Consider the following 144,179-nt stretch of genomic DNA (forward strand, 5'->3'; position numbering starts at 1 on the left):
AACATATTGGGCACTGCTTCCAGAGATGGTAGTATGTCCCAAACATAATATGTCCCAACTTCTGCCAACATACCCCAGAAAGTTTGTACTTTATATAGTATAATTTTTGCAGAGTGTGATGCCACAATGAATTATCTTCACAGAATGTTTGCTGGCTTGCTGAAATAGATTTGAAAAGAATTCTATGCCATAGAGTTTCAATTCAGATAATCCTCCTAGAATTTTTAAGACTTTCAAGAGAGTCAGTTGTGTTAAGAGTGTGATATAATCTTGATAAGATTCCCTTGCTATCAAATGATGTATGGATATATAATATGGTTGAATATTGCCAGTGAACTTGCTTTATGCATCCTAAATAATACATAAAGGAATAATTCATCTGGATTTATTTAGTACCAAGTTAGTATTTGTGACCATTGCCTTTGCAAAATATATTAACTTCTCATCTACTATTACATCTCTAATTCTCTACAGTCCTCCGCCTTCCCTTTCCTGAACTGAACAAATTTATTGTCATTCTTCAAAAGTTAAAGATTAAAGAATGGGAGAAAATTAAGAAAGTCAGAAACTAATGATTGCTTCCATCTTTTCCAAACTTCTATAAGGAGTTTTAAATAAGGATTTGAGAAGTTGATCTGTTTTTTTAACTAGCCAGGAAGAAATAACTCATAAGGGTTCTAGTGCCAGCTGAGTGCACCCACTGAACATATTTTTCTTTTCTAATAGTATGAATTAATTGTCTTGACTGAAAATCTTCAAAATAATGGTTTAAACTTGGTATACCTAAATCTCCATTGTATGTTTGCTTAAACTGCATAGCTAGTTTAACCCTAGGGGATTTTTATAATAATTATGTATAAATGAATATATGTTCTTTGTTAACAGGCAATGAAACTGGGAGTGTTTGAAACAGGATTTCATAAAGTACAGTTGTTGTAACTACCGCAAGCAATGGTAAAGAAACATGTTGCAATGATTTAAACATGCAAACGTGGATATTAAAGGGTCATAATTATGTTTTTTAAATTAGCGTCAATTCTTTGAAATAACTACTGGTACATATCTAAATCTATCTGGACCAATGTAAAGTCCAATATCTTGGAACTGTTTCTGTGATTTTTAATTGATAGTAGCATAGCAGAAAACATTCAAAAATGCATTACTTTCTAACCCTTTTATTCCATTTCATTGTTATAATTCAAACTGCAGCTGAGATATATCTCTGCTCAGGTTTTTAAGAAAATAAGATAATCTATAAAGAAATTATAGATTATCTTGGTGTGTTAAGACCCTGAATGTTCTCATTTCTCCTAATGTTCTGCACGACTTTTTTTTACTGTATATAAGTGGGCATCCTTGTTTGATACCACTTGCGGTACTGTGGTTTATGATGTACCTCTTAACAGCATCGAAGGATGTCAAAAGTCATTTCCCCTGGCTCCTGAAAATCCTGGATATTACTTGTACATGCATGTGGCAGCTGTTTAGATCTTGACAGAGGGCCCCACTGTGACCCCTCACACTTCTGCTGTATTTTAACCAGGGAAAAACAGACCTTGCCAGTGGAAGGGAACTTTGCTTAAATTGGCATTAGAGTGGGGCCGCAATTGTAAAATGCTGTTAATTTGCATTTTGAAGGCCTATGCCATTTTTGTGGTGGTGGTGGTGGTCGTGGGGACAATCTCTGTCACTAGAAAAGACCATTCTTTTTATATCTTACATTTTACTTGATGAAATTAAACAAATCAAAGTCTCAGCTGGAGATTTTTGGGGCATACTATCTTGAGTTCTTTAGAAAAGATGAGCTGTTAGTGTAATACAAATTAATAAAACATATTATCAAAATTTACTCATCTCTACATACCTTATGTACAAATATTTAAGAACATATTCTTCCAACCATGCCATTTATTTAACAGCTATTTAAAAATCCATTTTTCCTATATCATTTTCATCATTTCTATACAAAACACATAATCATTGAGAAAGCTCATAATGTCCACCTCAGCTCTTATATTTCTAATTAATTTCTATATGTCAACCAACAGAACATCATATAAAAAGTGACCGATAACATTAACTTCATTAACAGTCCTGTGGAATCTGGCCCTACATCATTCAATTAACACATTAATAATTAAAATAACATGTCAGGATGAAATGTTCTGCCATGCAAAACCCTCAGATAGGTGAATTATGGGCATATTAATTCATAACCGATTTTCTTAATGGGTCTTGGCCTCCATTTCACACCTAGCATACTAGTATGGCTTGAACTGATTTTTCCCATCTTTTTCACACATGGCCACTCCTTCTCATTTTAAATATTATGCAGCTTTTGAAGGGCCCTAGAGAGATTTCAGAGGATGGAGGGGGAGACTGAGAAGGAAGGCAGTCTGGAAGCAAAAATAGCAGCTTCTTTTATTGCTGTTTCTTGCTTCTTCCTCTGAAAGATATGGAACCAACTGCATTTCTCTCCCTTTGTCAGTTGTTCAAGACAGACCAGACTATGGCACCAAAGTCATGCAGGCTAATATTATTTTTATTATAAGGTTATAGTAACAAAATCTTGCAAGTCTGAATCTCCTTCCCCCCTCTCTCCTTTTATCTTCATGAGAACTAGGGAGGGTCTTGTCTGAGACATTTTCTCAGGTTACAGTTCTGTTCCAGACTCAGATTTTTTTATCTGACCGTTATCTTGGTAGCAGCTCTTCTTCCTGTTCCTCAAAGTCATACCTTCTATCCATTATATCTTGCTCCCAGGCACAACACGTAGTGGTTAAACTTAAACTTAGGGGTTTTAAAACTCGATAAGATGGAGTTGGAATGTTTGGTGGGGCAATTGACTGATTAAAAAAGGATGGTGTTTATGAAAAATGGTTGTTACTCTGGAAATACTCGTTCTATTTTGACATGCTCCTTTTGCCTTATTCAGATAGAGGACCCAGCATATCCCACAAGACCATCATATGATCCTCAGACCAAAAAGGTATTTGTCATGCTTTGCAGGAGTGATAGGCCATTTTCTTTCTTTTATGGGCCACATTCATTCAGGGCTAATCTGTTGGGACCTGCATGGTGAAGAATTGGAGAATGAAGAGCATTTTTTAAAAGGAACTTCCTAGCAACATCTCTCTACAAAGTGAAAATAACTGGGGTCTTGGCTATGCTTTAGCTGGGATGGGTGCTAGAAAATAGAGCTGTCCTGAGATATAGAGACCTTTGAAGAACATGTTAGTAATAGCTTTCTGGATGGTACATGTGCTTCTAGGCTAGAGCCCTGGGGCAAGATAGAGGGGAAGCAAGCAGTCAGCAGGAAAGACAAACTCTTTCCAGTTCCCCTTGTAAGAAATGGATAAATCCAAAGGAATTTGGGGGATTATTAGTCTTCATGAAGAGGTTTAACCTTAGCCAAACAGACTAGGATGTAGACGAGACTTAGGATGCAAAGTTAGCTAAAGCAGCAGAGAATAGATAAGCAAACAATTGCTCTGATGAGGGTGCAAGGATACAGTTCAAGTGCAAGGGAACTGCACAGCGTGTTGCAAAACAGCTGCTGTAGATAACAGGACAAATCCTACAGTAGGTTGCTATGGAAATGCCACTATTATGATATACATGTGCAAAGGTAAACTTTTGCAGGATTCTCCACTTGCTTAGAAATGTATAAGTAACCAAATGTGGATTAGTCAATGCAACTGCACTGTTTGAAATATTTTGTGTGAAACTGACTATATAAGCTTGCTTGTACTGTATGTGTATTAGGGGTCTTTAACCTCAGAGGGTTTCTTAACATGTCCCTGGATATCTGACCAAGAGTCTGCAGACTCTTAATAAAATTTTGGAGAAATAATCTGTGTGATGACTGAGTAGAGGAACAGAGCTGAACCTTGCCTCCCAGGTGGCAGAGAACAGAGAAGGGCGCTGGGGGGTGGGGGTAGGGGTTCCTCAAGGTATTTCTCCAACATCCTGAAAAAATAAAAGAAGGACCAAAGGATCTTTTCTTTCTGCAGATCAACCTCAGAGGTGGAAGTTCCACTGTAAAATCTGGAAGCGATCCACTCTTTTCATGTAATCTGATACCATCCAGTTTTATTATTCATCCACCCACGATGGCCTCTTTTACATCCAGCCTGGCCTATGCCCACTAGGCTACATTCGCAGTGCAGCAAACTAAGCTTTAATTAAGAGGTAAAATTATTAAAGCCACAAATTATTATAGCCTGAGGATGCTCCAGGCCTGGTGATACCAAACAGATGGTCCAGGGCAAGCAGGAGCCCTTTAATAAAGCACTGTTTGCAATTCATGAGCATTAATTATGTCCACTCCTCTCATTTTCAAGTGTTATGGTTGTCAGGCCTGGCATTGTATGGCAAGAAAGCATGATGAATGAGGCAAACCCCATCTGGTTCAGGACAGAGCCTTTGTGTGGCAAAAATTAAAAGTATTATCTCCCAGAAGATGTAGTGATTGGAATGTTTCAGCCTGTGGGTTTCCCTCCCCTTTTCTTCTCTACCTACCTACCTACCTACCTACCTACCTACCTGTCTTTCCTTTCCTTTCCTTTCCTTTCCTTTCCTTTCCTTTCCTTTCCTTTCCTTTCCTTTCCTTTCCTTTCCTTTCCTTTCCTTTCCTTTCCTTTCCTTTCCTTTCCTTTCCTTTCCTTTCCTTTCCTTTCCTTTCCTCTTTTTTTTCTTTCTTTATTATTTTTGTAAGCTCCGCTTGTTTTATCTAAGGGTTTGTCATTTTTCATTTATTTATGAAATTTATATTCTGCTGCAGTTCACACAATGTGTGAACATGGGACAAATTGAACTTCTAAAACAAAATCATATTATAAGAACATATTATAAACAAAACAAATAACTTAGGGACAAGCTCTAACCTAGAACACTCTATGAAATAATCAGCTTTCAGCATCTTCCTGCATGTAATGAGAGAGGGGGCCTAAAACAGTAACATATCAAAGTATTTTTAATGAGGTTACTCACTCACCTAGAAGTAAACATCATTTGACTCAGTGATTCACTTTTGAGTGGATATATGGAGAACTTGCTATAAAACATCCAGTGCATATACAGTAGCTAGCAAACAATCCAGATAATTACAAGTCCAAGCTGACTTCTTGGATTCAGAATCCTGGAATGTCAATATCTGGTCAGTCATGAGTTTAGTAAGAAGGGCATTCATATTCTATTTGGGAAGATGCATCTGCAATAAGAGTTTATGTTATGGAAGAATCTATGTATTAGAGAGATGGTTGCATTAAAAAAAATATTAATGGAGTAGTTGTGTATTTAAATATATTCTTTAGAAGAAGCTGCATTCAGAAATAAAGCAAAGTTGTAAATGCGATGAATGTGGCTGTTCCTGCTGTTGTGGTTTCCTTAAATTACGAAACAACAACAACAACTGAATGGAATAGTACGTAGCCTGACATACATATTGTTAGATAATAGCTCTTTGGTGGTAAAACACTTCATGCTATGGTATATCATGTGGCAACTGATTTATGTAGCATAGTTAAAAGTCGCTTCCATATAATGACCTTGGTATATATTTTAGCCCTTGCCCATTCATATCATTCAACTAATGGTCTTCTTCTCCTTCCAATCTATAAATGCACAGCACAGAAGGGGCACTCCATTTGGACTAAATAAGCTCCAGGATTCCTTCACATCCCTTGGGTTTGCTTCACTGAGCCTTTTGGCTGCCCTGGAAAAGTGGAGGGTCAAGAAGAAGCCCCCAGCGAGCAGCAACCAAATCCTGCTCCCCATAATTATAAGTAGCAGTTGAGCTCCTTGCTAATCTCACTGAGGGAAGCATGTCATCAACCTGTTCTGTCATGGTCATTTGAGAAAGGATGTTCTGCTCCAACAGCTGCCTTTTTATTCCCATTCAGCCCCTTTCCCAGGGCATTCCCAGGTGACTGACTTGCACACAAAAACCCAACAAGCGTCTGGCCTGTTGGGAAACTATAACTGACGGAGCATCCGTGATCAACTGCTGAATTCATTTGTAGGAAACCCCTTGCCTCTCCCACCTGCTCCTGCATGGCTGTGGGTCAGGTGCAGCTCCAGGCTTGCCCCCATGCAGTCAGAGAACCAGTGTTTGAGGCACAGGTCATGTAAGGACTTGGAATCTCTCATTAAAGGGGAGGAAGGGCAAACAAACAAACAAACAAAAGGATTAGACACAGCATAGCCATTCATTATCTTGCTTCATTCTCTGATCCATTAAACAGTCCCTTCTCCCTGGCAGGGGAATAAGTAGCAGGGGATGCTGCTTTGCTAGGCAGATGGGATCACGGCCAAATCACCCCCCAGGTGCTTCGCGGTGCATTAGTGGCGGGGCCAAAAACAAGGAAGTGAGATGACAATTCCTCAAAGGACAGGGCTGAGACCCAGCAGGGGGCCCTGAAGTTCATCTGTATCACAGACACTAATTTAGTTTAATTTACTTCAAAGGCCTCCTTGAATCAGACAGGGAATGGTTTCCTTCTTCTCTCTTTGGTAAGGGCCATGGGGCAGGAAGAACAAGAGGCCAGGCCTCTGAAACCAGTGAATGAGACTCTTCTGAAGTGAAAACAAAAAACCATCAGAACAAAAACTGGACTGAAACAACAGCTTTGGTTGCTTCCATAATGTAAGTTTAAAGGCAACATTCAATCAGGGATTGTGAGAGTTTTAATTAATACATATACATATGTACTTGGTCAATTAAGTTTGAATAAATATATATTCTACCACCCAAGCTACTGCACTGGAATCATTCCATGGTTGTGTCATCTATCTGGTATACCAAGGTAGATAACCATAAATCAGATGACCATAAATATGTTGTTATTTTATTTTACCACTTCAGTTGCTTCAGCAGCTGGGCTGGCATTGAATACATTTTGATGGGTCTTCTGCAAATAAAAAAAGTATGTTTTAAAGTAATGTCAATTTAATATCCCTTTTACAATATTGTGAATCAGTAGGTGCCAGTTTCATTCTACTCTTGGGAAAGCATGTTTGATTCTTAGGTTCATTATGGAGCTTTGGCATGTGCTATATCTTATAGACTAGATTTCATCGCAAGTCACAAAGATTTTTTTTTTAAAAAAAGTTTCCTAAGCATGGGGGTTCTGACAAAAGGGTTACAATGCAGATACATTAACTGTGTACAAACAACACTGAGTGGGAACAATGGCATGATCCAAAACCCTATCACATTTCTTCAGGGTTTTCTTTCCCTTTTAACTCTTTTTAAGGATAAAAAGTGTTCATTGATGAACGAAGCTGTGGAAATGAGGGCAGTTTGAGCTGGCAATATGGCAAGGGGATACAGACAGCATCCACATGATCAGATGCAAACAGCTTTCCTTAAGATGTTATTTTCCTATATGGGCTATAATTAAGCCATTTTAGGTGCAGGATTTGTCTTCTTCCTTCCACCTTTCCTCTTTTCACTTCCTTCCCTGAAATATCAAAATCAGGTTGTTGCAGATAAGAAGGGGAGGGGAAGAATTAGAGAAGGGACAAAAGCAGCTACAGATAACAAGTGACATTGATGGATGTAAAATGAGAAACCTGAGATCAAAGCCAAGAGAGCTTCATGATCTCCTGTGAGGGGGACACAACAGCCAAAGCAGCATGGCCTTGCTCTCGTCAAGGGATGCAATTTGTTCCCCTGATGGAAACTGCATTTCCCAGAAGTCATAGCCAGCAATGCCAAAGACTAGAGCAACGATCTTGACTATTTTCCAAAGTAGCATTATTTTGCTAATAAACCTTCCATGCAAAAATTACATTTACCATTAAGTGACTAGTTATGATCAGATATAACCCCTGCTTTGCAGCCTCTGGGTCTGCACATGAACATGCATTCACAAGAGAACAAAGGCCCCACTATTCTTCTCATATGTTTGTATATCCCAAAATTAGAGTTAACTCAAGAAGCAGCACCATGTTAAGAACAACAGAAGAGGCCATCCTAGCTAAGAAGGAAGCAAAAGGTTGGGAAAGAATCTCTTTATAATACAGTACAATCACAACTTCCTGAGTCTTGGTGACTATTCCTCTTATGCAGTGTTTCTCAATCTTGGCAACTTTAAGCTGTGTGGACTTCAACTTCCAGAATTCTCCAGCCAGCATGTTGGCTAGAGAATTCTGGATGTTGAAGTCCACGCAGCTTAAAGTAGCCTAGGTTGAGAAACACTGTTCTTATGCAAGCATGGGGTAAAAATCAGGCAAGACAGGGCTTCCCACATTGGCAACATGGAAAGCAAAAATAATGCGGTAGGAAAGTTGTCTTTGCTGGGGATGTCCTTTTAATGGTTAAACTTTGGGGCTTTTTAAGTTTTTGTAAAACCAAATCCATCTTTTAAAACATGCTATTTGTTTGCCGTCATATTAACTGGTTTTATTGTTCTGCTCCTTTGCAATTGGTACACAATGTAAGCTGCCTTTATTGTCCTTTTGAGACAGAAAGGGTGGAGTATTGATTAACGTGTGAAAGCTATCAGAGAAATTATTTCTGCAGCCAAAATGTCATGCTTCCTGATGAAACCGCAGACAACTCTGGAAAGGAGCAGTTGTCACATCACATGTTTTTGTTGACACAGCTGGAATAAAGACAATTATATTAGAGGAGTTCTTGGATTTAGGATAGTCATCAGTTTGGATGCACCTCCATTGTCAGTGAGTGAACAAACTTCAGTTTAAACTTGGATAAGTTCTTGTCCAGGATATGATGACTGCTCTTTAATTGTCGGGGGGGGGGGAGTATGTAAGCTAAAATATGGATTCAATACCCCAAACCTGCTTTTGTTCATGGTGCAGCACACAGGCTCAACCTAGTGATGAACAATTCAAATGCTGTTCCTGAGATGAGGAACACAATTGGTGCAGACAAAACTATTCGTTTTGTGTTGGGAAAAGTACAAAAAGAAGACAACTTGTTCCAACTGTGCCACTGCTAAGTGAAACACCCCAAACTGCCAAATACATGAGGATCAGATAATTTGCAAGCAAGTTGGAGATGATTTTTGAGCAGTTGAGCATACTGGCTACCCTCTCTGCAGAGAATACATGCCAGAAGGTCAACCAGCTGTAGTCTTTGCCAGGCCCTCCACTTTCTTGTTATAATAGAAATTTATTCAGCAAAATAAGAAGCTGTAACATAAGCTCTGCAATAGATTTTGTAAATAAATATATGTGTACACCAACTTCTATTGCTTCTAAATTTCAGGGTCAGATGTAATTGCCAAGAATCAGAGCAGAATTAGAGGCAGATTGAGTAAGGTTACCATTTTGTAATCATGAAGCTTGGATGGAACTTGCTGTATATTATCTGCTAACACAATAATGAAACAAATGAAGGATACTGTTCATCGTCTTCATGATGGTGGACTAGATACAACTTACCTCCACTGCCAGTGAGGTCATTTTATGTAATTTGGAAGGAAATTTACATCCTGAATATATATCAGTACATTATATGAGTTTCTGAATTAGTGAGATCTTGGCAACAGTATGTGTATAAAAATAAAATATAATAAAAATATAGTTATAAAACAGGAATAAAAATATACTTATAAAATATGCTTGCAAAATATAGATTAAAAACCCTAATCAATGGTTTTTCTATACCTTGGAGTTGGTTCACTGAAACAGTTTACAAATTCCTAAATAGCAATTTTAAAAATGTGCTTTCGTAGAATAGTTTGAGTGTGCTTGGTGTAAAACTATGCTTTGGTTGTGTTTTTGTCATGCTGGCAAAATGAGCCCAAATTAACAGGAAATGTCCTAACAGGTAATGCAACAATTAAGGCTGGTAGTCTACCTTCTGTATATATGAAGCCTGGGTTGAGCTTGAATATATATATGACTAAAAGATATCACTGAGGCACTGATCATAGCAGCACAAGAACAGGCACTAAGCCCCAGATCCATAGAAGCAGGGGTCTACCACACTAGACAGGACCCAAGGTGCAGACTGTGTAGAGAGGCCTCAGAGACAGTCCAACACATACTGGGAGGATGTAAGATGCAGGCAAGAACAGCATACACTGAATGGCACAACCAAGTAGCTGGCACTGTGTACAGGAACATCTGCACAGTGTGTGGGCTAGACCCCCCCCCCCCCCAAGTCCAGATGGGAGATTCCACAGAAGGTCGTGGAGAATCACAGGGCTAAGATCCTGTGGGACTTCCAGATCCAGACCAACAGGCAGGTACTGGCCAATCAACCAGACATCGTGGTAGTAGACAAAGACCAGAAGACAGCGGTAGTGATAGAGGTAGCAGTGTCAAGTGACAGCAACATCAGGAAGAAAGAGTATGAGAAGCTGGAGAAGTACCAGGGCCTGAAGGAGGAATTAGAGAGGATGTGGAAAGTCAAGGCCAAAGTGCTTTTTTATATATATTCAAGATGAAGGCTAGGTATTGCATTGGAGTTTAGTTTCTCTCTCTCTCGCTCTGTGTGTGTGTGTGTGTGTGCATGTGTGTGTGTACACATTCTTCCCCTTGGTGATGTGAGGTTGTAGAGATATCTTCTGTAAATGTAGAGTTTGGATAAATGTGATATAAGATACTTGAGTGACAAAATGGAGGGTTATTGAAAAATCTTTTCTACTAGGATACAGACTTGGCCCAGCCCTGCTAAGTATTCTTTTAGAAATAAACCCTAGCAAATACTTCAGATACCATAAAAACTATTACTGTGAAATAAGAGCTTAACACAAAAATTACGTTATGGGTATTTTCTGACCAGCAGAAAGGTTGTAAGATTCTTTATTTTGTGCTCATTGTATAATTTCACTTATTCTACAAGGTTTAATTTTCACATATTCATAATTCTTTCTAGCACTTGCCCTGGTTGTGTATTCATTGCCTCTGAATCTTCAATCAAACATCAATGGGAGTTGTAGTTTAATAAACTACCATATATCTGGAAGGGGAAGGCTGTTCCAAATAAAGAAGGTAGATGCAATAAAATTAAGGGAAATGATAAAATAAGCCTCTAACTTCAGAAGGAAATAGTAAGTATTGCAATGCATGTGGTGGTTATGTAAAAAAAAACTCAAAAGTACTGGAAAGAAATACATCAAAATATTCAGAAAATCCAAAAAATAAAATTTGAACTGAAACCACATATATTTTTATTAGGTATAATTCCAGAAAACATATATGACAGCTGCAGAACAAATCTGGTACAACACTGGAAAAGATGATCATTAGACATTTCTCCAGAAAAGGAAAAAGTGCTCGGATAGAAACAAGAGCAAATATATATGTTTCCAAATGTACATATTCATTTAACTACTATTCATATAATTAATTATGAATAACCAAGCAAGGTTGCACCATGTCTTGTGTACACGGCTTTTCTAAAAGATCTACAGCAACTGCGTTCTTTACAGACATTCTTTCTTTATTGTAGTTAAGAACCAATTCTGAGCAGTTTATGACTAAGGCGGTTAGTAGAGATCACTTCAGGAAATGTCTTCAGGGCTATCTTGTTCCTGCTATTGCCTGCATAATCTGCTTGCTTCATATTTTCCCCTTTACTGTATTAATGAAGCCCCTTCCATATCCCATATACCAAAGGAAAGCTAACAAAGGTGAATGGCAAAACTACAGGTAAATTGGTTTATTAAGTGTACCTGGGGAAGCTTTGAGAACATTTGACTGGGGACAAGAGGGAACAATGAGTGAAATATGGGAAGTATAGTGAGGCTATATGCCAGGAGGTTGGTGGGCAGACAAGATTTTTACTCTTTGGCAGGCCACTGGAAATGTTTGAGTGAGAGAAAAAAGACTGTTGTATATTGGTTGTTCCAGAGAAAGCACATCAAAAGCACATGAATAGGTCTGAATTATGGAATGTTTTGTACAAACATGGATCTGAAGATAGATCGCTGAATAAGAATAGAGCAGCATATAATGAAAGTTAAGCAGGTGCCACAAAAGAATGGAATGTTTAACAAAAGGTCCAACTTTAAGCAGGATGTAGGACAAGAATGGGTAATATTCCTTTTTCTGTTTGCATTTATGGATATACAGTATGTATAAGGAATGCTTATGGTGATCTTGGAGGCATGTTGATTGGGATATGAATATGCCTGTATTTTTGAATTCAAATAGTACCATGGTATTGGCTGAGAACATTCACTCAAAATCTTTTTGAGTGAACGTTAAAGAGATTGCATGATGTAACCAGGAGTTTGGGTCCAAAAATTACTGTATCCAAGACCAAGGCACCTGTGCATGACAAGGAAAACAGAGTAAAAAATTGCAAGTTACACAACTTGGAAGAAGGTTTACTAAATATGAGGAAATGGATGAAAAAAAAATCAGATGTACAAATGTTAGTAGTACTTTTTTTTTTAATGAGAAAATAATGTTTGTTGAAAGAGGTAAAAATGGTTGGATAAAAAATATGCTTCTGCTCCCTTTGTTATAAGATGTGGGAGTTTGGCATGGGAGGAAAAAAAAAAGTAACGTGAATGCAATAGGAGTGAATTATTTAAGAAGTGTATGTGTTAAAACAGTAAGAGATAGGATCAAGGATGAATGTTTACTCAATGAATGTGGATTGAATATAAACTTGAGTGTCCAGTATAAAAGAAATACTTTGAGGTAATTAGGTTCAAAGTAGTTCTTTCATGTAAGATTGATTCATAGAACAAATATATAAAGGAAGAGTGAATGAGTCAACTATAACCATATGAGGTAGGCTGGGCCAAAAGACAGTGAAATTCATCCAGTGACCTTCCAGTTGCTGTGAATGTGAACATCAGTCTTCTTATTTCTAGTCCAACATCTTAACCCCTCCATGATATTGATTCATTTCAAGAACCTGTGAAAATCATTCCTTTCTATGTGGCACAGTACTCACCTCTATCCATTTACAGTCTTTGAGAACTTCTGCCAGTAACTATAGATCAATCTTGCCCAATCCGGTGCTCTCCAGATGCGATGGATTTTTGACTTCCAGAATTCCCAGCCAGTATGGCTGTGATATAATTAAAGTGAAGTATAATGCATGTGAAGAATAATCCCGGAAGAAACCAGATTGGGAAAGACTAGCGTACAGACTACTGGGATGAATTGTCATAAGGCAAATTCTTAAATTTACAGTAATTGAGTTCGCATAGCAGACTATACTGTGGTTTGCTTAACCATAGTTTACTAAATAAAACACAAGAGTCTAAAGTTAATGACACACTAAGTCAAAACTAAAGAAATCATGCTAAATCTTAGTTCAATGTATGAACTGAAATATATACAGTACCTTAACTAAGTTAAAACTCAGTTTTTGCAAGTTCAGGGCTATTCTTAAATTCATTCTCTTCTAAATTACATTGTTGAAAGGTGCACGGTCAAGAGCACCCCCTGTTGACTAGTGTGCATTCATTGTTTGCATTCAATTCACAGGCACTGGAAAATCTTTTTTTTTTTTTTTTTTAAATGAGAATAATTCTGTGACAATTGTGGCACTTTAAAGTTTGAGCCATTGGGACTCTGCTCAGCTAAATCTTATCACCTCAAAGCTTGATTAAAACAATGAATCAGAGGTATAAATGAAAGCTAAATCTCAGCCTAAGTCACTTCACAGGGTTGCTGTGAGGAAAATAGGAGGAGGAAGGAGTGTCAGGTATGTTCGCCACCTTGAGTTATTTATAAAAAATAATAAAGGCGGGATAAAAAAGTCTTTTAAAAATAATATATGTGTATTAACAAGTGCAAAACTTATGTCTGTAAAGGATTGTTTTGCAGAGATTTATGATGCAATGTGCATGAAATAATCTTTCCAAACAGGTATTCTGTCTTCCTTTATGTATTGCTTAAGTCTTCAGTGACTTGAATTGCTATGACTTTCCTTTCCAGTTGTTTTCCTATAGTTGCTAGGAAGTCAGTTACAGAAATGTGTTGAGATCCTAAAGATTCAGCAAGTTCTGGTACTTACTTGAACATCTAATTCCACAGAGGAACAATTAGACATATTTGTACAGAAATATGGTCACAAAGACTGTCCCTATATAAATAGATAGACTGGTCCCAACACTAATAAACATTTTTGTTCTCTTTGTAGTGGTTATCAGCATTTTTAATGGGAAGATTCCAATAAACTAAAAATAGCGTGCACCGATCACTGGCATCTTACATCCAGAAGAGTGAGATAAGTTTTACTGTATCACATCAGAAATTCAGCTAATCCATTTGTGTCCCACACTGGCCAATCAGATGCCTCCAGGAAGTTCACAAGCAGGATGTAAGTCTACAACTTTCTCCAGCAAGTGGCATTTAGAGACATATTGCCAGCTGCCATAGTCAATCTGGCTCTGATTACATACTGTATGTAGTTTGTAATGTGTGTACCCATTAACCTACTTTGCAGTAGGGAGTTGCATAGCAGTCTATCATTCTCTGATAACTCCCTCGACACTTGAAGTTTCTAACCATCTCATGTTGCTGTATAGGCAGCAGAGATCATGACCTCTCACTGGAAGGATCCCAATGCAGGGATCTACTGAAGGATCCTTTTTGATGCCTAAAGAGGAATAGAAGCAATGCCTATTCAAAGTAGTGGTTTCTGAGTTCTAGGCACTTAGCACACGATCATCTTCTCCAGTGTTTCTCAACCTTGGCAGCTTTAAGCTGGGTGGACTTCAACTCCCAGAATTCCCCAGCCAGCAAGCTGGCTGGGGAATTCTGGGAGTTGAACTCCACCCAGCTTAAAGCTGCCAAGGTTGAGAAACACTGATCTACTCAGTCTGGATACAAGTTTCAGAAGATAAATAAAGTGTATTATTGGGCTGAATATAAAAATCCCTACAAAAGTTGTTGTATTCATAAAGACCAGTGTATTTTCTAAAATATATCTAAAACAATTTTAAGTACAAAGAACCCTACTGAAAAACTTACCCGTATTTTCACTTTTCCTGCTAAAGAGGTCTGTTCAGATGATATTTCAGAATCAATGGGATTCTACCATCTTTTTTTAAAAAAAATTCAAATCACTTATGGAAGAGAATGTGTTTGCATGTTTGTGTTTAGGGAATTTGGAAGCCTTTTGAAATGTACATTTTCTCAAGAACAAGGGGTGGTGGTGCCACATTTCTCCCCAAGAGGGCAGACTTTCACCACATTTCGCATTGCAATTAAGAAACCAAACTACATTACTGGACTGCTAAGAGCAAATAAAAACACTTTGGGGAAGTTTCAAAGACAATAAAGAGCATGTATGTGTGTTGTGTGTATATAGAAACTATTCCAAAGGATTTTTGGAAGTTCAGCAAAACGTGAAGTGAATAGAAGTTTATCCTGAGGAAATTCACAAAGGAAACATTTCTGAATCAAGGTGGGTTGGGGGGGGGCGGGTTAAGGTAAAGATGGCTTGATTTCTGGTAATTGTATTGAAGCAGTTTCTTGGTGATATTCCAGAAAAACTTTCTCATGCTGGTGGAGTACTCTGATTGTATCTTTCAGGGCTGTGCATGCAGAGCTGAGATTCTGAAATAATTACTAGAATTTCAGGAGTAAAAATCAAGCAACAAATTCTAGTACTGTATATTGAGTGTTGTACAACACCTCAAACATAAATATATTTAGAATACCATGAAGACTGCAGGATTCTTTGGTGGTTTTTTTTTTTTTTTAATCACAAACTGACATGATAACATTGCTAGGAAGATGTATTCTTCTGAGTATGTAGCATTTACAGGCACAGGCTTTTCACAAACAGCACATATTTCTGAAATGAGTTTAGAAGACTTAAGAGGTTCTGAAGAATTTAGATAACCTGCCCACTTTCATTCTCCTCTTACTCTGGTTTTCTGTTGAGCTGTACTTCTGAATCTCAATTGCTTTAAGGTCACCAAAGCCTGATTCCTTTTCACCTTCATCTCTCCACATGGCACAGGCCAAAAGAAAAGCTCCGAAGTCTACCTCCACACTTATATGCTGCTTTTTTTGGAGTCCAGTGAGCTAGATGGTTTCTCCCACACGATATCTTTTTAATATGAACAAGCTGCTAAAACTTGCCCAGGGAGGGTGAATGATTTTAATGCTTTTATCTCCCTTTTTTGAAATGATCTGTGAAACATAGCCCTTCACTTTCTCCCTTTTGATTCCAGTGAAGGCTGTAAAGAGCTTCTTCCTCCCTCGGTTCTCTCATGCTGTCTCCTGGGAAAGGGAGAATGAACAGAGCTGATCACCATGCACCTTTGTAGTTATCTATCCAAGACAATGCAGTTTTATAAAACTGCACCTCCTGATCTACACCAATGGAGAAGAATGTCTGTATGGTCTTCACATAAGTACATTCAATACATTCCTAGAGTTCTACTAATGCTATCAGTGCCTTGTAAAAAGCAGGGACTTTGGCCAATCCACAGGCATGGAACTTCTTAAGGTTAAGGTAGGGCTTGCTAATGTAGGCTTGCTCTCCATCTACAAGCACGAGCTCCCCATGCAATAGCTGCGTAAGTAGTGCTTGCAAGACTGTGGTAGTCTTGCATCAGATGCTTCAAAAAAATCTAAAATCCCTTTGAATTTGTAAATTTAAAAGAGTGGTCTTAAAATCATCTAACGAGTAGCTTACAGGCTTGAAGAAGTGCACCGACACACGCAGACAGGGATTCAGTGTATGCTAGCAAAGCCATCTCCTGGTTAATGGTTATGCTGAGTTGGGATTAAAGGACTCGTAGTCCATCAAATATTGGGGTCATTTTACTATTGCATGGAAGCCAAACTGAGTTTGTCATTCGAAATTTGAGCATTGGCATTCACAGAATTTTGGATTCAAAATCAGAGCAATTCTGCTGCAACTGAAAGTATGTTCTTTCACTGTGCATGAGGTAATGCTTTGAAATATTAACAAACCCAATTCACAACGCACACTCAGCCTAAGCCATATGCTCACTACTCACTTATAGCTTCTTCTAACTCCTGAAAACATTAATAGTCTGTTCTCAATACTATTATTTAAACACAATGGTTGAATGACTCTAGAAGACCTAAGTCCATAATGGGGATCCCCAGCTGATCTGTTTGGTTTAATTTTGGGTGTTTGGAAGAAACCTAGCCAATTGTGATTTATTCAGTAAAATGTTATTAAATAAACTATGGCTGAATGAAGTATGCAAATCTGGTTATACTGTCAATGAATAAAACCAGCAGTTGCACCAAATAAATCTTCTATAGCAGTGTTTTTCAACGTTGGCCACTTCAAGATATGTGGACTTCAACTCCCAGAATTCCCCAGCCAGCAACATTAACTGGGCCCATTAGGATTGCTTAACCTTGGTTTACTAAACGAACCACAAATCACTCATTCCCACATATATTGACCTAAAACTAAGGCAACCATGTTATAACTTAGCACAATGTGTGACCCAGGTCACTAGCTTGTCAGTTGCCCAACGTAAAGGCTCATTCAGAACAATTGATTGAGATGCAATATAAGCCAAAGTGCTTGAGTTATTCTGGCTTTTATTTTGTTGCTTCTTAGTCCACACAGCTGGTATAAAATCAGAAAAGCAAAGCAAAATAATTGCATAATAATGCCTGGAGTCTTAGCATTAGACGGCACCGCCTACACTGCTATGGGCGGTCACCTGTACAGTTCATTCCCAGACATTTCTGGAAGCACAGAAAAAGGTTACAGAACAGCTTTGGTGGGGGGGCAGTGGATTCTGTAAGGTCTAGAAGTTTGCTTACTTCCCTTCTGCCCATGAAGGGAAAAAGAAAAAAAAAAATCCTTGGTTATAAGTGCTTTATTAAAAAAATAGTAATAATAATAATGGATAGCGACTTTCCTACATACAAAAGCAGTTATAGGTTGTATATATTACACAGAATTATTTATCATTCCTATTCCTTGGCTTCTCTCAAAACGGTTACCCCACTTTCCAGTGAGCAAGGGTTAAATGGCTTAGCGATATAAGGAATGGTAAATAGATAGCACCATTTCACAGATTTGGTATTTCATTTCAGAGGATTTAGGGAAAGGGACGGGGGTGGACCATAGAGCTTAGAAAGTGTCATTCAGCTTTTCCACTTTAGCTTATTCTCCAGGAAACCGGAGGAAAGTATTTTCTGAAGACCAGCTGGCATAGCTGGAGAAGAAGCACTAGGCTAGTTACAAATCAATTCCCTGAACTTTTATTTTAGATCCTCATCCCACCCATATTGTTCCTTTCATCTAACTTAGCCTCAGTGCTAGCCTTGGCTGTTTCAAAATATGCCAACATTTCCCTCTGAGTGAGACTGATGCCTGATGCAGGATCTTTGCATCCTCTCTTTCCTACAAGGAACTCAGGTGATCATACCTGGGGGTTATAGGAGGCAGTGACAGTAGCAAACAGCTTCAGGTTGAATATACCTCATTCAACCCCTTCACAACTGGGTTATCATCCCTAGCAGTTGAGAAGCTGGGCTCACCCACCTTTACCTAACACACCATCTGCTTTTGGGTAGACGTTCTTCCCCTTCCTGCATAGCACTTGGTCTCCATCATTTGGTTAACAGGGCCATAATGCAGGCATGGGCCAAGGTAGGTGCCAGGGTAGCAGACCATACCCAGCTGGAGGGCCAGCTGGAGGGTTCTTGAACTGGGCTTGGCTTGAGGTTGGCAGTGGAAAGCTTTGGAGGAGGGATCCACTTGCTTCCACAGCAAAAAGGCGGGGAGGAAAAAGCGGCACTCTCATTACATTGTTAGGAGTTAAGAGTTCTTAGGCACTTTTTTTAGGCTTTAAACATGGTGGCAGGTCAACGAACAAAAGCAAACAGTACTCTGTACATATATGTAAAAAGTGTTATAAATAGGCTTTTTAAACCATAGATACTATATACATCTTCAATGAATACAGTAACCTTTCTTTCAGCTCTCTTTCTTACTTTTTTTCCCCCCCACTAATATCTTTGTGGGTTTGGGGGGGCAGGGTATAGGTGGATGGGGTTGGGGGGTGGGTTGGTTTTTTCATTTTCTATCTTGTCAACACCCTTTGTCCTGAGGGCTCTAGTCTCAGTGACCTCCCTTGACACTTCACTCGCGCTTCCTCAAGATGACATAGATCACCCCACTAAGGATAGCCAGCGGAAAGGCCACCCAGGACAGGATGTAGGCAAAGCCAAAGGAGGCGTTGTCTGTGGAGGGATGCCAATCTGTGTGTCTCACTGTGAAGATGGCTGCGCCGCTCATCACACATAGGCCTAAGGCAGAAAAGAGAAAGAGAGAGACCATGAGCAACTAAGTCCACAACTGAGATCCAAGAACAAGAAAGAAGGTTTGGTCAAGGAAACTCCCTCCTCCCCTCAATTCAGTCCCCTCTGACTTCAAGAAATTCTAGGAAATTGGCAGCCATGTTTAAGGCATCATTATCTCTTGCGTCTGGCAGAATAAAAGCCCTATTTTCAAAACATCAACAAAGGCCAAATTTTCTTCAGGGCCAACACAATTGTCCCAGCTGTTACAGAACAGAAGACTTGGTATAAAGTAGAGAATACAAGTACTGTTCAGTTGAAAAAAAAGCCCTTGGCCTATTCAACAGAGAAAGCTAGAGAAGTGCTGTTTTTAAATTCAGGTTGTTACCTTGAAGTAGGGATCCCAATCTGGCTGGAGCTCTGTTCTGCAATCCCCAGCATAGTAGTTAATCCTGCCTTGTCCTAATCAGTAAACCAAGCCTGACATCTCTATTTTTCCATCCTGCTGCCTCCAGCATCTAAGCTCCTGTGATCAACATTTAAGCTGTTCAGATCAGGCCCCTGCGTAGTAATGCCACTAAGGTCAGCTTTTTTTGTATTGACAGCTCAGCAACACAAGCTCTACGGGCTTTCCCCCCTTTTGCCTTTTCTGAAAGCCCAGCATCAGGGTTTGCCAGGATTACACAATGCCCCTTCTATTCACGGTCCAGAACAAAGCTTTTCCGTTGATCCCAGCAATTCCACAACCTGCTCAATGGGCCACCAGAATCATTTCTGTTCCTACAATGTGCCTCAGGACCACCTACACCTCAACCACAGTGATATTTGAGCTGTTCTTTCCCTCCACACTGCCCCCTTTGTTTGCAGAAAATGCAAGAGTAGGAAGGTGTTGAATTCACAAACCGCTGATGTAGCTCTCATTCTCTGGGCCATGTAGTGGACACCCACAATCAGAGCCCACATGCTGCAAGCAAAACCTATTGTCTCTCTGCTTGAGTGGGATGGAATTAAAGAGAGCAGTGGTCATTCCACAAATCACCTACAGTCTTTAGAGAAGAGACATAGATTGTGTGTAGAAAGGGCAACCCAGAGAAGATCTGTAATTTTAAACAGAAATACTCAACCTCAGTATTGGTGTGTGTTTGGGGGTGGGGGAGGTGTTTCACTGGGCAGGTGGGAAATTCATACAAACCTCTTGTACTTTCTTGCCTTGCAAGAGGAAACCAAAAGGTAGCACTTGGAATTATTTCCCACAGTTCTCCTGGGAATATGCATATTTGGCAGAACCAAAAGCAGTGGGCCTCTACACCAAATCCATCATGATGCTGAAATTCAGTTCTCATATTTCTCTAACTACTGCTGCAGAACTGGAAGCACAATCCTGAGAGACACAGTCTGCTATATTAAGATGATAGCCATCTTTCCTCTGGCATTCTGTTCCCTTGCTCTTCCAACCAGGGCCCTCTGGTATCACAGCTTAGCTTCTCATATTCTGAATGGACTTGTATGGAAGCAACCACATAAGGATTCTGGAGCTGTGCATATTTTTGTGCATAAATTATGAGGCATAGATTTGAGGCAGGCAGCCATCAAACAAAAGTCAAGGGACTCTTACATTTTTTTTCTCTGAGACTTCCATCTTACTGTTTGTAAAGTTAAGAAGAGGGTTACCTTTGGCCACATTTCTGCCAAGTTCTCCTACATGGATTATTAAAACACTAATGGAGAAAATGAATGGCAAAAAAGAACAGAATTAATATTAATTCTAGTATAAGATGATCCAAGCTCAAAATTTAATATTTGATCCCAAATAGAGAGGGCCATTGGACTGGTGGCTGGAGCTCCTTGTGGGCATTTGACATGTTTGTGTTGTTGACTGGATCTGCCATTCTGTTACTATTATATGTGCTCTTTCTCACTGTCTCTTTTTACTGCATATTATTTTCTTTTTTCTTCTTATGCCATGAGCTGCTCAGAGTTAAGATGGGAGTTGGATGGTGCCTAAGTCAAATAAAATTAATAAAAAAATATCATGCCCATAATTTGATATTGTTATCTCAGTCACATAATCCTCTACCAAAAGTCCAAGAGGATATTGTCTCCTGAAGCTTAATGGCATCAAGCCTTCTTTGGTATAAAGGTCACTGAATGTTACAAATTTTAATAACAGAAACAAATGTTCAAAAAATGTCAGAGGTTTAGTTCTGAGATCTCCATCCCCATTCTTCCAGAAGGCTTATATGTGCATGCGTATCATGTGCTCTTAAAGCTATTCAACTGAATAGTCTTCTGGGAAAACACTGTATATGGAGTAAAATCAGGACTACTCTTGCTCAACATTCTGCTCCTTCCAGCACTGTGGTTGAATTTTACAGCAACCCCTATGCCCCCCAGTCAGCCACTGTACCATTGCTCTTCCTAGGCTGTGCCAGGCTGAGTCACAGAACAAAAGGTTGCTTTGGGGCAGAAGCTTTTCCAAGGAGAATGATGGATGGCTTGAAACCAGTGCTGCCTCACTGACTGCCCCAGGGATGCTTTTCAATATTCCATCCGACAGAAACTGAAGTTCCATTCACTGACATTGATTCCGCCCATGAGATCTCAAATAGGAAAAACATGGGCAAGGGCCAGTCTTATCCTAGCTCCAAAGAATCCTGAATATTCACTAATCCCAGCATTGATTTGCAAGGTACGGACTAACAGTCACAAATGTACTATCATCTCCCTACCAACCCAGGTATGCTACACGGAAGCATCACCATGAATTTTGAAAAACAATACGTTTCCTACCCGCTTCTTTTTTGGGGGGAGAAGCAAATTTATCTGTGTCAGGTCAGCCCCCATTCTGGAGAAATTAAACAAATGTTTTTCTCTTTAAGGACAGAGAAGTGAAATGTTCGGCAATAGCTAAGGGAGCATGAGGAGATGAAGGACAGTCAACAGAGAACATTGGCTCCTGGCACAAGGTGTACTGAGCAGCATGTAACACTCTCCCTTCGGCCAGATCCTACCACAAGCAGATTCATTGGCTGAACTGGCAAATTGTGCTTGATAGTACTTCAAGACTGATAATGAATCATGCTAATGGCTGGGAAGTCTGCCATGAAAAAAATCTAAAGTATGGAGCTGCAGCCCAATGCATCTGGAGGGCACCAGTGTAGGGAAAGCAGCCGTATAATATGCCACTCATTTTAATGCAACAGGCATCATCTCTGGCCCAAAATAGAGCAATAACGTACATTGGATGAATGTGTTTCCTTCTACTATAGTAAAAGCAGAGAAACTTCAGTCAGTTCACATGGTCTCCTAAACAGATGGTTATCAGTCCATGGTTATCATGCTTTCCTAAACAGATAATCATCTGTTTAGAAGAGCACGTTAGACAGATGGTTGTGTAGTGGGCTGGCCAACTAGACCTATATTTATGCCTTGATACTGTATGATGAAACATCTTCAAAGGAAACTAAACTGCATTTTTGGGAGGGACAGCAGAATACAGGGCTCCTAGTAGTAGAAAACCAGGAAGGAAATAGGTATTTCAGGGCTTCATAAAATTATTTTTTCGTAAAATCTAGCTTTAGCTGGCAGTTTATTTTTATTCTATTCTTAGTGGGCCAGTAAATACACTTTGTGCATAAATTCCACAGCTGAACATTGTTCTGAACACTGGCAGGCCTGTTGGTTTAATTCCTATTTCAAATAGTCCTCAAATTAATTCATTTAAATGATCATTACAACTAAGACATAAGAATTTTCTTATTGGATTTTAAGCAAGATGTTGAAGTTTTGGCAAGGGTGAAAACAGAGGCATGGAGGAATAAAAGTTTGTGAGATACCTCCAAGCACATGTTAGGTTATATGGATTTACAAATTCTCTGAAATCCTATTAATCTGTATAAGATACAGAATAGGATAAGGCACTTGTGATGGGACAAAAACAACTGTTTTCTTTCACAATACAAAATACTGAAAAAACACGATACAGGAAAAACCTGTCTCTTCTTCTTGTTGTTATCGTCCTGAATCAATTCACTGCAGGATGAAAACCTCTTCAGTGAAAATTATGGACTCTGATCTACCACAGTGGTGAGTATGCATTGGTAGACAGATGTTTTTCAACTTCCCGGTCTAACCTCCCTATACTAGCACCAAAATACTTCAAATGGAAATGCTAGAGAAAAGTACTAACTTGGAATCTCGAGGTCTATTATCCATATCCAATTAGCAACTGAAGCTGAAATCTTACATTGTTATGTAGAAGAAATCCTCTTGAATTAAGTGGAGCACATTTCAAAGTGGATAGACACAAGGGTGCCTTGTTAGTGAGCTACTGAAATTGGCTCAAGATGATGGGACTTGTAATGCAATCCATCTGGAGAACACCAAGTTGAGGGAGGTTGCAGGAGACTCTTGTTTTACTGGAGTCACCCTGCTTTCTACTAATAGCCATGACTTTCTTCCCTTTGCAAGCATTCCAAGGTACACATCGTTTTTTTCTCCCCTCTACTTACCAGCAAGGATCTGGAAAATACCAGTAAGGTAGAATCGTCCACCTTTAGTGAGGGTGAAGAGCTGGCAGAAGAACATGAACAAAGATATAACACTGAAGATGATAGAAAGTATCATCAAAGCTTGGACAGATTGCAGCCATTCTGGAAAGGGAAACAGGAGACAAGAGGAGAGTCAGGACCATATTGACCAGATACAATATTTCTACTGTTATATATACTCAGGAGATTACAGCAGTGTTTCCAGCTCTTCTAGCTGTTGAACTCAACCAACCATAAAAAATTAATGCAGGTTACCTACTTTCTTCCAGATGTTTGGTATTTATTTTATTATTAGTCCTATACCTTGCCCCTTTGCTTATATAAGCAATGGTCTGAAAATATAGCATATTTTGCTTGAAAAACTATAGATATCTGTCTGATTACTAAGATAAGATTTCACAAAGATCAGGCATAGAAGACAAATTATGAAGTGAGTACTGTCAGATCTAGATGGAATGGGCAGGAGAACCGTGGATTATTGGGACTGCGGTCCAATACCCCGGAAAAGTGCTTGTTTGGAGAAGACTAGATTAGGGGCATACATCTCTCCCTATAAAAACAATCACTAAGCCTTTCTAGACATACTTGCACATCCATCCCTGAGCTACAATAAGAAACACTTCTACACTGTCTGCCTTCACACCTTTATCACTGCCACCATCCATCAGCAAGAGTTGCGTTTGGTAAGACGTGGGCCACATCACTGAGGAAGTGCTAGGAAAAAATACCTGCCAGCACTATGGCAGTGGGAAAACAAGGGTATCCAGGAAGGCCGCAGCTTGCTGTTATCAAGCCTGGGAAGTCAACAGGTGGCAAACACTGGAAACAACCAAATCATTTCTAACTGACGGTCCTCTCCTCTTTTCAGACTTCACAGGAGGCCCTGGATATAGCTGCCGAAAGGACAAGTCGGGAGACTTACCCTATGAGCTTCCTCCGAGCCACCTTGGATATTTGAGTCAGAGGCTATTTGTGAGCCTTGTGGGTGGCTAAGTGGCCTTGCAAAACAAACACTACAAAATGCCACAACAGTGCTGTTTTGATGCAGGAATATTTTTAAAAAGTCTTTATGTAAGGCAGAGTTTACTCTGGCTGGTCTAAAAAGACAGAATAGAATTAGCTCAACTCCATGGATCAGTTCTACCTATTTAAAGCTATGTGGAAATTAGCAGTCTGCGCAAGAGGAACATTTGATGCGCATGAGCTACTTCTTATGAATTCTTTCTTGCCTTTATTTATATGATGAAACAAAACAAAGGGAAAAAATAACCAAGGGAATAAAAGAAAGCAGTACAACAGCCTTTTCAGCTCTTACTGCTATTAAGCCCAGGAAATTCAGAAAAGGGTAAAATGGCAATCTGGATTCCATGCACAGTCTCCATAAACCCCATTAGGGGCTCTCCATTTTCCTTCCCCCAGAAAAGTGAAGCAGGAAAAAAAAAAACTTTAAAAATGGGGTGGATCTTCTCATAGTTGAGGGACTTATGACAGGTACACTCTTTCTTTCTTATTTCTTCCTATGGGATCCAGAATCTCCTTGTTCCAGTCCAGTGTTTTTCAAACTTGGCACCTTTAAGATGTGTGGACTTCAACTCCCAGAGTTGGGAGATGCTGGCTGGGGAATTCTGGGAGTTGAAGTCCACACATCTTAAAGTTGCCATGTTTGAAAAACACTGAACTAATCCCAACAGATCTCCCTACCACATGCACATCAACTTTTTTTGTTTGCTTTTTAACAAGGATTCATTACTATCTTTATCATTCATTCTGTATCATTCATTCAAGCCTCTGCAACTGTCATACCTTGGTACTTGTGTCATGATGCACAAAGGACAATCTTATTACTTGCTATGATATAGTACAAGTCATCATTTTGACACCACTGAGATTTATTACAGATGTCACTACCAGTTGCAACCTGCTCTTTTTTATCCAGAAACTCAGACTTGTAGAAACCAGGTTTTACAAGTGCAACTGCCTACTTTCTGAACTAAAAGCTCCACTCATTCACACATCTATGCATATTTTCCCAACTTAAAATCTAGCTCTCCAGGTTAGCTTTGAGTTCCAGAAGAATTGTGGTGAGACACCCACACAGAACGCTCATTCTGTGATGGTACCCAAGAACTACAGTTCCCGTATATCACTATGCCTTCCAGCAAGGCTTGACGTCTATTTAAGTTTCTATTCCACTTCAACACTTTTCACACATGTCCTGATACCATGATCTCAGCCAATTCATAGGAAAACTACCTGTTGTTGTTTTGGAAGCTATGCTTTGATGTGACTTCTTCTAACTCTGGATACTTTTTCATACCGTGCAAACTAAATTCTTCTAGGAGAAGTCTTTATGCTTCAAGGACCTACTTTGAATGGGACTTGTATAATGCATTTTTCATACATAACCATTCACACAAATAAACTGCAAAAAGTTATTTATTATCCCTATATCACAGCATTATATAATATTTGGCACAATGAGCTAGACACACCATACAGGCATTAATATATTGGTATGTGGTTCATTAATTATTGTGGTTATAAATGGCTAACAATCTAACCATGATTGTACCTGAATAGAATTCTTGTTCTCTAAAACTGGCTATCTTTAATTTTTGTAAAAATCTTTCTATATACAGTTATCTCCAAAACCCCATTTTTAAAGGATTGTTCAATGTTCTTGTGCTCTTCAATCAAAGCTTTGTTTACAAAATAAGAGCCAAATTTTTTACATTCAATTCTATATTCTCATTTGACCTCTAGAGATATCAAAATGAAAAGCAGGGATCATCCATATTGCAGATCAGTGTTGAATAAAAAAATAACAATGTGTATTTTGTTAGTGTGGCTCTTCTCCTGTATTTCCAAAACCTACCAACATTCTTATCATATCACGTTTGGCAGCCAGAACTGTGGTAATTATTTAACAAAAATAATCTTCCAGAGGATTGATCTGTGCAGACATAGAGGATCATGCTGATCAAAATTAGAGAGAGAATATCGCTTAAGAATTTCAGCTCCAATCTGATTGTACATTTTTTTCAGAACTGAAGACCAGCTGTTTTTCTTCTCAATTCCCACATGTATATCCCATGTCCCAAAGTATTGTACCTCAGCTAGATGTCCATCAGAGCATCCTGCCTATTACAGTTTATGCTGAAACCAATGAAAGCAGAATCAAAACAATGACTAAAGCTCAAACTATGAAGATGAAGAATGCTCTAGCAGCTCTCATGTAGGACACTTGGGGATAGTGTGTTTCCTGTTCCATGTCCAGTTTCTCTTCTTGTGAGATAGGATCTCAAGTAGCCCAATGGGTATATCTTTGGGAAGAAATAAAGTATTTACTTTATGGGTACTCCTTGGTCAGAGGCTGGTGTGGTATGAATGTATGTGTGAGAGAGATTGAGGAGATTCCTTGAGAGGATGAAAAAGTTTTGATATGCAATGCTCAGGAAGAGAGCTATGAAACATTTCACATTTCATGGTGTGGACATTATTTTTCCATCACATGATCCCACATAGCCAGAGAGAAAGGGATATATGCAACTAAAGCCATAGGATGGGTAGGAAGATTTTATAGGGCTTTCCTGCAGTCAGCAGCTTCTAGTTGCCTGGAGACCAATGCTACCTGCCCCACTCTCAGGGCTGCAACTGAATCCCACAGGAGCCAAGCTAAGCAGAAAAGCTCTTGCTATTGATCCACATAAAAACAAGAACTGACCCAATTGCAAAGGAGAAACTGAATGGAATGAAGTGAGAGAGACATTCCATTGGATGCCAAACACTTGAAGGGGCTTTAATATCTTATTTTCTTAGGAAACCCCTTGTGTTGTTGGTTAAAGAAAATACATAGTGTACACGTTCCTTCAGACCCTTCAACGAATGAGCTCCTAAGAATGTAACTCTTGGCTGATAAGAGTTGTTAAAATGTCACTGTAGTAACAAATAAATAAAACATTTTCTGCATCTGGTGCCCTCCAGATATGCTGAGTTCTCATAATTACCAGCCAATACATCCCCCTAATCTCAGTATCTGGCTGTGGATTACAGAGACTGATGTCCATATTTGGAGAACACTAATTGGCAAACAGGTGAAATGAAGCACTGAACAGTGTCTGCTGACTTTAACAGATTTGCTAATGTTTTCCCATTCAAAAAGGACAAGAATGGAGGGGAACACCATATGTTAATGCATAGAATTGGCATATAGCAGGTTTTAATTTTATTTCCTAGCAACTACACATCAAACTGGACCTCAGACAGTGAAGATGGGAAACAGTCTGTCTGAAATCTCCCACAGCTTTAGCTGGCAAGGGAATCATCACTGGCCAAACTAGACACAAGGCTCAGTTTAATGCAGCACTATATAAGGAAATTGCATCTACAATAATGATTCTACACTACAATTCCATCAAGTTTATTGAACAACTAGCTTAACATCACTGAATGACTTGAAGTGAATTAGTCATCTACTTCAACACTGAGCAGACATCAGGCTTATGGGCCCTTGTTGTTTTGCTGATATCTCAGAGGCCTACCCGAGACACACAAAACCAACGGCTGAGGAGAAAGTCAGAGAGTAGCTCATAGAGCATTGCCAAATTATTACCTGTTATTGTGCCATCTGCACATGCAATAAAAGGATTACAGATCGGAGGTTGTGAAACTAAACTCAAAACTGTACAGCAGAGCTGCACAAAACCTTAGAAAAAGATGTCTGACTAATACAGAATGTTATACTTAGCATTTTTAAACTACTGGAAGTCAGAAACCCTTGAAGATGAACTGCATATCACAGAGGAATCTATTAGTACGTATTTAGTTTTGTCCAACCCTGGTATATTTATTTTTCAGCATACAAACTTTTGAGTTCAATATTTTTTATCATGTTCATTTAATATTGCAATCATAGGCACTTCTACACGATCACTTTTGCCATTCCTATTCCCTCAAAAGCAGTTTGAAGATGATCCAAAACCATTTTCTCTTCTCCTGCCTCAAAACCTTGAAAACTAGGATCAAAAATCACTATGACCTCAAATACCACAGTTTCTGCAGTAACAAAACATGTCCACTCTCATTCCACTTAAAAAAAGAAGAAGAAGAAGAAGAAGAAGAAGAAGAAGAAGAAGAAGAAGAAGAAGAAGAAGAAGAAGAAGAAGAAGAAGAAGAAGAAGAAGAAGAAGAAGATTGCTTGCACTTTCTCATCTTCATCTCTAGTTCAAGATATGTGCTTTGTCTGCTCATACGCAGAAAGATCCCAGAGGGGTCCAATGAAGACAGATGAAAAAATTGTCAGGCCAACTTTTCCCTTGGAAGACCTGAAGGCAAGGAATTGGGTAAAATAAGAGTACCTGCAAACATAAAAATAAACTGTCCACTAATTCCATAGAGCTAAAGCATTTAAACAAAAACAAAAACAGATCAACTGTAGTAATTATATCAGTGTAACAAACCACCTAGTCCATGAGAAGACAAAGGTAACATTTCTTCCAATCCTGAATTGCAGAACAGAATATGTGCATAAAAGAACTGTGTCAGAAGACACAGAAGACACACTGATAAGATCAAACAAAATATAGTTGAAAGAATTTGATATATTTAAATATATGGACGTCAGTGGCAGTTTTCACAGCCTTTTTATCAAGTTATTTGTTTCCAGATTAAAACAATTTTGCTAAATTATTCAGAATGAATTGAGATGGCACAGTTTGACTAGGACTAATTCTTAATCATAAATTGAAGCACATGCTTAAGGCTACTAGTTATTTATTTATTTTTCATTTATGAAATAATCTCATTGCTAACTTGCAGTCCCTGTCAGATCCTCCAAGCAGCAAATAGAAGAAAATACATGTTTTTCTCAGGTTACTGCCAATTTAGAAAAATCCCTCTAAAGAATGACTTTAGATCATAAGAACACCCATAGTGGATCAAAGCAGTTCAGCAATTTTTCCTACAATGGCTGACCAAATGGCAATGGGGAGTCTATAAGCAGGACGTCCTCCTGTTTGCCTGCCATGGCAACTGGCATTCGAAAACAGACTGATCATTTTTCATTGACCTTATCTGCAACTTTTTTTTTACTTATGCAATATCATTTTTTAGATTCCACGGCAGAATTGTACACTGTCTTCCAAGTGTGTATCATACCCCATACTTCTCTAAAGGCCCCACAGAAAGAGTTTATTTCCTCATGGTTGCCTAAAGAATATGACTTTCACAGCATTCACACCAAATATTAACATTCATCAATCTATCCACCATAAATCCCAATCCTCCTTCTGATCAGTCACTAAGAGTCTCAGAACCTTTTTGTTTTTAGTCCCAACTTTACACTTGAATGTAGGCCATCTTTTTTCCACTTGTGATGTATACAGTTAAAGCAAAGTAGAAGCATTATCACAATATGAGAAAGAGAATTACAGGAAACTGAAAACACCTAACACAGAGAAATAATAAGAGATTTGTCAAGTGGCAGCAGGAAGCTGACCTTGTCTGGACTCATAAGCAAAGCAAACCTAGGCCCCATTATGACTTGGATGAGAATTTCAGGGCTGTAGGCTAGAGTGGGAAGTAGAAAAAAATGTCCTGAAAGGAGGCAACGGCAAACCACATTTGTGCTGCTGCCAAAAAGACATGTGTGCACACATAGTCACCAGGAGTTAAGGCTGACTCGAGGGTTCATTACTTGCTTTCTACATTAAGAGGGAGGAAAGGAGAGAGAGAAAACAGATCAGTTCATACACTCTAATTTACACCATCTTCCACAGCTTTTGAAAATACAGCCTTCTGAATATCTTAGCCACTGAATCAAAATCATCAGATAAAAGGTCAGACAAGCCTACATGTACAATCTACAGTCTGTGGAAAAGTATTTGCCCCCCTTTTGGATTTCCTGACTTTTTGAATATCTTTGCTTCTGAATGAATGAATAGAAACAAATTCAGTACTTTGGAATGGTTATGTCAATGCTGACTTAAACCCCACTGGAACGTGGAAGCAGGGCCTGAACCAAGCACTTCATGCAGAAAGCTCGGAAACGTTACTGAGTTGAAGCAGTTTGGTATGGAGAAATAGGCCAAAATATCCACCCAGCAGCGTGAAAAATGGATTACCAGTTACAGGAAGCACTTGGCTGCAGGTACTGCGACTCAAGATGGTGCAACAGCTTCCTAAATCTAAAGGGGAAATTGCTTTCTCACATTGTATGTTTATAAAATAAATGAAACAGGTGCCAGGCTTAAAAAGACTGTGTTCTCCATAAATTAGCATGCCTTACCATTCTATACTTGTGTAAAGTAGCCTAGTTCCACAGAGGTGTACTACAGCTAATGCTTATCAATGTTAATGTGGGAGTTGCCTGTTTAGACCCACCATTTCAACATAAGGGCTTTTGCTTCTTTGTTTTTTCAGTATTATGAGTTACAAAGAAACAAAAGTAGGGTGCTTTCTCAACGCTTATGCAATGGAATAGAAGCGCTTATCTTGTTCCATTTATCACCACACAGTACCAGTCCTCCCATGATGAAGACATTACTTGCTGGAAAGTACAAAGCCAGGTTTTTCTCAAGAGGGGGAGAAAAAAGAATGACAAAGAATGCAATTTGATTCCTTTCCTAGGCAACTTTGCTATATGCCTACAAATGCAAACAGTCTTAGCTTGCAAAGTTTAATAGGAGAGATACTGTTATCACACATCTACAAGGTTCACTTGCTTAATCACTTCTCTGCTAGCAGCCTTCTCTAGACAAGGTGCCTCCTAACATCTTGATCTACAGCTCCCATCCTCCCTTGCCCATATGAGTTGCAGCCAACAGGGCCCAGTTTAGGTTTAGAAAGGCTACCTCCCGAGAAAGGCCAAATATTCCAAGGAGAAGGCTTTCACAAGGAGAAGCTTGTCATTCCTACATCTTTCTCAAATGCTTCTCTGGCAATTCTACAAGGAATTGCAAAATAGCTCACTGAAGTATGTACTCACAATAATCCTTTTTAAAGGATTGCAATACTGCATTTATTTGTTACACACCTTTATGAAGGTGCAATACAAAACATGCAAAAAAAATCAATGATACAATCATTGCAGATCAGCATAAAAATGCTTACCTCACTATTTTATAAGCCTGGCAATTTTTATTTTATTTTATTGTTTTATATTTTAGTTTTGGTCCTGACGTGCAGTATTTAAGCAGTATTTTGTTTTGGGTGGCTGCCAACTTTATTTATTTAAAATGTTTTGAGACTGCCTTTAGGATAAACTTTCAAAGCAACTCATGGTAAAATAAAAGGAAATAGTATCAGAATAAAAGCAGGTGAAAATAATTAAAAAGCCATATTATTCCAGCTCTTAAAAGAAAAAAAAAATAATACCAGAAAGCCACTACCATCAAAAGAATGCATGGAGAATAAGTGGATCCAGAGAACTCACTAAAAACCTGTAATGACAGCACTGTATGAATGTCACCTGATTTTTTTTTAAAAAAAATCCTGCCTCTCAGTGTTGTAATTATGCAGATTACGTTTATCTGTAGAAAACTACCCATGGAGCTTTATTTTATAGAACTAATAAATGTCATGAGTTTATAATTAAAATAGGAAACAAGACAACTAATTTCTGCAACATAAGAACTGTTGAATGTTGCTCCTTTGAAAGTTCAGTAGAACAAAGACAGCCTTTCTCCTTTACCAAGTTAAAGTGCAATCTCCCGGTGCTACCACCCCTCAGCAGAAATTTTTATCTGCCTGAAATTTGATGCCCCCACTGCTGATCCCAATCCTGCCTCTCTTGCTTCTGTTTCTGTACAGTACTGTCAATCATCTGATTCCCACCAAGGTAATGGGTGACAGACTGAAGATTTGATACACCCTGAGGCTGCCCTTGGACAATGGTGGAATAAGATGGAAGGCCCTACTTAACACTGATGCACCTACGGGAAATTTAAGCCCGTCTCATTCATGCCCAGCAGATAAGATGAAGACAGTATCATGGCTACGCTGCAAAAAGAAAGACTGCCATAGCATGACTGCGCTATAGCTACATGCAAGGGGAACATGGCGGTAAACCAAATCCACCCTTGCTGGATCAAACTTAAGTGTACCAACCTCAGCCCTAGGCAGCTGCAAATGTCCAGCATGCCCTTGTGACCTCCAGTCTGGACTACTGTAATGTGCTCTACATGGGGCTGCCCCTGAAGAGCATTCAGAAGCTTCCACTGGTGCAGAATGTGGCAGCATGGGTGGTAAATGGGGCCCATTATTCAGCTCACCACTACTAGCTGCAATGGTTGCCAGTGTGCTTCCGGGTACAATTCAAGGTGCTGGTTGTCATCTTCAAACCCTTCATAACTTGGGAGCGGTCTACTTAAGGGATTGTCTCTACCCCGTTGTTTCTACCCATCTGATCAGGTCAAGCAGAATGGGCATGCTTCAGGCCCTGTCAGGAAAGGAATGCCAGTTGGCAGGGTCTAGAAAATGTCCCTTTTCTGCCATACCATGTCCTATGCAACATTCTCCCTCCAGAGGTCAGAATGGCCCTGATTCTGCTGGCTTTTCGTAAGTCCTTAAAGACCTGACTCTGGGCCCAGGCCTGGGGCTCCGTTATTTTAGTGATTATGGTATATGATTTATTCGCAGCTGTTATGTATTTTAATTTTTGTATTACTGTTGTGATTCTTTTTATTTTATTTTTAATTTTCTTCACCAACCAGAGTCACTTGTTGAGATGGGCCGCCATACAAATAGAATAGAATAAAATAAAATATCTAGCAGCCACTGATGACTTCATCCTTCATGACTTTGTCTCACCATCCTTTAAAGTCGCCTATGCCAATGATCATCACCTCAGCTGAAATAACAAACTGCTTAATTTCCTTGTGCTTTTTGTTTTTGTTTTGTTTCATTCTTCCTTCTACATGAACATCTAAGCCAAACAGTTACTCTCTCCCCTGCCCCCAACCTCTTCCCTGCAAAGTGCAAAACTCTAGCTATGCAGAGAAAGAGAGGGCAGCTAGAACTTAGTGCCTGGAAATTCACCATATTTGTGCCAGAGCTCTTCTTCCAGCAATGACCATACAACAGGTTACAATTCAATAGAAGATGTCACATAGAGAAAGATTCAGTAACTCCACCAGCACTATACTGGGAAAAAGCAGAAGTTTCTTATGAGTAAAGAAAAATGAATGGCTACTCTACATACTAGTAGGGCACTCCAGAGAACAGACTGAGCCAAGAACAAGTAACGTGAATATAGACTGCTATGTAAAGAACATGAATGGCATTCATCAGAAATCCTACTCTACAAGTCAAGATGCTTTTTTTAACTATATGCTGCCCACAGTTGCTGTGAGTGGGGCAGCCTATAAATGTGATTGACAAACAAGTAAACAAAGAAATATCCTGCATCTTAAATAGCGGCCTCTGCCAATGAACTTCATAGTAGGAAAAGCCTTACCTTCTCAATTTCTGTATATGTGGCTCCTATTATACAGGTAGTCCTTGACTTATGACCACAATTGGGACTGGAACTTCTGTTGCTAAGTGGTGCAGTCGTTAAGTGAGTTATGCCCCAATTTTAATGACTTTTTGCCATGGTCGTTAAGCGAATCACCATGGTCTTTAAGTAAATCACGTGGTAGTTAAGCGAATTTGGCTTCCCCCATTGACTTTGTTTGTCAGAAGCCACCTGGGAAGGTTGCAAATGGCAATCATGTGACCCCAGGATGCTGCAACCATTGTAAATACATGCCAGTTGCCAAGCGCTCAAATTTTAATCATGTGATCGTGGGGACACTGTGATGGTCATAAGTGCGAGGACTGGCCCTAAGTCACTTTTTCAGTGCTGTCATAACTTTGAATGGTTGTTAAATGAATGGTCGTAAGTCAAGGACTACCTATAGGCACAGAAGCAATAAGAAAAGTTGAAAGCTTCAGAATAATTCAGAAATAAGTCTTCACAATTTCAAAGATCAGAACTTTGTTTCACTTAATGAAAAACAAGCCCTGTTGTATATCAAGGATACACTGGTGAAGAAAAGGGAGGGGAACAGAGGGACAGATCCGAGTTTCAAATATGTCATCTGAAAAATGGTATCTGGCCTTGACCACGAGCTCGTCATTCCAGGAATCCTTTGGCTTTATGCCACCACTTTCAGTGGTGCTGCTTCAACAGAGTATCTGACCAATAATCCTTTGATATACAAGTGGAACACAATCCTAAATTCTTGAGATAAATCTTGATGAAGAATGCCTGGCAAGGTATGATGAGTACAATATTTGAACTTAACAATTATTACATACTGATCATTTAACTGAAGAATGAATTTCAGTGGTAAGAATGTACTAAAATCAAACAAACATGCTCCAGACAAGAAGATTAAAGGCTATCCTGCCCTTTCTGTGCAATTTTTGGGCTATCAACCCACCAGAAACTCTTTCCCTCAGCAATCAGGGATTCTGAAAAGGTTTCAATACTAATCTTGATCCTGCTAGAATAAAATTGTAAAAAAAAAAAAAAGATTCTGAATGCAAAAGATAGATAGATAGATAGATAGATAGATAGATAGATAGATAGATAGATAGATAGATAGATAGATAGATAGCTGATGTAAAAATAAAAAGTCTCCTACTGTAATACCTGATTGTTCAGGAAACACACATCGTTGCTACTGGTTATTGAACAAAATATTTCACCAGATGGCAACATCTAGCAGACCTCATCATAGTTCTGGCTGATCCCTGAATGGGAGACCTCAAGGGAATGTGAGAGCTGTAAACTGGACATCTGGGAAGAAGAAAAAGGCAAACCACTTATCTACTGTTGCCAAAAAGTGATACGGATGTGTCCAAGAAGTCCTGAACTCAGCTTGAAGGAGACTCTATCTTTTTTTAAAAAATTGAACAGGTAGTATAATATGAATATCTACTTGAATTAGGTTTAGAGTTTATATTACATACACTGCTCTGGCAAACTTTCATTGGCAACTTTTTTTTTTCACTTTACAGAATTTTAAATTCAGATACTGCTACCATAAGCTATTTAACTACCTTTGAGAGCCACGGTTCCTATGGGGGATGGCCATAATCAAACATGGCTCATGCACAAATAGAAGACAGCATTACTGACATAAGAGGAAAATTGGCAAATTATGCTAAGCAAATGTAAATCAGGCATCAATCTCATACTCTATTGCGTGATGATTGTAATAGTATGTGGGAAAGACCTTGGGAGATGGGGAAAGAGATTCTGCCAAGGGAACAGTCAGATAAGAGATAGCATAGTCTGCAGATGGATAGTGGGTGGGGCAAGAGGCTCAGAAGATATACTTCTTAATTTTTCAAGGTGTAAAGGAAATGAGGAGACAATTGTACTTTCAGACTTGCAAGATTCTGTCAATGTAGCTTTACAGTAAAGTAGAATTAACTTATCTAGTTGTGATTTCTGGCTGGTTTACTTGGTAAGGCTGACATGATTGCATGGATAGTAGTTAATTCAAGTAGGCATATATCTACAAAGGTATTAATCATTCTAGAGCTAGTTTGGTGTGGTGGTTAAGATACAAGGCTAGAAACCAGAAGACTGTGAGTTCTAGTCCCACCTTAGGCACCAAGCCAGCTGGGTGACCTTGGGTCAGTCACTCTCTCTCAGGCCTAGGAAGGAGGCAAGGGCAAACCGCTTCTGAAAAACTTCTCAAGAAAACTGCAGGGACTTGCCCAGGCAGTTGCCAAGAGTCAACACTGACTCAAGGGCACCAAAAACAAACAAACAAACAAAAAACATCACTCTACTGAGCTCCACAGCAAGGCTTGCCAATTAAAATAAGATGCGGTTGGGGAAAATATTCTGATGCATTTCCTGTCCCTTGCAGTGGTATTATTCAGGTGGTATTGATATTTACAGAGCTAATGAATAGTACATGGCACCCAATTCAATAGGATGAATTTACAAGTACGGGTTCATTTTTTAAAAAAAGTACTTTAGCACCTTTCTGCTACAGTAAACACAGACAATGGCTTAAAAAGATCTAATTTGTCTAAGAATAGCAGCAAATAAAATTAAACATTAGCATTTCGGCAGATAAAACAGCCAAGGCAAAAATCTGAGTGATCAGGACTAGTGCATGGAGTCTAACAGAAAGGAACCCAAAGAAATTTCAAAGTTTTAAAACTGAGCTTCAAGGCTACCCCCACTGGACATCTTCTCTTCAAAAGCTACAAACAAACTTCTGTAATTGAGGACATCTAAAGGATTGATCATGGCATCCATTCACAGCGCATAAAATCTTTCTTCACAGATCCGTGGAAGAAATAGCCATCTTCAGCTAGGAATATCTCAGAACATAATTTGTATTCAGAATAAGGATAAGGTAACCTATAACAAAGGAGGTCTAGATGGATTGTCTTGGTACACATTTGCCTAGATGTGGGAAAAATATTGCTGAACTACAACTCCCAGCAGCCCCAAACCAATAGTGAAAGATGCTGAGAATTTAGTTCAGCAACATATGGAAGGCCACAAGTTTCCCGTTTTTGGTATACATAAGGTTTGGCAGTGAGTGTGTTGGGAGGAGGCACAGGTTTTGAGGCAAAAGAGGGGGGTGTCAAATCATGGTCTAGCATACAGTTCCTTCTTGCCTCAATCCATCCCCAGAGGTAAAGAATATATTTCTCCAAAATAAAAATGCACGTATTTCCTGGTGATTGTCCTTTGAGATATGACATGTACATTTGCAAAATTTGGAACCCCTTCCAGTGTAAGCTTCCATTGCTAAGAGCAAAACATCCTTCATTTTTCCCAGCTGTGCAAACAACACCCCCTACCTCAGTTTGGAGGGCTCACTTAAGATAAATAGCTTTTATCTTAAATTAAAGCATAGCCACTGCATCAGTGACTTCAAAATGGTTTGCATAGTCCTGCACATATTTAGCTGGACCAAAACATATGTCACCAAATGCGGATTACCAACTTTCAATTTTAGCATATAAAGCCACTACATCATTACACAGATGTATCCATGTACCTGAGAAGTCACCCCGAACCACCAGGGCCAAGAGAGCATCCTTTCCATTCACTCAAGGCAGGAGCGACGGATCGCTGCTGCTTTCAGCAGAGTTACTACGAGCATTGCAGCTGAACTGGGAACATCACAGAACATCCCAACATTGCCAGACAAGAGATTGATTATGGAAAAAGTAGTATGGAAAATGTGGAAGCACACACTTGTCATCTGTCTGCAACACCTTAAAGCAGGCTATCTGAATGAGTTGCAGGCAGGTGCTGTGTTTGTGCATCTGCATGTTCTGAACCACTGAGTCCAAAGCACTGCACAGCCTATCAAGATATATATTATACCTTTGTGGGTTTGCAATTAAAAAAAAAAAAAAAGCAAAGTAGTCCACCAATTCAACATGCCCATGCTGACATTCACTGGCTACAGAACCAAGGATTTAGAGAGAGATGTAGCCTTTGACCATAGGAGCCTATTTACGTGGGCATTAAAAAATACCACTTCTCTTACACATGTATAAGAATCAATCCAGCAGCTTTTAATACAAAGAGTTGACTCAAATTCTTGTCACCTTCCAGAAACTTCTTAAAATGGAGATTTTCTGGAGGGAATTTGAGGGCTGATACCAGATGCTTTATGGAGTATAGGTTTGTCCATGATGGCTGGTATTATTTTATAACATTTTCATTGTTGTCATTTTTCTTTTATATTGTGAGCCAATAAGAGTCTGTGCACAATTCAGCAAGATATAAAAATGAGGTCTATAAATAAACAAATAAACTACACCAACTAACAGTTCTGCCTCACTGTATCATTGTTAGATACTCAACTATCATCTTGCACAGCAGCTTTCTCCAGTGCTGTGTCCTACTGATGCATCAGAACAGCTATTCTCAGAATCCGCAGCCAGCAAGATAATGTCCATACTGTTGGAGTGCTATTGAACTGAAGTCCAATACAGCAAGCTGGGGAAGGCTATTAAACAGGAACATCACTTAGTTGCAAGATGATGCATAGTTATCTCCTGAACATTACCGTAATTCTAAAATATTTTATCTCCTGAGAGCTTGTCTGAATTCTCCGTGATCAAGCTACAAATGCTATTCGGAATCCTTTTTTGGATTTATTTCACAATTGTAGACTAATTCAGTAAGTGGGCAGCAGACTGGGGGAAACTGAAATAGGAGCAAAGGATGGGCCACCATTATTTGTCTACATTTTTTTATCTCTTTCAAAGTAGCCGAACTATTTTTGATAGTCAAGATTAATATTTTTTTTTTATGTCTACTGTCACGACAGATTAAGGGATTCCAGGCTAGTGACCTCAAAATGAAATCCTAATACATTTCAACTCTCACAATTTAAATCTAAAATCACACAACTGCTCAAATTGGCTAGGGCAGAACTTATCAACTGGGCATAATGTTCCCAGTGTTTGTCATAAGGTACTGAAGGTAACCAAAGTTGCAGCAGTTTCCATTATTCCTGTTGTATGACCTGGAGTTTCAGGAACAGCAGAAATAATAAGCATTGGATAAATTCAAAATAATTCATTTCCAAAAACTGTCACAGGCTCAGTGCTTTAAAATGCATATAAATGAAAGTTCCTGCATCTTCAAAGGAAGGAGACATTACGGTTTCATTCCAATATACTGTTTCAATTCAATATTTATTTTGAATCAAGAACAAACTAACATAGATCAAACTACTTACAATTCACCTCCTTGAATATTTTCCCGGAGGGACTATTAAAAAAAGAAAAGAAAAGAAAGCAGTTGCAAGAAACGTCAATCTACACTTGGTGTTTGCAATGGGAGAGAAGGCACTTTTCCTGTTTATTATCAAAAACTGTTATTCATCCGATGGGGGTAAACTACAAGTATTTATTTCCTTTCCCCATGGGATTGTATAATTGAGAAGACATTTTTTTCTAATTAGAAAAACAGAACATCACAAAAAATAAGTGTTCCTCTAACTTCTCCCTCCCACCGATGGTAATTTCTGCTGCAACTACTCTGGATAAAACGAAAAACCAAAAGCACCTACCCAAAGCAATAATTCAGGAAAGAGATTTGTACAACTCATCATCACATCAAATTTACAACAAAAAATGTGATGCACCCTAAGAGGAAACTGGAAGAGATCTTCTAACTGGGAAATACTGAAACATTTTTATTTATTTATTATTAAATTTGTATGCTGCCCATCTCCCCCAATGGGTGACTCTATAATAATAAGAGTATTATTATCAATAATAGCCAAAAACTGATTGGCATAATGGCCAGGAAATACAAAAACTGAAGCTGGATATATAGCTGTTGTAAGAATAACCACCTATAGCCAGTGAATTATCTGTAGAGAGCAAACTAAAAAGGATTCAGACTGGAATAAATGTTACTTCTTTTCATGAGAAAAGCTGTTATCAAAATAACCCTTCATCCCCTAGATTGAAGGTGCTATCTCTGGAGAAAAATGTGAGAATGCTTTTATCCCACACCACATGGTTGCAAATTACAACACTCAAAAATAGTTTTGCTGGACTAAAACAAATGTCCATATAATTCAGTGGTCCACAGCGCCCTTTCAAACACCCTTAGAAAACTCACAACAGGGTCTTATGGAAAATAAGCCATGCTCTTGATTGGGAAGCAAAATGGGACCACCCAAACAATAAAACAAAATCAAAGGACTCCCTAGGTACACAGAAGATGAGTTTTCAGAATAAGAAAAGGCAACTAAATGGCCTGACAAGGACCTATGAGCAACACAGAGGCTAATGACAAAAGTCAAAGGGAAATGAGTCCAAGAATCCAGAATCTGCAGCAACAAATGTGAATAAACCATATATATACAGGGCTTTAACAAAGATTTAGTCAAACAGTCAAAGGCAAAACAAATCTGGAAAACACCTTCAACTCATATATTTCAAGATTTTCATTAATACAGGCCCAGTTTTATCGTTATTACAAACTTCTGCAGTACATCTTACACATATTTATTCAAAAGTCCCATTTTCTGCAGTTGGATTTACCTTTTAAATAAGCAAGCACAGGACTGCAGCCTCAGTGACCCTAACATATTACCATTTATTCATCTGTAAAACACCACTGCCTATAGAATATCCCTGGCTAAAATTATTTGTTTGTAGATTAAAAACAATGATTTAGCACAAAGTAAGGTAATACATAGGCTGGGTTCATACAGGTGTTTCTGTATTTTTGCATTGTTGCATATTCCAAAAGTTAAAAAAATATCCAATTTTGTGGCTAGGTTAAGGAAGCAGGACAGAGTAAACCATATAAGGAACACCCATTTTCTTAACAGAAGTCTGCCAACCAAATTATTACAAAATGGGAAGAAAGAATGCAAATTCTCCATTTCAGGAATGGAGCTCAGTGCCTACATAGTGTTAATGAGGCAGGTTGTCTAAAGGTTTGGCAAGAAGTCGGGAAAACAGGGCACACACTCAAGCAGCATATAGTTGGCAGTGAGAGAAGTGGGGTATATCATAAAATTCTGCCTAAACTGCTTCCAGGATTAGCTGATCACACCATTTCAGAGGTATTACTGGCGTAAAAAGAGAGAAAAGATGTGTATTTTAAGAGAAAGCCACCCCCATCAGAATTCTCACCATTTGTGGATGATGTTATGCAACGAAATTGATACACAGGGATGGTGCAGTTCAGCCAAAGGTCTGCCCTGTGCCCGTTCCCAACGAGCCATTGCTGAAAAAGAATGAGTGGTTTATCAGAGATGGAACAGTTCTGAAGGGGGTGGGGCTAAATGTAAGCTTCCATGCCAAGGAAGTTAAGCCAATCAGTCAAGATCACTTAAGCAATGAGAGACCCCTTGAAGGCCCACGCATCAGTAAGGCTTCTTTCCAAAAGTGAATGTAGAAATACAGGTCTCTCTTTACATTGGCTGAGAAGAGAAAGACCTTTCTTTGTGGCTTGATTCCTTTGACTGCATTACAAAGAGCATTCAAAAGAAGGGCAAAAACAGAACAAAACATCTCTCTTTTAAACCCCTTGACAAATTTCATAGGGAAAATCTTACTCCCTCCGACCTTCATTTCCCAATGGCAGACCACTAAGAATGGTTCAGGAGAACACCAATAAAATACACTGCAGCTCATACAGTTATCTTTTAATACTGGCACACCTGTAGTGCCAGGACTAAAAATCTGTAGTCCTCCAGATGTTGCTGAACAACCACCTCAGCATGCTTACATCAGCCACGGAGACTGGTGCTGCTGGAAATTGTCATTCTGCAACATTTGGAAGGCCACTAGTTCCTATCCCTAAAAAAATTTAAAATTGTGGCTCATGGACACTTTCAACGGTCTGGAAACTTTTCTGTGGTTACTCAGTAGGAGGAAAATTTTCCTGAACCAGTCCAGCACAGGGACTGACTCACATTTAATAAGCTTTTGTGCTTAAAATGTTGATTTATATTTCATTTTAGCTAACAGATACCCCCAAAGGCCAATATATTCTCTGACACATATAACTACTTTGGCTAGTATAGCAGAAGTTATGAGAATGCCAATGACTCTGTTTTGGAGAATAGTTTGGGCTACAATTTCACATTAAATTTCAAAAGAATAGATAGGTAGGTTAAAATAGAGAAAGTGGATATATTTCATAAAGAAGCAGTGGGTTAACTGCACAATGGAGCATTGGATGCAGTCAATAAAAACAGGCAGAGTTGTTTACTTACACTGACAATTGTAGAAACGAAGAGAAGAACAAGCACCGAAATATGGAGCACAATGATTCCCAACAACAAAAGGAGCATTTTGGCAAAAGTGTTCAGTAGATCTGGAAGGGGGAAAAATAACTTTAAGTAGAGAGAACAATGTTTACACATGGATGAGATTAGGCAAACTTGAATTTGAGAAATGAACAGCAGAGGGTGCCTCTGAGATGGAATACAGAGTTGTTTTAACCCTCAGTTGGTGATCACTAAAGAAATTCACCAAATGTGTTTTTGTTTTATGCAGAATGAAGCTAAGAATATGCATGAAAGTAGGAGAGTTTCCAACTTCTTAACTAGGAGATGAAAGCAGTAAGTATAAAACAAACAATAGTAATTTTGTATGTCTGAAGCAACTCAGTGAATGTGATTGTTCAGAGAAGTAAAGGGAGAGATTTGAAATAATTCAGACCTGAACAGTTTGGGAACTTTCACTGCAATCACAGAGGTAACTTAGAGTTGCAGAAATAGCAAGAAAAAGGGTGCAACATTCCCTACCAAACAATTCATAAAATATACATCTTGAATAATTTTCCTTCCCAGAACCTGATCCCCTTTTTTCCCCCTCCACATTTGGAAAAGTTATGGTGACGCCTGGTGTACTGAGTTTAAATGCCATAGCATTCCTCAAAGTTTCCATTCAGCCTACAGGAACTCTCCTCTGGAAAGAGACAGCAGACAAAAATCTCTTTTCTGAGGGTGCACTCAAATCATTTCAAAGGGAGAAAAGTCTAAAATGAAGTAGGAAAACAGTGCCATGCTTGGACAAGACCTCCACTGGCTGAGGTGGTTTAAGAGGCGGGGAATGGAAACCGTTATGCCACAAAGCCACCATTCTCCCTTGAATCATCTGCATCTGCAGACTAATAAACCACCAATCCCTCAAGTTCACGGCCCAGCTATCCTCACCATTGCTAAAGATAATAAAATTAAATGGACAATTATCTGGGGGTGGGTGAGCGGGGAAGGGGGGGACAGATTTTGAGGTTTGTAGTATTTCACAGGATAGCTGGAATGAGGAGGGAGAAACAGGTAAGTCCTGCAAGTTCCGAAGCAACAACTAAGTGGGTCTTTGGAACACAGCTAGAAAATAGGGGGCTTGGGAACTTGATGAAATTAATCTAGAGGAGGTGGGAAAATCCTCTCCATTTATTTTTTACAAACTAGGAAGAAGGAAAACCACAACTGCCGCACCATAAACACACACACCACACACTTCAAAGTCTACCAAGGGACTGCAGGGAGGAACTGGATTCCGGGCAGCGGGAAATGGGGGTGGGGGGTGGAGAGATCTACGTGCTAAAATGTTTCAACCCGTTTCTAATTATATCAAGGCCAGCGTGATTGAGAGCGGTTAGCTATCAAGTACGAAATGAAACTTTGCGGACCTGAGAACTCCGAACCTGCTCCAAACTTGTCTGCCGAGGTCCGGCCAGCTGCAGAGGGTCTCTCCCGCCCCCTGCCCCTCCCAAGGAATGCTCCACTTACGCCCGCTTAGGATGCGGGGCGGGAGGAATAATAATAGCAGGCGGGTCGTGGATTTGCAATATCCGTACAGGAAAAGTGCCGGGAGTCTTCGGGGCGAGGAGGGTGATTTGCAACGGCCACCCCGAAGCGATTTGGGGTGACAATTCCCCGTCCCACTAACAGAATGAGTCGGAAATGAAGCGGCCTACTTACTCCGCTGCAATTTGTTTTAATTCCTGCCGGGGTCTCTCCGCCGGTTGCTCCCTACCACTGGAAAAAAGGAGCCCCCCCCAAAGAGGAGTCCGAGAAAGCGGCTGCCCTCGTGTTTTTCTCGCCGAAGACCGAGAGGCGGGAACTGAAACGTTTCGCCCTTCAGCAGGAACAACGCCCCAATCGCGGCAGGGCGCCAAGCGGGCTGTGTATGTGTAGCACGCCGACGCCGATGGACAGGCAAACCGGCAGGCTGGCCGTGCCCCATCTATAAATACTTTCCCGGTGGAGAGAAGAGGGGGTGGGATGGCCGGGCGCGTCCTCAACGCAGCGGCTCTCTGGTGCTTGCAGCGCTAAAACCCGAGCGCAGGAGAATGACCTTCCCGCGGAACTTGTCTTCTCTTGCGCCTCTAGCAAGGAGCGTGGAAAAGGGCGAGCCAAGTATAGATCGCGCCTCACCGGGGCAGGCGCCACGTTTCCAGTGCCGGTATTCCTCACTTCAGCCCCGGCGCACTCGCTTTCCTTTCCCACCTGGTCTCCAGAATGCCACACTCCTCGGTCCCGACAGGGCCCTCGGCTTTCAATTATCCTGGCTGAGGAAAGAAATCCAGAGGCGGCTACAAAGAGCCTCCCGGAGGATGCGCAAAGACGCTGCTCTCCGCTTGGTGCGGCGTATGACAGGGACCGCAGAGAACCCCCCGTTTCCCAGCAGTGTTAGCAGCCTATATAGTGCGTCTGCCTCACACACTCGCTGGCACACACATTCACTGCCGAGCGCGGCGCAGCATTCCCTTAGCAACCCCAAAGGAACCTATAAGGCCACCTCCCTCGCGCCACAGGTGATCGCCCTTGATTCCATGTCGTGGGTGATGCCTACCATCCCGGCGGCTTTCAAGCCACTCTCCTCCCCTCCCCTCCCCTCCCCTCCCAGCTTTGGCTTCCCATGGCCCACAACCAGGAGGTCTGCGAGCACTGCGCCTCCCGCGCAAGATCTCTTCCCAAAGTTGCCAGCGCGCGACTGCTTCCGCGCGTCCAGCCTTCCTTTCTTCTTGGAAAAGGAGGACTTTGGAACGGCGCTGGTACTGTTTAGAAACGGGCCGGGATTGACCCATTGATAATTGTCCCAGCAACTTCGGTGCCCCCCAGTCCCAAATAAACGAAGCGGTAGACCGTTGGGGGTCTGATCTCAGTTAAGAAACAGGACTGATGTTTCCTGATCGTGTGATGTCCCCGAAGAGCTTTGGCCCGCTAACCTTCCTAAGAGGTAAGGCTAGAAAAGTTTACGCTAGACCTAGATGATGATGATAACAACAACAACGACAACAATAACCCTGATCGTCATCATGTGGTGGACTTACCAAGGCCGAAAACAGAGCGCTTCCTTTGCAGCAGTACTCCCTAAAGCAAGAGAACCCGGTGGTTTAAACTCCTGGAGCAGAGTCCCGCCTAGCAGAACCAAAGTCGCCGCAAACCACTCCGGTGTGTATCTGCGAATGGGACAAGCCCCGGCTGTTTGCAATCCCTTTACTGCAAGCGCAGATCTCGTGCTTACTCAGTTTATTCAGCCCCCGTTCCAACGCCCAGATATGTCATGGTGGCCTGAGAGAGAACACCCTGAACTATTTAAAGGGGCAGCGCCTCTATCTTTATCCCCCAGCAAAGAACACAGCAAGCACGCAGAGCCTATTTGGGGGGACCAAAGGATTACTCGGCGAGGGTGTGGTTTTTTGGACTCTCTGGTAGCGAAAAGCCACGTGAGGGGCCAAAAGTGACAAAGGGGTCGCTTTCGTTATATCCTTGGCAGCTGTCACTCAAATGCCAACGCAAGGGGCAGAACCAGGAGTGCAATATTCAGTGGGAAAGTTGACGGAAACCCTAGGCTTGCTTTGCCTTCCCTGTTCAAGGTCAGTTTAGTTTAAAGTACTGAAAGAAAAGGAGAGGCCCTCTTTAGAGGCTTTTTTTTTTCTTGCCGTACTACTGTGTTTTCCAAGGACATATGTTAAGCAACCCGAAAATCTGGACACTCTATGCCATGCCTTTTTTGATATGTAGGTTTTATTCTTCTGGATTTGTGTTTCTTTTCTACATTGGGTTTAAACAAATTTTGAAGGAGCTCTTAAAGTTAAAAAAAAAAAAAAAAAGTGGCTAAGTGACTTTGATCTCCCCCCATTTATGATATTTATACGGAGTCCCCCTCTTTCCAGATTACTGCCAGGTGAAAACTCCTGTCTGTGTCCATAAAGCATATCATAAAAATGGTTAATTCATATGTGGTGGTGAAAAAAGTGGCCCATGCTCATTTCCTTATGGAATTTCATAATTCTTCTAGAGATCTCTCACCCTAAACATAGCAGCTATCTGTCCCTGTGAAGATAACATGGGAGGAGGGAATACTGTCTCTGCCACTGGCTGGGCTATTATAGATCTAACAAGTGATTGCATATAGAAATTAAGAATAAATTGGGTGAAAGTTTAGTTCATTAGCAACCAACCAAAATTACTGCTTTTTTTTTTTTTTTACAGAAACAAGAGGCAAGGTAGGTGTGCTAATCGCTCCGCTAGTTAGCTAGTTATATTTATATTGCCACCCATCTCACAGAAAAGTGACTCTAGGCAGCACACAATAAAAACAATAATAAAATCAAAATATTTACATAAGCACAGTTTAAAAAAAAACATCAGCAATATTATTAATAGCAAGACAGTAGAGAAAGATTGATGCTAAAAAAACAATGCATCCATTTCATTAGATCACCGTTTCCGTGAGATTCACAAGCCTCCATGTTCTGAGGGCCTTCTGGAAGGTTACCAAAGATGGGGCCAATCTCACCTGGGGGGGGGGATGATGTTCCACGGGGGGGGCCACAGCAGAAAAGGCCCATCTCCTGGGTCCTGCCGGATGAAACTCTTTCACAGACGAGAACCACTCGGACCTGGTGGGAAGGGCAGATGTAACCAGGTCTGTCTGGGGCAGTGCAACCCTATCCAGTAACAAAGATGGCATAGTCCCTGAATCAGAGGGCCCCAAACCCAGAGCCACTCCGGCTTGCCAGGGTTCAGCTGAAGCCTGTTGTTCCCCATCCAGGCCCCCACAGCCTCCAGGCACCAGGATAGGACACCAACAGCATCGCTTAACTTGCCAAGGGTAGAGAGGTATAGTTGGGTATCATCAGTGTACTGATGACACCTCACTCCGTGGTGACAGATGATCTTACCCAGCGGCTTCATGTAGATGTTGAACAGGAGGGGGGGAGAGCACCAAACCCTGTGGAACCCCACAAAGTAGGGGCCACGGGTGGTATCTCTCCCCTCCAATCACTACCGATTGGAATCAACTCTGGAGAGAGGAGAACCATCGTAATACGGTGCCACCCATCCCCAATCCCCAGAGCCAATCCAGAACAATACGATGGTTGATGGTACTGAAGGCCACTGAGAGATCAAGCAGAGCTAGGATGGATGCATCACCCCCATCCCGATCCCGCCAAAGATCATCCAAAAGCACGACCAATGCTGTTTCCATCCCATATCCAGGTCTGAACCCTGAATGAGAGGGGTCCAGATAATCCGCTTCATCCAGAATCCTCTAAAGTTGCTGCACAACCACCGTCTCAATCACTTCCTCGAAAATGGGAGGTTGGGTACTAGACAAAAGTTGTCTAGTATGGTGGGATCCAGCAATGGTTTCTTGAGGAGGGGTGGACCAGCGCCTCCTTAAGGGTGGAGGAACTCACTCAAAGAAGAATTCGCTGCCACTAGAACCCACCCACACGACACTCCCCTGGCAGCTTCTTGCATTAAGTTGGGGGGGGGGGGTTGCTTTTTTTCTCCACCTTTTTTTAACTCCACTTTTTAAATTCACTTTCCTCAAACTTGAAATACAAAGATTGGTCCTTCCCCTCCAATAATGTCACCAAATCACTACCACGCCTCCTGTAGCCCATGAAGTCTGCTTGTTTTTTAAAAGTATGCCCACCAGGCACAAAACATTTGCATGTGTGTACTGTAAAGGCTGCAATGCCATGTGTACTTTGCCTAGGAGGAACTCCTCTTGAACCCAGTGACAATTCTTAGTAACTACATTGAGAACCAGGTTGTGTGTCATCTGGTCAAGGTATCACCAATGGAGTTAATTCCATTTGGGACCAGAGGAGCTGCATTTAGGTCCCTCATGAGAACTCTATTTTTATTTACTTATTTGTGTGTGGAAGCCCTCTTTTATGCTCTCTCATGTCTCTTGTGATTATGTATTTCATTCATTAAATTGGAAAGTACAGGGTTTCAAAGCCTCTTTAGTTTGACTTACTAGAGAGAAATTAGAAGTAATCCACATGCCAAGACAAATTCAGCCATCTCAGTGTTGCTTAAGCAAATAAGAATTCCCCTAGGGCATAAGCTATTCAAGGCAGAAAAAAAGTTGAGGTTTGATTAACTGAACCCTCTCTAAATAATGAATTTGTACTGATATTTTTACCATGTACCTGAAGCTGATTCTTACCCCTCCTTTTGCCAATCTGCGCAAAACTGGCACATATTTTGCCTTCAAATGTTCCGTAAGGCATTCTGATAAGTGGCTTTCTAAGGGAAAGAAATCTGGGCCTTTAGTGGTATGCAGATAAATGCAGCTTGTTTCAAAGATCTGAGTAGGCACTTTGTTCCTTGCACACAATACCCACTTTCTTGGAGCTAGTATTTTATAGACTACTTGCCATCTAAGAGTTCAGAGTTGATATCAAAAATTCAAGGGAGGCATCACTGTAGGGAAGGGAGCAGGAGATACTTCTGTATGTTTTTCTGAGAGACATGCAGCAAATTCTCATGAACGTGAAGCATATGGCTGGCTGGTAATTGGCAGACTCACTAAAATTAATTTCTGGTATGGGTATGGGTATCAAAGTCAGTATTTTCCTCCATTGCCTTAAGGAGGCATGGAATTACTGTACTTAAACTTTGTTATGACTTAGCTGAGTGAAACAGGAGACCTTCTGTCAGGCTAACACATCTGAGATGCAAAAATATGGATGACCACATTGCTGCACTGTAGCAGTCATTCGTACTTTTGTCCATAGGATCAGACTGAGAGCATCAAAACTCAGATGTAGATGTAGATACAGATGTAGATACAGATACAGATATACATACAGATGGTATAGATGCTGGATTTTTTCCTTCAAGTGGCTTTTAGATTGGAATTGGCCACATTCTGTATAGGAAGAAGAGTAAACATTTAATTCAAGTACTGTGTTGACTTTTCGACAATGGGTTATATATCCAGATCAAATCCCAATAAATGTTAGCTTATGAAAACTAAATTAGCATTAATTTTATGTATAATAAAACGAATCTAGATATAATACATGCCAAATAAAAATTAACAGAATAAAATAAAAAAAAACCCAAACCAACCTTCTACAAATTCTAGTCCCTGAGTGGGATTGGAGAGAATGTGCAAAGTGACCTGACTTAAGTATAGTTCAGATCAGAGAGGGTCCTAACAAGCTAAATGGTTCACAGCCAGCTCCTTCTTCTCCAAAATATGGCTGTCTGCCAACAGAGGCTGGCAATAGCAAAAGGAAATGCTGGGAAGTGGCAGTTGTGATAAGTCTTTATCTTTTGGAAGTTCCAGCTGTTCCAGCTGTTTCTACTGTTTGTGTTCATTGAAAGAGATAGATTTGTGCAACAAACCCCCATGCTTGTTGAAATCCTTGTAAAATCAAAAATTCAGTTTTCCCCCAGAACTTTTATATCTCACATATTTCCATCTTTATATCTTTTGGACCACCTTATTCAGCTGCCAGTTTGATGAAGACCAAGTTTGTAGATCTTCATGTCTAAAGTTGAATTTTGTTAAATGGAGTGACTAGGAAGGAGTACAGCTCCTTAATGACCAGTGACTATCGATATATCTAAGCTCATTCTCTGATGGCTTTTTTCAATTTTTCAATTATTATTTATTCAATCTTATTATTCGGTTCAGTCTCAACAAGTTAACCCAGAGCTGTTCTTATGGTCAGACACAAGAACTTTCAAAACTGAACTACCTCCAGCTGATGATGATTGGGGTGGGGACCGTCTCCTACCCCAAAGCAGTATGTCTTGAAATCCTATCCCTCCTAGAGGCCCCAGTGTATATAAGGAAAGGACACAGAGAATGATAATGCACGTTGTTCTCTAAACAGAGGAGGGACTGCCTTTCCCCGTACAGAGTGATTTTGCTAAATATGGTTACTCCTTTGGCATATAAAAAAGGACTTTTTCAAATGACTTAGCACTAGAATTCTCAGCTAGCATGGCCAAATGAACAAAGGCAAGACCACAAAGGTACAGAAATATAACAAATATTCTGAAATATATAGAGTGCAACAGCAGCTTGTTCAAAAATAATTATGTCTTCAAGAAAAAGCCAGAAGCATGAGGGATTTGCATCTAGTTCTGCTTGAATGAGACAGAAGCAACTGTAGATTTGAGCCTGTCTGGTACTTTCCAAATACACCTTTTGGATTAGTACAACGTTAATACTGAATCTCTCCTACCTGGAACTCTATTCTGATATTTAAGGTCGCAGATTGCAATTTAGTGAAAGCTATGGTGCTGTTCTTTGAAAAGCGAGTAACACAGGTCTTGATTTATCTCCATTTTAAAAGCAGAGAAAATCTAGAACTACTTGTCCATTCATCATCTTAGAGTGATTGTACTGGTCTACAAATGGTGGATATGATAGCAGAAGAGTAGGTTTGTGTTTATATATGGTTTCCAACTTTAAAATGATCTGTGCTGCAACAAATTATCTTTAGGATCACATGAAGCATTGCCAACATTTGAATTGCTTCATCTCCCACATCATCTACTTTAAGCCCTCCATAAACTAAGGGGAGCTAATCCAGTAAAGCAGAGGGGGAAATGTAATACTTTTCAATACCCCTAGTTCTTATTCTAATTTTAAATTTGGCCATATTTCTCTTTCTCTCCTTTGTATGTTCACCCAAGTTGACCACTTATATGTACACTCTAAGTTGCTAGCTAGCAACTTACAGCTGGAACAATGTCTTTAGCCAAAAGAAAGCTACCTTTGTCATGAGGAGACTAAAAGCCTATCATTGGATGGCTAATTTGGGAGACAAATTTGGACCCAAGTTAGCCATTCTTGGCATAAAAGTTTGGCATTAACCTGAATCCTGCTAAAGGTTAGTTCTGGATTAAGAAAATTCCAGAATGTCCACCCAATTATTTTTAAACTATAAATATCTTAATTCAATCATCTAGTTCATATATGATACTAAGCCATGGCTTGTTTAACCATGATTTATTAAGTGTACTTTACACCACATACTAAGACAGGAGTATGCTTCTTCTGTGAGACTGAAAGCCAGCCTTGTCCTTTGAATGGCACGCTGGGAGTTGCATTCCAGAAAGAAGTATGTGGCTCAGGAGAAAAACTAAAGTTGATATAATTTAATTCTGTAATAAAATTAAATGTTATTAAATATACTTAATGTACCCATCTGCCAGGTATTTAATGGTTTTCTCCCTTCTGTCATGTTAACAATTATCATTTGACAGCAACTTTTAGGGGGGCTCAGGAAGCTAAACCCAAGACTTGGAGAGGCCATAAATAGTCTCAGGTTGGGCAACCTACTCAGACATAAACCATGGCTCATTAACCACATGTGCACTCACTAATTCAAAGTCAAGTAAAGTACATTATGGCTTAGTGTGGCATGTAAACTTTTTGCACCACTAGTTCACGCATTAGCAGTATAATTACAGACATGTTTTTCCAGATGAGCAAGACATTCAGAGAAGTAAGTCATTCAAAGGAGACTTCTCCCCGGGAAATGGGTTTAGGAGTGCAGTCTATGTTTTGCAGTGAAACTCTGCATTTTTGACAAGTATTTGATTCTCAGATAAGTTAAAATACAAATAATGTTCTGATTGTGGAGCAGTTGGATCCTGATATGAGAAATCAGAGATTACAGCTCTTACCTAGGAAGAAAAAAGTTTTCATCGTATCCTTTGTCCAGCAGAAACTGGCCAGAGAGCCAGATACACCCCTTAAAGTGAAAAATATGCCAAACCCAAGCATAGGTTCAGAAGAGCCTAGAGCTAAGGAATACTCTTCTGGCACAATCTGCTAGATTAGGGAATGAGAAGGAAGCACATACATGAGCTCTCGCATCCTGCCAGTATCCTGTCTCAGAAAGTCTCTTTTTTGGAAAGAAAACTAGTCCAAGCAGACATGGGGCCTCCGGACTTATTTATTGAGCATGTGGTTTCCATTATAGCTCCAGGGATTTTAAAACTATTCTGGTTCCAAATGTTTTTAGTCACGTGAACAGCCACATGGAAAGTTACTTTGCCCTCCTTCTGCAAAGAGAAGGGATGAGGACAGCATGGTTGTTCAGACTGTAGATGTAATTTAGATACATAAAAAGAACCAAATTCCTAAATCAGCCTTTATAGCCTTTTCTTTTGGTACAACACAGGATCTACTTTAGGATCCCGTGCAACAGAATAAACTTGCATAGGGTTTCTGCAGGCATTTTCGGTGCTCCTGGGGGTGGGGCCGGAACTCACAGAGAAAACAGTAGCAGATTTTAGAGGTGTTCAAAGCACTACTCTGGACTCATCTTCACATGCCCCTAACCAAGTCACAAACAGTGTGTAGTCCCAGCATGTCTGAAGAGCACCAAGTTCAGGAAGGCTGGAACATGGAGCTTAACGAGATGAACTCAGAGGCTCCTTCAGATGCCAAGACTGGCTTCATTTATCAGGCTAAAACATGCACTGCTTAATTATGGTGTATGGAATGGATCTGTATGTTTTAAGCCATAAACCAGGTGTTAGGGCCTTAATGATGGGTTTACACAATGCACTAAGCCAGGGCCTCTCAAATTTCATGATACCACAAGCCACTAAAATGATAAATTATTTGTACAACCCACCCCCCTGAGCAAAACGAATGTCTTCATAGGGGTTACGGTTGGACAAGAAGTAAACATAACACTTTTCATTAATAATTCATTTATAATCTATATACCACGGAGCATCTCCAACTTTGCACTACCACAACCACTTGCTGGAGGCTTGCCCAGGCAAACCAGGAGTGAGTTTTGACAACTTGCTTGGCAGAGTGTGAACAATCTCAAAACTCTCTTGAGCCTTCATTCCTCGCTTGGCCTGTGGAGGCCTGATTTGCTTTTTTTTTTTTTTTCTTAATGCAATATGGGTCACAAAGCACCGTTTCAGAATACTTGGTCTGACCTAAAAGAAAACAAACAATCCCAGTTCAGTGCCAGACATCTCTGATCCTGTTCCATTGACCCTGATGGCAGCCCAACCAAATTTCTTCAGCTTGGCTTTGTTGCAGTTCAAGCCTGGAGTATCTGCAAGCTGTGGGATAGGTTTGTTTCCCATTGGCCATGATTCTGGTTGATCCTCCACTGTTTCTCTCTCTTCCCTATAGCTACTGAGCTGCTGTAATGCCCCAGGAGACCTACTGTGCAGCCACTGGACTTGCATTATTTCTTAATTATTCCACGGTGAAAAGAAACAGTTTGAGGCAAAAATTGGGAAGGGGGACTATCTGGTAACCGATTTTGATAGTCTGTTATTAGTCAGCTGGAGAGACCATTGCTCAGCTCTAGTTGTGCTTTGAGGGAAGATGAGTTTGAGAAGTAGTCAATAGTGGGCTTGTGAAAGTGCCCTTAGTGTGATTTGTAGAGCGTCTAAAAGTCTAGAATTGTATTATAAATGACAGATCAATATGTCTTTTTTTCTTCTACTTTCAAAACATATTCTCCTCTTTGTGTATGCTTGTCCTCCAGAGGATGCCAGGAACCAGGACATTTAACATTGCCAATCTAATTATCCACTATGGTTGCAGGCTTAATAATAATAAATCTCCATAGAAGCCTGGGGACAAGGGGTAAAAAACTGAACTGGACGATTTGGTAATATCTAAGAGATAAAAGGATCTGAGTTGTGCAAGTCCCCCCCCCCCCATGATCAATCTGTTTAAATCAATGATAACCATGTTGGTCTATGAGAAACACAAACCCCCAAAATTCATATTTGGTGATTCCTTTATTAGGACCAAAGTAATACAAAAATATATGCACCTTTTTCAGGTGTTTCTGAACTCTTAGAAGATGTTACAAAAATTGGGGGATTGAAAAGAAGTAGGAGAGTCCAAAAATTGGGCAGGAGTTTAATCAGTGAGGTTTGCAACAGTTCAAAATCAGTCCCAAAATGGGATTAATTTTTTTTATTATTCCTGCTTCTTCCCTATCCTTCGTTGCTTATAATATATTTTCTTGAAGAACCCGAAAGCCTGCATACAGTACCACCGCAGTAGTTTGGTTAGTCCAAACTTGGTGGGCCAAGTAGTGGCCCAGCTATGTGTTCATTCATTGATGGGTCTAAATGCAAAAACAAACCTCAGGTATGGGACATGCTGCTTGCTCAAAGCTTGAAATGATTTCCTAAACTTCACATTAAAATGCTTTTACCAGTCCTGCAGTCCAGTTCATTTCATAGGGGAATTTTTTCAAGATAGGTGTTCCATCCAACGGTGGGTATATGCAGACATGGAAAAATGCAGTGCATTAACTAAGGAATCACTGATTCAGTTCCATAGCATTTTCCACAACGAACAATTCTGTTTTCCAGCTATGTTCAGAAAAATACTATAGGCTGGTATTCTGCAACTTGGCATCCTCAGTCCACAAACTCAGCAGAATATTCAGACAGCAAGGCTTTGACTAGGAATTTGGGGAATTGTAATCCAATATAGCTAGAGGGCACCAGGCTGAAGAAGAATGTCATAGCCTCTAGTTAGTATATTTTACATTATATTTCCTTGCATGAGAGCATGTGCTCCTGAAAAAGTTACTTAATCAAAAGACAAAGACAGTGTTGAGTAACAAGAGCTTCAGCTGAGCTGTAAATTATAAGATTGGTATTACTGAATGAGAAGATCCTAAACAGAAGCACTCACATTCAGGGAATGTGAAACAATCCTTCATCTTAGCTTGGGCTTTATGTGCTCTGTGGGAAAAAAAGTTTCAACAACCAACTTGATCTGCCACCAGGAAGTTTGGAATGGTTTTCTCATTTCCTTTTATTGAGCATCAAAGCCATATGAAGAGAAGGTGGGATGTGCTTAGGAAGAATGAGGAGGGGAAGCCAAAGTCTAAAGTGAGGTCAGTGAACATAGAGTTCACGAAGGGCATGAAAAACAAGCTTGTGTGAACGGTGATAGAGAAAATGAGGAAATAAGTTGTGTTTATATAGTTGGACAGGAAGAAATGTAGATCATAGTTTGTGGCTTCTGATGTGAAATACAAATATTCTTGAGTCTATTCTTTGGATTGTTGAAAACTCTTCAATTCACTATGAGAGTCCTACTCCCCTTTTGTCAAGCTAGTATGCCTCTCCCTGAGCCACCAGAGCATCAAAAGTTAGCTATTTAATACATTAAGTTTCATACACAGATTTCATATTAGTCTGCATACCATAGTTATCTGTTAACCCAGTTTTCAGATTATTTGAGTTGTCAATTTTCAGTCATTGCTAACTGATGGATGTTGTATTTATTTCAGACCTTGTTACCTGATGTATAGAAAAACTTTAGACTTTATACTAGTTTTTTAAAAAAGGTTTCATCTCATTTTTCTTTTAAAAAATTTGAGGGCCGCTTAGCCACCAATTTTATTCTCACCACCACTGCATGGAGTAATTTACTCTGTGAGCCAACTTCACAGAGAATAAGCTTCATGGCAGGGACAGGAGTTGACTCTGGGAGTCCCCAGTTGAAGTCCTGACATTTTTATAAGTGTTTTCCTCCTTATAGAATCTATTTGAGGCCTCAAAGTCCCTGTTTCCTCCTGGATTTAAAGATTCTAGCAAATGTGTTCAGGTCCCTGAGCGCCCATATGCACAGCCCTGTCTTCTTGCCTATCTTATAGAAACCACAAGAAGCCTATGCTCTCACTTTCTATCTGCTAGTTGCAAGTGTTGTTTGGTTGCTGACTGATACTCTTCAGCCAGGATTCAGCAAGTTGCAGGGTCAGGGCCACTTGGGGCCCCAATCCCCTTTTGGTGGCCCCCAGAGGCTCTTTGGCCACAAGGGCTAAAGTTGGTGCTTTTCCCTGCAATTTGGAACAGGAAACACACATAAACTATAGCATAAAACCTAAAGTAGGCATATTTTTTTAAAAAACAAAAAACCCCAAAGCATTTGGCTTCCAAAATTCTGCTCCTAGCCACATGCATGATGAGGCCCTGCTTTTTTGGCATCATTATGGCATGGTATGGGGCCTTGTTATTTGAAGGACCACCTCTCCCCTGTTATATCTACCAGTCCCATCAGATCAGGCAGAAGGGTCATGTTGCGGGTCCTGTCTATGAAGTGGATCCATTTCACAGGACCCAGGAGGAGACCCTTTTCTACCATGGCACCTGCCCTCTGGAACATCATCCCCCTGAGACTAGATTGGCCCCAACCTTGCTGGCCTTTAGGAAGTCCCTGAAGACATGGCTGCACTATCAGGCCTGGGGATCCCATGGATGTGGAGAGCCTGCAAAAAGGTTGTATTGTCTGCGAGTTGTAGGTTGGCACTTTCCTGCATTTTTATGATTTTGGTTAATTATTTTAATTTATTTATATGAATTTGTCATCGTTTTTTTAACTTGTGAGCTGCCCAGAGTCACGTAAGTAAGATGGGCAGCTACATAAATTGAAATAAAATAAAATAAAATAAATAATTCTGCCCTCTACATTTCTCATTCCACCCAATATTGAAGATGTTCCCCTGCGCATGGAGTCTGAAGGTTGGATAAGCCCTTCAATGTGATTTTTTTTAGTATAACTGTTGTTGTATGTATTCAATTAGATTGTTCTCATGTGCCATTATGTTCCTTTTATACATTTTGTTTTGTTGTACCTTTTGTTCTGTTGGTTTTTAATGTTATGTTCCCCACCCAGAGTCATAGCTGTCAAGTGGGCAACTATATAAATCAAATCCCCAGCCACTAAGAAGTTTGCCTACCCCTACCTTAGGCATTGGCAGTGTACCAGAGCCAGGCATATGCTCCACCCCAGTGTTGACTTTCCCTTTTTCCTAGTACAACGCTGCCCAGATAAGTAATACGTGAAAGATCTTCATTGTCTCTCACATTCCACTGATAGACAGCACCTAAATCAATTCATGTCCTGAATTTCTGCTGTGCTCCAAAAGCAATATAGCAGTAACAATAATATCTGTATTTTGCAATAAAAGCTTAATTGTTGGACTGAGAAATTTTTCTCCCCCATAGGTAAGGCACTGAGCACAGATATTCTTGAGAGGCTGGTAACTGTCTGTCATCTGACTACTGAAAGAATATTTAGCTAGGCTGAAATGAGATCCTTTTTTTTAAAAAAAAGTGATTATATGGTAACCCTGGCTTTTGTCTGGCATATGTGTGATACACATAGAGATCTTCCATTATTTCATTCCCTTAGCAGCAACCGTGTGAGGTAGGTTGGGCCACCCTGTGCTCAAAGTCACCCAGGGGCTTCCTTGATTAAGAATTTGAATTAATTCTTCCCAGTACAAAATTTAGCCTCCACGCCATGCTGATTATTTAAATTGTTATTCCAACAAGATTCATACATTGAAGGATAAGAAATTAATTTGAAACAGTTTTTACAGGACAAGCTCTTAAAATCAAAGCTCTCAGAATACTGGATTAAGTTAGTCCTGGAATTTATGAGAAGTTCTGCCCTTATCAAAAGTTCAGAAAGGAAGCTTCAAGAGAATAATTTGTTCTGATCATGTCCAGCATTTAATTGAAGCCTTTGATGACTCACTTTCTAAATAATCTGTACTAATGTGTTGCCCCTTCTTTGAGCAATGGAACACCTTAAAACAGGGATAAAGTGCCTGTGGATCTTGCAGGTGTTGCTGGCTTCTTTATACTGGCTGGCAGAAATTGAGTCCAGCTGCAAACGGAGGGTGACAGTACCCAGCAATGCCTTGGAAAAACAAGTTCTGACTTAGACTCCAGCATCCATTCTTCATTCTGAAGTTCCTCCAAGCCCATTATCTGTAGGGTTAGGGTTAATGGCATGGAGAATATTGAAGAAGTCCCAATTCTAGCATCCTGGACTTAAATAGTTTAGGTTCTGGTGAAGACCTGCTCAGCATACTAGAACAGTTTCCTGAACATTTTGTATGTTTGTTTGTTTGTTTAGGTATTACAGTGGTACCTCTAGTTACGAACGCCCCTCCTTACGAATTTTTCAAGATACGACCAGCTCTGGCCCCAAAATTTTACCTCTACTTGCGAACTCCGCCTCTACTTACGAACCGGATCCGTGGCCATTTTCCCTGCTGCCACGCAGTTGCGGCTTCCTGTGGGCGAGATCGCGGTAGCAAGGAGACGTTTGGTGAGACTTGTGGTGTGTTTTGTGGCGTTTGGAAGGTTTTTGTGGCATTTGGAAAGTTTTTGAGGTTTAAAAATAAAATGCATATGTTTCAGAACTGTTTAGCCGTATTTACATTGAACCTTATGGGGGAAATTTACCTCGGGGTGCGACCAAATTCGGAGGGCGGAACAGATTAACCGTATTTACATTGAACCTTATGGGAAACTTTACCTCGACTTGAGACCAACTTGAGTTGCAACCAGAGTCACAGAACGGATTAAGTTCATAACTAGAGGTACCACCGTACTAGCTTGAGAGAAGTAGTTGTTCTTCATCTCCTATGCAAGAGGCAGAACCCAGGCTTTTATTCAGGATGAGAGAATTGACTTGCTTTTATCTCATGTTAGGCCAACACAAAAGCAACAATTATATATTCCTTATTTGGGAACTTTCTGAAAATTGTAAAATTATAGGCAATATTTAGCTCTTTCTTATCTTTCACCAGTACCCTGTGTATACCATTGGATTTCTACAAATACTTAGAAAGAGTTCTTATCAAACAGGAATTTCTGTCCAAGTACAAGGTTACTGTGGCAAGGTCACCTGTCATTCATATAAATGTGGGTTGGGTTTTATGGTAGCAGCAAGGTTAATGAGGGGAATCATGAGTCAGAATAATTTCAGATGTGGGCCGTCTTGCTACATTTAGAATATGGTAGGCTAGTTTACAAAATGGGATTGTACTGCAAGAATGGATTAACTTCTGTTTTGCATATTCTTTAATATTAATCCATGGTTCCCATGGATTCTAAGGAAATGCTTTAAATGTATAAAGCAAGTGTGTTAAATAAAGCATCTCTTGAAAATTAAGGCATAGTAATTAATTAATTAAGTCTATTTATACGGCCACCTACTCTCCAAGCAACTCTGGGCATATAACTATATCTGTACAATGAGATTCTAAGTGTGTTTTCTTACATAAGACCATAATAACATATGTACTCTACCGTGCTCGATAAACTACGAATTGACCAATTATCTGCTAGAGGAATATAGACAATATCCAATCAACCCCATGATTTACAGTCCAGCAAGTTTGTATGTCTTAGCTACAAATCAAAAGAGAACATTGACTGCAAACAAAGGGATATGAGGTTACTGCATTGATGCATGTCACATACTCTATATGCAGGTTGATTAGAAACCTCCAATTAGCTCACAATTTTAGCAGAATAGTAAGTAGATCATGATTAGAAAAAGATAAATAGATCATAGATCTTCTAAAGTATGAGTACTATGAACTGAGGTAGCTGAATTTTTTTGTGAGCTGCATAGCCCTAAGTTTTTTCTTTTTTCCTACATATTGTAGCAATCATTGGCAGTGACATGCATATTTGACAATGCATACTTGACAATGTGTCCAAGGAAAGCATTTGGCCAAATGTAATTCTAACTGATGATGCCGTCATTGGAGTACTCCACAGCTTTTTATGGGGTACTTATCTCCTGTTCCTTGGTTACAGTTGCAATTGCCTTCTTGAGTCATCACGCATTAAGAAATATTGCACACAAATTGCAGTTACACTGAAGAGAATCACTGTTTATTTTGAAAGGGACAGTCATCCATACAAATAAAAGCTGGGAATGAGAAATCAAATTCATTTGGAGAGAATAATAAGAAGAAGGAATTTCACAAGGCAAACAGGCATGGTGGAAATTGGTTGTGAGCCGCCCAGAGTTTGGTACGAGATGGATGCTATGTAAGTGTTTTAAATAAATAAATAAATAAATAAATTAGGCATGGAAGTAAGAAAGTGCCTTTGGTGGACAATGAATTGGAAAGACTGTAAGGGAGAAAGCATATGAAATAAGAAATAGGGAAATAAATACACGAGAGCAATGATCAAGAAATGCAGAGCTGTCTGTATAACCTGCATGCCTTCAACTGGCCTCTCCAAAACAAACATCTGCTGAATAATTCTTGTTAAAATTAGAACACCAAGTATGGAGTTTATTTTGACAACTTGGCATGCATAGAGTTTCTGTGAGGGCACCATCTCTAACACATATTAAATCATCGGTTATTTTTTTTAATGGCCCCATTATATTTTTTGTAATAATTGTGTCTATCATTTCCAGAAGTTCACCAAAAGCCATGATCTTCCTCCATATGTGTTATGTAAAAATCCAAACATATATTTAAGCAATGAAGACTGTAATCCATAATTGAGCGACCTTTGTTGAGGCTTCTATTGTATTTTGTTGGGTTGTATTATATACCAATGGTGGGCAGAGTTGTTGGGTTGTATTATATACCAATGGTGGGCAAAACAAAAATAGCTGGGACCCTTCCCCTTCCCCTTCCCCTTCCCCTTCCCCTTCCCCTTCCCCTTCCCCTTCCCCTTCCCCTTCCCCTTCCCCTTCCCCTTCCCCTTCCCCTTCCCCTTCCCCTTCCCCTTCCCCTTCCCCTTCCCCTTCCCCTCCCCTCCCCTTCCTTCCTTCCTTCCTTCCTTCCTTCCTTCCTTCCTTCCTTCCTTCCTTCCTTCCTTCCTCTCCCTCATCTCTTTTCCAACCCCTCTTTTGTTAGAGCCCTGAAATGTATTTTCTGGTAAAGGACTTTTAAAATTAATATGAAGGTCACCTTGGTCCCACTCCTGCTTTAATAGTTAGTATGGCTCTATTGGTCTGTTGGGTCACTATGAATAACTCTAGAATAATGTGGCAGAATGATGGCAAAATGATCTAGCAGGAAGGGTGGGGATATGTTTTTAAGATGAAAGGGAATTTCCACAAACTAATTATATCAACCTTCCTAGCTATTGATAAATGACATGTCTCCTAGCAGTTATTAGAACAGACAGGAATTATGATAGGAAGTGAGTCAGGAAAAAAAAAATCTGCAATGAGATATAATGCAGAATACATATATTTTTAAAAAGAGGTGTGGTAGGTGTATCAGAGGAAATACAAATCAATTCATCATTTTTCAATTATTTGAAGATGATGAAATGATAATCAAAAAAATATTACACTGAAATTTTATAAACATGGGAATAAAAGTTCAAGATTTTTGGCAAACAGATTTTTTAAAGAGACAAAAAATAGATTGATATATTCAGTTAAGATACCAATGGCACCAGAATAATCAACTGGTATTTTACAAACAGAGATTTGTAACTTGTTTTGTTAATTTTTATGCAAATTTATATACCCCCAGATCCTATGGGCATTAAAGATATTAGTAATTACCCAAATAACTGTGGTACAATAAAGTACTATATCTAAAAACATCTTAAGGTGGTTTTGGAATATCACATTTATTCTTTCATTGTGCAGCTTTCCACCCCAAAATTATTGCATGGATACTAGAAGAAATGGAAGCAAACATTTGGACTCAGATAAAGGTTGCAAAAGAATATTCTTGCAATATTAACACATTCTTTTTATTGCTGGGATTTGTTGAAAGGTTTAAAGCTAATCACTGCCCTTTTTGGAGTGTTACATTTAAAATCTTGGCAAAATGGCAGAAGAGTTTAGCCACTTCCCCCTTTTTATTTCCATCTGAGACCACCCTAAATTTCTCATCCCTCTTACCTTACTTTCCAAGCCAGGGGCCAATAAGTAGATATATAGATTGAGGGATATTTGTTACTCAGGTAAATTCATTAACTGTGGATCCAGGGATGTCTACAAGGTATGGTAGACAAAGGCAAGATGACACCTGTGATGGTGCGATCAAAGCTTTGCCTGTTTTTTTATGTGCTTCAATCCTTTTTCTTTAATCCAGAAATAAACCTCTGACGAATTTTGAATCCCTGGTATTAAATGTTCCAGATTCATATAAAGACCTTACTCTACTATATTATGATGGAACAAACATCTTGGCCTTTATAGTGGTCTTAAATGTTCTGGGAAAATTATTTCCCACAGGAGATTAATGACCAAGATTGGAATAAAGTACGGAAATGAAAATCAGAGGCAACATCCTCAGCACAAATTAAGCAATGTTTTCTTCAATTGTTTCATAGATGGTACATGACCCACTATAAATTGCCTAAATTGCCAGGTATGAACATAGAAAGCTTTTTTCTCTGCTGGAATGGTAGTGGGGAAGGGGTACATTTTTTTTCATCTATGATGATCTTCCAACTATGTCTTCTCCTTTTGATCCAAGTTTTTTCAGACATTGGGAAATCATAAATAGCAGATATGTTAGCCCATACTCTTCATTTTTGGTCAGGTCAAGTTAAAGCTGAAGCCTTTTTTAATATATGGCCTGATTTTATAGTTTATGTCAACCAGGGGAATGATGGCTGCCTTCCACCAGTCAAATATATTAATCAGTAGAAGGAATATTAAAGTAATATTAATGCTTTTGATCCTTTTCTTTTATATATGTGTGGGTATGGGTGTGCATGCGTTTATGTGTTTTGATATAGTAAAATTAATAATTTAATAGAAAGTATTTTTTTTAATTGCATACCTTATTTTTATTTTTTTAATATTGCATGCCTGAATGATCCAGAGAAGGTATTTATTACCTGGTTGTCTGAACAGAGATTTGACATGTCTTTTTCTGACCTTCTACCACATGCGCGTTTCTTCCTTCTTTATCTTCTTCCAGTCTTCCTTCAGTCTGCTTGTGGGGGGGGGTGTAGTTGAAAACTTGTAGAATTGAGGCTGTATCTCAGCAGAGAGTTGAAAATAGACTTTAATATTTATTTATTTGAGGTTAGATGGCTGCCCATCTCATGACAGTGACTCTGGGAGGCATACAGACATTATACAAGCATAATGTTTGAGCTCACAAACAGTTCCAACTTATAATAAAACAACATTAACCAGCAGAGCTGGCCTAAATGCCTGGGCAACAGCCAGGTCTTTAATGCCTTAACAAGGTCAGGGTCATCTGGATCTCTGGAGTGATGCTATTCTACAGGGCAGGAATTGCTGCATGACTCCTGGGTCCAACAAGATGACATTGTTTAATGGAAGAGACTTGGAGTGTGCACTCCCTGTTAGATCTGGTGAGGTGAGCAGAAACAATGGAAGAGAGGCAATCCCACAAACGGACTGGCCCTGAGCCATGTAGAGCTTTATTGTTGATAAGCAGCACCTTGAATTGTACCCAGAAACCCACCGGGAACCAGGACAGCTTGCAGAGCAATGGTATTAGATGGGCATAACAGAAATGCCAAAAACTGTCTACACCACCACATATTTCTACTTTCTTATTCCTCAAAATAATTTAAAGCTAGCCAATAACAAAAATAAGACATATAAAAGTAACATTTTGGGCAACAGTTAAAATCTAATACTCAAAGACTAGAGGAGAAAAGCATGGCGACATTTGCAGAGTTTTAAATTCTACGCATCATAGAAATTGCTTCAGGATGGAAGCTGAAATTTGGCAATGAGGATCAGGAAAAGAGAATTACTTTAACCATTTGTACTTGAAAAATTTTGAAGTTTCCAACAGAAAATATGCTAGAATAGTTCATGTTAATTATTGCAGATGAATATAAAGGAAAATATCAGGGACAGGAAAGATGAAGATTTTCTTTTCCCTCCTCTAAGTTGATTTCCTCCAGCAATTTTTTTTCATTCAGCCTATTTCCTAGAGCAATGAAAAGTTCCCAAGAGCACAGATGGTATCTGGGCTTGGTTTCTTTTGAAGGAGGCAGCTTATGGCATGTGGTAAAATCTGCTTTTGTTTACTACTTTCAAATATGCAGTTTGAGTAGCATTTTTTTTTATTATTTGCGCTCAGTCGTTACCGACTCTGCAGTGACTGCTTGGACGAGTCCTTTGCAGTTTTCAAGGCAAGGTGTTTCAGAAGTGGTTTGCCAGAGCCTCCTTCCTAGAGCAGAGCCCAGCTGGCGAGCGCAGGAGGCGGGGTTTCCGTTGCTTCGCACCCTTTTCAGGCGTGCGCGGTTTTTCGCGCTTACCAGCAACTGCTCCCGACTCCTTTTTGCAAGGCGCCGCCAGCATTTTTCCTCCCACCGGAGTGAGAGTCCCCATTTATCTACTCACGTGAGTTTTCAAACTGTTGGGTTTACAGGAACTGGGGAGGAAACAGGAGCTCGCCCTGCTAACGCGAAGGCTGGACTCGAACCACTGAAGTGTCAACCATTTCTGGCCAGCAACTTTCAGCGTCATTAAGCCGCTGTGCCACTGCGTCCCCCTCTGAGTAGCATTACATGATTTAAATTATCCAGTAGTAAATCCCAAATCCATTGTTCCCATAACAGAGAAAGAGAAGAAAAGAGAGAGAGAGGGAGAGAACATTTCAGATTTGTCTGTTACATTCACTCTCCATTTCAGACTCAGTTTTTAGTTATACCTCATAGAGCAATATCAGATTAATTTATCTGTAGGTGGAATGGAGGAGAGTTAGCCTACTTTCAGATACTTATTTTTTCACCCAACCAGAAGATATCCAGTCACTGAGTATAATCAACTAATCTCCCTGCAAAAGGGATGCATGGAAATTTTGCCAGGACTCTTAGACCACATCAACAAAACTCCTTTGCTGGGCTCCTCTCCTGCAGTTGGTAGGAAATTCTGATGTGTTAAAGCTTGTTGCCTTGACCCCCAGTCTGGAGCATGTCCTTACTGTGCACCCAAAACCAGTTTGTGCTGTGCTGCTGCCCATACAGCTTTAACAACAACATTCTTAGGGCCATGTTTGGTAGGTCCCATAGCTGAAATTCTAGCCCTGCTCAACTTCATCCACTACATGAAAGGCCTCCTCCAGTTGAAATGCACCACTCTATGGTTATTCCATCTCCTACGCCTTTTTTCCCCTTTCTTGTACCATTCATAGAACATATTTTTATTCCTTGAAACTGTGGATTGACCAATTAAGCTACTTTTCTTATCAACCACTAGATGGCAGCAAAGAGGGTTTGTATATCTATTGGCTGCCATCTAATGGGCATCTTGATTTGTGCAGCTGCTTGGTAAGTACTGTTGAAGAGCTGTAGTTTGAGAAGGGGATTTAGCTGTAGGGTTTGGTGTGGGAGTTGTAAACTACCTTATTTTTATAAATGAGAAAAAGAAATAAGGAGCTGGGATCCTGGGAGCAGTGGCCACTGGAACAGAATTCCATGCCAGATAGGCTACAGAAGAGATGACACCTTTCAATTGCATGTGTTAAGCCATGGACAGGCTAGCTAGCTTCAGGGCTTTGTTGGCTGACCACTTGATGGGTCAACCAACCTATTTTAAGAAGGGGAAAGAGTGGCTGTGGAAGTTAAGGTTCAAGATTATTATCTATATATGTCAGGTTCAGCCCAAAGAACTCCACGAGACAGTAAAGATACAGTTCTGTTGCATTTATTAGCTTCCACCTACGAGACAGAATCTCTCCAGACTGAATCTACATTTCCCAAGCCAGCCAACCAAAACACCGTGAATTCCTTAGGGTGGTGCCAGTCTCATCTTCTTAACCTTCCCATGCTCCTCCTGGAGGCTAAGGAAATGCTTATCTCCCCGAGCACAGCCTTCACCAAACCATTCCATCACAATATACTACTAAAACTCCCATTGTGTTTGTTTGTCTGTTTGTACCCTCATGTTAGCCCAAAAGATGCATTATACTGCAACAATTTTTGAATCAAGGTACCTGAAATCCATGAACTTACAGAATGCATAAAAAATCTGGGACCCATTACTCCTGTGGAATTGAAATTTCCACAATGTTCAGATCACTTTTATTCACAAAGTGGCCGTTGCGGCATCCCCGTGGTCACATGATTGTGATTTCCAATGCTCCCTGCCAGCTGCCCACGAGCAAAGTCAGCAGGGAAGCTGGCAGGAAGTCGGAAGTCACTTCCACTCTGTTTATCTGTTTAAGTAAGTAAATATTGACTTATTATTGAAGTTTGTTTGCCACTACAATTATTTTTCTATTTACGATACATGCTCTTCTTAGATGATCATGGGACCATTCAGCATCAGGGTAAAAAAATATGGTCAGCCTAAAATTTAATGTTCATTCTGGTCACATTAGACTGCACTACCTTCCTCTCAAAGGATGACCCAATGGGTCACAGGGTTGTCTAGTTTATTATTAAACTTTTATACTACCCAACTCTCAATTACTTTGGGAGGCTCATAACAATAAAAGAAATTACAATAAAATCAATAAAGCATAAAAAATAAAGATAAAAGATGGCAAGCACAATGAAGTGAGGGGTCTCAGTCTCCCTTGCTGACAGCCTGGGTGAACAGCCTGGACTTCATGGCTCTTCTAAAACAGCAGCAGAGTGGGGGCCATCCAGATCTTATGGGGAACTTGTTCCAGAGGGTAGGTGCTGCTACAGAGAAGACACGCTTTCAGGGTCCTGAGAGAGGATGTTGTTTAATTGAAGGAACCTGGAGCACGCCAACCCTGCAGGATCAAATCAGTCAGGCAGATGTCATGGGAGACAGTCAGTCCCTCAAGTATAGTAACCAGGCTTTATGCCACGTATGGCTTTATAGGTAACAACCAGCACCTTGAATAGCATCCAGAAGCAAACTGGCAACCAGCACAGCTCGCGAAGCAAAGGTGTTACATGAGCGTACTGAGGCATGCCCTTAATTGCTTGCACTGCTGCATTCTGGACCAGTTAAAGCTTTTGGGTAGTCTTCAAGGGCTGGCCCATGTAGAGAGCATTGCAGTAGTCAAGCCATGAGGTGATTAGTGCATGAGTGACTGTCTGAAGGGCCCCCAGATCTAGGAAAGGGCACAATTGCTGCACCACATGGGATTGTGCAAAGGCCTTCCTAGCCACAACTGATACCTGCTTTTCAAGCAGGAGCTGCAAATCCAGGAAGACCTCCAGATTGCATACTAACCTTGAACCACTTCCTTCCTCAGAGAGGCTGACACCATGACATGGACCTAATTGTGGCTCATCTCCTTGGCTGTTCTTATGATCCAGGAGGGGCCCAGATCCAGTAAACAGGTGGCCAAGCTGACAATATAGAGAACTCGGTCTATTCCCTCACAACCCAGAGGATTGAGGGCTGGGAGGTCAGAGACTGGGTGACGGGTTGATCCCATAAGAAACTGGCAGAAAAAACCACCCACACAATACCCAGATGATGATATCTGTGCTGACTCTCACAACTTTGTTATGGCTTTATATATTTCCTTCTTGTTTTGATGCTTCAGTTTCTTTCTCAAGGAAATAACACCATGTTTATTCATATTAGCCATGCAATTATGATAGATCTTTCCTTTAGATTGTTTCTGTTTATCAGCTCTATGTGATAATTTTGTATGTATTCTTCATCTGTCATTGTATTCTTCCCTTTGTTCCCCTTTTCTGCTGATCTTGTAATAAGAGGATACATATGGAACACAGCTGGAGAAAGAATATAGTAGAATACATATGGAAAACACAGTAAAGATATATATTTCATATCAGGATAAGGCAGAAAATACAATTTTCAGAGTGAAGCAGTGCAAGTCAGCCATGGGCTGCCTCAGAAGTTTGTGGATGATAAGATACAGTTGGCAACATCTGCACCCCCACACCAAAGCAAGGAAGCTGTGTGCATTTGCCTTGTATGTAGGAATGTAGCCATACAGGACTTTGAATGCCATTAAATCTCTTCTACACAAACTTCCATTGTCACAATAGTATGAGCTCCCATCAACATTTAATATACGTATTCATTATTATTAATCTGGTAGTGGACTGTGAGCCTAAACCTGGCCTCCAGGCTGGTGCAGCCAATCCCATCTCACCATCTATAGGTGTAAAGTCAGGAGCAATGAGTCATCCTTCTGCTTCCTTCCCAGTGCTTGGAACCAATTCCTCAGAGTCAGGCTTGCTCCTCTCTTTCCTCCTCCCCCTCCTCCTCTTCCTCGTCCAATAAGGTCTCAAGTGCCCATGGCATGTTACACAAAAACCTGAACTCTGATTGCATGATTTTTAAAAACCCACGAGCACTAGTTCAGAACTTATCCCCAGATGAACTCAGCGAAGGCTTCAGAGTAAAACCAGGAGCTTTCCACATCTGTTCTTCTTTTCAGCTGCTCAATCAGACCAGGCCATCTTTTTCAGCCCTGCCCCCTTTCACCAACCTGCAAGGGACTGTTGAGTGCAGAAAAGTTCTCTCTTTTTTTAAGCAGTGTAAGAATAAAGTGTGCATCCAGATGAGGCTCTTACTACATAAAATTGTAGGAGGGCTCCTGATATGTCATCACCTCTATTTCTAATCACTCTGTGTTTCCTCATCTCTTCTTGCATCATATGACTTTCCAAAGAACATCTGTTTCAGAGGAGAAGGTGAAATAACTATGCAGTATCTCTTGATGGACAGCACAGGGAGCCTCTCTCACTGGAAGCCCTCCATAGTCACTCTCTTGACGATGATTGTCCCTCTCAATTAGAAATGTCTCCTGATTCCACACAAAGGTAAATTAAGGCAATTGAACCATGCTGAGAAACTTTGTTTTTTTTTTTATAATTTCTGAGAGGCTTAGGTCCAAAGCAACAATAATTACTGGAATTCCTGAGGAAAGAACACTTTAGTCAAAAATAACCCTTGACCAAAACAAATGGACAAAAATCAACAGAGGTACAGAGAGTTAAAGTGAGGTCAACCACCAGTGAAGCTAAAGGTCAATTTCAATTCAGCACACTGATTTATTTATATTTAAAGAAGATGTTTTAAAACATATGAGGATAGAAAGAGAATGATAGTGAGAGGAATTTAATCCAAGAAAGGATAGGTGAATTGGAAGTTTCATACCTTCTGAGAGAGAGAGAGAGAGAGAGAGAGAGAGAGAGAGAGAGATGATAAATAGAATAAACCTAACCCCTATAGTTGTGTATAAAACAGAGGCAGTCTATTTTAAATTTACAAAAGGTATACTGCTGGTTCAAAGAGTTGCTAAGAATAATGACTTCCTGTTTGGACCTGCTGTCTTGATAGAACATTCTGCCAGGATGCAGGCAGGATCTTGCCAAGAGACGTTTCTGGCATATTGCCAGAGAAACAAGCAGAAACAATAAAAACATAGATGTCTTCCTAAAGTAGACAACTACATAGTCGATAGTTGGTATGGAGTTTGAACTTGCTAGTCCCCTTCAGAAGAAAACTACCTGAAATTTCAGCCAAGTAAATAGACACAGAAACTTGGTAATGTGTTAGGTCAGTGCTGTGGGATCTGATGTGCTCTGTATTACCTGTCTCTATATATTGCATATAATATGTATATACCTGAGGCTTAGATCCCTGCAGCCCATACATGTAGCCTTCATAGCTTACCTTCTTTTTTCTTCTCTATGATTTTGTTGAGCAAGGATTGTATATTGCTAGATCTACATGAATTCTACACAAGCAGGTGTGCCAGGCTTGTGTTATACCTGGTACATGGAAACAAATTGGAGGAGGCATGAAGGAAGAGAACCAGGGTGCTTAAACAGGGCTGGGAAGACAACTATTTTAAGAGATCAGAAATCTGGGACTTTTCCCTAACACCTGCCAGAATCCACAAGCAAAGTGTGCTATTGGCTACTTTACTTAAATATGCATACATCTGCTGAAGTAACAATAGTACGTCTTCCTGCGTTCATCTTCCTGAGAACACAGGAAAGATGTATATAATCTATAATCAAAAAAGAGGGAGAATATCCATGGCTTAATATAGAATGCTGGTGGTCATAATTTGGAGTCATATACAGACCCAGTTTCCAGTTACCAATTCTGCAGTCTCAGAATTCCTACGCTATAATTTCTTTTTCTCACTGCTAAACACTTCCTTCCCCTCCCCGCTTTTTTTTTTTTTTTTGGTATTCTTTAGAAATTTAAGCTGCTAGATGCACTTTAGCAATAACATTTCCATCTTCTCTTCTGTTTATGATGCTTCCCTTAGGTCATTTTAAAGAGAGATGGGAAGAGTGACAGTATGATGGATTTGTAATTTTGTGTGAAGAATCACCATCACATCAAAGAGAATATTCCCATTTTGAAAAACCAATTTAGAAAGCTTCTTTGCTTTTATAGGTGGCTGTACAAGATCTAGAATGTGGATACATATCCAGGGCTCTGTAGCAAGGCAACATTAAACTTCTTCCACTGAAGGAGATGGTTATATCAGGAAATGCATGGCATACCACCTGGCATGGCAACTACACACTGGATCTGAGATATAACACCACACAAGACCATTTATCCTTCTTTTCCAGTCTTTCCCAATCCAGTGTCTTCTGTATATTGGAAAGCATCAATTTTAGGGGACATAGCTTTGACCAGGTAGGCATGCTGTGTTCCCCAAAGTGCTCATTCTCAAGATACATATCCACCAATTTTATTTTCCCTGTATTTTAGGCTTGGTGTGTGGTACAAAACCACTTGAGGAACCTAAAATGATGGGTGTAGGTGACATCTGTCCACCATTGGGAGAATATGGGTGGGAGAAGCTGGGGAGAGAGAAGGAAGTGGATTGGCAGCCTCTGAGTAACCAGTCCAGTATCTTTCCATCAAACTTGTTAGAGCCACTGACTTTTGATCATGGCTGAAAGGCTGGAAAATGAATTCAGCTTGTAATGGATTCATGTCTCTAAGAAGCAGGGCCTTTTTCAATGGGGCCCCAATGCTTTGGATTTTATATCTCTCAAAAGAAGTTTGTGCAGTTTCCCTTCTTTGATACTCCGTTTTTAAGACAGCTGGAATTAATTTTTCAAAGAAAGGTGTTGTTTTTGATGTTTTTTTGTTATTCTGAATGTTTATTTGCTACTGTTTATTGTGGAGCAGGATTCTCATTACGTGGAAATTTCAGGTTAAGATCTTTATACAGTTTGTGCAGACTCTTATTGAATGTTGATTAATTTAGACTTAGTTTAAAGAAAATCAGAAGATGGGAAGGACCCTTTTCTCTACTGCATGGATAATTTATCCATTGGATTCTTGATCTGAGATGTCAGTTTTGCTAGTTGACTTTTTCTTTTTAAGCATTGTGATATCATTGAAAAGGAGAACTGTCTTCGATATACAGAAATAACATTAGATATGCATCTCAAAATCCATTTAAATATCAAGAAAACAGGAAGATTTTTCATGGATTTGGAAGATGGGGTGGCAAAGTAAAATCCCATTGTTTGTTATCTGTGCTCATGACACTATTCTTCAGATATGTAATGAGGAATGATATGGTAATTATAGACCAATTTGGGATCATGGAGATTTGTGGGTAATGATTATACAGATTTCTAATTACAGAGAGCTGTTTTGTAAATGGATGCCTCTGTATTTCCAAATTATCTCTCCGAATCCACCACAATAACTGCAGCTGGCTTCTCCAAAGAGCTGTGTTTGCAGACTTTTATAGAAAAGGCTTCTTTGAAATAGGGCTGAAGGATTTGCTTTACCTTCAGCTCCTTTCCAAGGTGCCTCCTTGTTTATACTAACATACCAAGTGTAAAATGTTTCTATAAGGAATCTGATACTTTACTAAATTTACCTTAGTGCCTGCTGAATATCATCAGTAGACATTCAGCTACTGAAGTACCTGTTTTTTTGCTATGTAAAATTGCATACAAACATACATCAAGAACCATGTGGCCACAAACCTGTACCTCAAAGGAAAGAGAAACAAATAATCAGTGTAGACAGAAAAGTCTAATAACTCTGAACAGGAAATATTGAGAAGTCGCTTTTTTAAAAAAATTCAATAATCCATATTGAAGCTCCCACATTCCAAAAAATACACACAATGACTATTAGCTGTTTGGATTTCCTTTGGGTCACTCCTTTTTCCACTAGATTAAAACAGAAGGATAGAAGAATTCCCATTCTGAAATGTTTACAACTGTACACTGAGCTGGCAAGACTAAACTCTCACTCTAAAAGAGTTGAAGACGTACAACCAGGATCAGAATCAGTCATTTGTCTGAGTGGAGAGAGAGAGAGCTGATTTTAGCCTGCCTTCTTCAGGCACGCTATCCCTTAAATTGATGGGTAGGGGATTAAGAATGATCAGATACCACTTTTACACAGAGGAACATATGCTGTCTCTCTCCCTTTGTTTCCCATATTCTTCCTCCTATTTAGCCAGAACATATGATGTAATTCCATATACACTTGTACAGTAATAAGTACATCTGAGCAACTGAATTCAAGTAAGTATCATTAAAATTGGGCTGCATGCCACTTAGTTGCCTACAGCAAATGTTGTGTAGTAAAGGAGAATATCCACCTAGAAGAAAAGGAAATACACTAGACACACCAGGTAGGAGATAGCTATATTCCTATATAGAGAATCCTTTAATATATGAAAATATAACCATGTCTTCAAAAATAAAACTTCATTTAGTTGCAACAAAGCAAACCTCCCCTAGACACACTTTATTACTAAGTTAGGTCCATATTTCCCAAATTTCTTTGACGTCAGCACCCACCTATGTGTATCCCACCAGCCTCAGGGTGTTAGGGAAAGTCTTCCTCATCCCCATACATTTCTCCTGGTCAATGAAAAGTGAATTGGCTTTGACAGCAAGGTCATGTTCCAGGTTGGCTTTGGTGTGAACCAGTGTCTGGAGGACATCTTCTGCATCTCTCAACCTCTGTTGCAGTCCCTGGATTGTATCATCAATTTCATATACTTCATTAACAAGTCTAAGTGGAAGAAAGCAAGGAAGGGTATGAATATGTATTGTCGAAGGCTTTCACGGCCGGCATACAATGGCTGGTGTGGGTCTTCCGGGCTGTGTGGCCGTGTTCTTGAAGTTTTGTTTCCTAACGTTTCGCCAGCACCTGTGACCGGCATCTTCAGAGTGCAGAGTGCTCCTGTCTGTGCTCCTGCACTCTGAAGATGCCGGTCACAGGTGCTGGCGAAACGTTAGGAAACAAAACTTCAAGAACACGGCCACACAGCCCGGAAGACCCACACCAGCCAAGGGTATGAATACATTATTTTCATGCTTCTAGTAAATTTTCTGCAGGCTTTTCAATAGCATCACCTTTCTTTCTTAGTCAAAAATTTACACTAGAGACTAGTATATTTGCATGAGGAAAAAGAAGCTTTTGAAAGCCACATACCAAATGATGCATTCCATTGAAAAAATACATTCATGGAAGTTATATTTCAAAAATTCTGAATTGGGGAACATGCATTAAATTTAAAAAAGCTGGCATTAGACAACATTTTCTCAAGAGTTCAACTTCTCTACAATATAAGTTAAAGAAAGTTGCATACACAAATTCCATATGTTAGGGAAAGTTGCAAACCTTTACAGATTAAAAAAAATCACTTTGAAAAGCCCAAATGGATTTATAATTCAGAAAGTAAATGAACTGCCTTTAAAATGATCCACAACCCTTTAACGACATCACTATTTACTTTTAACAATTTTGGTGTATATACCTACTACTCAGAATCACATTTTATGCGCCTGACAATGTGGCTCTAATTTGTGGAAGTTTATGCCAAAAAGATAATCCTTTATCATTGTTATTAAATACAAAGTATTTGTATTTATATAATATTATTTATTGTGAAGGAGTTATGCAATAAATCTTACAGAACCCAATAATATTTTTGCTCAGACTAATATCCAGCATCCTAGCTTTTCACAAGGAAGCTTCCTCAATAAACTGACCATTCTTTTCTCAGTTGTATAGGAGATACACATTTTCCCCCCATGAAACCAGTGAAACAAAATTGTCTGAGAAAGAGTCAGTGTGCCAAGGCAGCCCTAGTTAGGGGGGGGAATGAGAAAAGATGGAAAGTTGTGGTTTCCTGTTTGCATACTAGTGTTCTCACATGTCAGTTTGTTTCATTCTCCTGTCAATTCCAGTGACTGGGCAAAAGTAACTCTTCACTCTGCATATGTGATGGATGAAGAAAAAGCAGGACAGATGCTTTCAAAAAGCACTCTGACGTGAAGCTTGATTTCTAGCTAGTGAACCAAACTAAAAAAGGACCCTAAAATCTCCATGCAATGTTAAGTAAGCAATGTGCTTAGTCTTGTTTCCTGTTGCCCACTGTAGCCGATACCAGGAGTTCAGAGGAAGCGTGCAAGAGGAATGGCCTTTCTTTACTGTTGCCCCAGAGGAGAGCCAGCTGACCTATAGCTTGATAGTTCATTCACAAATAGTCTATCCAGTCTATTCAATTCAATTCAGAGTAAACTAAATATAAGATTTTGCCCTTTGAAGAACAGTTAGATTCAGACTAAGTCAATTATACTTTGATGTTATGGAAACCAGTGGGTCAAGTTAATTGTGACCAGGATCAAACTCTGGACATTTCTCTGTTTTGGTTCAGAGTTTGCATCTGATTCATACCTGCGCAAAATTTAACTGTGAAATTAAAATAAGAAAATAAGCACTTAAAGAGAAAACCAAACTTTCACTGACTGCTAATTGAATTATCTGAATTAATGTTGTAGATGGATCTAAAAGGCTAAATATATGTGCACATTAGAAAAAGCTACTAAAAGCAGACATAGAAAAGGCCAAGCAGTACCCCCCCCCCAACTCCTCTTTACTCAGTTTCATATGTGGCCCCAAGGGATGAAAGGAGAGCTCTCTTAGGCCCCAAGTCAAGCCTGTCACATGAGTACCCCTCACCCTGCCCATTGCAATGTTAGACATCAGAGTGGCTACATTCAAGGGAGCAGACTTTTTTCAGTTGCCTAGATGCAAATTGCTGTCAGGGAAGAATGTCTGCTATGGTGGTTGTGGGTGCTCTCTGAAGGGCAGAGTGGTGTCAGCAAGTTGCCTCAGCACCAGGGCTATCAAATCTGGGCTGCACAAATCCCAAAATGGCAGCAAAGAGTTCGTGTTCTTTACCTCTTTGCTGCCATCTAGTGGTTGCCCTGAGAGCCACTTTGGGATAGTGGTTAAGGCACCAGGCTAGAAACCGGGAGGCTGTGAATTCTAGTCCTGCCTTAGGCATGAAACACCTGGATGACCTTGGGCCAGTCACTCTCACTTTGCTCTAGGAAGAAGGCAAGGGCACACCACTTCCGAAATCTTGCCAAGAAAACTGCAGGGATTAGTCCAGGCTGTTGCCAGGAGTCAACACTGACTTGAAGCCCCTCTCCCCCAAAAAAGAGTAGTTGCCCTGGTCATTATGGCTGCAGTGCTCACCCACCTGCCTCTCAGCCCCCATCCATTGTGCACCTTCTGCAAATGCTGGGGTTCCTCTATGGGGACATGCTGGCTCTGCAGTTGACCATGGGTTTTTTGGCTTGTTTGTTTTTTTATGATTGAACGCTCAGTTGAGTCTGGGGCCCCAAATTGGCCAGTGTCCCTATATATGTTCCACTGGCTCTTCCCTCCAAATTAGTGTAATGTTTAGCTTGGTCGTGGGCCAGGTTTCATAGTAGCCTTCCCTTTCTGTCCTCAAGATGTATGGGACTACAATCCCCATCATCTCCACTTAGCACTGAGACCATCAGGTTGGGGGAGGCTGTTCTGCAAAAATATACGTTAAATATTACAGATGCCATTGGTAGTTTTTTTTTGTTTTTTGATTACTCCTAGAAAACCAACATCCCAGGAGATGTGTGGTTGATTCTGGTAAGTCCTGGAGATATCTTAAAATTATATTGCAGAACATCCATAAGGACTTGAAACCAAAATTAGAGCATGGGAGCATGTGTTTCAGAGGATTGTGGATTTTTTACAGGGACATTCCTCCAGTTTACTATCCAGAACATAGAAAAAGAGTCTTCAACCCAGTCTTCCCCTAAGAACTTCCTCTTCTGTGGCTGGTTTATTAGTGCATTTCATCAAAATGTGTTCCTGAGCACTCTCTGTTTCTAAGCATGCAAGCTTGTGGGTGGAAAACAGAGAAGAGTGAGAATGTGATGCAGGGGAAGGATTGAGCCCTGCCATACAGTATATGCTTTACATGCAGAAAGCTCTAGGTTTCATGCCTACTACTCCAGTTAAAAGGATCAGGTGGCAAATGATGAGGGATAAATCTGGAGAGCAGCTCTTAATCAGTTAATATTGCTAAATGAAGAAATACAGTACAATAGTATGGCTTGATTAGGTCCTTCTTCCAAAGGTTTGTACGCTTGGCTATTTATAAACACTATTGTACTGCCTGCCTGCCTGCCTGCCTGCCTGCCTGCCTGCCTGCCTGCCTGCCTGCCTGCCTATAGATAACAAAGATTATCCCTTACCGTAACTGGGCAGAATCTCGGCAAAGTTCTACATTAGGTCTACGTGTCCGCTCATCCAGGCGAGTCTGGGCAACTTTCAAAGGAGGCCCTTTTTCCCGAATAGCCTTTCGAATTGCTTCTATGGTCATCTCTGTGTCAAAGATTTCTTGAAGAGTCTACAATTCATGAAAGTAAGGGGATTAGAAAATCCATATAATATTGATACATACCTTTAATAAAGACTATATTGGTTACTGCTATGTTAATCCACTGTAACCTTTTTTACCACTAGACTGATCATTTTTAAGGCAACAAAAGAGGAAGTTATCGAATACATAGAAACTGATTATTATAGTAAATAATCAGATTGTGAAATGAAATTAAAATCTAGTTTTGCCTGACCCTGGCTAATGCTTCATTCTGGCCCAACCTCAGCCAACAGAACAGCCAACAGCTAACAGAACAACAGAACAGAACCAAATGCTGCTCCCAGCCCTGCAAAAGTTGTGCATTCTGGGAAAGACCCAGGACTGGTAGAGTGTGATGTTGGAATGAACACTTACCTTCCTATCCTTTCTGTGCAAAACTAGGTGGGAGTGCTTTTGGCTATGCATCTGTGGGCCAAGTCTATTCTCAAGGAGGATCTAATATTTCATGGGGGCCTATCCCAACAGAAAGCTTTCATCAAGTGGCTCTTCTGTAGTGAATGATGAAAAGGTAGTTTGGCTGTATGAGTTGGCAGCCACTACAAGTAAGGAGAAGTTACACCCCCTTATGCTGTTCTCTGAAGCTACTGCTGTTAGACTAGATCCAGGGTTGGACAACAATCATTTTGATGAGAAATTTTGTAATTACCAAAAAGGGCTGGGGGTATAGGAATAAAAAGAACCCTTCTCCTTTGCCTCTCAGAAATCATGAAAGAGAAAAATCAACTGTATGTTCAATGTACAAGAATGCCCTCATAATTGTGAGAACAGTGGCACTAGGGAAAAATGTGGCCCAGGGAGGTTGTAGATTCTCCAGTAAAGTCTCAAGAGAGATTCTAAATAAAGTCTACTCTCCTCTGTGATCTTGTAATGAAGAGGGAATCCTTCCTTAGAGCATAGGCTGAACTCAAATCTCTAGTGACTTTTTCCTCGCTCACTATGCCCTAATGGATGTGGGAAAACAAATATATATATACTGTATGCCATCCCAGATTGTTCATTCAGGAATAAACAAAAGCAACAACCAACTCTACCAGCAGGAGCAATCCCTCTTTACAAACCTTCTCTGCAGGGAGTTGTCAGTGGTGATTAAAGTGTTAACTTGTCACTGGATGATCCAGTGTCCACTTAACCATGAAGCAGATAAGTAACTTCAGACCATTCCTTCCCTCTCAGCTCAATCTACCTTATAGAGGTGCTGTTGTGGGATCAAATGAGGGGAGGCCCCCTTATCTACACTGACTCCCAAAGAAAAAGGAGGATGTGAAAACAGTCAACAAATACATAGTACAGTTCACAATATTTTATACCTACCATGCATTGGATATGAAAAATCTAGTAGGGAAAGTTATCTGTTCCAGATGGGTTGGATTATAATTCCCATAATTCACAGTCAGCACAGGGAAAAACTATATCTAGTGAGTTACAAGTACTGTGGTTCAACTCATCTAAAAGTACCAGGATGGGAAAGGCTGGAAAGCCATGGTACACCTCTGAAATTTGAAGATGACTGAGTATGTGATAACTAGCATAAAGTTTTTAGCACAAATGGAAAACAAAACAGAGGCATCTGATCATGGCTTCTGAGAATTTATTATGGGCTAGAAATCTGCAGGGATATTTAAAAAAAAAAAGTCTAATCAAAGGATTTGAGGAGCCAGTTTGGTGTAGTGGTCGAGGCATTAGGCTAGAAACTAGGACCCCATGAGGTCTGGTCCTGCCTTAGGCACAAAGCCAGCTGGGTGACCTTGGGCCATATTCTTCTGTTTTACTTACGCCCATCACTACCCAGAGACTCTCAGAGCCAAATGGTAAACAATATGATAAACATAAAATAATCCTGTTAGTGTAGTGGTTAAGGCACCAGGCTAGAAACTGTGGGAGACCGTGAGTTCTAGTCCTGCCTTAGGCACAAAGCAGACTCTCATTCTCTCTTAGCCTTAGGAAGGAGGCAATGGCAAACCACTTCTGAAAAACATTGCCAGGAAAACTTTAGGGACTTGTCCAGGTAGTCACCAGGAGTCAAAAACTGACTTGAAGGCATTAAAAGAAAAAAAAGGATTTACCCCTACTGATCTCAATGAATTCAAAGAAGAACATTTTGTGAAGATAGGTAACTGCTCAAAATCTCAAAAAGCTAAAGGTCTGTTTTGTGATTTAAGTTACTGTGATTGCTTGGAATTAGGCTTAGTCTGGTTTTCCACTGTCTGGAACTTGCACAAATCCCTTGTGCCAATTCTTGGGGCTTCCCCTTTCCCATCACTGATGAACTGCTTTAGCAACTTGGAGTGCCCCCATGGTCATTTTGGAGCGGTTGGTCAACCGGCAATGTTATGTGTACATCTGTCTGGTAGAAACAAGCACACAAGGCAAAGATAGGAACATGAGGGAAGATGGCAGTAGAAGACCTATTTTGGCACTCTGTCACTGGCTGACTGAAAGGGGTGCTGGTGAATTTTGGCGAGTGCTTGCATCAGCTGGGGTGAGGACATCTGTAGGTTATAGCTGGACTGGATCTAAGACTGGGAGTGAGATATTTATGTGAGATCAAAATATCTACAGAAATCCTGTTGCAACTTCTACAATAAACCGCAGACCACTGAGGAATGCACTGTAGAGCATTATCATTCCACAGAATTCATGTAGCACAACCATGTCTGGCCAGGGAAAGTAGTTGACCTGAAATAGAAAGTTGGGAAATTGATCTCACCTTAGCCAGATGGGCCTGAATCTTATTTTTGGCATCAGCGGTTTCAGAGATGCGGTTGGTAAAGGCAACATTTGCTCTGTTAAATTGGTTCCACATCTCGTTGGCAGTCACCACAAGCAAAGTTTCAATATCATCCCTAAGCTTGGAAGAGGCAGCCCGCTCACTCTGGGAGCGTAGAACGTTATCATCAGTAAATTTGGCCCAGGATTCTGGCACTGAAATCCTGGGAAAGTAGAAGAGACAAACAAGCTAGTTGTAAATAGTACGTGTGGCTCTTCCTGACACACTAAGGCTGGATATAAAGGTTTACCGATTACGTTCACAACATATGAACTGTTTAACAATGTGGTGTTTGGACATTCCACTTTTAAGCATGTCTAACAGTTCCTTTTCCTAGATGAGAAAGAGGAGTAGGGGGAAGGAGGGAGGGAGAAGGAGAGATTTGAATGCAAAAAATTTAAGCATAACAACAGTAAAAAATGTTGATGTTGTATTCGAGCCTGCCAAAATGTAGCCTCCTCCGCAAACATTAATTTGTTCACCACACTATGTTGCTTTTTAAAGAGGGAAGGGGGGGGGATGGTAGTATTTGTTTTTAGAAGGAAATTCCGAATGTAAAGAATCTTTCAAAATGAAATTATACATCCCTCTGATGAGTGGAATAGCTGCAGCCATGCACATTATCTGTTCCCCCTTTGAACTAAAAGACTGGATGGGGAAAAATAAAACGGGGAGACGACACAGTCAGCAGAGGTATAATTTGGTAATCATTATCTCACATACTGTTTCGTATTCTGGATATTCTTAAATGAGCATGAAGAAGCATTTCATAATGGTGGATTGTTCCACTTTATTGTTCCAACTTTCCGACTGGAGGGGAATTTTTCTTGTCCATTTTGTGAGCACAATCTGATATTACAAATGGAATAGGTGGAGGGTGAGGCTGGTGCCAATTTTTTGTATTTCCAGTATTTTGCAATGCAGCTCCCACTAACTCAGCCAGCATTTTTACAAACCATTTTAGTACAAATCATAAGAAAGGCACCAGCATGCCTATCCTGATAGCTTGTAAAAGCCTTTGCAACCATTAATAATTAGAGCAAGGGAAGGCAATTGCCTTTGTTACAGGGGCTGAAGTTAGTCCTTATTCAAACTAGGGGAGCTGGTTGACTCAAGGGATGAGTTTCAGAGAAATCCATTTCTTTAAGGAGGAGAAGTTGAGGATCCATTACTTCTTATGCATGGAGAAGAGCTACTCCATACAGAATAAAGTAGGAAGCCATCATCCCCATGTTGTCCTGGATTGATCAGCAGGCATTTTTCCTGATGGAGAATATGCACGGTGAAGGACATGGCAAATGCTGTTTTGCACTTTTACCAATCAAGGAAAGCAAGAAACAGTCCTGGAAACCTCTTTAGCTTTCCCAATAGGAGCAGGCACACATTCGCCCAACAGGCAAAGAGCAGGGCAACTGACAGTGCCAAAGAAGAGTTGGGGGTTTGGGGGAGTGGGAGGGTCCAGCAGACCAAATGAACTGGCCTGCCAGACAAGATCAGGCCTGAAGGTTAGAGTCCCCCAGCCACATTGTGCTCCTAATGCACTTCTACTGAATGAAGTGAATGAAGTTCCATCAGGTGAGGAACTAATGTCACCTCAGACATGCTATTTGGCTCCGGAGAGAAAAAGTAATACCATCAGATGAGAGTCATTAATTATGAAGTAATCAAAGGATGAGCAATCACATGCAAATGAGTTTTACATTTCTGCAAAAGTGATGTTTATGCTTCTTTATACCACTGGGGCTTGCATAAATGGGGCTTTGTAATATAGTCTTATGTAGACAAGAGATTTATCCATAAAATCACAAAAATTTCAACTTAACTAAAGCAGATCTTTAGGGAAATAGCCCTCAAGTTTCTGTATTGAGCCAAAAGGGAAGTATGCCACTGAAGGCAGTGTACAAAGAAGTCTCCCCTAATTTTATTCTGACAACTACCCTGTGAAGTAACTAAGAGAGACTGAATGAATCAAAGTCATCCAGCAAACCTTGTGTTTGAATGGAGAATCTGGATTTCTGTGGTCCATGTCTAACAGTTTGACCACTGCCACTGGTTCCCTTAAAACTGAAGGTGGTGGACAAAGATAGGTAGATAGGTAGGTGGGAGGGGGGGAGAGAGAAAAAGAGAGAGAGAGAGAGAGAGAGATTTTCTCCAAAGGTGTTTTTGCTCAGGGCTCCATTCAACACTTACGTAGCATCAAGCCGCTCTACACCTCGAAAATAGCTGATGCCATCAGATGTGTTCCTGAGATGGTGACATTTGTCATCAATTCGGTGAGCTGACTGCTTGTCACTCAAGTCTTTCTCCAGCTCATGCTGGGCTGCTCTATCAGCTCTGTAGTGAAATGGGGGTCAGAGGGTGAACCAGGATTATAGCTCTTGCAAAGAAAATTATTAACCCTCCCTAAGCCCCTTTATCTCATAACAGTGACTGGTGGCAAACAGAGAGTTAAAACAAAAACAGAAATAAGTGCACACACACACAAGTACATGGTCCAAAAATCAATCTACTCCAAAGGCTAGAAGTAAGGGGGAAACTGAGCATTTAATGGAAAGATCATCAGGGTCAGGGCTATCTGGATCTCCAGGGGAACGATGTTCCATAGGGCAGGCACTGTGACAGGGAAGGCATGACTCCTAGGTCCCACAAGATGGCAGTGCCTAGGAGTCATGCCTTAAACTCTTGATAGACAGGACCTGGAGCATGCCCCCCCCCCCGCGGGTTCCGTTGGAGTATGCAGACAAATGGAGATAGGTAGTCCTGCAAATAGCCTGGCCCTTCATGTAGGGCTTTATAGGTGACAATCAGCACCTTGAATTCCACTGGGAAGCTGACTGAGAGCCAGTGCAGCTCATGGAAGAGAGTGTCACAGGAGTGTATTGTGATATGCCCTAAACAGCCCATGTTGCTGCATTCTGGACCAGTTTCAGCTTCTGAATGATCTTCAAGGGTCATGTACAGGGCGTTATAGTAATCCAACTGGGAGCTGACAAAGGCATACAAATTTAATAATAAGTAAAATAAATAAAAAATTAGTCTCTGTGAGTGGGGCAGAGTTGTTGCAGGAGATGAACCTGTGCAAAGGCCCTCCTAACCACAGTTGCCACCTGCTTCTTTGTGGGATGGGTGCCTGTTTTAAAAGAGACAGTTACCCGCCCTCTGCTCCAGGGGCTATCACTGGACCCAACAGAACGGGACAATTTTTGTCCAGTCTCCCTGACCCTTTTCAGTGGATATATGGTGCACGTATGTTCGCCTCTAAGAGCTAGAGTTTGTAATGCTGGATTTCTCTTGCAGAAATTGCACATTTTGCACCGTGAGCCCTGCGTTGTTATTTATAAGCAAATGGGGCTGGTGGTTGGGTGCAGAACTAGGATCCACTCTCAAGTCCCATCCTCACCAAGTCTCTGAACTTCCCATGTTGAGGGAAGGTCTGACTGTATTCTACTCACACATATGTGGACATTAGCAGAAATTTCTGTGCAACCAGGAAGCCAGCTTTATCACAGATTCATATCATTCAGAGACTTCTGTTTATTTTCATATAAAAGCAAATCAACCCGCCTTCTTCGGTTTTTTCTGTTCATTGCTAGATTGTTGTGAATGAGGAGATGGGAAAGTTGAAGAGGAGGCTTGTTCACTTTCTCTTTTAAGTTTTCAGACCTCCCTTGAGCAGGTTGAATATCTGGATAGGGCTTCACTGCAGATAACTTCCCTAAAAATGATTCTCTGAGACACTGACTATTCAGAAAAAAAGGCTCAGACTGAATCCACACATGGCTATCGATGCTGACCTAAAATTTAAAAAGGGAATTTTCATTCAAGGTTTCCCAAATAGTGAAAATAACTTCCGTGCGGAAAAGGGTGGGGAGTTACAAGCAGCCATGGGCCTCAATCTCAATAGATTCCTAAGCCAACCAAAGATCAAAAGTATTGCCTTAGTTTTATCCTGAATTGACAACATCATCAAGGACTGAAAACTGATTGGCACTTGCTCATCTGTGAGGAATTCCTGTAGGTCTTTGAGACCTAAAAAAGCTCCAACATTTATCTCTGTGCCTTTTACCAATACTGTATGTTTAGAAGCCAGTTTTATGATTCCTAGACATTTGGTTTCTTTCTGATCTTGCTAGAGAAGAAGGCCAATGAATATACAGGGAATGATTTTCACCCTCAAGCTGCACTATGGGGATAATTGATCTGGTGGTCACATCAGAATTTACTTCTAAGGCCCTTCTAAAGAAAGTTGAGATTAAATGTTTTCTTACGCAAGCTGGGCCATTGCCTTATCCAAGTGTCTTCTCATTCTTTCTTGGCATGAATGGATAACATCAACCTCCTGGTAAAGTTGGAAAAACAAAAACCCTGTCATATATTTCCAGGGATTAGTAAAAATATTCCAAATTATAAATTTATAAAACCACCCCTATGTGGCCTCCTTGAACATTGTTCAAAGTGGGCAGTACCTTTCCATCCCCTCAGTACAGTGGTCAACACTTTTTTTTCAGACTGGGGTCACCATTCCAAGGGGCTTGCAAAACACATGGCTTAGGATGTTACTGGAGTTGTCAGAATTGGTGATTTGCAGGGCTTTTAACTTTGTTTTGAGAGCTTCTGTAAAGGGCTGTGAGAATAACTTTGGGAGACAGGAGGAAGAGCCGCAGCCTAGACAATGGCCTGATAAATGAAATCTGAGTCCAAAGGAGGGATGAGGGTGGAGAAAGCATCTCAGAAGGGATCCTCCCTAGTTCTCTGGAAAGTAAAGGCCAGGGGAGGGGGAAGAGGTGCTTTCAGACTTGCAAGATTCAGTTACTATAACCTTACAATAAAGATAGTATTAGTACTCATGGTTTTGGTTTCCTGTCTGGACTACCTTGCATGGCTGACAGCTGCTTTGGTTGCTATAAGATGCCAAGTGGATATGTTTTATCACTGTAAGGCTTAAGGCACCAATTTTGGGAGAGATATGCATTTTAAGAGATACTTTAAAATTTTTAAAATACTATTTTGATCCTAAAGCTCACCCCAATATATAAACATCTGAACATTTGGGCCCCACCTATTCTGAAGGTTTCTGAGAGCCTGTATGGTGTTGACTTCTCCACTAGTACAATAATAACACTTCTTTTTTTCTTTTAAGACTCTTTGAAAAACTTTGGAAATTCTATTTGTTCTATTTGTTTAGTAAAATGAACAAAGATATATAACTAAGTACCATATTTTGGAATTCCTTTCAAGAGACACAATATGCATTAAAAATAATTGCAGCATTAAATATCTACAGAAGCCAGTTATCTGGAGGTTGAGTCGTGACAACTGGACTGCTTTTCTTTTGGTTAGATATGTTTCGCTGCTTGGACAAGCAGCTTCTTCAGTCTAGAAAGTTGGTTAGGGGGAACCCCATAAATGTCTTCCAAGGTGTCTGCACTTCTCACAGTGAGAAACACAGCCACCCTGGAAGACATTTATGGGTTCCCCCTAACCAACCTTCTAGATTGAAGAAGCTGCTTGGACAAGCAGTGAAACGTATCTAAGCAAAAGAAAAGAAGTCCAGTTGCCATGACTCAACCTCCAGATAATTCCACCTGGATGACTGAGAATCTTCATCAACATACAGAAGCCAGTTGAATACATTGCTTATTTAGGATAGGAGATCCAATTTCTTCTTGCTTTTTTTCCCCTTAGGAAAAGAAATAGATGAGGATTTTATTATGTATCATCCTTACCTCACTCTTGGCAAGATCAGATGTGACCAGCCTTCTTTTGTAGCCCTCCCACATTTTCTCACTCTTCCATTATTTTTGCTTACCATAGAAAATCGATAGGAAGGAAAAACAACAAAAATAAAAACTGTACAATGTCTTTTGACTTGTAGTGTTAGGAACCTTCCACCTGAAAGTCCACATTCCACTTTGAAATCTGTCCTGTTTCATTTTTTTTCTTCCTTACACTTCATAAAAATGGTCAGTTATGATTATTGTTTTCATTTGCCAGGAATAACTTACCAGAGAATCAACATATAAATGGCAACATATAAATATGATTTCGTGTGTGTGTGTGTATTTATATGGTATATAAACACATAAATGGCAAAAAAAGAAAAAAAACCCTACTTGGTGTTTAGTGATAAGACAAAAGAATGAAACAAAGAAGGCACATCCTTTGAGCATATTTGAAGAAACGAAAAGCATTTCAAGTGCTAGAGTCAGAGAGATGACTGCATTTTTCTCCTTCTTAAATGTATTGTTGCAACTGATTTTATTTAAGCAAAAAAAAATCCTAATTTTAAATAAATTCTTAGATAAGCTGATCATGCAAACTAGTCTGTGGAATTCTTGGGCCATAGTCTACAAGATAGACTCTGGCCCACAAACTCTTCTTTCTTTCATCCACTGGTCAACCACATACCCTCACTGACCCAAAGTTCATTTTGTTCTGATTCAGTTTCTAGAAACACTTCAGATACTGTTTGATACCAACTTGCCATTGGCTCAGGCAATAGCAAGGGACACACAACTATCAAGGATTTAATTTTTTTCAAGTGATCCTCCTTGTTGAAAACCCAGCTTTCTTTTGGGTAAAAGCATTCTTCAGATTGCTCCTGGCAGTCAGATGATCACTGATCTGCATGAGTTAATAAGCATCTAAGAACAACTGACTGTCAGGCCTGCCAGCTTACAGCATTAATGAGCAGTTTTTATGTTCTGGGGGAAAAAAAAAAGATTAAAATGGACAAAGTCATTGGCTGATCCAGATGTTCCTGACACTCATGAGAATTTTTTTATGGATGTTCCTTGAAAGAGGACACTGGCAAAAATTCTGCACAGATTACAGTTCTGGCTTAGCTCTTAATGTGTCAAAAGGGGTCAGCATTAAGTGATATAGAGAAGTTCATGACTCAGAGTCTGGGCTCAGTATTATCCAACAAGACCAGAACCACAGGAGGCTTATAAATGGAAGCTCAAATTGTATCACTTTAATAATTTTCAGAACTGGAAAGTTCAGGACTTTGAGGAACACTAAGATATATAGCCATTAGCTGACAGTACGATAATAAGGGACCTTGATGTTGGGGTAATGAGGCCACTGAAGAAGTAAACACTTGAGAGGGGGAAGCACAAATAAGGAAAGGCCAAGAGGCAGGATGTACAAAGGAAGACTGGGCCAAGAGGCACATCCAAGATAGCAATGAGACAAGTGAAATGTTTGCTGGGACATTTCCTGACTCCTATCACTTTTGCAAGTATCCAGAAACTACTGAAAGATCAGAAAGAAGGCTGATGACCTTATTAAATAGTGTAAAGGGCTGTAAGTACTCTAGACAGTATATTTATGAATCTTTATCAAGGAATGAGTCTTAAACCAATTGCTTTCTTCTACTAATTGTATGCTTAAAAAACATAAATATCTGGTATCACAGAGCATCTCTTGCATTGATTTCCTTTAATAGGGTATAATATACTCATATCTATATTTATTTACTTTTTTTCATAATTGCCCCAGGTCACACACCATATTTTAGCCAACCCTAATTGTGAACTGATCTGAAGGTAACTCTGAGTAGCTAAGAAAGGGCTGATGTGAGTAACCTCATGGATTGCAATACTATTCCCATGATCCCCAGACAGTACGGGAATGATGAGATTTATAGTTCAAAATATCTGGAGACAAGCAATTTGGGCAAAGTTGCACTCCAAATGAATTGGTAACCATACAGGTCTAAACTTTAAAAGACAGGCACACATTTTCCTCTTTCAGGTATTACATGAGCTTACTGTCAGCAGTTGTTTTTCCACATCATCATGAACAAGATCAATGCCCATTCTTTTCTCTCGGTGAAGGAGGCATTCCTGGGCTACCTAACAAGGAGAAAAGGAACAAAAGTTATTGTGTGTTTGGGTGTTGAGATATTATGGAACTGATAAATCTGTTCCAGGATTGTAAAGTACGTTGCATGTTGAAATAGCTATTCCATTGTGACACTTATGTGTCTTTCTAGTGACAAGTACAACCTTCCTATCTGTCTTCTAATGTGTTTTTTCCAAGTTCTTTCTTTTGGAACTTAAAATCTTCACTTGACCATTTCCTACTAAATCACTCAATCTAATAGCAAACATTGATTACCACTGATTAGTAGAGTTAAAAAACAACAGGAGGGGGACAAAAATGTGAAATATATATACTCACACTCACACACACGCAGACAAAAAAGGAAGGAAGGAAGGAAGGAAGGAAGGAAGGAAGGAAGGAAGGAAGGAAGGAAGGAAGGAAGGAAGGAAGGAAGGAAGGAAGGAAGGAAGGAAGGAAGGAAGATCACCTCACATAATGTTGATGATTGAACAACTTAGTAAATATGGAATGTACAGTGTAGGGGGAAATGAAAGGGATAAAAATAAAATGAATAGAGAAGGAAGGAAGGAACTCTGAAAAGAATTATTTCTGCATTTCAGGTTTCAGTTTTTATTCACCTGCTTATCAGATACAGAGGAAAAATATTTGTTTTTAAGTAAAAAATAATTTAACCTACTAATTGCTTAATCTACTAATTCTAGTTGCTTTTTATGGAGTAGTATAATATTACTGCTTGCTGAATTTTCTACATGGCAAAATGCATGAGGATTTATCTGAATTCAGTTTATTGATCTGCTAAAAGAAAAAAAATGGATTTACTGGTATTGATTTTTCTTCTCAAACTGAAGTAAAAAATGAGAAAGAACACCATTGATTTGATTCCTATTGAAGCGTTAGTATCAACAAAACCAAGAGGAAATGATGTACGGCCAAAACTGAAATGGAAGCTAAAGGTAAGTATTTTAAGCTTCATAGAGTATGTGAGAAACTCATTTATTAGAAGAAATACATAAAAAATCTGGATTGCTGCCAAGTAACCTGAAATGATTTTACTGGAACCTAAGAAGGCATTTAACTGGCTGAACTACAGCAGGTAATATTACTGAAATATCAAATGCATTCTCAATGGAATTGATCAGTTTACCTGAAGGGGCCCTTCAGTTTCTACCAATGCTCTTTCTAGACGTTTCTTCATCTCTGTAAGAGCATTTGTCTCTCCAATCATTCCATCTATTTCATGGTTAAGCTCTGTTTTCCAGAATACAATATCATTGACTCGCTCTCCTAGATTTTTTGTTGTTTCTGTTTGGGATTTCCTTGTCTGTTGATCCTTATCCTGAATCATCCGGGAAGTATCCACTCTCAACCTCTCAGCGTTGTGCCGTGACGTTTCTGATTCCTTGTAGTTTGTCAGATTTGATCTGTACCAATCATCAGGAGAGTACCTAGTAAAGAGTGCTGTTCTGTTGGACACAAAGGGGAGCATGTTGCTTGGTGTGAGCCCCAGAGAACTCCTGGAAAAAGGTGCCAAAGTCGGAGTGATAGCAGCAACTTTATAGTAGGTACTAGGTCTCCAAGGAAGGCTCAAGCTGTGGGTTAAGGAATAATGAGGGAATCGATTCTTATAACTTGATGCCATGGTGCTGATGGCTGGCAGAAAATTTGATGGTGTTGGTCTTGGATGGGCATATGTGGCCGTCAAGGTAGAGCCCACGAGCTCCATTATGGCAAAAATCTATCCAGTCACGTTTCCTGCATCGACAAAAGGAAGCATAGAAATGCGTGCAAGAAAGTCCCACTTAAATAACAAACTCAATAAACTGCAAAGCCCAGTTGGCAAAGGCAACTCACCACATTCAATTGATCTTCGGGTACCACTGAAAGACTAAGCGATTATCTGTTCTCTAAATTATCATTGTTAAGCTTCGATGTCCTGTTGCAGACAACATGTCTTAAAATCACTCATTAAGATATATAGTATTTTATATCATAAATACTTATTCAGGTAATGCTGCATTTCAGATCTCTCACATTTTTATAATATTGTCCCACTCATAAGTAGCAGATACCTTAGACGTCTGGAAGCAAAAATACTCTAAACTAACTTGCCCTATGGGAACATTCCATCAGGAGTAATTCATTATGATCCTCTTAATTAATGTCTGAACTCATTTGCTGTTCTTTCAGGCAATTCATTGAAAACTCTAGCTCCATACAAATCCTTATGGCCACATAACATGTGGCAATTTCATACTGAAACTTCATTTTTAGACAATTCAGAATTTGTATGAAAAGAAAGAGTTAATTTGGAAGTGTGACTTTACTGATTATGGGATGTGAAGAAAGGAGCCATTGTTCAAGACTCATTGCCAGTTTTATATCTGCTAGCTTAGAGAGCCCCTGAGAAGAAATGGATCGAATGTTCGGTTTGGATGTGAGAAATTCGAGTTCAAATCCAACCTTAACTGTGGAATTTATTAAGTAGCTTTGGGAATCCTAATCCTAATCTAACTCTTTTATAGGTTGATCACACACCTAAAATGATGTCAGACAAATAAATAAAGAATTACACGTTAGAAATTCAAGATAGCATGGCACAATCAATTGCCTTATTGATCAAGGTAGGCAAGGCAAATATTTTGTTTCATCCTGCATGTGAATATGTGAATGTCAGTGGCATGAAGCCATTAAACTTAAGAACAAAGATCACCCAAGGTCAGTTCTTTCACAGTGTCATTTTAGAATCAGAGTGGTAACACATTTGAAATATTGAAAGCTTATCTTGGAGCAAACAATCGTAAGAAAGATTGTTGGTTCAAATAACCACAAGCTGACTTACAGTCCATTGTCCTTTTCAGTTAGGCTAATTGTCTGCTGGAAATCTAATATTCCTGACCATCTAATGTAAATACCTGGATGTACACAGTTCAGCAACAAGCACAGAAGATTCTCCTGTGCTGAGGAAAACGTTATTGTGGCTGCAAGAACAGAACAGAAGTAAAACAGAACCATTTGATTTATTAGAGAAAGACAATAAAGATGGTAGCTAAAAGTGGGCATCACACATTCGCAGAGGCCTCGTTGGGGCTATTAAAACCCTTACATTCCATGTTATGTTTTCTTTACTGCCATTCTAATACATTGGATTTGCCATTATTGTAATAGCATTACAGTAATTCATATTTTAATAATGATCCTCTGAATGCCTTTGAAATTCTATGCCTCCTTTTTAACAATATCCAAGTTCAGCCACTTTCCATTGGACTCAGTAGGCATCAATATATTTAATTCTGCATTAGGTTGAAGTTAGATTGGCCCCAACCTTGCTGGCCTTTGGGAATTCCCTGAAGACATGGCCATGTCATAAGACCTAGAGATCCCATAGACATAGGGAGCCTGCAAGATGGTTGTATTGCCCATGAGTTGTAGGTTGGCACTTTCTGCACTTTTGCGTTTCTGGTTAATTGGTTTAATTAATGTATTTATGTGAGTTTGTCTTTGTTGTTTTAACTTGTGAACCACCCAGAGTCACATAAGAGAGAGGGGCAGCTATATAAATTGAATGAAATAAATAAATAAATTAGGGTTCATGCTGTTTTGCTGCATCCTCAGGCACAACTACAAGAAAGCAATCAAGAGATTTTTTGCTTCTGGTTACCCTTAGTTTAATGTGACATCCAAATCCTAAACCCATGGGTTATTGCGAATGTATGATTTGATTAAACAAGTAAGCTTCATACTCTATGGTTTGAAGGTAGATTTTTTTCAGCAACCATAAATGTCTGATTATTGGTTTTAGTTGATGATAACCAATCATTAATCAACACTGAAAGTGGAAGCTTCTGAATTCCCCCTTGAGTTGTGCCTGAGGAAGAAGGGAGAGAAAGGAGCATCCAGTTCTCCTACCCCCTGCAAAACAAAGCAAGGCAAACCTTTGGTCCTCCAGATGCTACTTCCTGAGCATTGGATATACAGTATTCATCAACTCTGAATTTAAGATCATCAGTATTTGAGACCACATGCACATCCTTTCACTAATCATGGATAAGCACAGTGTTTCTCAGCCTTGGCAACTTGAAGAGGTATGGCCTTCAGTTCCCAAAATTCCCCAGCCAGAAAGGCTGGCGAGGGAATTTTGGGAGTTGAAGTCCACACTTCTTCAAGCTGCCAAGGTTGAGAAACACTGGTTTAGCATAACAAACAGCCATTCTCTGCCATTTCATTTCAATATTTAAAGTCCATTTTTGCAAGTGATAAATATTATTTTGAACTTTCACCCTCTGGAATGCATTAAGAAAGCATGCTATTAATGTGTTTCTTTGGCCAGTGACTATGATCTTTTTGCTATTTCATAATGTTTCACTGAAATTTGGTACATATTTAACATTTTCTGACTCCCTCCCATTTCCTCTTTTATCTCCCTCTGAATGTAATTGCTACAATGTCAACATTTAAAAGCAAAGCATACAATTCAAGATTATTTAGCAATAGCCTTTCACCATGGCAGTGCAAGTCAAGAACCCCCCCCCCCCAAAAGCCCACGTGTACAGAAATCACCAAAGAAAAGAGGATGGAGGAAATGAAAGCAAGAGAGAGAAAAGTGCTACATCTCCCAGACTCTCCTTCTATTGACCACGCAGCATGGGAATTCTGGGCATTGCATAACACATCTGGAATCATCCTGGGAAGACTGATATTACGCTTATGTGACCTCCTTCTTCACCTTTTGCTTGATTATCCGCAAATGGTCCTAATTTGCTTATGACAGTCTCATCAAATCATATCCCAGTCTTCAATGGTTTCCTATTGCCTTCTGAATCCAGCTCAAGAAGGCTGCCTCTTACTTGCCTCTCTGTTTCCCTGTTCATACTCTTTCTGCCTCATAAAAAATTGTCTGCAAGTAGGGTCCTCTTTTCCCCATCTCCCACAGTTATCTATGTAATTTATCAACTTCTGCCACTATCTGTTAAACCAAATGTGAAGAGCTTTTGGCCTTCAGGGCTTCCTTATCTAGCATGAAGTCTTTCTCTCATTCCCCAATAGCATTTACATCTTTTTTTTTTTTTTTTACTTCTTGAGGGGCCAAGAGAGGATATTTTTAAAGCTTAAATTCCATACAGGAGGAGAATTTGGGGTACAGGGGAGTTACAAGTATTGAAAGGATGGCGAAACCTTTTCTGTCCCCCCCCCCCCAACCTGCCCATGCTCCTGTGGCCTCATATGTCCCCTTTCAATCCGCTTCCCAGTGCGGTCTTGTTCAGGTAGTAGCCTGAATGTATGATGCCTAAGACTGTCCCACAAGTGTGAGAAACCTATGGCTCATAGAGCAATAGGGAGCATTGCTTGCTTTTCTTGCCAACCTGTTTCTGAGTTGATTGCTGATTTCTCACAAATAACATGCATTTTCAGTAGGATCTCTGTGTGTAAGGGCTTGGGGGGGGGGGATGAAGCTTCCCTCTCTCTCAACAACTCTGCCCAAAATTGTTGGTTTCCCACAGGGATTAACCAGCAACCTGAAAGTAGGTCCTTGGTAGAAAAAGGGAGTATGTTGCATTCTACTTCCTCCTACCATGTTTATTCAACATTACTGGAAAGGAAGAAGAGTACTGTAGAGAAGGAGGGGAATAAATATATATGTGGTGTTTATGTTTTTGTGTGAATGGGTATGACTTTATAACTTCAGTTTCCCTAACCGGTAACCAGTGTGATATTTCCAGATGAAAATAAACCCATCTGAACATAGGAGCTTGGAGTGAGGTGGGAGGACCCTACTCTCAACATTCCTGGGCTCTAAAAATCTTGTCAGCCAGTTTGGTATATAGTAGTGGTTATGCCATCAGGCTAGAGACTGGAGACTGTGAATTCTAGTCCCACCTTAGGCATGAAGCCATCTGGGTAACCTTGGGCCAGTCATTCTCTCTCAGCCTTAGGAAGGAGGCAATGGCAAACCACTTCCAAAAAACCTTGCCAAAAAAACTGCAGGGACTTGTCCAGGCAGTTGTCAGGAGTCAACACTTACTTGAAAGCATTAGAAAAAAATTGATCTTGTCAAAGACGTTTTTGAAGCAAATTCTGGTAAGCATGTTCAGAAGCCTCTGCTCAGACTGAACTTGTGGACCATGTGATGGCTTGCTGAGTCAAACTTGTTTAGAAGCCATGTTTCTTGTGTGTGTTGAACTTTTGCATAAAATACATAAAAACGTATACAAGAAAAAGTGAGTTTGGCGCAGAGGATGAAATGTGTTTCCCATTGCCCTGCTGAGACAACTCTAATCTGTGCTCATCTGTAGTAATTTTCATTCAGACCTATATCACATGTTACCCCATGCTGTTTCTCACACTATGTTTATAATTATTTGTTATTTCAGAGAATGGAATAAGTTCAGGAAATCTAAACAATAATAGCCTGCTATTACTACTACTACTGCTACTACTATTACTACTACTACTACTACAGTGTCCTTTCTTGTCTTCAGTATCCATGAACAAGTGATGTTTGAAGAATACAGTTTTACACAGCAATCAGACCTGTGCTATTTTATATCTATTTTTGGAAACATAATTACATGCACCACATTGGCCAATAGCTTTTTATTACAAACTACAACAAATGATTGAGGAAAAGTGCCCCTGTAATAAGGGGATCAATTATCTTATTTCCGATTGGTAAATCTAAATGCCTTTTAAATTCAGATACGTTGATTTATTCCCACTGGGTCAGATGACAAAGGTCTGTTAAATAAACATTCCGGAACAGTTAAGAACTGAAGCCTGGCATTTGAGTCCCATATTTACAAATGAAGACAAGGTAATTGGCATGTTTATATTGTACTTCTGTTGAGGTGTGATATTTAAAGGTCTGCTTTCCTTCTCCCCATTGCTACTATGGGCAAAATATTATATCCCATTCCACACTGAGTTTATAGGAAAGATTTGGGAATAGAATATTGTAGACAGCAGGATGTTACCCATCTTATGGCATCACTTTCCACCTGCAAATGATATCCTTGCTATTTCAATGCCACATTTCTGCTTTAACTTTCAGAGAATCGTGACAATATTTTTAGGATATTACTATTATTATGGTTAGCCACACAGTCAGCCAGATGTTTAGACTGAATTTGGCATTTTTGTCCACCTATTGAGTCCTTCCCAAGTACCTGGGATAGGCAGATATTGTTTAATAATACTAAAGGTATCGTTGCAGGATATAAGCTGTTCCAAATAAAACCGCCTTTTGCAATTGACTGATGGTGATTTTTTTAATGCCGATGGTGGTCAAGTGGTGTTCCAGATATTATGGAATTGCACCCAAGCCGCCTATTACTATTGGTACTATTTTTGCTTTCTTTTGCCACAGTCATTCTATTATTATTATTATTATTATTATTATTATTATTATTATTTCAATTCTGTTTTCTCTCTATCCTTTTTCCCGTGCTCCATCTTTCTGCTTTCTGCACTTCCTCTTTGGTGTCCCAGGGATCTTACAGTACTTTTTACATCTTTAGTATATATATCTTCTTTTGGCTTTATGCAGTGGATTAATTTCAGGAGGTAGGCAAGGAGCAAAAAGATATCCTTTTGATTGTTTCTTAGCTTTCCCCTCATGGTTTCACTTTCCAAAGACTCATTTGCAATGAAGCCATGAGTGGGAATAGGGTGGCTTGCTCTGTGCATGTCTCTTCTGTCTGCTTATTCACTCTTGATATAATGCCAGGGTGGTTAAGAAAGGTACTCTGCCTAGGTGATTAGTAAGTTCTATGACTGCTGCGGGTTCCTTGGGAGGTGCCTGCCTCCCTGTGGTGCCAAGAGAGGCCTTCAGAGAAGCCAGAGTAGCTGCCACTCACCTATCTGCAGATAGCGCTGAGGATGGGTTGGAAAAGCCTCCTGGATCCACAGGTTGCTGCTCATACAGTGCCCAGTATCTCCTGTTCTTCCCTCCCACACAAGGCTTCTATCCTGCCCCCTCCCATTGTGACATACATCCTTCCAGTTCATTGCTATTGGTTAAAAGGAGGGTGGAAGGAAAGGGAGGGGGGACGGAGGAGCGAGGTTGTTAAGGACTCACTTGCTGCTTAGTAACTGTGTTCCCTGTCTGGTAAAGGAGGAAGGGAGGAGGAACAAAAACAGGTGGAGGAGAGAAAAGGTTCTGAGAAGATCATTACTCAGCATGAGCCATTATGAGCGCATTCTGCATTAACTGCACATGTTTGGGGGCAGTAAATGAGTACTCGTGCAGGTGCCCACTGCGCCTTCCACGTGACATAAAATTGCCTGGCTAAATGGAGCCAAAATGCCAGTGAATCTCTAGTTGTATGGAGCCATAGCAAAAAAATGGTGCTGCAGGTAAAAATCTTCCCAGGATAACTGAGCAAGTACAGATTTAGGGAAAAAAGGAGTGAAAAAATCCTTACTTGAACATCGCAGTCATCATGATTGCCATGGATAACTTGAGCTAGGGTATCATTTGAAAATAAAATTCTTTTATAGAACTTTCAAGATGTTTTGATTTGTTTTTATCGTGTATAAAACAGTTGGGGGGATCTATGAAATGTGCTGGTGTAGAAGCAAACTGAGCCCTGAGAAGAAAAACAAACTGATGACCCTCAGTGACTGATACCACACTCATACAGTACCTTTTAACATTACTGTTCTGTTCACATTTACTTATAAATAAGTCCCACTTTGTTCACTGAAGTTTACTTCCTAAACTTTTGCACCTAAAGGGTGTTTTGGGAGTGCAGCTAATGTACGCAAAAACATGGCGTCCCAATTAAAACAAAAAACAAAAAAATATTACATAGATTAGAGGTGTGTTCCTAAGATCATTTCAAACCTATTGAGGTTCTCTTGGCTCCCCAAAACCCAAAACAATCTTTGTTGCTTACTTGCAGCTGGCTGAAGAAAGAACCTGGTCTCCTGTTGCTGTTGCTGCTGCTTTGCAAGTATCTGTAGGAAGAGTCTGTTCAGCTGCTCTTTTCAGCTATGCTCTATTATTAATCATGAGTTACAGGGTTTTTATTTATTTATGTGATTCAGGGAGGAAATCAAAGCTAACGTTCATGGATGAGTTGGACGTGCTGTCCCTGTACAGAGGGAATGTCCTCAAGAAAAATTTTGATTGGCAAATGTGAGGAATACTCCATGGATTCAGTGGGTTTGTTTCACTTGAGTGATATTAAGTGGGAGGTTATAAAATGGCTGGCCAGACTCAGTCCCTTAAATGTGGGTATTTGGTTGGGACACAGTTACTCTGATCAGAAGTCATACTCATGGAGAAAATAGAACTTATGTATCTGCCTAGCCTAAACAGTTGCCCTCCAGTTATTATTTTTTTGAACCCTTGTAAACATTTTGTATCCCCTACATTGCTAAAACCTCCTCATTCTCTGTGAAAGATGCTCCTTGATTGCTTTAAAAGCTTGGAGCTTTTAGGCCTCCAGCCTTTTTGGGTTGGGTGGGCATATTTGAAATGCTGACACTCTCACAAAATGGCTGCCATGGAGGGGACATATTTCTAACATGACTGTCCTGATGGAGGTAGCTATTTACAAAATACCAGGAAGCGAATTGGTGAGAATGTTCCCTGCTTCCCTTCTTATACATCCTCATGGAAAATATATCCAGGGTCAAATATTGAGCAGAAGTTCTCTTGTTGGATAAACACTGTATCCCATGAAACATTTTGTCCTATATTTAGGTCATACAGTAGGTCATACAGTACACTACATGCCTCCTTCCCTAAGTGGTTGGAAATTTGGATGTTTCAACATTATCAGGGTTCAACTAATAAAGAGGTTGAGGATTTATAATGCTTCCTCTCCATCCTTTACTTTTCAGTAAAAAACAGATGCAGGGGTACCCAACTCAGTTTATAAATATAGTGCTGGGAAACAGGGAAGTTATTGACATGACTTTCCCAATAAAAGCTAACTTAAATGTTGTCTTTTGACCTTTTAAGTTTATGCAGATGATAATAGCACATAAGAGCATAAGAAGAGCCTGCTGAATCAGATAATCTAAGCTTAAGGTCTAGTCCAGCATTCTCATTTGTAGATGCCTTTGAGAACATTAAAAGCAGAACATGAGGGCAAGAGCCCTCCCATCTCATTACTCTTCTCCAGCATGCAACTAATATAGTGAAAGGCATTAAAAGTGTTCTGCCGTGCTTTCCATCCGAGCTGATTGTTTTATGATGGTGTAGCTTCTGTTTTGTTTTGTTTTTTCCTATTTTGTTGGTTTGTTGGGGGTATGATAGATAGATAGATAATTATTACTTTGTTGTATACCACCCAGAGTTTGCAGATTGCCAGGTTACAAAAACTATAAATAAATAAATGAAATACTAAGAGACATGGTCCCTTGGTTCCTTGAGGTAGTATTTAGCCATCAAAATTCAGAGGACTATAAATGCTGTTAGAGACAGGATGGATTCTTATGTTGCCTAAGTTCACGTTAAAAACCTAAGCCATAATGTGGCTTGTTTGGGTCCGGCTTAGTGTATGATGTGAAAACACAAGCATTGTGGTTTGTAAATCATGGTTTATGTCTTAGCGTGACGAGTAAATCTAATGAATTGTTAAACAAAATATGCCTTAATACAAACCTGCATAAGATGAATCGCTATGAGATAACTACCTGAAACAGTTTAAAGTATCCCAGGTACCTCAAATTTGTGAATTTGCACCAAAGGTGGGTTTATTGAAAATTAGTTGAAAGTCACTAGGGCAGTGTTGTCCAAACTTGGCCACTTTAAGATGAGTGGACTTCTGGCTGGGGAATTCTGGGAGTTGAAGTCCACTCATCTTAAAGTGGCCAAGTTTGGACAACACTGTACTAGGGAGTCCTTAAAACAGAATAAATGGAATCTTTCCTTTGCAAACAATCAACTAAAAGGGATTCTAGATACAGAAAGTAGTATTAGTATGGATTGTTAACAGATACTACCTAAATTTCAGATTTGGAGTTCACCTCATATTAAGTCATAATACGGTTTGTTGGATTTGGTCAGGCATGATATGTGAGCCCAATGAGTCTGTGAGAATATGAGGCCAGATTTTTTTCCTAGCCAGTAATTTAGACATTTTCCCCCCTCTTAGGGCTACCAGTTCTGGGCTGCAAAAATCCAGCCAAAACCAGTCATCAGCAATGTTTTAAGAGTTTTCTGTTTTGCCTTGCTACTATATAATGGTCATCCAGATTTTTTTTCACCTCTGATTTGGTAAACCTACCCTTGAATGCACACTCTTTGTATGTCTTTTACAACCTAATTTTCTCAGAATGCCTAATTTCTCCTTCTAACAGCCAATTCAATTAACCTGAACATTTTGGATTCCATCAATAGATCTTACTCTAGTCCAGGAAGAATGGTATTCATTTCTCAGATTAGGGTTCTTAATAACCTTCCCTTGTTTACATGGTACTGAAGTAACTGATTGTGTCATAGATACCTCATCCTGTTTGCTCTTTGGTATGGTTCAATCTCTCAATGACTGATGTCTTTCTCATTTTGTGATCCTGGAGCCAAAGGAGACAGGCAGCCCTGTGTGTGTAGATATAATATGTACATATGCATATTCAATTGGAGTAAAATGGTCCCTTTTAAATTCTCCTCTGCAATCAATATATGGATAGGTATAATTCCTTATTACATTTTTTTCCAGAAAAATAAATGATTATATAGCATCTTTCTCCAACCTGCTGATCTCCCTGTGTGTTTGGCCTCAACTCTTGTTATTCTGAGTTACACTTTGGTGATATAGTCCAAATGAAGAGCATCAAGTTGAAAAAAGTTTTCCCTTTCCAGACTACCCTATGGAGCCTTCAGCTTCTGTTATGGCAGAGAATAGCATCTCTTGAGGCATTGTAAAACCATCACTTCCTAACGTTAATATGTAGCTGGACTATGATCAGCAGAGTGCTCAGTTTCATCTGAAGAGCAGAAACTTCCCAGGCAGCAGACAAAGAGAGAGGAACCCTTTCTTATTGCTGCACTCAGATTCAGGATTAAGGATACCCCTCCTTACAGATTTTGTCACATTGTGAATCTCAAAGCAAGTTCTCAGCTCTAATTACAATTGGGGGGAGCTGTCTCTTTTCACATCCATCTTGTCCTCATCTACTGAAGCCCATTGATTCAGCAGGGCTTCTACTGAGAAGCTGCAGTTCTAGATTGGGTGAAGTAAGCTTAGAACTTTTTCCTTGGCAAGTAGTATCCAGTTCATGTGTATGGGGCTTTACAAAGAAGAGTTTGAAAAATTCCTATTGCAAATGACCTGTAGTCTTGAAACCACAAAGCCCAGGATGCTGGGGTAAACAGAGGAAAAATGATGACCCAATTCCATTTGGGTGCCCTGTTCTGTTATGATTAATTTTACATGGAATGGAAGGTCCAGCACCTTCTAGTTCTGCCCCTGTAATCATGTTGCTGCTGTTGTTTCTTTCCTGTTGCCCATATAGCTGAGTAAAATCTGAAGAGGGTCACTTGCTCCTGCCTTGTGATTTCAAATTCCTGTGATTTCTTATGGTATGATATTAATCACACAGAAATAGAATGTTTCAGTAGGGTTCCACCTGGGCTTAAGTACAGCAAGGTACTAGAACTAGGACGTGCACATCATCAAAGAAAAAAAGGGAGGGTATTGTGCTGGAAGTTTTTTGTTTGTTTGTTTTTAATGGAAAAGCACATGAAGATACTGTCCAGGAAACCATCTACTGTCAGGGCTAAAGCTGATATTGATGTTCAATATTCAGTTTCTATCAACAATCCATACCTCTGGAAACTTACAAGAATGATGCTAAGACCATGCCCAACTCAAGCTAGTTGTATTTTCAGCAGCTGGTCCTCAAAATCTTTATATTTTGATCTATGAAAATGTTGTAGATCAGTTTTTCTTAACTTGGTGCCCTATAGCTCCAAAATATCTCGGTCATTCTAGCTATTGGTTATACTGGCTGGGAATGCTTATAGTTTCAATTTATCTAGAAGGTACCAAGTTGGGGAAAGCTGTTATAGATTGTGATTTAATAGTAGGCATGGATACCTATCATTAAATTAAGAATTATGGAACTCTTTGTGTGGGAGGTAGCCAAAAGAGTTATTATGGAATATTGGAAAGATGAATCTACACTTGCTGATATGTATTGCTTGCCAATATTTAAACTTGTTTTCTTTCAGCAGAGAGACAGAGAAGGAGGAAAGACAAATCATTAACGACCCACTTGGGGATGAGTGAGGGATTAGGAGCAAGACATCCACATCCCAAAGACTCTACTAATCACATCTCCTATTGTCCCTTCAAGGAGCCCATCTTATTAGTGAGAAACGCAGCCACCCTGGAAGACATTTATGGGGTCCCCCCCAATCAACTTTCTAGACTGAAGAAGCTGGTTGGACAAGCAGTGAAACATATCGAGCCAAAAGAAAACAAGTCCAGTTGCCATGACTCAACCTCCAGATAATTCCACCTGGATGACTGAGAATCTTCATCAACACCAGCAGATTAAATCTTCAGTGGTTGATGCCATCCTTCATCCCTGTGATGTTAGTGAGTCTTAATGCTCAAGAAGGAAGCAGAGTTGCGAAAAGAGCAAGGCATGCCTATGACATGCAAATATGATTTGCATGTGGCATGCAGATCCTCTAAATATCTTAAAAGAAACACATTTTGGATACATAGAAATAAGAATGTCATTTTGTAATTAAACAATTTATTAGCAATTCCTGGATTCAGAACAAATTAATTTTCCCTCTGTTTCTGCACTTGGCAGTAATTCTTAAGAATTAAGTATGGTAGGCGGCCAATGGTGCGGCCACAAGATTGCCCCAGCAGTGCAGAATTTTACAGTGGATTTTATTTTATTTTATTTTATTTTTTTTAACTTCACTTTGCATAAACATTCCTGCCTTTCAGTATCAGCTCCTTTTAGTTCCTGCAGATGTTTCCACTAAATACACTTCAGTTCAAATCCTGTGGTTGAGCCCTCCAATAGAATATCTGCATGTCGTGATCAGCCTTTCTGTGGGATAATGAGCGGATTCAGAGGTTACAGTATTTGCTGACTTGGGGCCTCTTTCTTCCAATTGCTCCCTGCAATATTGACGTGTTGAGCAAGCCAGGCTAGTTTCCCTGAAAGCGCAAGATCAATGATTCTCATTCTCTTTCCCGCTACTTTGAATAACAGTCAGCAGACCTAGGCCCCTAATTAGAAAAATACAGCTGTATTGCATTTCCAAACATGTACAGTAATAGCACGCATTGCAGCCAACAACATTCTTAAGAGCTCTGGTTTCCATAGGGCTGGATGCTACAGATTTGCATTTTATTTCAGTCTTAATCAATCCAGACCCCCATGTACGGAGGGCAGAGCTGCAGATGTAGCCCCATCCACCAACAGTGTACCCTTGGATGCCAATGCAAAAAACACATATATCTCATTTACCTACGCAGGTAAATTTGGGGAAAAGGCCGTCTTGTTTATAGATTGGAGTAAGCAAGTCCTTCCCGTGCTTCAGTACAGCTACCAGGGTAACCAGAAGACTGAGCCACTTTATAAGAGGGTATACAAGTCTTTGAGGGGTGCTTCACTGCAAGGAAGGCTCAAGCAAAACACCTTCATAAACTGCTTCCCAAAGCAGTGCAGCTCCTTACTTCTGAGAGCAAAGCAGAAGGACTAGATTGGTTCACTTCACGCTGCTCCAAGTCTTCCCCTTTTTCTTGCCAATGCCAGAAGCTTCCGGTCAACATGCAAAGAGACTTGTGCAAAGGAGGCTGTGTGGAGACACAGAACACCTCATTGAAGGGAAGCATATTGCCTGTTTGTTTTGGCAAGGCATACCCCATCATATTCCTGGTGCAAAGCATCTCACTGAGAAGAATCCAAGCCATCTCAAACAAGCTTACTTCATCATTCATATTACTGTACAAATGAAGCCTCTACTTTGACCCATGTTATGTTGCCTGTAGCCTAGTGAAGCAAGAAATAGGAATAGTGCTGGATAAGTGTATGCCTAAAAGTGTCGTGGCCTGACATACAATTGCTCTTGTATCTCTTCTTCCTGTGTCTCTTGAAAATATCTGGTTCATTTAAACCAGTGTTTTTTAACGTGTGGTCCTAGGACCCCAAGACCTCTCCAGGGTCCATGAAATCAAAATTATTTGCCAGCCTATGTTGAAAAATAGTACAATATTAAAATTCCATCAAACAATCGTGAGAAGCAGTAGCAGCAGCAAATGTGTCAATTTTAATGTTTAATATGGTAAATAGCAATCAGTATAACCCATACAAACAATAGCTCTTTTGGGCTCCTCTACACTTTTTAAATCATGGAGAGAATGTATCTATGTCAGTGTTGTCCAGACTTGACCACTTTAAGATGAGTGGACTTCAATTCCCAGAATTCCCCAGCCAGCCATGCTGGCTGGGGAATTCTGGGAGTTGAAGTCCACTCATCTTAAAGTGGCCAAGTTTGGACAACACTGATCTATGTGGTTGCTAGAACTTAAAAATGACTTGATGGCACATAATCAATCAATCAGTAATTTTTAAAAGTGGGAAGAGATCCTGAGAGAAAACAGTTTAAGAAACACTGATTTAGACTGAGATCCTATACAGTTCCAACAGTAACCAACCTGGTGCCCCCCAGATGATTTAGAATACCCAAATTGGGGCTGCATAATTGAGATGACCAGTAGATGGCAACAAAGAGATATAGAAAAATCAAAGTCTTTGCCTCCATCTAGTGGTTGCATGGAGTTTAGCAGCTGAGATATGGCAGACCTAGGAAGCTTTAAGATTTCAACTTCTATCAGCCTCAGTAGCATGATTAATGGCAAGAAATTACAGAAGTTGTAGTTGAAAACATTTGGAGACTGCAGATTGCTTACTTCTGTTGTAAGTGCATATAAGAAAAGAGTATTGATCTGGCAAGACTTGGAATCAACTCCCCGTTCAATTATATAGCTTACTGGATAGCAGCTAAGGCTGTTATCAAAAGCTGTCCTGTTGCCTGTAATATCCAAGGCTAAGAAACACGTGTTTCAATATAAGGGCAGAGGAAAGAAATGCAAAACAACTTTCAGAAATGTGCAGGCCTCTCTTGTCCTGGCTAAAGTGTTCAAAGTTCCATGATCAGAAAACCACTACATAAAAATCAGAAAATAGCAGCAAATTCCAAGTTCTGTACTTTAGCCTCTTAATAGCCACTTCAGATCTGATGCCTATTCATTCCACCCAATACAGAAGGAAGATTTTCAAAGATTCATACAAACTTCCAGAGGCGGGCAACTCTTACTCCTCCCTGAGGGACTATGAACTCCTAATAAATAAACCTCAGATTTGTTTTTTCTTTCTCTCTTTTTAATATCACCATTATTTCCAGTCCCTACCCCGGCTGAAAATAACACTGTAAGGAGCCAGACTGAAGGTAACGAATAAGCTATTCAATGGGAAAACAGCAGTCTGCTGAAACTACACAATACAATGGACAAGACAACGTACTTTTTCTTCCTTTCTTGAAACCTGGCTTTTAGTATACTGCAGTGTGGTGGCAGCTTGGTTTATGGTGTTACTACCATCAAAGTTTGATTGGTTATGGTCCTGGAAAGTGGCTCCTTTTCTACTGCCTGGAAAAGAGAAGTTGACAGAAGACATAACCAGCATTTTCCATGGGCTATTTCCACAGGCCAGCAGCAGGGCGTTCTTTCAGTCTCCTCAAAGTCCATGTCTTTGAGTATCTTTTCTCCTTGAACTGTTTCTATTTCAACTAGTCATGACAAACACTGTATATCTTTTAATAATAGGTGTGGGTATCCTTCCCCCCTCTTCCCTCACCCTCTTTTTTCGAGCTAACATCCTATCTTTTAGATGCTACAGACTCCTTATTGATGGTAGTAGGATCTCTGAAGACCTTTAGCTGATGAGAGGATAAATGCCATATATAGTGTTTGCCTAGATAAAACAGAATGTACATCTGGTAAGTTGTTTAATAAGGGGTGGCAGCTGAATGCCTTGTTCAATCCAACATTGGATACAATTCCTTTGGTCTCAAAAGCCAATTTGTCATGTTATTTTTTAGCAAATCCCATGATTATTTTCAGAGGACTAACTGATGGGAGAAAAGGAAGGACCATTTGTGAGCTAACCTTTGTAAGCTAACCTGTTTTACTGTCTGGCCTAATGGCATGTTTTGTTAAAGTCACCAATAACATTGTTGAGATGGGAATTCTGTAAGACCTACTATAGTCTTCTTCTGTGAGTATTCAGGTGTCCTTTTCCTCAGAAGAAATTTCTAGCTATTTTTCTTTGGAAAAAAATAGCCTATCCTAATCAAGAGGAAACATTTCACTTCCATAAACAAATTTATATGCAATTGAATAGTTGTTTATCACCATGTTTGAGGATGGTTGTGAGCAAATCAAGTTAGAGACCAGAGAAAGCCAATAGATTCCCTTCCTCTAAACTGTGATTACTATGCTCTGTAGTAAATATCACTAGTAGACAACATGAGATCAGTATCCTAAGCTGGGATGGATAGAAATTCTCTTCCAATTCAACAAGAGTATTTCTGGTTGGGGAAAGCTGTTATAGACCATAAGTAACCCACCACACATTTTCCCAAGCCCCACTCACTCTGTACTGGTGCTGTTGGGTAACTACCCTTCAAAGGGAGATACTAGAATCAATGTTTACTTCTAGATTAATGTTCTTCTAGGGTGCTTTTTGTAATTTCTCAATCTACCCTACAACCCTGGGATTTTCCAGTGGTCTTCCATCTAACTACTAACTAGATCTGAAGCTGCTCAGCATTTCCCCAATCAGCCAAGGTTGGCTAAATGCTGCCACCTAGCTGGGCCTTTCTTATTGCATGGCACAAATATAATAGTGTAATGTTCACATTTATGTTTTATTCATCTCGGTTCCCAGAAAGTGGTATCCAAATTAAACATGAATTAATAGAATAAAAAGAATGGGTGCACACACAAACACACACAAATATTGATCATGTCAATTCCAAAACTATGTGAAACAATATTAGCTGAAATATTAGCAGATACAGAGTATAAAATTAGGCCAGTTAAAATAATAACAACAGAAAGTTACCTCAAGGCAAACTAAAACCTCTATTTCACTTGCCCCTTCATCTAAAACAGAGCTGTCTAAGGAAGAAGTTGGAATGCTGCATCTGAAAGGCCTTGATTCCAGCCCCATCTTCTAGAGAATGTTTGAACAGTCTTTCATGGTCATTCATTGTTAGTTGTTATGTGCAGATCATCATTTGTCATTGAGCTGCTTATAAGGAGAAAGGCAGTTCTTCCATCTGTTAATTTCTCTCAAGCCATTATTTTCAGTTAAGTCCCATCTGCTAACCTTGACAATGTATCGAAATCCAATTGTAATTGAATCTGAGGCTTCCAATACCATAAGAGCATAGAACCCTATTCAGTTATTCTTTCCTTTATGCAACTAATAGACAAGATGAGGTTGTATTTCCAATTCCGAGAAAAAGTATTCATCCCCTTTTAGATTTTCTGTATGTTGATATCTTTGCCACTGAATGTTATCAGAGCTTTGTATGGTTCCTATTGATTCATAAAAGGAGACTGAGTGAACAAATGACACCAAGGTTTGATGCTGTTTTCATTTATTTCATCAACAAAGTCATCCAACATGCAATGTGCCTGTGTGAAAACATAATCATCCCTTTAGATTCAGTAAGTGGTTGCACGGCCTCTAGCTACAACTGCAACAAAATACTTCCTGTAGTTAATGATCAGTTCTTCCTGTGTAGGAATTTTGGCTCATTCCTCCACAACAAGCCACTTTGACTCAATCCATTTAAGGATTTTCTAGCATGAACCTCTTGTTTCAGGTCACACCACAACATTTCTGTGGGATTTCAGTCTGGACTTTGATGTGGCTGTTCCAAAGCACTGAATCTGTTCTTCTTCATCTATTTTCTTGGAGACTTGCTTGTAGGTATGGAATCATTGCATTGCTGTGAGATCCTCTTGGGCTTCAGACTTAGTTGATGAACAGATGGCCTAATGTTCTCCTACAGAATTATCTGATACAAAACAGAATTGATCTTCCTTTAGTGATGGCAAATTGTTCAGGTCCTAAAACAATAAAGTACCCCCAAACTATAATACTTCCATTTCTGTGCTTGCAGTTATTATAAGGTTCTTATTCTGAAAGGCAGAAGTTAGTTTCCACCAGTCATAACAGCTCCCACATAACCTGAAAAGTTCATTTTACTCTTCTGTCCAAAGAACATTTCTCCACATATCTGGAGGATTATCCAAATGCTTTTTGGAAAACATAAACATCAGCGTTCTTTACCATCAATCCCATTTTTACCCACTGCTTTTCAATAGTAGAGTTGCAAACAATGACTTTAGCCAAAGTGAAAGAGACCTGCATATCCTTGAATATTGTTCTAAAGTGTGTTGTGAGTTCATGGATGATTTTGTGCTGTCTTCTTGGAAAAACTTTGACAAGGCAGCCATTCTTGGGAAGACTCATTCTTGTCCCAAATCTCCATTTCAAGAGTATGCCTGTGATGTTGAGTAATGGAATCCCATACCTTTGGAAATGGTTTTGTAACTTTTTCTAAACCAACAGACATCAATTACTTTTTATGAAGATCTTTAGTATGTCTTTTAAGTGAGGAATGACATGCCTCTAGAATCTGTGTGGTGAGAACCTCACCATGATGAGGTTTATGTAAGGCAGGGCTGGCACATTCCCAGGCAGTCCCTATATCCAGATTAGAGCAAGGTGCAAGCCACTTAGTTCAGCTAGCAAAAATGTAGCTGGATGTTTATTTAGTAAACATCAGCAAACATCAAAAAGAGCTAATTGGCAAAACAGGACAAAAGGCAGGCAAAAGCAGGGAAATAAAAAGACAAACTATGGGCAACAATTTACATTCTCTATAATTTTCTCTCTCTCTCCCTCTCTCTCTCTCACACACACACATACACACACACACACAGATGGAGTGTGTGTGTGTGTGTGTGTGTTCCAAAGGGAGTGGCCTTTGGTTATTCCAGCTTTAACCCTTTTATGTACATAACAGCATAATAGAAGTGGTAAATAGGACATCTGGTGATTCTTCCTCTCTTCTGCACCATGAAGGAAACAATTTTGGACGGGGATGATATATCTAGCATGTTTTACAAACTCTAAGCAGGCACCCTAGTTTAGATCTTGTTCACATGTGCAAGGCAATGGGAAATAAGTCAGGGGCAGGACCTGTGAGCCCGCCACCCCCACGCCCCCTACCATTTTCTTTCCAGGCAAAATGGGGGAAATCCTAAGCACACTTCCAACAGCAATGGGTGATTGGTTTTGAAATTGTACTGCTTCTTCTTTTCTAGGCGTTCTTGATCTGTCACTACCAGTTGACTGCAGTGAGCCTGGCAGAATTGTATTATTATACTCTCTGGGAGGTCTCCATAAACAACACAGCAGACAATCATGCCATCTCTGACAGATGTGCTAAAAATAAAACTTATGTAGGACTGGCTGGCGGTATATGCACGTGCACAAGTCTGTTTTGGAAGCTGGCTATGAAGGTAATAAGCAAACTTCTCATACATTTGTTAAAAGCCAGACATTCCCTAGACTTTCCTAGAACTTGTCTTGATCACCCTGCCGTAGTGTCATTTTAAAAGAAAGCCTCATAAATACACACAGAACAAATTAAAATAACTCTAGTCTTCCATCATATTTCACACACACAAATGCACAAAATATTTGGCCTATTAATAACTACTTTAGGATTTGTAGATCCAAATAGCTGTTGCTTTAGATGTTCTTCCTTGTTACTCCATACTGGTAATTGTATGGAAAAGCTAAAGCAGCATATGGATCAATATTTTCAGCTGTGATGATCAAAACTCCTCCTGATGAGGGCACAAAACTCTCAAGAGGCAGCTAAGAACTAGTTCCAATTCTTTTTGGAACTACCAATTGCAATTAAATTTTACAAATCAGACTTCACAAGTTTCTAACAAAGTAAGCATTTATTTTACTTTTGATTCATATAGTTTTCCTCCATACTAGCCAAGGGAGTCTGCAGGGGGAGTCAAGAAAGTCAAGATGTTCGATCAAAAGACTCATCCCTTTTTTACATCCATGCAAGGCACATAAAAAGAGGGCGAGGCTTTGCAATGCCACAGATGCTACTTTTACTTTTTGACCTCCCCTGCAGACGCCCTGATATCATCTCAAATATTTTAAAATCTGTCCCCAGGTACAATATGAAATTAAGTTTATTTCAGCCAGGTTTGCCTGATGTTAGGCCAAAATTATTCAAAACTGAAAGAGGGAAAAACCCTTAAGGGATATTTTCCTGAACCTGTGAAAGAATTAGAGACATTCAATAGAGGCAAAATTAATAGGTCAATGGGCACAGGTTCTCTGTTTATTCTTCTAGTCTATGGGAAATCTTAATAGAGTTCCAGAATAGGAATAATGAGTCCATTTTACTCTTGATTTTAACAGTCAGATCAGCTTTTCCTAAGCCATCCTGATCATGCTGGTTGAGAATTTGGGAAATTATAAATTAGTCTATGAGGAGCAGGTAAACTGGGGAAGCCTGAATTAAGAACCTGTCAAGCAAAATTCTCAGAGGTATTCACATCAGAGGCTTTTGGACCATACCTGGCATCGACCCATATTTCTCTGCTCCATTGCAACCGTTTAGTGCAAATTGGATTGAATTTGGATGTAAGGGATTATTTCATGGGGGTTGAAATGTAGCAGTGCTGTGCATCCATTGATCAGAGAGACTAAACTGGACAAGGAAAAGTTGTAATGCAAATAAACTCTGAGACATGTTCTTTCCCTTCTACAACAAATGCTTAGAACAGCTAAGTAGTATTATTAAATAACAGAGATCTCTGAAAATAGTAAAATAGTGACGCCAGACCATATATAGCCTATGCAAGCAACCACATTTTCTCTTGATGAGGTGCTTTTCATTATGGAAGGATTTGTGTCAGCTCAAGTTTTTGCCTGGTGGTTCCAGTAGCTAGAAAAACCACACAGAGAATCCTCTTTCAGCTACTTGAAGTGGTGGATGAGAAGCTCAGAGCAACATGAAGCAAAAAAGCCACTTCACTTTGCTTTTAAAATTGTGGCGGGGGGCGGGATTTCACATGAATCTTGTTTGAAAGGTCCTATTATTTGTATCTGTCTTTACCCCAGAAGCTCAAAGGTAAACAATACCCCTGAACAACCCTGTGCAGTAGATGAGCTAAGAAACTATGTGGCCCAAAGTCACCAAATGACGTGGTTTCCATCTCAAAGTTGGAGGCTTCTTGTTCAGACTACAAAACCAAAAAAAGCTTCCTCTTTTCTTTTTCTTTTTCCTTCAAAAAAGGTTACAGTTACATAGGGTTCATTAAACATTCAAAATGTGTGTCCAGATCCTGCCCTCCCCGGTTACTGTTGACAGGTGTTCCCTTGGAGACAGTTTTAACCTTCATGGCATGAGCTGTGTATCGAGACATGGAAGAGATCAGTGAAGGAGACAGAGGGGGCAAATGCTCCATGTCCTTTTTGGGGGTGTGGGTTTTTTTCCTTTATTTTTCTTCATCTTCCTTCTCTCGGTTCATCCACATTTTTCTCCTCATTTCTACCTTAGCACTCAGGGGCAACCGAAGGACCTCAAAAAATGCAGAGCATTTGCAACAAGCAAGGATGAGATAAAAAATTCCTCCCAGGCATCAGATGAAGTCTGAGGAATGTGAAGCTCAGGATAAGCATTTGTGTTAGTTCCCTAAATAAACCAAACTTTATAGAGGCATTTACCAAGTGTGCATGCGTGTGTGTGTGGACAAGTGCGTAGTATAATATTTAATCTTGTTCCTGATCTGATCAGTTTTGTAACTGCTGTGGATAGATAGTGTTTTTTATGTTTGGGGAAGGAAACACAGCATAAAAGAAATACAGCTCTTAATCAAAAAGGAAGGAAGATTCTGTTAAAAACAAACATGGACCACAAGCATCATCTAAACTGACATCTATACTCATAAGTAGGCCTTCGCTCAGATCCTATAGTGGCTTGTCATATGCTTATCGGAAACTACAAGAAAGACATGTCTGTAATTTAGTAGAAACTTCCCAATGGATTCCCCAGCAAACAGTAGTAAGAGACCTGTAATTCTTACTATTGGGTCAATATATAGCATCACTGATAGTAAAGGCCCAGAAATCAATAGATAAGGTGGAAAGTATGGGGTGAAAAAGCAATCTATAAGGTGGGAGTGATAAGCTTGGTGGGAGCTATATGCTTCAAAGCCACAAAGTAACACCCAAGACAATCAGAGAATCCATCAAACTTCAAAGTGGCCAATGGGGTTTAAGGAACTTACAATACATTCATTTTTATCATGATATTATATTGTAGGAGTATACTTCTACAGTGTAGTCATATCGATAAAAGTACTGTCATTTAGTTAGCAAGGAAAGGATTTAACTGCTCCTGTGATAACACAGGAGCATAGTAGTTTATACCAGAATAGATAGCAGGGCAGTATGTTACAGTGACCACAGTTTGTTCATTTAAAGGACCCATTTCTTTTTGAAAATATGTGTTTCCACATGCTGCTGTTATCTTATTAGTACCTATATAATAAAATTGTCTCCTGAAAGCGTAGCTGTGTGATAATATCACAGTTTACCACATTCCAGGTTTTTTTTTTCTGCCATTACATTTTCCAAAGTGGAAAATAACAAGGAGACTATGGGTTGCAATGACCATTGGAATTGTTTTCCTGTTCAGGATATTAAAGAAAGATATTTCCTCACAAGATCAAACCTTAGCTAGTTTGCTGTTCTTCAGTGGGTAAGCAACTGCTCCTTTATGATGACTTTTAACATGGGGGTGGGGAATCTTCTTTGTAAGATCAAAAGTTGAATTTAGGAATCATTTATCAACAATTAGCCCAGAATTCCCCAGCCTGGTGTGCCCTCCAGATGAATTGTACTATAAATCTCAAAGTATTTACCTGAAAATGACATTGACTGTAGTAGGGGGGAAGCATGGGATTTGGAGTCCATTTCAACATGAAGACACCAACTTGAGAAGGCAAAATTGGCTGTTGATTTTTAGAATTCAGACTTGTAGATGCATCAAACACATTTTTTCCTTTAGGCAATGTTGTAAAACAAGTTTTACCCTCTGTTTAGAGTTGATTTTGGTCAGGAGATTCAAATGAATAACTTTTCTCCTTCTAAAGAAAACAATTGTGTGGATATTTAAAAATGTTCCCTTATGTACACTCAGCTAAAAATTATTCATACTGATCCTGAAATAATACAAATTAACTGGTCAGCACAAGAATTACTAAACAGTTATGGCAAGGCTACGGGCTGAAAAGTCTGATATGACAGGAGGTTCAAACAAGTTTTCCTAAAATTTATTAAACTCCAGGGATATTTATATTATGCTTTGAGTAGGTGCCTGTGAGTAGTATGTGTGTACGCACATGTGTTTGTGTAGGCAAATGTGTAGGCGAAAGAGTCCAGCGTTCTTAATGTCAGCATCTTTTGGCCTCATCTCTTCATTCTTTCTCTAAATTAAAGGCAGACCCAGGAACTTTCATAAGGATATAAGCCATCCCCAAAGCCGAGCCTGGTACTCCACCTCATTCCAATATGTTCCCCCCCTTCCCCATGAGTATGACACAGAAGAGCAGCTATGGTGACAGATATAGCACGGGGGGGAGGGGTTCTCCCCCGTTTTTCTTATCCCTCCTCTCTGTCTCATTCATGTAATGGGACACACAGTGGCTAAGATATCTATATTTCTTTTAGGTTCAGGCATATTTGTAGACCCATTTGAAAGAATTACAGTTCTCCAAACCTCAGTGTCCCATCAGTGGTCAATATCACATAGGCGGGAAAACCAATTTGGTTTTACTTGTTCCGCAGAAAAGAGGTGGATGCAGCTTGTTCAAATTATAAGAAAAGTACTGAACATGTCTTGCCAGAAACAATACAGCCAAAGCTGGATGGCTATCGATCATAGTGATATAATGCCAGTAGAATGGATGTTGATCAAATTTGTTCCTTCCAACACTCTGGCTACATGGTCTGTGTGTGCAGCATATATGTACATATGCATATGTAGACTGTGTGCCCATTGGCACTGATTCATGTACCAATCATACCTTGTCAACACTTGTTTTCTACCTTGTCACCATGGCATTGCCTTCACCTCATCCCTGGGCCATTAGTGAGACAGACTTAACTCATTATTAGCTGCACTGGAATTAAAATTGTCCTCCTTTTCCCCTCTTATTCCTACTTTTTTTTTTTTGTTGTTGATGCCTTCGAGTTAATCTTGGCTCCTGGTGACTATCTGGGCTGGTCCCTGCAGTTTTCTTAGCAAAGTTTTTGGGAAGTGGTTTGCCCTTGCCTCCTTCCTAGGGCTGAGAGAGAGTGAATGGCCCAAGGTCACCCAGCTGGCTTTGTGCCTAAGGCAGGACTAGAATTCACAGTCTCCTGGTTTCTAGCCTGGTGCCTTAACCATTATACCAAATTGACTCTCCTATTACTGCAAGTTATATTGGAGGCATTACCTTGGAGTGTAGTCAGGTGACTAGGAACAGAAGCAAGAGAGGTAGGAAAGGGATTATCAACAGAGACAGCAAATTTCATATAAGTGTTGTTTTCTGGTAAATCGTGCTTTAACACAGGAGCAGGGAAAATCCCATAGTGATGCTTCAGAACACGTGGAAGTATAAATGCAGCATTTGTCTGAATTCATTAAAAAGGCTGCATCTTTCTCTAGGATCACATGCCTGCTGCATAATGCCAGAAACAGACAACCTGAATGAGTTGCAGACAGAGGCTGGATTTGTGCTTCCTCGTCTTCTGCAGCATTTTTCCCCAATCAAATTGAAAGCATTGCACAACGTCTGTCTGTCTGTCTGTCTGTCTATCTATCTATGGCTATTACAACATTTCTGTTGGGACTGCCAGTGGAACGAACTGGCTCTGCATGCACACGCATGCAAAAACAGGCAGGGCCAAGTTTCAGAAGAGTTGCAGGAGCCTTGCAAATGGGACAGCTGCTTTAACCATTCAAAATGGTGCTTTATTCACCCCAATGCACATTGTGAAGTGTTAATACTCCTGAATGCTTTGCAGATCCCTAATCTTCATCCTACTGCTGGAGCAGAACAAGGGAACAAAGAAGGTCTCCTCCCCTTTGCCTCTCCTGTCACTTGAAGAAGAGAGTGATTAGGTGCCAGGAATGAGTTTGGGAGGCAAGCAAGGACAACAGAGGAAAGGACAGCTAGAGGAATGCTGCCAAGATGTCTCCTAGCACTAGCTGTAAATAGGGCAAAGCACCAGGGCAAGAGGCAACCTCGTCCTGTAAAGCCAGGCAGAACTTCTTCCATTGCCTCGTGTCTCCTATGCCCAGGGTCTGCACAGAACTTGTCTAAAGCATCCACAAAGCTGCAAATCAAATCACAGGCTCAGCTCTTTGAATTCTCTCCAGCTGGGATTATTAAGATTTCACCCCTTGCACTCGCACAGGCACACATGCGCCTTCAGCTCTGCCGCTCTCAGCAAGTTCTGTAAGGTTCCTAGTGATTCGTGGGCCTTATAAGGATGGCTGCTTTTCTATCACCAAAAAGAGGCCAAGAGGATACCAATTTGCACACCAATTTTAATGTAAAAGTCATGGAGTGGAACCAGGCGGTTATGCTGAGCAAGCTCCTCTGAACAGGAATTGAGACTGGGAGTATTTTTTACAATTTTCTCTCCCTTCACATTCCTGTAAAATCTATGTGGCAGTGTTGCTTTGCTTTGTCGTCTGTGCATGCATATATGTATACAGATGGCTGAACTGTTGTGAGGATGCAACCAACTCAGTGCTTTGAGCTGTCATAATTAAAGCGTTCATCTGAATGATTTACCCAGCCCTACTCTGAGAGCCAGTTTGGTCTAGTGGTAAAGGCACCAGGCTAGAAACTGGGAGATCGTGTGCTCTAGTCCCACCTTAGGCAAGAAAGCCAGCTGGGTGACTTTGGGCCACTAGGTGACTCTCAGCCCTAGGAAGGAGGCAATGGCAAACCACTTCTGAAATCTTACCAGAAAAAAACTGCAGGGACTAGTCCAGGCAGGCACCAAGAGTCAACACTGATTCAAAGGCACACAAACAAACAGAAAAACCCACTGCCCATTAGGGCTGGGGCTGGGTAGTGCTTTCCATTTGATTCCCAAAAGATGAATGTTGGAATGCAAAGGTAGTGTTTCTCTACAACTCTTTAAAGCAGCTATGCCTTCTCCCAGGATCACCTGACTTCTGAAGCATCTTTTGGGAATCAAATCCAAAGTGCTGCACAACTCTACTATTCACTATAATTTCTTTTTAATTTGTAAAGTACCTAACACAACGACCATATCTTGTTCCTGGAAACTCCACTGATTAGAATACTATTAAAAATACAGACACAGATTTTGATTGGTGAGAAGTTTCAGAGGTATCCAGATTCAGACATTTTAGATAGAAAGCTGAGTTAGTCTATGGTAGCCATGAATCAGGATTCTGGTAGCACCTTTTCAGACTAACACATTTTATCAAAAGGCATAAGCTTTTGTTACTCCATTGCATCTGATGAAGTCTGCCACATGTCCAAAATCAGTCATACGTTCCTTGGCTCTTTCCCAGTCAAGCCTGCTTTTTGGGCCATTGCAAACAAAATCATGATCAAATGCCCTCCCACCTCATTCTCAGATCTGAAAGGGCACTGTAGAACACTATGCCTCAATTTACAGAAATCCTAGAGGCAAGATCTAATGTAAATATTTACAGGAAGAAAAGGTTCCTGCAAAGTCATAATTGACCACAGCCATCACCACCTGAAACATATAACCATATATTTCTGGGGGAAATTACAGATCCTCTCCCATATTCATTGCAACTAAGAAAACAACTCCATATTTCTGGGTTACTCCTTTTTCTTTCCTTTTTTTAAAAAAATCCTATTGACATTTGGTTAGCTTGCATATCATGAAAAATGTTTTCTGTACCTTGTTGTACTACTGTCTAACAACTGGGAGCTGCAATCCCACAGCTTTGATCACATACTGCTCATTTTCTTTCCTTTTCTTCACAGAGCCAAAGGAATTCTCATCTCTAGTTCACACATCGAATATAACAGATTACATGATTAGATTTGCAAGCTAAAGAATGCATCTTCTGATTGTCAATTGTTTCATAGATTCCTTCTATTATTTCCTTCAGTGTATTTATGTAAATATGGAATGGCATATATCAGTCCTCCCTGCTTCCCAGTCTCCTGATATACAGCCTAGGAGACAAGAGGACTCATGTCAAGGCTTCCCTCATTGATCTTTCAGTGAACCATCAGTAAACAGCCTCTTCCTCCTTTGGATGCTGTTTCCTGCCATTAAAAGACAGGGTGTGTTTTTCCTCTTTTCCATTCACCTGCCTGACTCTTGTTCCTAGTCCAGACACAAACATCTGGCTAGAGACTGGACAATAGGTGCATTTCCCAGGGTGATCACAAAACTTTCTCATTGCCTAGTGATGAAACCATTTTCTTTCCTTTTGAAGATTGTGCTGCACTCTTTTCCCCATTTGACTTTTAGTGCACAGAATCTATTGGCAATTCTTTCCATCCTTCTAATGTTGCCAGAATTCTTAATCACTGTGCTCAGAACAAAAAATTGATCAGCACATAACACTTGGCCACATTACAGATTCAATAAATTCCCCATGAATTTCTCTGTAGTATTAAACCAGAATGTTAGAATGCTGGGTTAGCATTCAGAAGATCAGGCATCAAACCACAGATGAAGCTCTTCTTGACAAGTTCATATTGTGAAACTGTATGAACTATAAAACTAAATATTTTGTAGGGTCTTAATTTCTATGGAAATGGTTATTGATTGACGTACATAGATGGCTGTGAAAATGCTAAAAGTGTGAAGTGCTTCACCAGCATTGTTTAGTTAGAATCTATATAACAACACTGTAATTTTTCATGTGTTCTTGTGTGTGAGAGAGAGTACCTTCAAGTCAGTCTTGTCTCCTGGCAACTACATGGACAAGTGTATGTGAGCCTGTCTGTTCGTGATGGGTTAGGAAGATTAAAGGAAAGACAGAGTGGCTTGCCTAAGGCCACCAGATATATTTTTGGCAGGGAGAATAATCCAATCCATACTTAAAATCTTACATGAGTCATGAAAGAAATTGCAGTTTGAAATTCCATTTTCTACCATTCTGAAATTATAGCATAGTCCACACTCGAGTGTTAGTTTGTTTGTTTGACCATCCCCCAAACACCTCCTCCTTTATAGATTACGAGGTGACGATATTAGAATGTACCAATTAGCCAAGATCTTATTTGAATTTGTAGCTCAAACTGAATTTGCAGTTTACTTCAAAGATCCACTTCAGTAAGTGCTCATTGAATCAGCATTTGAACTGATTCAAAGGCATTTGATTTGATAAGCTGTGCTAAACTGATTCAGTTCAAAGATTTGATTCAAAGGGGTAATTCAACTGACTCTCTTTCAGTATCTGTACAGTAAATTGAAGCTTCACCCAGCATTAATAGGCATCATTGACTAGACCTGGTGAGTAACTACTTGACTGTTGTACTTCCACTGCTGATGGGCACAGTCTGTTTCGGGCCATAGGATAGATACCTGCCTCTCGGACTGATGTGCTAGGGAACATGCTCCGGTAAGCGGACAGGGCTAGGATGAACTATGTGAAACCAGGGGCAAAACTGAGATTAGATTTGATTAAAAGGAAAGTTAGATTAAAATTAATTAAATATATTTAAAAGTATTAGTCATTCCCCCTTCAGCAGAAAAGTTGGAAGGAAGCTTACCTCCAAAATCTTGGAAGGGACTATGGGTTGTCCCTCCATATTTCCCTCTGCTCAGTAATAATAGTTTTTTGTATGGAATACAGAATATTAAAATAGCACAGTAAGAGACTCCTGCCTGGATGGGAGAGATGAATTTCCTCTTCTTTTCTTCTGGAATAAATCTCCTGCCATACCTTGAATTTCAACAAGGTAAAAATGCCATTGATGCTCCTTACATTGCTTTTCTTTGATCTAAACAAGTGTTTTTCAACCTCAGCCACTTTAAGATGTGTAGACTTAACCTAACCCTAACTCTAACTCCCAGAATTCCCCAGCCAGCATGCTGGGGAGGAGTATTCTGGGAGTTGAAGTACACACATCTTAAAGTTGGTGAGGTTGAGAAACACTGATCTAAACAAAAGGTTATTTCCCATAATCCATTTTTCTACCCACTTCCTACATGTTAACCAATCAAACCACAGGCATCTGTGGGGGAGAGAGGGAAGGGGAGCAGACAATAAGATATAAGTTATGACATCATTGCACCAGTCATATAATTTGCAGGGGATGTCATGGCATTATTCTATAACCTTGTTGTTTGTGTGACAACATTGTGGCTTGTTCCAGACATACACCACTGAATCAAATCCATCTTCCTCATACTTTTTCACATGGCTGCATTTTCACAGGAATTCTACTGAGAAAGACAAAGACCAGATACACCGTCTCTGGGTCAGATTTTTCATGTGAAAAGTAATGTTTGCAGCGGTGCATAGAAAGATTGTACTCACAAGCACATCCAGTACTGGCAGGTACTGGTAGGTGAAGACTTTCTTCTTTGCACCTGAAAGCAAATTATTTGAAATGAAAGGTAAAGGGGAAACCCTCAGACTATATTTAAAGGCACGGCAGAATGAAAATACTTAGTGACGTTTTTCACAGTGGCATTGGGCCATACGGTCCTAGAGGAACATATGTAGCATGTTTTGTTCCAGGAGCAATTAGCACATTCCATTTAAGCCACTGGACAGCATGTGAAAAGAGAGACAAGGCTTCCTCATAATGGCGTTGGTCAGAGAGCTCCAAGCTGGTGGGAGTTGCTCCAGACACTGTCCAGAAAGCAGGCTGTTAAGCTGAGAAGCCCTGGATATTTTCGTTGTCAGCAGAACTATGCTGAGAATGCATGAGCTTCAGATGAAGCTGAGCTCAATACTTTACAACCAAGGGGGAGTAATGTTTCTTGACAGGGACAAGGAATACTAGATGTGTGTGGGGGGGGGCATTGTCTGGAGCTTAGACAACAACTCTTTTACACAAATATGATCGTATTTGGAATGGATGAGAGAGAAGCAAGGAACACTATATATAACAAGAGAAAGAGACCACGTGGTTCATGCTTGACGTTTGAGGCTTAGAAGCTGACAACCAAGTTTCCAATTTTTTTCTTAAGGAAAGAAGGAGAATTGCTATGCTGGGTCAGAGCAAAGCCTTATTTTGTCCAAATTCTTTTCTTCGTGGTGGACAATCAGATACTTTTGGGAAGCCAACAAGCAAGGCATGAATGATAGCCCTCTGCCTTGTACCAAGGAGCTGACTGATACTGGGAAGCAAACATGATGGCAGAACCAGTTTTGAGGGGATCACCTTCAGGGCCTCCAAACCCTTTTCCTGGTTACCATTCCTACTTACCCACTTGTGTGCCAACTGTCATGCACTGCCATTCATTTTTTTTAAAGAGCAATTCATAATTGCTGCCTGCCTCTTCCTCCTCACTGCACTTTCTATTCCTTTTGTCTCCTTCTCAGCCCAGCCCATCACTAGGCTCTTCTCATTCCTTCTGTCACCTTGCTACCCACCCCTTCCTCCTATCTGTTGTCTACCTCCTACTCACTGCTGCCTTCTCTTCTTCACCTGCTCCTTGCTGCAGGTTTATACTCCCCACTGGCACTTCTTCTACACTGCCATTGCTTACCATCTACCTCCTAGCTGCCAACACCTCATCTTTCTCCTCCTTGTCATTATTATTATAAAATGCTACGCTGGCTAAAGCAGAGCAGGAGCCATGAATGCACCATGTAAACATGTTTCCCTGGCTTGCAGCAACCAATCTGTTGCTATCTTGGGGACACACATCCAAAGGATCAATTATCTCTTATATAGATGCATAAAGCTTCCATATGCAAATTCATCTGATTTCAGTCAAATGAACAGTCTCCACATTGCTCAAGAATCCAATGGAATGAACACAGAACAAAAAGACATTGATCAGAACTGCCACATACTACACTGCACTGTAAGTCAACTAATAGATTAAATAATCATGTATAAAAATGAAATTGCATATTGATTGACTGTGTGCCATTAAGTTGGTGTCAACTCTCAATGACCACATAGATAGATTTTTCTCCCTGACGATTTGTCGCTAACCTGGTCCTTCAGGTCTTCCAACAGTACATCCATCGCTATCAACCTTGCTGCTGGTCATCCTCTTCTTCTCTCTCCTTCCATCTTTCCCACCATTAATGCCTTCTCTAGAGAGCTAGGTCTTCACATGATATGTCCAAAGTAAGATAATTTCAGCCTCGTCATTTGTGCCTCAAGCGAGGACTCTGGGTTGATTTGTTCAATGATCCATTTGTTTGTTTTCTCGGCTGTTCATGTTATTTTCAGGAGTTTTCTCCAACACAAGATTTTAAAACTGTCAATAGTCTTCCTATTCTACTTCTTCAAAGTCTTACTTTTGCTTCCAAATGGTGTCACAGGTGTCACATGGCTTGCACTATTCTGATCTTTGTTGATACAGACAGATCACAGCATTTCAGTATCTTTTCCAAGGCCTTCATGGCTACTCTACTAAGTGCTAGTCTGCAGCATATTTCTTGACTGCTTGTTCCTTTACTGTTGAAAATTACTGGATGTTACATGCAAGTATTCTCAGTTTGGAGGATATTTAATAAGTGTTTATGGTCATTGGAAATATTCATTATCAGATATATTTGTTGGGCTAGTTCTCAGATTAATAGGCTTACATCCTGCCTAGAAGCTGCTTCTGCCTTACTTTCTGGAATCCAGTCTTACTGCTGAACCAATTACATCCAAAAACCTCCATGACTGCTATGCTATATTTAGGCACTTGAATTAATTCTACATGGTCCTTTTAGGTGCCTCTCTGGTTCCTCTCTGAGATTTTATGTCAGAATTTCTGCCTGGAAGCTGAATTAGTTTGCACTGGGGCTTCCAGGGCTGGGTTGCAAAAATTCAGCTAACCACAAGAGGACAGTGAAGAATCAGAGCTTTTGGTATCTGCTGTCATCTAGTGGACATTTGTATTTGTGCACCCAGATATGGTAGCCCTAAGGCAGAGGTTTCATAAAGTTCTGAGGGTTTACAGGCACATACACCTATATCATCCTTTTCAGGCAATAAACAAAAATAGTATTTTTTTTTAAAGGTTATTAGGTCCTTCATAGGTTATCAAATATGGCAGACTGATTTGGTTTGATGAGTTGTGTAAACCTCTTCTATTATTTCCACTAGCATTATTGCTACATTGGCCTGATCTCTTTTCAGCTGTAACTTAACAAAGATGAGGAAGTGGTTTTATAGGCTCTTAATATTGTAAGTGGAGGAGATACCATCTGGTTGGCCACCTACAAGTATAGCTTGCCATTCCTTATGACAGGCTAAACATTAACATGTTTCTTGAATAGATAAAGATGTATATATTTGATCTCAACCTTACCAGGGTGTTCCCAGATATGTACTCTATACAACTAAGTAGAAACAAGTGATTTGTGAATTATTATATTTCTGCTAAAATCGATGTCGACCTTCAAATCCCATATATGTGATACCTCTGAGTATCCCAAAGGCCAGCTGATTTCATAGACTTTGCCCTGCATGAGGTCTACTTTTTTTTTTCTGTCCCCTTTTAAGAAAAGTATGAACAAGCTCTTAGAACTCAACTGCTCTACCCAACATTTAGCTGAAATTATAGTAATCTGTTGTTTTTGTTTTCCCTTCTTGCTACTGAGAACCTTGTGTAAATTCTGTCTTCAGATTATTGTTTGGCAGGCAGCAATATTCAGTTCTTACTGGTCATTCTTACTGAAGCTCTTTATTCAAACTCCTCAGCTTTCCCAGATCCAAATCATCTTAGAGGCTGATTGATGAATTTGTGAAAACAACTAAGTTAGGAAATGCAGTAGCATAATCTAATCATACTGAGGACATAATTAGATCTGCTACACAAACACAGAGGGTTTTTTGGAAGCAGGTCTGCTAATCTGAAAACAAAAGCACATATTTAAGAGGTTGGAATAGTCTTCCTACAAATTACAAAATACAATTGGATTCTGGGTAGTCTAAGCCACAATACCAGGAAGGGATGTCAAGGACCTCCAATCTGAGGGAGAAAGTGTTAGAATGGATGTTGTTACATTACAACAGGGATGGGACCTTGGAGTTCCAAATCAGACAGAATCAAACATAATATAACTAGACTGAAGAAGGAAGAAATCATTCTGAGTACCTGAATTGTTTGCTGAACTTTTGATGATTTTGTTTAGGTTTTGCATAGATGTTGGTGAGTGAATAATTTTATTATACAGATCTGGGCTACAAAAATCCAGATTACCATGCCCTGGCAGCAAAGAGATTGTCTGCATTTTTTGCAGTTCTGATAAGATAACTGTAATCCAACAAGCTAGGTGATATGACTTGTGGGCTATATCTGACCTGATGAATCCAAGTTTACATAGAGTATTAACTGGTTTTCTGATCAAAATTCAGCATCACCTGTCAATGGAGAAAGCATGTGATAATTAAATGAATAATCCTTATATGCAATACTTTTATTAGGCCAACTGAGATTTTACATACTCATTGCAAGCTTTCATGTCTCAAGAATTCTTTCCCACTCAGTCTGATTAGAATTGGGCTACCATTTCTGGGCTAGTTAGAGTTCTATGTGATGCTACCTAGTGATCATCCATTTTTGTGTAGCCAGATTTTGTAGCTCTCAGAGAAAAAAAGGAAGAAGATGGAAAAATGTGGCTGATCTTACAAACATGGCAATGCCAGGTTACAATGTAGGATGGAGTAATGGGAAGCCTACAAGCATATCAATCCATTCTTATCAAGAACAGAACAGGGCTGGATTGTAATAGGGTCTTTCCCAAAGTTTTCTGAGAAGAAGTAGCAGGCAAATTTTATAATGACTACTCCATTATTCTGTTAAGGAACTTCCTCTTGAATTGCTTAAACTCCATCCTGGCTGGCTTTCCACATGGAGTCTTGAGACAGAAATCCTGAGATAATGGACAACACTGTATGTTTTCTAACACACACACATAGCTTCTGTGGTGGGCTGTTACATGCATTCTGTCAGAAGAAGTTGCAACTAGAGCTGTCCACTCAACATCAGTAAGGAAAACATCCAGATAAGACTTCAATTTAAACATCTGAACCTCCATATCCTCCTGAATAAATCTACCAGATAATCCTGAATTTACATATAAGCTCAAGAGTGTGCCGAAGCTGCTAAAAGAGCTAATGCAATCTTGGACAGCACCAGTGAAGGTATAGTGTCAAGATCACAGGAAGCGTTGGTTTGTTTGTTTATTACTAGACATTTAAGTTTGTTTGTTGATTATTAGATTTTTATCTCACCTTTATTTTTGGTCAAGGTTGCATACATACCTAACATTTCTGCCTCCTATTTTCCCCATGTGTTGCACTTGTTGGACTGTACCTGGTATATCCCATTTTGGTCACCACAATTCAAAAGATGCTGAGGAACTGGGAAGAGTACAAAGAAGAGCAAGAAAGTGAAGTGAGGGGTTTGAAGACTAAAATTTTTCTTCTTGTAAGAAAAGTTACAAGAACCTGTACGTCTCTGCTAAAGAAGAGAAGGCTGAGGGGAGACATGGTAGCAGTCTTCCAGTACTTGAAGGGCTCTCATAGGTGTGAATTTATTTTCCATAGTTCTAAGGGTAGCATAAGATCCAATAGATAGAAGCTTAATAGAGGGAGATTAAACTCAGAATAAGAAGAAGTTTCCTGACCATTACAGCTATTAAGCAGTGAAACAGCCTGCCTCCTGAGTTCAAGGGGATTTCATCACTGGAGGTTTTCAAGCAAAAGATGGACAGCCATTTTGTCTGGGATGGTCTGAGGATCCCTGCCCTGCAGATTGGACTGGAAGACCTCCAAGATCCCTTTCAAACTTATGATTCTATGATTCTAAAATAAAATTAGCAACTTTGGAATTCAAAATTAATATTCTGGAGATTTCTTTTTCAGTATGAATCTTGATTCCTTTTTTTCATTTGTCAAATTTTGAAAATACTTCAAATTTCCAAAACGCAAAGTCAAGACCAATTAAAAAAGAAACAAGGAAAAGGACTAATATTATTTTCTGAATCTAAGTAGCTCAGCATTCCTAAAAAGGTATGATGTCTGAATGCCAGTGTCAGGCCACGTAGACATGTGTCAGAATGCAATGAACTTGCAATGAGGAAGGGATTAGCTCACCTCCCTACTAATTCTGACTATCGCTATAAACTCTGCTGTCATTAGTGTCTCTTCCCTGCATATTAACCACGTATTTTCTTGTTTGGTTTTGCCTGATTATAGTCAGTGTTTGTGCCAGGATAACTGGAATGTTTAATAAGCATGACATGGCTGGAACCTGCTAAAAAAATTAGAGCTGGCAAATAAACTTGGGCTCTTGAGGTCTACGTATGTCTAATATAAGGTCCGTGGGCTTCAAGCGCATGGATCCAGACCATTATGTCTACAGTGGACTTGCCGGCATCCTTCAAGCTGCAAAACCACTGGTTTACTACCTGCAACATACTATGGAGGGTATTCTCCTCTGATGAAAAGATCTATATCACAAACAATAGAGAACAAGTAATCCTATCTGCAGATCTCACTTCATGTGAGAAATGTCTGCTTGCATATGAATGAGAAAGGTATCTGGGCAGTAATCCATTCTATGGGAACAAAGTGGTGATGGAGGAGGAAAAAAGTATCTTATGCCATACTTAAACTGAAAAGATCAAACCTATGGGACTTGAGCCCTAAAGGTGAATGGACTAGGGGAAATCCCCAACTGCTTGCTTTGGGGAGCAGATTTCCAACCTACCAAATTTATCCCATTTTAAAAATGATCAGTCAGCAAACAAATTCACTACACCAGACCCAAGGTAAATAGAAGTTGCCCTTACATTATAAATGCTGTGTGGTCACATCACCAGTCTATGGAGAATTGGAAGAAAGCCTCTACAATGATCCTGGTACTTCTGTAAGGACACTGCTCTTTTGTAAATGTTAAAGATAGAAATGATGTTCATCTGGCTTTAGATAGCAATTGTTTCCTTTTCCTAGAGAAGAGGAGTGATGCTAGCCAGGTTTCATTCTAGTTGCACTGGGCCACTGAAAGTAAAACATCAAAATGTGCTCCCTATGGAATCAGTGGTGGATGTTTTTTTTAAGCTGAAGAAAAAAGAAAATCAAACAAATAAGAAAAATATATTTTGAGTGGGAAATAATAATTTATTAAATTCAAATGCCACCTGACTCTCAATGACTCTGGGCAGCTCACAACAATCAAACAAAAAAAATTACAATCAAATCAATAAAACTTAAACATGAAATGAAATGAAATGAAATAAAATGAAATGAAATGAAATGAAATGAAATGAAATGAAATGAAATGAAATATGAGGAGAAGGAATCATTAGCCTCTTGTAGCCTTTCCCTACAAACTGCAGAATTGCTGTGCTGGGTAGAAATTACAGCCTAAACTGATTTGATGGGCATCAGATTGAGGAAGGCGGTATTATGAAAATTACATCACACACAAACTTTGCACAGACTGCTAAGCAACAGAATTGTCTCTGCCCTATCCCAAGGAGGAATTCAGAAAGCTTTGGATTGACTTCAGGTCTGAGGCATTTCTAGACAAAATGCCCTGGTCCCTAGCATGCCGTCTTGGGTACTGGTTGAAGCTCCAGTGCTCCAGCAGGACCTAACCCTGACATGTGCCTTGACCTCATCTGCCCTTTTCCCATTGCAGCTTGCAGCCTAATTCAGCACTAGCATGATCTACAATTTCCTGGGAAAGGGCGTTGTGGGAAATTTAAGTAGCATTTGGAGCTCGTTCAGAGGACTGCTACAAAGGTGAAAGGTTGGGGCTTATCCAAATGCAATTTCAATAAAGCAATTCTCTTACTTGTGACTGGGTTGATTCTGAGAGGTACATTCATGCCATTACACCAAATGGCAGCATCCATCTCTCTTTCTTCTCATGATCTAAAATTGAGGCCTCCATATCTTGCTGAACCACAACGTTTGGCACCTCAGCCTTTTAGCCATGCTGGTAGCACTGTTGGGAGTGATCATTCAGTAACATCTGAGGGTCACAGACTCCCCATTGCTTATCTAAAGGTGATTGTAAGAGAAAATAGGAAAGGAAGAGCTTTAACGGTAATGCTCACAGCATGTCTGCTTGTGATGTCTTCGTAGCAATGCTTAATATGGGAGTTGCCTTTTCTCTTACCTGGGAGCTAAAAAGAGCCTATGCAGCAGCTGAAGGGTTAAACAAAGGAAGGGAAGACCAGGAATCAAGCCCATCCTCAGCCACAGAAACTCACAGGGTGACCTTTGGCCAGTCACGCTCTTTCCACCCAACTGACTTTACAGGGTTGTTTGGGGAATAAAATAAAGGGCGTTCCCTACGTCAACTGCTTTCAGTTCCTGGAAATAAGGTAGGGTAGAAATCTAACCAACAAATAAAAGAGCTGTGCCTTACTGCATTGTACAAGTGATTCTTGGTTTACAACCACTCATTCAGCAACTGTTCAAACTTACAATGGCACTGAATGAGTGGTAGTTATGACCAGTCCTCAAAGTTCCAGACATTGCAGCATCCCCACAGTCACGTGATGATGATTTTCAACATTACCTGCTGGCTTCCCACAAACAAAGTCAATGGGGAAGCTGGCAGGAAATCCCAAGTCACACTCAAGTGAGGTCTTTGCTTAATGACAACAACTGCTGCCAGAACTGCTGTCCCTAAGTGGCATGGTCATGTGACATCACATTTTATGATTACATCGCTTAGCAATTACAATTCCAGTCCCAATTGCCGTTGTAAACTGAGGATTACCTGTAGTTACAAAACTATGGTTCGAAGTTCAGTGTGATAAAATAGTTTAAAGGAGATGACAGAATTTATATGGCGTGAGATTGATGTACCAAAAAAAGATTGCATGAGTGTACATAATAAGCTGTATTCCATTACTGTACCTCCTATCCTTAAGCATTTGGGTTACTACTGCAATCCTTATAAAACAAAACAGGGCCTAGACATATAATATGGCTCCCAAATTTTGCAAGGCAACATGACTTTGAAGTCTAGCCAATTTTGTTCTGCAAAGGATAGGAGTGCTCATTTCCAGTTGGTTCTAGATGCCTCTCTATTTGTAGTAAAGCTGCCTAGCAAAAATAGGGAAGGTGTTCTGCTAATGCCTCAAAGGCAGAAGAAACTTTTTTTTTTTTCATCTGAGATGGAGGGCTTGCAGGGTGGCTATCCAAGTCGTTTCTGAATTTTTCCCAATTTCTTTTGACTGAGTCTGATATCAGAGTGCCAATCTCTCTATCTTCCCTCTATGATCATCTTTGCCTAACTATGTTGACACATGTATGTATGCCAATATTTGGATGAGCTTCCATGGAGCCATAATTCATACAACTTCCTTTCTGGTTTCTTTTAACTGCTTTCCTCTGCAATGAGAACAACATACTGCCACCAGAATCTGACTTGCATTATGCTAATTGAAAGGTGCTGCTCTGTCTGTAAGATGCTCATCTCAAGACAAAAATGAAGACCTTCAGAACTATAGCATTCTAAGCAATGTGGGGAGATATTTGGAGAAGTCCCACATGTATCTCCAGGCACAAAGCTCAGCAGTATTGCTGGCAACTGCTGGTATTTCAAGATGATTTATGGCAGTTCATCCTCTTTTGCTATGAACAACAATTGGAGAGTTCAATTTCAGCAGTGCAGTTGCATAAAAGGGCCTCCTCTTAGTTAAGGGCATGATTGAGAAGTTGTCTTCATAGCTTCTGCAGTTGTCTCTGCAGTTCCGCAGCTCTCGTTTTTCTGGCTATGATAGATGGGCTGCAAAACCTGGGAAGGTCATTAGATGGCAACAAGGAGATCGTTTTCAGCATCTCCTTACCACCATCTAATAGTCATCTGGATTTTTGCAGACTGTATTTCACAGCACACTCTTTTTTGTAAAGGACTCTTCTGATCAGTCCATGGTTGAGAGGAAGGGAAACAAATAGAATTCAGGAAATATTAAATTGATTAGATACATCCTGTAAGTATCAGGTATTTTATTTTCTTCTTTGTGACTTACCTTTCTTGCTTTCCCTACTGGGGTCCTCTTCAGCCTTGTACCTTCATTTCCTGACTAATTTTTGAGAAAGTAGTTCATGTGTATGCTTGAGGAAAGCTAACCTCATTTTAGTGCTCCATCCACCTTTCACAGGGATGCCCTGCTGCTGACACCGGCACTGTTAATATATTCTCTCCTTCTCTCTCATCTGTTTCTTGCCAGGCCATGCCCAGAAGAGTCTGGGTCTCATTATTAGTGCAGTTGTTAGCCATTTCTGCAGCACTTCATGCAGACAGTCACTCTGGATTTTATAACTGTGGGTGAGGTAGAGAAGCATATCTATTTAACAACTGGTCTGTGGCAGAAGAATTTGCTCAGCTCCCAAGTGAAACATTAGAGAATAATCTCAGTTCTGCTGGCTTTTTGTCTAATTCAAGGACATTGCTAGAGCTATGGTTCCTCTAGTTCTCTATACCTTTCAGCAATCTGCATATGAGAACCGGAACGTTCTTGTAACTCGCCTGGTTCTCACATTCCACATTACAGCCAAATTCCCCTTCTTCCTCATATGCACAAGATAGGTCGTCAGTGAACTTTCTCCATCTGTTCTTCATTTAACTGATATTGACAGAGTTGCATATCTAATTGGTGAACAAAGCTACAATATTGGAAGACAAAATGCAGAGTTTGGCCAGCAGTGACCATGGATGGAATGACATGCTAGAAAGTTTGTTCATGTGGGGGATGGGAATTTACCATTTTCCTTGCCATTGCAGAAAAGAGTGTTAGAGCAATCCAAATCAAGCAATATATATATAATCTCTCTCTCTCTCTCTCTCTCTCTCACTCACACACACACACACACACACACACTAACATATAGTCAAATATGGAAAACCATCAGGTTAGATAAACTCAGCAAATGTTTCTTCCCTCCCTTACTTTTCTATACAGAGTGTCTGCCCTAGAGAAGAGAAGAGTGGTAGGATTTAAATGCATGTAGGTGGTTCAAGGCCAAGGTAGGGAATCTCTGCTCCTTCTCATGTTGAACTACAATTCCCAACATTCCCTACAATGATCCAGATGCCTGGGGCAGTTGGGGGTTGTAGGACTGGAAATACCTACCTCTTCATTTATTTCATTAGATTTGTATCACATTTTTCACACAGGTGTTCAGGGTGGTATACATTGCCATTCTCCTGTTTTCCCCACAACAAAAATGCTGTCAGGTAGGTTGGGCAGAGTGACTGGCCCAAAGTCAGTCAGTAAGTTTCCATGACTGAGGGTAGTCTAAAACCTGCTCTCCTTAGTGCCAGTCCAATATCTTAACCATTACACTGCCATATTGTTTTAGGCAAAGACACAAGTTCCTATGAAGCAGACTATTGATTCAAAGAGCTTCCTTTGTGGGCAAAATATCCTTTCTTCTCACTTCCCACCACCACAGCACCCATAAATGTGTTTGACATAGGGGTAGAGAAATTCACCCTTGTGGTGGGCACGCTATCACTTGACTTATAGGTTCTCTAGGGGAGACTTATATACAACAGCTGAAATTAGGTTAGGGCATTTCCATGCTCTGTCAGAGATATATGGCCATGGCAAGGTCAGCGCTGGTCCAGCTGCTTTTTCATCATCTTCCACTTGACCTAAGTGGAAGAGAAATTCTTTGTGCCTGATTTAAGGCTAATGTTGGTTTCTTCCATTGAGAGGAAATTAGCTTGATAAAGAGTAGAAACTATGGTACAAGTATGTTCTTTCTTGCTGCCACTCCATTGAAAGCATTTTGGTTTTGTATCTCAAGTATGCTAACATAGTATTTTAGCAACATATCTGTCATTGTGAAAGCCAACCTATTCTACAAGGGTGGTAGGATTGCTACCACATCCTGCCATGTAGCTTTTCCCAACCTATTAATCTCAAGCAAGTGTTGGACTTCAGCTCAAACCACATCTCAGCCACATCTGGAGACCAAGAGGTTGGAGAACCATGCTATAGCATTTCATCTAGACTGAATTGCACCCATAATCTATTTCTTGCAGATGTTGCAGAAGAAAGGTTGTTCATCCCGCAAATTTAGTACACAGTGGGCTTTGTTATAGGTGTGTTTGTGTATATTTAAAAGAGAGAGATGTGGATAGAGCAGGGTAGATTCAAGGGTAGTAGTGGGCTGATACTGTATGTTCATGTGTGTGATTATGTATATATTCACTAGGGTAAAGACTGCAACACCAACATCACTCCCACAATCCTACCTACCCAAAGATTTAATTAGAGGCTTGCATCCTCCTTCTTTAGGAATTTCTGTAGCTTAAGGTGTATCCATTAGAAAAGAATTCAGCAGTCTTCCGCTTGTTTAGCAGAATATCACTGTTTAAAAGAGGTACTAAAGGAAGAGAAAGTACAATTATTGAAAGACATAGTTAGGAATAGCATCTAGATCCATCTGTCTTTTCTCCTCCTTCTTCAAAATAAAAGCAATGGGCAGCGCTGAGAAGATAATTTCACTTCACTGTGCATCATGAAGTTCTGTTCAGGCATGATCTGTCTGTATCAGACTATGATTCTGAAAGTTGTATGCAATCATCTGTCCAAAGGGGGAATTGTTATGTATTTTATACAGTCCAACTGCAAATTGCCTCTGAAGTGGGACTTCAACAATATTTTTTTAAGCTCATTGGAGGTGACAGGACAAGCGTCATTGCCTGTTTGGTCATCCTGTCATTTGTTTTGTTATGCTGTGGTCTGTAATCAAACAAGGTTTACAGACTATGGGGGTACTACAAGATCTTGTAATACTTACTGTATATACTTGAGAAAACTGTTGGATGAGCAACACAATATGATACATGTCCCCTTCTGCTCACTGGAAATCAGTGATAGGCAGAGATATTTTGGGGGGGGGGTTATCCCCGCCCCCCAAGTTCCCAATCAATTGAATGATCTAAAAATTCTTGCAAAGAACAAATTTTCCTGGGGGTGGGGAATGTGGAGTTTGTCTGGTTTATTTAGTTAGAAGGTGGTCAAGGAGTGTGCGTGTCTAGTCTTCCATTGTACAGTCATCTCTCTAGTGTCCATAGCCTCCCAGGCTCCCCATGCTTCAATTATATTCCAAGAAATCCCCCCACCTCATTGGCCCTTTTTGACAGCACTGCTATTGTCTCTGCTAAGGAAAAGTTCTGTTCTTGAGAAATGGTTGGATAGTTTCCTGTGCCCTGGAGGAATCTGGAGAAACTATAAACCCAACTTCCCAATCCCCAGACTTTGGAAGAAAATTGTGGAAGTCCTTCATGCCTCGTCTTACTGGAAATGGCTCCAATTCAAAGGGTTGCTTTCCAAAAGCCAGACAGCATTTTTGTTACTCCTACATTCTGGGAAGAAGAAAGGAACAGAAAGGAATCACCAGGCAAAGGGCATGTCAGCTTTGACCAGCATAGTGCCCACCACAGCTATTGAACTAAAACTTCCACATTCCCCATCATAGTATGGCCACTGGCAATAGTCCAATGCCTCTTGAAGGTGCAGCCTTGGAAATCTGTGTCACTGTCAACAGACTCTTTGTTGCTTTTGGAGCTGAAGAAGACTTTCCTTTGAGGTTGTTATTTCATGGAATCTATGCAAAGATTACACAAAATGAAACATTTATTTTTCGCTCCACAGAACAAACAAAGAATGCAAAAGGCTTCCTAATTTCTTGTTGTGATGTTCTGGATAATGTCTTGGTAGCTCAGTCCAGAGATTCCCTTCTGCAGATGACTTGTGGCTGTCATGCTGCAGGGCTAGGTGCTCCCGATACATTTAGGCAACAGGCAGCCTCGCTTCAGTAGGGCCTTCTGTGGTCTTTCTACTTCTTATGTTGAATCAGCTGTCTGCATGGGCTGGGGAGAGAGCTGGGATGATTTTAGTTGATGAGGATGGGTGGGGAAAAACTCTTCAGATCTGGCATCAATCAGTCAGTGGGATGTTTGTTTAATGTTAGGCTATGTAAATAAAGACAGGATAACATTCCCCTTAGGGTGGAGGCCCACAAGAAGCCCAGACAACACTTATACTATCCCTGTGGGATATGGACAGAGTAGATGTTTAAATGAAATAAAATAAACTAAGGTTTCCAGATGGCCAGGATTCTGCTGGACTCTGGAACCAAAAAGCCTTGTAATCTCATTAAAGTTAATGTCTGAGGAGTAAGTAACAAAAGCTAATCACAGATCATTCATATAATAGGTTCCAGTTACAAAATGTATAATGCTTTGAATGGTCTTCTTTAACCTGATGAGCTCCAGATGCATTGGTCAGTAGCCATACCTGCTGGGGATTCTGAGCTATAATCCCCATACACCTGAGGGACACTGGATCAAGGAAGACTGATTCAGAAAAAGTTTCCAAATCTTTTGTTGCTAAATTATAGCCATTTTGCCATTTTTACTCCTCCCAGATGCAAATGCATGGTGTATTTCTATCATCATCCAAATAACTTAACAGGGTAGACAGAGATGTATTGCAAGGTGAGCATCTGCAAATGAAGCATGTAATGGGGCAGTCTCAGTGCTTTTATTTACTTATTAAATCAATTTATATAGCTCCCCCCCCTCCCAATCTCAACACATGATTCTGGGTGGCTCAGATTAAAACAAATACAAATATATACAAATACAAAATAAACAAATAAAACAGCAGCCAGAAAATCATAAAAAAGGCCCTCAACAGAGCCAGGCAATGGGCTCTGTCACACACCTGGGGCCCAGGCTCGAGCACAGAACCAGGTCTTCAAGGGCTTGCAGAAGGCTTGCAGTGTTGGGACCAACCTAATCTCTGGAGGGATGGTGTTCCAGAGGATGGGTGCCATGGCAGAAAAGGCTCTCCTATGGGGCCCTGCCAGGCAACAGTATGTCCCTCCTGACAGATCAGATAGGATGGGTAGAGCCGACTGGGAAGAGACAGTCCTGTAAATAAGCTTGGACTGGGATTGTTGACAGTATGGGTGGCCTAGCAATATTGGGTGCAAGCGTAATATCTGTCCTCCTAGATGGAAACAAATACTCCCACAACAAGTGTGACACATCCATTCAAGCACTAAATATTGGAGCAGGGTTCAAGGAGCATGACCCAGGCTTTTCCATGTCCTCATTTGGTCTCCCTGCAGAGCCAGGGAGCATGGACAACTCTGCAGCTAGAGCTGTGGAGCCCAGCTCTGAAAAATAGTCTTTCTTCTTCATAGCAATCTTCTGCATTCATTACATTGGAGCCCTGGAAAACTTGCAAGGGAGTAAGCAGTGAGCCACATCCATTTCTTGGCCTTCCTACAATATTGGACTTCAAGATTAGAGAGGCTGAGTCACTTTGATCACAGACTCCCTCATTCATCAAATTTTAAAGCAGGAGTTGTCCTCAAGATCACTTGCTTTCCCACTTTCATTCTTTTTCCATAGCCAGCATCCCCATTAAGATTGAAGGAAATGGGCTGGCAACTCTATTGGCTATGAATAATGGGACTTGTAGTGAAACATATGCGAACAGCTGGCTTAGACTATTCAAGTTTGGTAAACTGCCCCATATCTCTGGAGCAAAAGAAGTGTTGCTCCCCTCCCCCAGTGATTCCTTCACAATGGTCATGCCAGGAATTTTCCATCTGGAAACTCCCCATGTCTCATTCCACTAAGAAAGTTGGATTCTCTTTGGAACAGATTATACTGTATAGCCAATCAATCATAGGAGCAGGCGGGGGATAGAGGAACCAACGGCTTTTTGAGAGCAGCATATCAACATAGCAATTCTGTTGTGTTCTTCTTGTAAGCAAACCAAGTGTCCTTCCTGCACCAATGGGGTTAAAAATGGTTGCATTTTAACTCAGGGTTTACTTAGCTATGGCATGCACACTGATGCATATCCATTAGAAAATGACTCATCAGCCCTAGATTCTCTTACAATGGATCAGCTTTCTTTTGGAATCCAAAGTGTACATTAGCCTTAAGGTGAGTTCTCACTCAAGAGAGTTGATAGATGGCAGCTAGCCCAGGACAGCTCTTTGCCGACATAGAAAGATTCCTGAACTAGGTGTTGTTTTTTCTACTTAGCCAGTTAATGAACCAGAGGGGTAAGTGCATCAACAAAGAGGGAGAGAAAGCATCCATTTACAAACCGTCAATAGTACAGTAATTGGAGCCTCCTAGATGCCAGGAAACTTGAGTAAAGGCATATTTGGGTGGATGGCTTGGCTCCCCTAGATTATTGGGAGGGTGCTATGCCAAAAGAAGTCTCCTTAAAGAGATACAGAGTAGCATGAAGCCTCTCTTTGCTGATATCACATCTTGGCTGGTTTGTTTTTGTACTAGAACCCCATCATCTACCAAGTGAAGCAAAAGTAAACAAAATGCATGCCTGAAGAAAGCTAATCCGGGAACGTGCTTTGAATAATGGAACAAATTGCAGTGTACAATCCTGTACAAAAATCTGCTCATGCTTATTCCAAGTTTTCTTCATTTTATCCATATCATTTAGAAAGTGGGGAGGGGTCATTATGTTGCTGCTATGGTGAAACTACTGGGATTCAGAAATTGAATGGCAGCCACTTTTCAGGAACGGTTTAATCGGTTTTCCCGCATGTTGTAGAGGGCTGGACTAGATAACTTTGTGGTTCTTTCAAACACCAAAATACTATGATTCTATGGTCTACTTCTAATCACTCAGAGATCAACTATCAGAGATCTCCTATAAGATCTAAGATCTATCTATATATGTAAAGGGGAGGGGAGAGGTAGACAGAAATTTGGGGAACTATGTCCTGCACACAAGTTGGTTATTTTTCCTACCAGTTCTCATTTGGTATCAATATCCACAGTGGCTATAATTCTGGGAGCTGAACTCCCAACATATCTGAAGGGCACAAGGCTGGAGAATGCGGTACAAAAATCATAGCACCCTGATATTGTAATCTTGGTGGATTATATCTATTTTGTACATTTTAGTACTCGAAGTCTTTTACTTATGCCATTCTGTAGCTGTTGGTAGACAGGAAACTACTTTTAAATGCAGAAAGGAACTTCTGAGAGCCAGCACGCTATAGTGGTTAAGGTGCTGGACTACAAGTGGTGAGACCTAGGTTCTACTCCTCTCTTAGGCATGGAAGCTGGGCCAGTCTCAGCCCTAGACTAGGAAGCTGAAAAACATCTATCTATCATCTGAACCAGTGTTGTAGATTACTCTCCATAACCTTCAATGAAGAAGTTTTCACCCTGCAGTGGACTGATGATGATGATGATGATGATCATAGATTTCAAATCAGGTGCTATTGTTTCCTTCATTTGTTTGTATACGTGAAAACTTTCAGCTAATGCATTGCATCTCAGTTGCATCGGTACTGGAGATCCCCAGTCAGTGGTTCTGACAAAGGCATCTTTCAAACAGGATTATTTTAGACAGAATCAAGGAATTTGAAGCTTTATTTTCTTCTCGCCAATCATGGACAAAACATCTTGTTGATAGATTTGGATGAAAGTGGTAAAATAATAGTAATGTCTAAATAGATTATGTCTACAAACAAATAAGTGTGGTAGGGAAATAAAGAAAGATTTAGATTTTTTTTTTTAATAATCGTTTCTTGGCAAAAGTCAATCAAATACAATTACTTACATTACAGAAATATATTAATAACCTGAAGATTTCAGGCTTGATGCAGAATGCTCAAACTTTGAAGAAGGTATTTGTATCCCTCAGGTTTGGGGGAAAATTTTATATTAAAAGCACACACACTCTTGCGCCTCCCCTTTTGAATTTTCTGAATGTTTGTATATCTCTGCCTCTGGATATTACTACAGGTAGTCCTTGACTTACGATCATTCATTTAGTGACTGTTTGAAGTTATGATGGCACTGAAAATAGTGACTTAGGACCAGTCCTTGCACTTACAACCATTGCAGCATCCCTGCATCACATGATTGTGATTTGGGTGCTTGACAACTATCACACATTTACGACAGTTGCAGTGTCCTGCAGTCACGTGATTGCCATTTGCGACCTTCCCAGCTGGCTTCTGACAAGCAAAGTCAATGAGGAAGCTGGCAGAGAAGGTCATAAGTTGTGGTCACGTGATGTCTTGCTTAACAACAAGGGTGATTCACTTAACAACCACAGCGAAAAAGGTCATAAAATTGGGTGTGGTCACATGATGCCTCACTTAATGACTGCACCTCTTAATGATGAATTTTCCAATCCTAATTGTGGTCTAAGTTGAGGACTACCTGTAGAGATTAATTGGGTCCTACTGATAGGAGTTTGAGTTTAACAAAATGTGTTATTTGTTCATTTATTTCATGAACAAAGACATCCAACATGTAATATGCCATAAGTAATTGTTCCCCACACCACCCTGCAGTTAATTCAATGTATTAAGAGAATAACTAAGACAAGTTATGTTAGTATCATGGCTGATTTGAGCTGGCTTGTCCTATACAAATCTCAGAAACATTGGCTCTCCTCATCACACATAAGTTCTCACCACACAGATTCTAGAAACAATCATTCCTCCTCAAAAGAAATCTGTAGGACCACCACTCCCTGATTGTTTTTACCCATCCCATTAGATCTAGCAGAAGAGGCATGTTATGGGTCCCATCAATTAAGGAATCTCATCTGGAGGGACCCAGATGACATTGTACCTGCTCTGTGAAGTATCAGCCCCCCAGAGATCAGATTGGCCCCAACCCTGTTGGCCTTATGAAAGGCCCACATTTGGGGTCAGATTGTCAGTTAGACCCCATGAGATGGGTATGTTAATCATAGTTTGATTGGGTTTTTACACTTTGGCTACCAGTTATGGTTTTGTTTTTGTTGTTTTTCTGTTGGTTGTGTTTTTAACTACTGTTAGCTGCTCAGAGTCACCATGGTGAGATGGGTGGCCATACAAATTGAATAAAATAAAATGATAGAATAAAAAAATAAATTTCAGAAGAGCTCGGTTTTTTAAAAAGGCAGTTACGCTTGTCAGTCTGGCAAAGGTTACAAGACTACTCTAAAGCTGTTAGGCTGCACCAATCCAGGTTGTCCTGGCAGAAGGAAGGGCCACCAAGGGTTTTCCAGAGCTGCAATGCACACCTTCCTCAACCAGCCCCCAGCCCCCCAGGAAGCCAGTCTTCTTCCTGCTACACATCAAAATAAGTGTTTTCCACCTTGGGGAGACACAAGGATAGCTGTCTTCTTGGCCTGCAACATTTCATTTCATTGTAGGCAAATCCCTCCAATCCGATCGGCTCCTGTGTGCGGTGACAGGAACACCACCTTTTGCAACCATTTTGGGCTAGGCTGCCAGCCCCCTTCTGAAAGGACCTTGACAGTAACCTTTTTTAATTCCCCATCCCTCCCCCATTATTTTACCAGCCAACTGGTGAAATGCCAGGCCATTTTAATAGCATTATTTTTTTACAAGAACCCTGAAAACCGCCCCCACTCTCACCCCCACTTTCTTGCTTTACAAGCTCACAAATGGAATGTGAAACAGTAGGCTTAACCAAGTGAAACTGACAAGAATTCTGCCAGTTTCCCCATCTAGCCCCAGTAACAGCAAGAATGGCAAAACCCTATCTCTCCTCCCCTCTTCTTCATGATCCCCCTCCTCTGCCCATGATTAGAAGAACGGGCAGTTCTGCTTGATTGCTGTGCAGGGCAGAATCAATATATGCCAATGTACCCATGCAGTGCTTTATGGGGGAGAGTGTAGGATGCAATAGCGGCCAGTATAGAACGTATTTATTCACTGCCCAGGCTTCTGGCTGTTTTTAGCTGTTGGATTAGCTAAATGTGGGTTGTCGGTATGCCATCCATCTCCTGAGGTTGCTAAAACCCAACCTAGGTTTCCAACCCAGAGGGTGGAATTCCTTGCATGGCAGCAGAAGCCAATCAGCTTGGCATCCCATGCCCTTTGCTTAAGAGACAAGCAGGAGCTTTGGCTGATTGAACTGGCTACATCTGGAATTCCTGCCTCGCAATGTTTGATACAAACATGGCATTTACAACCAGAGTGTCATGACATTTGTACCGTCTCACCCCTTTTGATTAGAAATGGAAGGACAAGGGTTTTCATAGGTTTGTTAGTTTGACGATTGTGATATAGATCGCTCACACTTGGCATCTGAATTTCCAGTCCTCCTGAGCCACAGAAGTGCAGGGTAATCCTCTGGGATGACAGGGAGAAGGCATTCTTTGTTAAGCTACTTGCTTACTTGTGGTCTGTCCATATTTCTCCAATGGGAGCTAATAGGAGGAGATATAGTTTTCCATAGAAGCTACTCTATTATGGAAAGCAGAATGTCACAGAGCCCAGCTTCAGACTCAGATGGTGACTCAGTGGTTTTGCACCCTGGTTCATGTATATTTTAAAATAAATATTACAAAGACTCCTTTCTTCAGAAATCTCTTTAAACATTGCCCTAGGACTTCTTGCTATTTAGAGAAGTGTAGGGAATGTTAACCCTGCTTAAATTTGGCCTTGTTTTTTAAAAAAATCCATATATTTTACCCTCCGTTCTCCCATCCTTCCTTTCCCATCACCAGGTTCTGTGATTCTTGTCTGTTCCTTACTGCATGCCTCCCTTCTTACCCTGGCACACTCCCAACATTCAGCCTGTTAACTCCTCCAGTTGTAGATATTGATGGGGCTTCACAATACAGTCTGAAGCACTATGTTTACAATTAGTGTGATCTGTGAAGGAGGTGCATCTTTCTCTTTGCCTTTAACCACAGCCCTAAAGGCAAAAGAAAGTGCAAAGAACTGGGAGAGGCTTGCTTTGTGCCTGAAAAACCACTGAGAGCCCAGGACTGAAAGTTTCCCTGGATTTCTGCGGACCGCTATACCAAGCTGCTATGAAGCGTGTCTTCTGTGCCTTTTCTGGATAGTTATGTAAAATTCACAGACAAAGGAGCTTCTGGAAAAAGAAGCCAAAGAGGAGCCAGATGCAGAGTACCAGAGTCTGGCAAGAGACAGCATGAGAATGAGAAATGGTGAGACTTAGCTGATGGGTAAGACATCTCTCAAAGGACATAGGGGGAAAGCCAGGCATTCATCTCTCTCTCTCTCTCTCTCTCTCTCTCTCAAATTGCAAACTCTGCAAAATTCCATGGCACCACTTAATTTTCAGGAGCTGCCCTCAGGCAGGCTGCTGCTATTGTTCTCCGGAGTTCCCAGGCACGTCCCTGGCTCCATGCAGCTTGTCTCTCTTTGCTTGCCCTGTGGGATACTGCCGATCCCAAATTCCAGCAGCCAGAGGACGGAGTTCTGTTGCAGGACAACACCGCACGTGTAGCTTCTAACCTCTGCAACCCCCTCCCCCTTTCAGGAGGCTGAGGCACACCAGATATCTTGCTGCCTTCCTCTTCTCTTTCCCCCTCCCACCCCTAAATCTTTTCCATGCCGCTCTGTCCGCTGTAATGGAAGCCTTGACATTCAGGCGATCAACTAAGTCCTGGCAGAGGCATCTTCCTTTATTTGGGTGTGTGATGCTTTGACCTCAGGCCGACATGCATCTTTTGACCAAAACAGCCTTGTCATCCATCTTTGCCACTACACGGGATCCTCTAAATGGATCAGAGACGGCGACCATAGTAAACATAGCGGAAGGAGGGAGAGAGGGAGGGAGGCAGCCCTTTTTTAGCTGTGTCTTGAAAAGCAATATCATATGCATTCATCCAAACAAGGTAAGGCTCGCCTCCTGAGCTGGTCAAGCCCTGTTAGGGAATTACAATCCGCTGAGCCGCTAAGCAACCGTCAGTTCTGTTTGAACTCTACCTGCAGCTTCTCAGTGGTGGTGTGCAGTTACTGTTCTTTTTCTTCCAAATATCTGCCAGCTCTTAAGAGTTCAATAACTTTTCTACAACAGTCAGGTCTGCACAACAAATTTGACTGCAGCACATTCATTCTAGCATCCTTTCCTTTGAACTCACATTTCTGAGTCAAACAGGCAACTGTAAAAGAAAATGTTGCAAGGTATTGGGGCACGGTTTCTCAACCTTAGCAACTTTAAGATGTGTGGACTTCAACTCCCAGAAATCCCCAGCCAGATCCCAGGGGAATTCTGGGAGTTGAAGTCCACACATCTTAGTTACTAAGGTTGAGAAGCCCAGTATTAGAGACTTAACAATCCAAGCATGGTTCCACACATCAGGTAGTTTTTTTCCAGGATTGACTCTTGGTGCAAATGTAAGCTTGCCACAATAGCCATCACTCTAGAAACTGGGAGACAGTGAGTTCTGGTCCTGCCTTAGCCCAAAGCCAGCTGGGTGACCTTGGGCCAGTCACTCTCTCTCAGCCCTGGGAAGGAGGCAATGGTGAACCACTTCCAAAAAATCTTGCCAAGAAAACTGCAAGGACTAGTCCAGGCAGTCACCAGGAGTCAAAACCTAACTTGAAGGCACCAAAAATAAATTAACAATCACCTGGAACTCTGTAAAATACTCAGCACCTAGACCATCTGTTGAACTCAGAAAGCTAAGCAGGTTTGGATCATTAATATTTGAATAGGAAGCCAACATGAAATCTCAGAAAAGTAAGCTAGACTAGACTGTAAAAAAAATCCCGAAGAAAGCAACAAATCCCTTCCATATTGTTGTGAAGAAAGCTACATGGACTTGCCAATTAAGTCACCATGAGTTGAATTTGACTTGAAGGATACAGTCCTTTTAAAATCTGACCCAATCCAGGCTTCTTGAGATACTGGAGTTGTTCCATTAAGTAATCCTTGTCAAATCAATTGCAGGCTCAAGAAACATTGGAAATGGCAATTTTTCCTCTATATCTAATGAAGCTAATATCTGTTTATTTTGTTTTAAAAAATGTTAAACCACCCAATAGCTAAAGCTCTCTGGGCAGTTTACAGCAAAAATAATAACAGTCAAGAGTTACCTAAGCATCAGATCTAAAGGGTTAACTCCTAATCCAATAAATACCAATAGTAGAAGGAAGTATAAATACTAGGATCCACAGGCATTCCTAACCTCAACAGATGCAGACACTACCATGTGAAAACTCTTGAAACTGTTCATTTTCTCAGCCAGTACGACTAATGTTCGTCTCAAATTCATTCTGCTCTAATGTTGCCGTCAAATTTTAAGTTGCCTTTTCTACCAATTTTGTAATAGAATTATGTTAATCAAGCTGGTGGAACATGTAGGAATATGTGAGTCATATAAGAAACATCCATAAAATCTTCTCTGTATTTGCATCATATAAGTTATTATTCTAGTCCCAGCTGTTTTTTTTTCTATTTCATTCATTTTCTCTACAATTTTCTCTTAATGTTTAATATCAGTTATCTAAAAAGCATTTTAATTAAAATCTCCCTGCTATCATTCTTTGACTGATAAAACTTTCTTTTTAGTCAGTACAGTACCTTTTTTTCAGACTTGTTTGTGTATTAGATTAAGCTGACTTTAGTAGAATTATTATGTATTTACTCATTGCAAATTGCTCATTTACCTATTGCAAAGTAAGATGGGGACAGAATGCTCAAATTGGTGGCCAGTGAAATCTGGAACTTTTACATCCCTAGTGGTAAGTATTGGGGAAACAAGGGACTATCTCAGAATTATCTTACGGGCAAAATTTCAACTGATGCCCTAGTTTGGATCTAGAGGTCAAAACCTTATAGCAAAAATCAGCAAGGGGTCCTTGATATCATCACAACCCATATAAGTCTTCGTGTTTCCACTGCTGTTTGGGTGAGGCTTGATTAATATATTCAGCAAAATCAATTACAAGTGAGACGTTAGTAATGTTACACTACCTTGATTCTTCAAGCAGTGAGAAGTTCAGAGCTGCCCTATTTACCTACTTGGTCTGCTTAGGAATTAAGTCACAAGAGGTTTGTAATATTTGTTTTCATTTATTTTCCACAGAATATTTTGAAAGGGTTCCTAAGTCTGAAAAGACAAAGCTTGAGAAAGGACAAAGCTACTGCACAAGGAAGTAGGAAATAAATCTCAAAACGATGGCTTTCATTTGTGTTCCTGTGCACCATCAGAAAAGTTGGACTATTAGGGTGATGCTTCTACTGAGCTTAGTTCCTCAATTATGTCATGTTCCATTGTTTAAGCCTGCAAAAAATGATTTTTTTTAAAATAGAAGAGATTGGAGGATTAATTTTTCAATAAACGTGTGTGTGTGTATTTACATGTATGTGCATATGTGTGTATATATCTATTCTCTGAGCAGTGGCATAAGCAGAGCTCTCTAGCCTTCAAGGCAAACCTCTCAATATTGATCATAAGTTAAAGGTATTCATTAGGGTCAAGGAAGCAGATCAGGGCTTGAGCACAGAAGTTGCTCTTTGGGAGGATCACAGTGGCAGCAGCTCGAGACATTTATTGAGGATGGGGTGGTACCATGAGGTTGTGTGAGCACCAGAGCTCTCAAATCAGGGCTGCACAAATCTGGACAGCTAATAGATGGCAGCCGCCATTTTCTGTGTCCCTTTTCTGCCTTCTAGTGGTCACCCTAATCTGTACACACTGGAAGTGGTTGCCATGCTCCCTGCAGCTTGCTTTCATCTGTGCTGCTCTACACAAATGCCTACGCTTGTCTATGAGTACATGCTTGCCCAGCAGCAGACCATGATCAGATTTGTGCCTATTACTGACTGAAAGCCTGGCCAAGGTCTCCTGTGTATCTAGGCAGGAAAGACTTCACTCCTGCCTTGATTGCATTGATGTTAATGGCTCTGATACTATTATTTCACATGTGTATCTTGTATTCTTTCTTATGGCTGCAACGGGTATTAGTTGGGGAACATCAAAAGTCCTCCAGAAACTATTGTGGTTGACCTGCATTTCAGACTTGGAAGTCTCCAAGTCTGACACTCTAGTCAAGTTCTAGGAAACACTGATTTTGAGCCCCAAGGTGCCATGGTTATCTTTTCCTGTTCCTGTGAAGTGCCCTACAGATCTGTGATTTAAAAAAAAAAAAACACACATTCAAAATGTATTTGGAAGTACTTCAAAGTGAAGGCTGACCTCCAGCCACCTGCCATTTTTATCCAAGGAATCCCCAGCATGTCCCCCCACCCTTCCAAATCCATCAGTAGAAACAGCTTCTGTCAGTAAAATGATACCACTGAATATTACCCAAGTCCAAATGTATCTGAAATTACTGCAATCCATGCACTAACTCTAGGGATGATATGCAAACATAATTTATGGCATGAAAATCTGATCATTGGAATGATTTGGTTAAACTGGCTAATATGATGTTGGTTTTATGGTGTGGCTGAATTGTTTAATGGATGTAAGCCACCTAGACTTTTTGAGGCAGCATACAGATGGGTACAAATACAAATAAATCCTGAAAAGTTCAGATACACAGTTTTGACAAATGTTTCTGCATATGACTGTCCCTGTCCAACTAAAATTAAAGCACAGTGCGTGTAGTTGTATACAAAGAAATCTTCCCTGGAGACAAAGCTTCTCCAGCAAAATAAACTCTTCCAAATTCAAATAAAAAAGAAGTCACATTGCTTTCCACATCTTTTTTTTTTTTTTTTTATGTAACTGTTGCTGGATCAGGGCTATTCTTGTCTATTCCATTCAGTCATTTTGGAAAAGGCATCTGATGGTTTCTCTATTTTCTGTAAACTGAGTTTGGAAAATGTTCCTGGCATGGAGATGAAGCAAACTGAAATGTTTCACCTATTGAATTTCTTTGGCTTGCCACGCAGCCATTAAAGGGACAGGAATCTTGCCAGAAAATAAATTGGCAACTCTCAATTGAGCAGGTTTTCCACATGATTGGCTCTGATTTAGTTATAGTTACTGTTACTTATGAGGAGGTTTTCTCTTTGCAGCTATAGTAATTGAATTAGTACAATAAATTAAACTTCTGCACAGCTGTTCTTTCTATTTCTCAAACCTTCCAAAGCAGTTCGATAGTAGATTGTGCTCATCTTCACATCTGGCAAACAGAAAACACTGAGAACGTGCAGGGAACACCATTAGTCAGTGAACAGTCTCTTCCAGTTGACTGGACTGGCAAAAAAGTTATCCAGTATGTCACCCCTTCAGTTACTATAGATCCCAAAGCCAGACAGTAAAAATCCTGTACCTCACCCACACAAAAGTAAACTGCTAGCAACCCCCTCATCTACCCTTTTAGTTCACATTATGCCAATTTGTGTGATTGTTTGCAAAACCAGCAAAAAAAAAAAAAATCTAAACAATGGCTAATGGGGAAGGTTTAGGCTGCAAAGCTGCCTTTTCTCCTCCAATTAAAAGCCTCTTCTAAGTAATGAGAGAGAGAGATTCTGTGTTAGCATTTTTGCAACCAGGCACTTTCCCCAAAACTTCTATGGTTGCATGCTGGGTAGACATTTCTAACCC

The 144,179-nt window shown here is 40.2% G+C and overlaps 2 protein-coding genes and 1 long non-coding RNA gene across 5 annotated transcripts; 1 reads left to right on the forward strand and 2 right to left on the reverse strand.

Annotated features, from left to right (window-relative positions):
- Positions 1-17,467: 17,467 nt before the first annotated feature.
- PMP22 (peripheral myelin protein 22) lies at positions 17,468-45,797 on the reverse strand. 2 transcript variants are annotated; one of them, XM_007424029.3, is made up of 5 exons: positions 45,544-45,797; positions 42,473-42,573; positions 41,385-41,478; positions 23,709-23,849; positions 17,468-19,206 (listed from the first exon to the last, which is right to left on the reverse strand). In XM_007424029.3, exons 2-5 carry the CDS (start codon positions 42,548-42,550, stop codon positions 19,040-19,042), a joined length of 480 nt encoding a protein of 159 aa, XP_007424091.1. In that variant the 5' UTR covers positions 42,551-42,573; positions 45,544-45,797; the 3' UTR covers positions 17,468-19,039. The 2 variants fall into 2 exon arrangements, with proteins under 2 accessions (XP_007424091.1, XP_007424092.1); XM_007424030.3 differs by lacking the exon at positions 45,544-45,797 and adding an exon at positions 44,189-44,815.
- Positions 44,815-102,863, forward strand: LOC148216614 (uncharacterized). Of its 2 annotated transcripts, XR_015794692.1 has the most exons (4): positions 44,815-45,449; positions 46,709-46,722; positions 58,422-58,616; positions 100,722-102,863. It is a non-coding gene; the product is annotated as an uncharacterized LOC148216614 (long non-coding RNA). The 2 variants fall into 2 exon arrangements; XR_015794691.1 differs by lacking the exon at positions 46,709-46,722 and having other exon boundaries at positions 44,972-45,449.
- TEKT3 (tektin 3) lies at positions 72,908-89,887 on the reverse strand. The gene is made up of 7 exons (XM_007424031.3): positions 88,686-89,887; positions 87,466-87,549; positions 83,959-84,029; positions 81,881-82,024; positions 79,631-79,853; positions 76,736-76,890; positions 72,908-73,214 (listed from the first exon to the last, which is right to left on the reverse strand). Exons 1-7 carry the CDS (start codon positions 89,262-89,264, stop codon positions 72,998-73,000), a joined length of 1,473 nt encoding a protein of 490 aa, XP_007424093.1. The 5' UTR covers positions 89,265-89,887; the 3' UTR covers positions 72,908-72,997.
- Positions 102,864-144,179: the final 41,316 nt, after the last annotated feature.

Source organism: Python bivittatus, unplaced genomic scaffold, assembly GCF_059951505.1.
Source record: "Python bivittatus isolate LINGU-HERP-01145 unplaced genomic scaffold, Pbiv_v1 ctg000080_np1212, whole genome shotgun sequence".
NCBI lineage: Eukaryota > Metazoa > Chordata > Lepidosauria > Squamata > Pythonidae > Python > Python bivittatus.

What these genes read in the sequence shown, in the direction of transcription:
- PMP22 (XM_007424029.3), bottom strand. Translation starts at nt 42,550, where the DNA reads ATGCTCCTTTTGTTGTTGGGAATCATTGTGCTCCATATTTCGGTGCTT. An exon ending in CATAACATCATCCACAAATG is followed by an intron (nt 23,850 to 41,384) that starts GTGAGAATTCTG and finishes TTCCCTTTCCAG; the next exon opens with AATGGCTGCAATCTGTCCAA. An exon ending in TATTTTCCAGATCCTTGCTG is followed by an intron (nt 19,207 to 23,708) that starts GTAAGTAGAGGG and finishes TTTCTGCCTTAG; the next exon opens with GCCTATGTGTGATGAGCGGC.
- TEKT3 (XM_007424031.3), bottom strand. Translation starts at nt 89,264, where the DNA reads ATGGAGCTCGTGGGCTCTACCTTGACGGCCACATATGCCCATCCAAGA. An exon ending in TGGAAAAACAACTGCTGACA is followed by an intron (nt 84,030 to 87,465) that starts GTAAGCTCATGT and finishes CAACTTTACCAG; the next exon opens with GAGGTTGATGTTATCCATTC. An exon ending in AAGGCAATGGCCCAGCTTGC is followed by an intron (nt 82,025 to 83,958) that starts GTAAGAAAACAT and finishes ATTTCACTACAG; the next exon opens with AGCTGATAGAGCAGCCCAGC.